This window comes from Salvelinus alpinus, chromosome 1 (genome assembly GCF_045679555.1).
Source record: "Salvelinus alpinus chromosome 1, SLU_Salpinus.1, whole genome shotgun sequence".
Lineage (NCBI taxonomy): Eukaryota > Metazoa > Chordata > Actinopteri > Salmoniformes > Salmonidae > Salvelinus > Salvelinus alpinus.
Window position 1 is genome coordinate 53,299,387 of NC_092086.1, and position 144,179 is coordinate 53,443,565.

Below are 144,179 nucleotides of genomic sequence, written 5' to 3' on the forward strand. Positions count from 1 at the left end.
AAGACGTGCTCCTATTCATGTAAGAATATATGATTGGGCAACTGGAGTAACAGGAAATAAATTATTTATAACCCGGAGGTATGCCACAACCTGTCATGTCCATCACGTAGTACATTTTTATCAGTTTGTCTGTTCAATATCTTACCAGTGTTTGACAGAACAGCTTCCTGGTTAGGGCTGTTATGTAACCTATAGAGTCAAAGAGCACGGACGATGTGTTACAGCATCAGAAATGGCCAATATAGGACAGATCAGATCATTGAAATGAAAACAGACTTTATTCCCGATGTCAAAATAATTCAAATAATTAACCATATCACACAAGGTCCATGACATTGATACATAAATTAATAAACTATTCTGAGTAACACTTTGAAAAATAAAATGTGAAAGATTTCTTAATATTTACACACTGGTTTGTACAGATTGGTAGATATAGATACTACGCAACCCCATTCGATCTCATGTCCCCAACTTTTGCTTTAAAGTACACACTTTCATAGACGTCCAAACACTTGCTTTTCCTTATGGTCTCCAAACTTTCCACCTCACGTCCCCATTCCACATTCCCAAGGACCAAGTCTCTGTGGTATACATGTCCAGCTTCAGGATCCCCACTCCAGATACAGTATGTGCCATTTCCTGTTTTATTTATCCTTTAGTCTGTGGCCTCAGGCCTCCCCTTCACGGGATTCCTAAGGTGGTACGGTCCTATGATTGGGAGTGGGGTTCAGGAGGCACTGAGTAAGGTTGCAGGGGGGAAACAGGTGTGATGGAGAGCTCAGAGTAGGCTGGAGGAAGCTCTGGGTGGATAAAGTCTGGCTTCATCTCCACCTAGACACAATTCGATCAGAAGTGGATGAATAGAGATTAAAACACATTTACAATACATTACAGTGTTTTACCCCAAAAATGTGAACAAAAATTCATTGTAAAGTTGTAAACCCTAATGTGTGGTACAATTTGTACCTCATGTTCAGGATGGACTATTACCTCATTGTAGGCAGGAGGTGGGCTGTAGAACTCTGAGGTGCTGTAGCGAGGAGGCCTGTGGATGTCTTCGTTGTCATAAGATACTGCGGGGAAGGGAATGACATAGATGGAGGGCCTGTCTCGTCTCTCCTCCCGGTCCAGTTGCACCTCGCGGGCCCGGTGTAAGGACTTACAGAAGGCTATGCAGCAGACGATGCTGATGCCAAATGTGATCAACGGGATGAAGATTCTAAGGGAAGAGAATGTAAATGCATGGAGAATTTGTCATTGCTGTAGGAGTTCATGACAAGTCACGGTCAAAGTCTATTTCAGCGTGTGTTTGTGCGTGTGTCCTAGACCGATATGAATGTGAACAGGAATGGGACTCTTACTCTAAAATGAGAAACGTGTCTTGTATCGGCATCTTGTGAAGTTAACACCTGCACCTCAGTAGAAACCTGCAAGGACAAACACAACTACCTCATTAAGCTGGTTGAGAGAATGCCAAGAGTGTGCAAAGCTGTCATCAAGGCAAAAGGTGACTACTTTGAAGAATATAAATACATTTGTGTAACACTTTTTTGGTTTCTACATGATTCCATATGTGTTATTTCATAGTTGTGATGTCTTCACTATTATTCTACAATGTAGAAAATAGTCTGTAATAATTCAAAGTGCAGAAGTATGACGACTAATATTGTTATAATAGGAATAAAAGAGGATGAAAACGGAAACTATCAGTCAACGGAGGAAAAAGTCAAGGTGTTCATGAAACGTAATCTCAGGATGACAGGTGGAAACAACTGATTTTCAGAGGGAAGGACCAATAACGCACATTACAAAATGAAAATTGCCTTGTTACAACAGGTTAGGGAATTGAAGAACACCCCGTTCTCTATTAATGAACTATTTCCCCATGAAATAGTGAAGTGATGACGTGCCCTGTACCCCATTTCAAAGGGCTCCGAGCAGAGAAGAAGAATGTTCGTCAAGTGGTCGATAAATTATATGTAAACAACCAAATGTTCAAGGACTCGAAGATTACAAGGTGGCTGTGAGTGATAGCTACCTCCTGTTGAAGTAGTCCCCGATACACATTTGCACCTCATTACAAAGTACAATTATGGATTCATTTGTTTTTTACAAAAAAAATGTTTGCCCATGATGGACTTTTTTTATTCATGCTGTATGTAACCGTGGACTAAGTGGACTTAAAATAAAGTTAGACTTGTGGCAATGCAGAATGGGTATGTTGAACTTGAAACTTGAAATTAAATCATGGTGCTTTTTAATGGTAAGTTTACAAACATTGGTTGTGATAAGTATAATTGAAACTTGGGAATCATTATGGTAAGTGGGGAAATAAGTATAGCCAGTTATAATTGTAATGGCTTAGCAGATAATAAAAAAATAAATATCATTTCTCTTTGCAGGTAAAAATGTATCTATTGTTTACAGGAAACTCATTCCACAAATATAGATTAGGTTCGGTAGAAAAAGGACTGGGAGGGAGAAATATATTTTTGTCATGGGCAAAGAAACTCGAAAGGGGTCATTATACTAATTAATACAAATTTAACTGTGCAAACAGATCCGAAAGGAAGATGGATTATTTTTAATAAGCTATTGGACCAAAAACAGATCTGGCTAATTCATCTATATGGGCCAAATAATGATGAGCCATTTGCACATTTTTTTATTTTTTATTTCACCTTTATTTAACCAGGTAGGCTAGTTGAGAACAAGTTCTCATTTGCAACTGCGACCTGGCCAAGATAAAGCATAGCAGTGTGAACAGACAACAACACAGAGTTACACATGGAGTAAACAATAAACAAGTCAATAACATAGTAGGGGAAAAAAAGAAAAAAAAACAGTATCTATATACAATGTGTGCAAAAGGCATGAGGAGGTAGGCAATAAATAGGCCATAGAAGCGAATAATTACAATTTAGCAGATTAACACTGGGGTGATAAATCATCAGTTTATCATGTGCAAATAGAGATACTGGTGTGCAAAAGAGCAGAAAAGTAAATAAATAAAAACAGTATGGGGATGAGGTAGGTAAATTGGGTGGGCTATATACAGATGGACTATGTACAGCTGCAGCGATCGGTTAGCTGCTCACATAGCAGATGTTTAAAGTTGTTGAGGGAGATAAAAGTCTCCAACTTCAGAGATTTTTGCAATTTGTTCCAGTCGCAGGCAGCAGAGAACTGGAAGGAAAGGCGGCCAAATGAGGTTTTGGCTTTAGGGATGATCAGTGAGATACACCTGCTGGAGCGCGTGCTACGGGTGGGTGTTGCCATCGTGACCAGTGAACTGAGATAAGGCGGCGCTTTACCTAGCATAGCCTTGTAGATGACCTGGAGCCAGTGGGTCTGACGACGAACATGCAGCGAGGGCCAGCCGACTAGAGCATACAGGTCGCAGTGGTGGGTGGTATAAGGTGCTTTAGTAACAAAACGGATGGCACTGTGATAAACTGCATCCAGTATTGGAAGCTATTGGAAGCTATTTTGTAGATGACATTGCCGAAGTCGAGGATCGGTAGGATGTACATCAATGGATCGTAAAGGAAATCACACTACAAACTATCACCCTTCAAGCACTTAAGGAGATCCCGAAGATCATGGATACATTAGAACTAGTGGATATATGGAGGCTGAAAAACCCTGACCTAGTGAGATATACATGGAGAAGGCTTAATCAAGCTAGCCGTCTTGATTACTTCATAGTCTCATTCTTGATGGCATCAAAGGTTTTTTTAAAGTATTAATAGGAGACCGAATGCGATTGGACCACCATCTAATTGGCCTCCATATAACTCTTACAGAATTTCCACGTGGACGGGGATATTGTAAATGTAATCAAAGCCTATTGGATGTTCTTAACTAAGACAAAATAATGTATAATGTACTTTTTTTGCACAACATAGGTACAGAGGATCCCCTTATTGTATGGGACAGTTTTAAATGTACTTTTAGAGGCCATTCAATACAATACCCATTGTATTGAATTGCGGCAGGTAGGCTAGTGGTTAGAGCGTTGGACTAGTAACTGATAGGTTGCAAGATCAAATCCACGAGCTGACAAGGTAAAAATCTGTTGTTCTGCCCCTGAACAAGGCAGTTAACCCACTGTCATTGTAAATAAGAAGTTGTTCTTAACGGACTTGCCTAGTTAAATAAAGGTAAAATAAAATACTCATCATTAAAACAAAAGCAGTTTGGGTCAAAAGAGATTAGACTAATAAAGGAAAAAGAGGAAGTAACAGCTCAGGTAGATGGTAATAAAAACTGTAGTATAGAGAAACTGTCACACCCTGACCATAGAGAGCCCTCGGGGTTCTCTATGGTGTTTTAGGTCAGGGCGTGACTAGGGGGGTTTCTAGGTATTATATTTCTATGTTGGTGTGTGTGTATGGTTCCCAATTAGAGGCAGCTGATTATCGTTACCTCTAATTGGGGATCATACTTAGTGTGTCCTTTTTCCCACCTGCTATGTGGGATATTGTTTTGTGTGAGTGCCTATGTGCGCTACGTATTTCACAATCGTTATATTTTTGGTCTTTTGGAAGTTTTCACTATCATTAAAATGTGGAACTCTACTCACGCTGCGCCTTGGTCCAATTATTTATACAACGGTCGTGACAGAAACAAAATAGGTTAGAGGAAAAACAAAAAGAAATGGAGGTACTTATTCAAGAATGATCAAGTGTAATATATTACAAAAATAAAGCCAAATTGGATGGAAAATGGTGAAAAATTCACAACATTTTTATTGAATCGTCAACATAGAAATGCTACCAAAATTTTTTTACATAAACTCGTTACAAATGATGGAGTCATCCATGATTCACCAATTGATATTTTGAAAGAGGAAGCAAAATATTTTAAGCATATATTTTCTTTTCAGTGTCCTCCATTTCCACTGAATGATGTTAATTGTAAGGATTTATTTCCTAATAATAATGTTAAAATTATGTACTACAACCCCAGATGTAAAATAGTAAATAATGGTTACTTCTCAGAAAGTATTGAGCTTTTAAGAGGAGTAAAACAAGGCTGTTCGTTGTCTCCATATATATTTACTATGGCCATTGAAATGCTAGCTATTAAAATTAGATCCAATAAGAATATCAAGGGGTTAGAAATCCAGGGGATAAAAACAAATGTGTCAATGTATGCCGATGACTCTTAATGTATGCCGATGACTCTTAAGTCCGCAATCTGGATCCCTGCAGTCTCATTGAAGATCTTGATCACTTTTCTAGCCTCTCTGGACTGAAACCTAATTATGACAAGTGTACCATATTACGTATTGGATCGTTAAAAACAGTGTTTACACTACTTTGTAGCTTACCAATAAAATGGGCGGATGGTGAAGTAGACATACTTGGTATTCACATCTCAAAAAATATAAATGAACTTGCCACAATTAATTTCAATAGAAAGTTAGCAAAAATAGATAAGATTCTGCAACCATGGAGAGGTAAATACTTGTCTATTTATTGAAAAAATCACATTGATTAACTCTTTGGTCCTATCACAGTTTACTTACTTACTTACTAATGGCACTGCCTACTCCAGATGACTCGTTTTTTAAATCATATGAGCCAAATATATTTCATTTTATTTGGAATGATAAGAAAGACAAAATTAAACATGCCCATTTACAGTTGAAGTCGGAAGTTTACATACACCTTAGCCAAATACATTTAAACGCAGTTTTTTGCAATTCCTGACATTTAATCCAAGTAAAAATTCCCTGTCTTGTGTCAGTTAGGATCACCACTTTATTTTAAGAATGTGAAATGTCAGAATAATAGTTGAGAGAATTATTTCTTTCAGCTTTTATTTCTTTCATCACATTCCCAGTGGGTCAGAAGTTTACATACACTCAATTAGTATTTGGTAGCATTGCCTGTATTGCCTTTAAATAGTTTAACTTGGGTCAAATGTTTCGGGTAGCCTTCCACAAGCTTCCCACAATAAGTTGGGTGAAATTTGTCCCATTTCTACTGACAGAGCTGGTGTAACTGAGTCAGGTTTGTAGGCCTCCTTGCTCGCACGTGCTTTTTCAGTTCTGCCCACACATTTTCTATAGGATTGAGGTCAGGGCTTTGTGATGGCCACTCTAATACCTTGACTTTGTTGTCCTTAAGCCATTTTGCCACAACTTTGGAAGTATACTTTGGAAGACCCACTTGCGACCAAGCTTTAACTTCCTGACTGATGTCTTGAGATTTTGCTTCAATGTATCCACATCATTTTCCTGCCTCATGATGTCATCTATTTTGTGAACTGCACCAGTCCCTCCTGCAGCAAAGCACCCCCACAACATGATGCTGCCACCCCCATGCTTCACGGTTGGGATGGTGTTCTTCGGCTTGCAAGCATCCCCCTTTTTCCTCCAAACATAACGATGGTCATTATGGCCAAACAGTTCTATTTTTGTTTCATCAGACCAGAGGACATTTCTCCAAAAAGTACGATCTTTGTCCCCATGTGCAGTTGCAAACCGTAGTCTGGCTTTTTTATGGCGGTTTTGGAGCAGTGGCTTCTTCCTTGCTGAGCGGCCTTTCAGGTTATGTCGATATAGGACTCGTTTTACTGTGGATATAGATACTTTTGTACCTGTTTCCTCCAGCATCTTCACACGGTCCTTTGCTGTTGTTCTGGGATTGATGTACACTTTTCGCACCGAAGTACGTTCATCTCTAGGAGACAGAATGCATCTCCTTCCTGAGCGGTATGACGGCTGCGTGGTCCCATGGTGTTTATACTTGTGCCCTATTGTTTGTACAGATGAACATGGTACCTTCAGGCATTTGGAAATTGCTCCCAAGGATGAACCAGACTTGTGGAGGTCTACAATTTTTTTCTTAGGTCTTGGCTGATTTCTTTTGATTTTCCCATGATGTCAAGCAAAGAGGCACTGAGTTTGAAGGTAGGACTTGAAATACATTCACAGGTACACCTCCAATTGACCCAAATTATGTCAATTAGCCTATCAGAAGATTCTAAAGCCATGACATAATTTTATGGAATTTTCCAAGCTGTTTAAAGGCACTGTCATCTTAGTGTATGTAAACTTCTGACCCACTGGAATTGTGATACAGTGAATTATAAGTGAAATAATCTGTCTGTAAACAATTGTTGGAAAGATTACTTGTGTCATGCACAAAGTAGATGTCCTAACCGACTTGCCAAAACTATAGTTTGTTAACAAGAAATTTGTGGAGTGGTTGAAAAACGAGTTTTAATGACTCCAACCTAAGTGTATGTAAACTTCTGACTTCAACTGTATGTAATGAATATGAGTTTGGGGGGCTAAAATGATTAAATATTAAAGCTTTAAACCTCTCACTAAAAGCGTCACATACATAAATTAGGCTTCGTCCCAAAATGGTTCTTCAGTAGATTATTAAGAAAGGCTCATCCTTCGTTAAAAAATTGCCTTTTTGCATTTATACAGATTGCAACTTCTCATTTCCGACTAATTGAAAATTACATTTTTATCACGTTTCAGGTAAGACCCAAATGCAGACTGTGTCGAAGTAACAATGTTTATTACAGCAACAGAGGAAGGCAAACGACAGGTCAAGGCAGGCAGGGGTCGATAATCCAGAGTAGTGGTGCAAAGGTACAGGATGTCAGACCAGGCTCAGGGTCAGGGGAGGCAGAAAAGGTAAAAAACGAGAAAACAGGAACAATAGGCAAGACAGAAGCAGGGGGGAAAATGCTGGTAGGTTTGATGAACAAAACGAACTGGCACAGACAGACTGAAAACACAGGTATAAGTACCCAGGGGATAATGGGGAAGATGGGCGACACCTGGAGGTGGGAAGAGACAAGCACAAGGACGGGTGAAACAGATCAGGGCATGACAATTTTATTTAAAGTATTGCCCTTTCTTAAACAAGCCATACAAAGGTGGTTACAATTTCAATTTTATCCTCCAGAGAAAATAGAACAAATATTACAACAAATGTTATGGTTAAGCTCAAATATACTGATTAATTAAAACACATTCTTTATGGAAACAATGTTAAAAATGTGTATAATATTTATTAAAGATATTATGAATAGAAACAGAGGAGTTATGTCACATATGTAGCTAACGAAAATATATGGGAATATCTGCTCAATCCAAATTTACAACCAACTAATTGCAGCATTACCACAAAAATGGAGGAGGCAAATGGAAAATGGAGAAGGTAGGTAACTTATTTGCCTGCCATATATTAAAGACACAAATTGGCTGAAAGGAATCGGCAAAAATAGAAAAATATACCAGTTTCACTTGAGGACAGAAATGTTGACAGCTGCGCCGTAAAATAAGTGGGAAGAGATTTTCGATGTATCGATTCCATGGCACATGGTTTATGAACTGGTACAAAGAAATAACACTTGATTCAACACTTAGAGTTTTTCAATTTAAATGATTATATACAATTCTTGCCACCAACAGAATGCTATATATATATATATATATATGGGGCATACAACAATCTCAGCTCTGTAGATTTCGCTGCGAAGAGAGAGAATCAATAGATCATTTATTCTGGTATTACCCCTATGTAGCTTGTTTCTGGTCACAGGTTCAGGAATGGTTCAAAAAAATCATAACATGCACTTAAAATTAACCTTACAAATAGCAGTGTTGGGCGATTTGGAAAGCCATAGTTAGTCAATAAATAATCTAATAATACTCGTGCGAAAGGTTTTCATCTTTAGCTTACAATCTGTGGATACTATACGATTAGAAAGTTTCAAAAATTATGTAAAAACATCACAGCACAATTGAAAAATATATGGCACATGGAAACCAAACGAGGGGGATCTATGGTGATAGGTGGGATGGGCTGAGAGTGGCTGAGGGTTGGGATTAAAGAGTTTATGTTTGGTCATGTATTATTGTAACGTGACTGCTTTATATAAAAGTACCATGTATATCAAATGTGTATGTAAATGTATGTATATGTAGCAGAAAAGCTGTAAAAAAATATATATATATATATTTGTCATCAGAAGATGGGGAGGGGTAGTGGATGGGTTGATAATATATATATTTTTTTTTAAATAACAAAAAAACAATGCAGTTCAAGAAATAGAGTTGAGAAAATACTTACTAAATAAACTAAAGTAAAAGTAAAATAAAAAGTAACAATAAAATAACAATAACGAGGCTATATACAGGGGGTGCCGGTACCGAGTCAATGTGTGAGGGTACAGGTTAGTCGAGGTAATTTGTACATGTAGGTAGGGTAAAGTGACTATGCATAGATAATAAAACAGTGAGTAGCAGCAGTGTAAAAACAAGGGGGGGGGGGGTCAATGTAAATCGTCTGGGTGGCCATTTGATTAATTGTTCAGCAGTCTTATGGCTTGGGGGTATAAGCTGTTAAGGAGCCTTTTGGTCCTAGACTTGGCGCTCTGCTACCGCTTGCCGTGCGGTAGCAGAGAGAACAGTCTATGACTTGGGTGACTGGAGTCTTTGACAATATTTTGGGCCTTCCTCTGACACCGCCTAGTATTTAGGTCCTGGATGGCAGGAAGCTTGGCCCCAAGACATACTGGGCCGTACGCACAACCTTCTATAGTGCCTTATGGTCGGATGCCGAGAGGTTGCTATACAGGGCGGTGATGCAACCTGTCAGGATGCACTCGACGGTGCAGCTGTATAACTCGATGGTGCAGCTGCCCTCTTCACAACTCTCTTGGTGTGTTTGGACCATGATAGTTTGTCGGTGATGTGGACACCAAGGAACTTGAAACTCTCGAGACGTGAAACTTTATGTGGGATATCATCACGTGAAGTGATTTCACATATTGAAATCATGTTTTTCCACAACTGTCATAAACATGACTCAAACATGAAATAGTACCTTTGCCACACTCAGATAGAAAAGAACCAGATCTGTGTTTTGTTGCAATGTAATCTCAACACCCAGAACCAAATCTCAGCTACGAGAGACTAGCTGCAATATAAAACAAAGAGCATTGCAGCGAAAATGTAATATAAACTCCTGTCAACCTTCAATTTGAATGGGTCAGTATCAAGGTAGAGTTAGTATCGACTTTCTACTATGGCTTGATCGAGAGGCACTCACAGGGGATAATATACCATGTTATTAAGTCCACAGATTGATAAAGTCACAAGTAGATAAAACCACAAGTGGAAGTGGAGTGAAAGAACAAGCTTCCAAAGAATAGCATACCTAACCGCATAGTCAATGTGTACTACACAGAGTCAACACCAAGAACAATCTATTCCATCTGTCAGAGTAGATTGTTCATTTATTTAACTAGGCAAGTCAGTTAAGAACTGATTTACAATGACGGCCTACCCCGGCTAAACCCTAACGACGCTGGGCCAATTGTGCGCCGCTCTATGGGACTCCCAATCACGGCCGGTTGTGATACAGCCTGGAATCGAACCAGGATCTGTAGTGACGCCTCTAGCACTGAGATGCAGTGCCTTGGACCGCTGCGCCACTCGTGAGCCAAATCATACATTCATACCAACAAAGTTCTGTTGACCTATAGTCATATTATACTGTATGTTAACACATAGCAAATATATGAATCCAAATGAATTTTATCTTACCTTAAAGCCAGCAGCCACTTCAGTAAACCTGGGACTTCAACGGAAATCAATAAGGACCTGAACCTATGTGTACTGTGTGTGTGTGTGCGTGTGTGTGAATATAGAAGACCTGAGTGTATGTGTACTGTGTTAATGTGTCTCGTATCTGGCAAAAGGTGTGCTATGGGACTGAGGGTTAAGGTTACAGGTTTATGGCAACCCTTTGCTATTTAAAGGCACAGCACCTGAGCTGCCGTGGCCATGATGAGGCCAAACACAATGGTAAAGTTACTGTATCATGCTGTCTTAGCATTAGAATAAGACCTATCGGGGCATGTTTTAGACAACAAAATGATATGGACTTAGTTTGTTACTCCTCTTAACGCTCTTTATAGCACATACCGTAGTCATCTTTTTTTCTATAGTTGGTTTCTAGATTAGCAAGAGAATATTGGAAGAGATTAACTTTATCTGAAGTGGGTTAAGGTTTTATAATTGGAAAAGGAGTTACAATTGGAAAAGTTTATTTGGAAAAGCTAAGCATTTATTGAAAGACATGTAAATAAAACATTGTTCAATCTAAAAGGATGTACTAAATATCAAAATGAAACTAACTGAAAACATTAAGAAGTTGAAAAGCACTTTTAGATTTTTCAATATCATGACATCACTACAGTAAAATATTTTCACCACGTGATAGAATTCATACAAATATTTTTTGGGTATGAATTTTCTCAATAATCCATATATTATTTCATCTTAGTTTGAATATTACAAAATATATTAGTGCAATTCTAATTAAGAGACCAACACCATCCCACAGAGCCAAAAACTGCAGCAGCAAACAGTGACTGGTTCCATTGACAAAAAACAGATCCAACTTTACCACATCATTTTGCAGCGTTCAGGGCTTATCCTACTGAGCACAACTGTAATGCCAAACTAGTGCACATACACTACAGTACTTTAAAAAAATACTGAACAGGACATAGAGCTATTATATAACTTGCAAAGCATTTTCCCTCTTTACCAAGTATTCACTACCTTCATGGTTAATACACAAGCTGACTTTGTATCTTGTATCTAGTCTTGGTTGAAAGATAGCAGATATTAAGTCGTCCTACCTAGTGCCCCTCTTGGTAATATATAGCTAGCCCCTCGCGCTATATAGTGGCTATATCTCAGAATCCTGTCATCAGTCCTTGTGTAAATATTGCTTTATTTTCCGTTCACATTACTTTGACCTGTAGGGGTCAGTAGAGGTCTTTCTACAAAGCTAATAGTTGACTATGTCCCCATCAAGAAACAACCCAACAACCACTAGCCCTAAACTCTGGTGGTTGAAATACCAATATTGTTGAAATGCCATCTGTCCTATCAAAGGAACAGGTGAAGCTACAATAGTTATTGCTTTTACCAATGATGTGAATAGGTATGTTTATACCTGTCCAATTCTTCCTGATCAACATAAAGTGCCTAGGTAGACTTAGGGTATAGGGTTAGGGGTTGTTTGTGGACAGAGCCTACTTTCCCTTTTCATATTACAGGTAGACTAAGCGAAATGACATTGCCACGAGCAGCACCACAGATATTGTGATAAGCGAGATGCACGACTCCGCTCTCACACAGTCACACACGGAATCTGCGCATGTGCACGGGTTCGCTTCACACTTTTACATCATGGTAGCCCACAAGACCAAAACAGAGGACAAAGTTGAGCCTCGGGCTTCAACACTCTTAGTTGTAGAGGAAATTGACCCACTATGCTGTTAACTTTCTGCGTATACGTCATATCGCTGAGTCTACCTTTAAGTGGTCTAATATCTTAGCTGGTGGAGGAATCTACGTAGTTCCCAGGGAAGAATCCCTCTACTCCGTTGAGCAGTCCCTCACACCAGCCATCTTCATTCCTCTTGATCAGGTAGATGACTTCTCCCTCCAGGAACACCAGGTCTCCGGGATTCCCTGAGTTGTAGCTGTACAGCGCCACCACTGGGAGGGAAAGTGAATTGCAATGAGACAACCAAGACAAAACACAAACATAGACCAAATGTTATGGTATGATTTGGTCAGACATTGAATAAGTACTGTAAAAGTACGCATGCAATTAGGGCCATGACGGCATTTAGTAATTTATCTATTGGTGAATACGCATGGAGCACTATCATACCTTTCTCCAAAAAGTCTGTAGGGCCAGTCGTGTCATAATCCGCAGGGGGAGGTAGGGGTGACATGTCGTCATCAAAGCCCACCACGCTGTCGGTAAAAGGTGGAGGAGGAGGGGCTGGGATCACCAGATCTACAGGATTGGACAAAAGTCATATACAGTTGAAGTCGGAAGTTTACATACACCTTAGCCAAATAGATTTAAACTCTGTTTTTCACAATTCCTAATCCTAGTAAAAATTCCCTGTCTTAGGTCAGTTAGGATCACCACTTTATTTTAAGAATGTGAAATGCCAGAATAATAGTAGAGAGAATAATTTATTTCAGCTTTTATTTCTTTCATCACATTCCCAGTGGGTCAGAAGTTTACATACACTCACTTAGGATTTGGTAGCATTGCCTTGAAATTGTTTCACTTGGGTCAAACGTTTCGGGTAGCATTCCACAAGTTTCCACAATAAGTTGGGTGAATTTTGGCCCATTCCCCCTGACAAAGCTGGTGTAACTGAGTCAGGTTTGTAGGCCTCCTTGCTCGCACACACCTTTTCAGGTCTGCCCACACATTTTCTATGGGATTGAGGTCAGGGCTTTGTGATAGCCACTCCAATACCTTGACTTTGTTGTCCTTAAGCCATTTTGCCACCACTTTGGAAGTATGCTTGTGGTCAACGTCCATTTAGAAGACCCATTTGTGACCAAGCTTTAACTTCCTGACTGATGTCTTGAGATGTTGCTTCAATATATCCAGATAATTTTTCTTCCTCATGATGCCATCTATTTTGTGAACTGCACCAGTCCCTCCTGCAGTAAAGCACCCCCACAACATCATACTATCACCCCCGTGCTTCATGATTGGGATGGTGTTCTGCCTCCCCCTTTTTCCTCCAAAAATAGCAATGGTCATTATGGCCAAACAATTCTATTTTTGTTTCATCAGACCAGAGGACATTTCTCCAAAAAGTACGATCGTTGTCCCCATGTGCAGTTGCAAACCGTAGTCTGGCTTTTTTATGGCGGTTTTGGAGCAGTGACTTCTTCCTTGCTGAGCGGCCTTTCAGGTTATGTCGATATAGGACTCGTTTTACTGTGGATATAGATACTTTGTACCTGTTTCCTCCAGCATATTCACAAGGTCCTTTGCTGTTGTTCTGGGATTGATGTACACTTTTCGCACCAAAGTATGTTCATCTCTAGGAGACAGAACACGTCTCCTTCCTGAGCGGTATGACGGCTGCGTGGTCCCATGGTGTTTATACTTGCGTACTATTGTTTGTACAGATGAACGTGGTACCTTCAGGCGTTTGGAAATTGCTCCCAAGGATGAACCAGACTTCTGGAGGTCTACAATTTTCTTTAACTGAGGTCTTGGCTGATTTCGTTTGATTTCCCCATGATGTCAAGCAAAGAGGCACTGAGATTGAAGGTAGGCCTTGAAACACATCCACAGGTACACCTCCAATTGACTCAAATGCTGTCAATTAGCCTATCAAAAGCTTCTAAAGCCATGACATAATTTTCTTGAATTTTCCAAGCTGTTTAAAGACACCGTCAATTTAGGGTATGTAAACTTCTGACCCACTGGAATTATAAGTGAAATAATCTGTCTGTAAACAATTGTTGGAAAAATGACTTGTGTCATGCACAAAGTAGATGTCCTAACCGACTTGCAAAAACTATAGTTTGTTAATAAGAAATTTGTGGAGTGGTTGAAAAACGAGTTTTAATGACTCCAACCTAAGTGTATGTAAACTTCCGTCTTCAACTGTAAACCCAAACTGATGATAGGCTGCACCACTTGCCATACAAGTAATTCAGCATACGTTCCAAAGTGTATCAAAACTATAGCTATACTGCATAACTTGTTCCCGAGGACTCTTGAAATCAATTTACAGTACCGAGCTTCTTTGTAACTCTTTTCTCCACATAAGGTGTTATCTGTTATACTGAAAAACACAAGACATCATATCTATCAAGGAAAAAACAAAGACGTTACCAACCCGGTGTCTGACGGACTTTTACGGGACAGAATCTGTCCATGGCTTTACCTTCCGACACAGTAGACTCAACAGCAATAGCAGCAGAAGCAGAAGCAGTGATGCAGTCATTTGGACAGAAGTCACCCTCTCACGCCCCCCTCTCCATGGCCTGGAGGGTGTACTGCGGTCTCACACAGTCCCCACTTACCCAGGTGATCCAGGCGGGCGGGCAGGCTGGACAGGGGGCTCAGCGACACGGGAGGGGCGAGGGGAGGGGGGTATGAAGGGGGAGGGGGGATCATGACTGACCGGTGAGGTCACAGAGGGAGAGGTAGGAATGGGTGACGGAGAAAGGTGACAGCAGATCAACCAAAAGGGGTCTTTAGCGGGAACTCCACATGTATTTTAATCAATGTTTTATTGGACCTTTATTTAGTTAAGAACAAATTCTTATTTACAATGACGGCCCAAATGCTAATGCTAGCACTAATATGAAGCTAACACAATTGCTTAAGCAAGGCTTGAACTTTCATCATGCATCATAAACCTAAACAACGGTGGTGTAATATTAAACCAGTTTCGCATTAGCCATGTTCAGCTCCTCATGAACTAATGATTGGTATATTAATACTAAGTCATGAGGCCATATTGGACTACAGCTGGGGGTAGGACCTGGGATGGGGGGGTTGCCAAAGTAGCCTTACGTGATTGGATGGTTGGCAGGAAGAGCGAGCGAGTGTAGAGCGAGCGAGAGCGAGGGCCTTTGCGGACCCTGAGGGACATGGAGAGCGAGCTGGGGGGGTGACGACGTACACAAGACCGCCTGGGCTGCAGAGCTGAGCCGGAGAGAGACAGGTCACAGGTCAAAGGTCAAGATCAAGCAGACAGACACACAGAGCGAGAGAGAGAGAGAGAGAGAGAGAGAGAGAGAGAGGAAGACACTGGAGAGTCTAATAACAGCGATAAGGACAAGAAAACACCAAAGATCAGCATCAGCGAGCATGCTCTGCATAGAAAGACAGACAGATAAACAAACCTCAGACAGACAGCTAAACTAAACAAATAGATACCAACATTTTAACAAATCAGATCCTTTGCGGCATTAGAAATGGATGTGAGGTCTCATTCTAGAGTCCTTTCAAAACCACTTGTTGAAAGACCATTAAAAGTACAGTGTGACACATTTAGGGCTGGGTGGTCCACCAAACCAACCCGCTCCTTTTACCTTCATCCACCTCATCACTCGGTGGAGGGGGAGGGCCAGGGAATTCCAGGGCCCCACTGGTTGGTGGAGGGAGAGGCTCGTCAGATGGTGGTGGCATAGGAGGCGGGAAGCCGTTCTCTTCTGCCACTAAGAAAATAGTATATCTGCTTCCTTCATCTGATTTAAGTTGATATTCAGCGTTTCATACCGTGTGAAATCAGTAACACAATCATGCAACTAGGCCATAAAAGTATTTCTTTCTTAGTATCACAGTGCAGGCACAAGGTTGTTTGTTCCTGGTTTTCTGCCTCTAGATGTGTCAGCATGTGCATGTCTCTGGGTGTCTTTATACACACTACGTGTTCTCATTTCCTCTCCTACACTGTGCAGTGTGCTAAAGCTGTCACACAGTGTGGGAAACACAAAAACAAGCGACATTTTCCGCCTAGATGTTTGACATTGAGTGTGATATTAATTTTATGACATGTTAATGTACTTTAGTTACTCATACAATACGTTTACAATCAGTTACTAATAGTATGTACGCTAGTTACAAAAAGTTTATTCATGTTTTACGAAATTCATGATAAAGTGTTATACAGACACTTACCAGTATCCAGTGGGGGTGGGGCAGGGGGAGGGGGGATGCAGGCTAGGCCGGTATGGGCAGGTTCAGGGGTGCTGGTTGTGGGGGGCAGTGGAGGGGGAGGAGGGACATCCAGAGAGGAGGCAGGAGGCGCCATGGGAGGAGGAGGAGGGGCCGGAGCGGTCATGACGGCGTCACCATCCTCCATAAGAGACAGGGGCGGTGGTGGGGGCGGGGCCTCCTCCAGCAGGGTGGTGATGATGTCAGAGTTAGGTGACGCAGGCCAGCTGGGGACCACGGGGGGAGGCACGGCCTTGCCGAAGCTGGACCTGTTACAGGAGGGGGAGGGCAACCTCAAAGTAAGCTAGGGGTATATTTCCATGGTCTGGGTGGAGATATTCTATAGGCTACTCTACACACAAAATATACAAATCCAGAAGCACCACACTTAACTGAGGTGTCTGAGTACTCGTAAGGAATGGAGTGTTAGGGCCTCCCGGGTGGCGCAGTGGTCTAGAGCACTGCATCGCAGTGCTATGCTACGCCACCAGAGTCTGGGTTCGCGCCCAGGCTCTGTCGCAGCCGGCCGCGACCGGGAGGTCCGTGGGGCGACGCACAATTGGCTTAGCGTCGTCCGGGTTAGGGAGGGTTTGGCCGGTAGGGATATCCTTGTCTCATCGCGCTCCAGCGACTCCTGTGGCGGGCCGGGCGCAGTGCGCGCTAACCGAGGGGGGCAGGTGCACGGTGTTTCCTCCGACACATTGGTGCGGCTGGCTTCCGGGTTGGAGGCGCGCTGTGTTAAGAAGCAGTGCGGCTTGGTTGGGTTGTGCTTCGGAGGACGCATGACTTTCGACCTTCGTCTCTCCCGAGCCCGTACGGGAGTTGTAGCGATGAGACAAGATAGTAATTACTAGCGATTGGATACCACGAAAATTGGGGAGAAAAGGGGATAAAATTTAAGAAAAAAAAGAAGAAAAAAAAAAAAAAAAAGGAATGGAGTGTTTAGTAGTAAGTGTCAAAGCTTATGTGTGTAGAGTAAAACTGTGTTTCCAGGAAGTGTTTTTTTACCCAATGGAGCGATCATGGAGAGAGGTGAGGGACGCCCCTCGAGACAGAGAGGGGGCTATGGGACACTGGACAGGCTCTGGGGGTGCTCTGGAAGTGCTCCTGCTGAAAACACACACACAGCCGTAAGCGTCACATAGCATTATCACAAATACTGGCACTTGAACTCACACAGACCAGCTTTATCAACTCGTAAATAGTGAGAAACATGCAGAAAGCTTCAAATCATACACATTGACTGAGAGATATCTTCTCTCACTTCACAGTTTAAATATGCTACTCTGTGCAAATGATACCCGCATATTTGATTTCTATACTTCCTGGTTTGTTTTTGGCATAATCACATTGTGAAAGCTCTGTGCTCTTTCTCCTGCCAACAGTAAATCTCCCTCTGGCTGAATGGCATTCAATCCCCTACTGAATGAACACAACAAACATGATTGGACAGGAGGTGTGGTTAGCCATGAATACTGTTTAACCTCCTTCCCCAACCCTACCCACAGCACACACACAAATTATTTTAAGGATTTCTTTTGCTGATGTTTCTGGTCTTGAATAAAAGTTTAAAAAAAAGGGGTTTTGTGGGCCACTGAGCATAGAGGACGTGCGGAAATTAGGCTTCCTGTCTGAATGACTTTTACAGGAAGTGAAACAGTTACAGTTAGACTGACAGTGTGAGAGCAAATGGAGCCAGCAGTGTCATCATCATACCTGATGGTGCCGCCATGTTTGCGTGTTGACCCGGCTTTCCCCAGCAGCTTACCAGAATCCTGTGGGGAAGTGGTGAGAGAAAGAGAGAGAAAGGGAGAGCAGAGTGAAAAGAAGAGGTCGTTTATGTGTGTGTGTGTGTGTGCGTGTGTGTGTGCGTGTGTGTGTATGTGTTGTAGATGAGTGAATTGTGTTGGAGCATCAATGAAGCGGCTTAGCCTTGGCAGCACTAATTAGTGCGTCGAGCCATTTTCCCACGGTGCACAGTGGCCTGCTGGCTGCTTAATCTGTGTGTGTGTGTGCGTGAGTGCGTTGTATCCGTGCATGCTTGAGTGCGTGTGTGCTAATCGAGGTCAGCGCTACGCTACAAGCTGCTCCTCTCGAAGTGGATGTGGTGTAGACTACGGCTGCTGCCGAGCTGCATCAGAAAGGCTTGTCTAGAGGGCTAAGGAAACCTACGGAGCCTTTGTCTCCCGCCGTAGTATCCTGGTTTTAAAAAGTCGTTTTCACCAACTTTGTATTATGTAATTACATTTCCACCTCAGTCATTTCCAACACTACTACTGAATATTGATTGCAACATACAGTAGTGTACAGTTTTGTAGCTGTATAGTATGACACTTGCAGCGAAAGTATTTCTTTGAACCTTTGACCTTTTTAATGGCATGGGAATGTTAGGTAAAACATGTGTTGTGAGTAGTTGCACTTGAACTTGAGAACTCCGTCTCACCTTCATGCCATGTCCCTGTGTGTCCAGGTCCGAGTAGGTGATGGGACTACGGGTGTACTTGGGTTTGGGCTCCTTGCCTGTTGCCGGGGGGATTATTTTGTGACCGCGGGGAACCCTCTTGGCTGTGGTGAAAGCCCCTATCTCTCTCCGGGCCACCTTCTCTCTGTGCATGTCCACTGTCTACAAGACAGGAAGCAGAGGATGTTGCCATCAGGGTATGAACCAATAACAATTAAATTGATTTAAAAAAAAATACAGATAAACATGTGCCATTCTTAATTCCTCCCCTCTGGTAAAACCTTTTCCAAAATACAAAATAAACCATACAGGATGGAATAGCATGGTACCCTTTCTCTGACAACATCATTAGCTCAATATAGCTCATTCACGAACGTGGTAATATTGTCAAACTTTCTTTCCTCCCCCAAATAGAGGGAGTTCAAGTGAGCCCTATCATTTAGTATACAGTTGTAGGGACCCTTCATGGGTGCCAGCAGACAATGGAAGACATCAATCAGAGGTTAGCAGGAAGGAACATTCCATCCCAGCTCCTATGATGCTATGCGTTGAAGTTCAAAGTTCACACTGTAGCCCCTTAACCCACTCACCCCTCCATCCCCAACCCCCTCCTCAGGCGACCTGGTTCTGTATGATAATGCTGGGCACGGAGCATGCAGGAATGCCTGGGGTCTGTGCCAGCTTTGGTGACAGTGGGGCTACAGAGAGGGGGAGGGGGGCAGCGGGAGACAGTTGGACTGGTGTAAGAGAGGGGAGGTGGGGGGGGGGGGGGGGGCAGTGGGACTGGTGTATGAGAGGGAGAGAGGAGAGGCACGTGGTGTACTGGGGATGGAGAAATCAGCTATTCTGCATTGAAGAAGGCCAGGGTCCCCAAAGAGTCCCTGGAAACCAGCCCAGGTCAGCGGAGAGGCAGAACCTGCAGCTTTGATATGCTGAGCACCAAGGTTAAGGAGATGAGGGAGGAAGGGATGGTGGACAAAGAGAGGGAAGGGGCAAGGAATAAAGGAAATTGGCACAGTGGGTACGAGTGACACTCAGAGAACCCTGATGATCTAGGTGCAACAACGCATCAACCCCGGACGGAGGGTAACTCATGAATTGAATTTGCCCCTTCAATCCTGTCACTGCCTCGGAATGGCCACCTCATTCTAAAGCCTGGGTTCAAGGAAGCAAACCTGCCTTTTTAGCAAGGTTAACTGTGCATTTCTGCTAACCAGTGGAGGCTCCTCAGAGGAGGAAGGGGAGGACCATCCTCCTCAGTGAATTCAGAAAAATATAAATAGTGAAACACTAAAAAAGGTATCCTTTTTAGATGAAACTATGTTAAATATATTCACGTCACCAAATAATTGATTAAAACACACTGTTTTACAATGAAGGTCTACAGTAGCCTCAACAGCCCTCTGTAGGGTAGCACCATGGTGTAGCCAGAGGACAGCTAGTTTCCGTCCTCCTCTAGGTACATTGACTTCAACACAAAACCTAGGAGGCTCGTGGTTCTCACACCTTCCATAGACTTACACAGCAATTATGACAACTTCTAAAGGATATCCTCCAACCTATTAGAGCTCTTGCCCCATGAACTGACATGTTGTCCACCCAATCAAAGGATCAGAGAAGGAATCTAGTACTGAAAGCATAAGCTACAGCTAGCTAGCACTGCAGTGCATAAAATGTGCTGAGTAGGTGACTCAATGAGAGAGAAAGACAATAGTTTAACAGTTTTGAACAAATTAATTTCTTCAAAAATGAATGAGAGAGAGAAAGCTAGCTATATTTAATATATATCTTTTTTTTACACTTTCACTTACTTAGCTAGCAAATGCAGCTAGCTCATTTAGCCTACTCAAACACCCGGCTCAAACAAAGAGGGATGCTATGTAAGTTAGCTGGCTATAGCTATCAAACACTGGAACTTTTCCAAAGTTAAGGTAAGCTTTTGGTTTTACTAATTTATTGCCACCGGGGCTTGCCAGTGTAACTGCTAAACTGCTTGCTGCTGACTGTACACTATACTGCATGATTGTCACAGGTTTACTAACGCGTTAGTTCTAGTAGCTATGTTGAATATGAACATTTGGTGACAACAATGTAGGCTGTGTGTGGTGGTTAACGGTTATGATAAGAAGGTTTGGCTTGGAAAGGTTTCCTTGCCTGGTCCCAGACCGCTGATGTGTTATGCACTGAAGTCCACAAACTAAGGGAAAAGGTGAGAGGAGAGGGCATAGATGTGAGAAGGACTATACAATGATCAAAGTGATAATGCTGTTTGTATGTGGCTGCTATAAAAGTGAACAGTGTTTGCGTGTGACCAGGGGTGTATTATTATATCCGCCAAAAAAACGTTTCTTAAACAGAGGCAGACGGAACGAAATGGGTATAAACATACCTGAATTTGTCCAATAGAAATTATTGTTTGCAACTGTTGGACTAATGATTACACCCTAGATCAGCTAGATGGAGGCAAGAGTGTACAAGGCGGTATTGAATGTGTTAATGTATGTCACCTTTCAAATTTCTCTCGACCTGTGCACCTACGTTGTAAACTTTCATTCATAGGCTATGTTGTAGCAACATCATGATGGGTATAGAGACAATTTGAGTATCATGTAGTAACCTAAACCTAGCGATGTTACATTGAGCTGTGTAAATGGAATATGAATGACAGTCATCCAATATGCTGTAATAGAAATTAGGCCATGCTCATAAAAAAAGAATCGTCCTCCCTCCTCGGCACCAACCACCACTGCTGCTAATATACACATGCTTGTGTTCTCTTCCTGAAACTGAATCGGGGCCTAACACATAAGTTGAGACATGCTAGACATGCTACCTGTCCGATGAGGTTGACAGAGGACTCCATGTGTCTGAGCTGGGAGTTCTGTGCATCCAGCAGCTTGAGGACGTTGGCAGCCAGGGTGCTGATCTGGTAGGCCACACTGGCCAGAGACTGGGTAGTGAAGTTCTTAGTCTCCTCCAGGGCCTTGGCCGCATCTGCACCTGCCTAACGGGAGGGAGAGAGAGAGAGAGAGACAGAGACAGAGAGAGAGAGAGAGAGAGAGAGACATGGAGAGACTGACAGTCATGAAAAAAATAAATGCACACATGATGCTCATGTCACAAATGCCAAACAATAGAGTATGATTATGATTAGCCGATGTGTGTATCATGGTGCCGGAAAAGATGGCTGGCATTTTACGTGCTCCTAACCAAATTTGTTTTTTTGTTCGTTTTTGTGAGTTGTTTGTAACTTATTCTTTAACTTAATTTGTACATAATGTTGCTGCTACCGTGTCTTATGACCGAAAATAACTTCTGGACATCAGAACAGCTATTACTCACCACGAACTGGCAGAAGCTTTTTTTTCCTTTAACGAGCCCGACGAGAACGTCATACTGCTTTGCCGGGAACAGGCCCAAATCCCCGTAATTTTCTTGAAGAGAAGGCGGAGTAAAAGAGGACAGAGGTCGGGCTGTCTTCTGAGAATTCGTAGGAGATCGAATAAACCCCCACCGCCTTCCGTTCTACTAGCTAACATTTAATCATTGGAAAATAAAATCGACGAGGAAGATTAAACTACCAACGAGACATTAAAAACTGTAATATCTTATGTTTCACGGAGTCGTGGCTGAACGATGACATTATCAACATACAGCTAGCTGGATATATGCTGTATCGGCGGGAAAGAACAGCGGCGTCTGGTAAGACAAGGGGGGTGGACTATGTATATTTGTAAACAACAGCTGGTGCATGATATCTAAGGAAGTCTCACGGTTTTGTTCGCCTGAGGTAGAGTATCTCATGATAAGCTGTAGACCACACTATCTACCTAAAGAGTATTCATCTGTATTTTTCGTAGCTGTCTGTAGACAGCTGGCACTAAAACCACACTCAATGAGCTGTATTCCACCATAAGCAAACAGGAAAACGCTCATCCAGAGGCGGCGCTCCTAGTGGCCGGTGACTTTAATGCAGGGAAACTTAAATTATTTTTACCTAATTTCTATCAGCATGTTAAATACACAACCAGAGGGGAAAAAAACTCTAGACCACCTTTACTCCACACACAGATACAAAGCTCTCCCTGGCACTCCATTTGGCAAATCTGACCATAATTCAATCCTCCTGATTCCTGCTTAAAAGCAGGAAGCACCAGTGACTCAGTCAATAAAAAAGTGGTCAGATGAAGCAGATGCTAAGCTACAGGACTGTTTTGCTAGCACAGATTTGAAAATGTTTCGAGATTCTTCTGATGGCATTGAGGAATACACCAGATCAGTCATTGGCTTCATCAATAAGAGCATCGATGACGTTGTCCCCACAGTGACCGTACGTACATACCCCAACCAGAAGCCATGGATTACAGGCAACATTCGCACTGAGCTAAAGGATAGAGCTGCCGCATTCAAGGAGCGCGGCTCTAACCCGGAAGCTTACAAGAAGTCCCGTTATGCCCTCCGACCAACCATCAAACAGGCAAAGCGTCAATACAGGACTAAGATCGAATCGTACTACACCGGCTCTGACGCTCATCGGATGTGGCAGGGCTTGCACACCCTTACAGACTACAAAGGGAAGCAGAGCCGAGAGCTGCCCAGTGACACGAGCCTACCAGATGAGCTAAACTACTTCTATGCTCGCTTCGAGGCAAATAACACTGAAACATGCATGAGAGCACCAGCTGTTCCGGACGACTGTGTGATCATGCTCTCCGCAGCTGATGTGAGTAAGACCTTTAAACAGGTCAACATTCAGAAGGCCGCAGGGCCAGATGGATTACTAGGTCATATACTGTGAGCATGTGCTGACAACTGGCAAGTGTCTTTACTGACATTTTCAACCTCTCCCTGTCCGAGACCCGTAGCACTCACGTCTGTAGCCATGAAGTGTATGAAAGGCTGGTCATGGCTCACATCAACACCATTATCCCAGAAACCCTAGACCCACTCCAATTTGCATACCGCCCTAACAGATCCACAGATGATGCAATCTCTACTGCACTCCACACTGCCGTTTTCCACCTGGACAAAAGGAACACTTATGTGAGAATGTTATTCATTGACTACAGCTCAGCGTTCAACACCATATTACCCTCAAAGCTCATCAATAAGCTAAGGACCCTGGGACTAAACACTTCCCTCTGCAACTGGATCCTGGACTTCCTGACAGGCCGCCGCCAGGTGGTAAGGGTAGGTAACAACACATTCACCACACTGATCCTCAACACAGGGACCCCTCAGGGGTGCGTGCTCAGTCCCCTCCCTGTTCACTCATGACTGTATGGCCAGGCACGACTCCAACACCATCTTTAAGTTTGCCGATGACACAACAGTGGTAGGCCTGATCACCGACAACGATGAGACAGCCTATAGGGAGGAGGTCAGAGACCTGGCCGTGTGGTGCCAGGACAACAACCTCTCCCTCAATATGATCAAGTCAAAGGAGAGGATTGTGGACTACAGGAAAAGGAGGACCGTGTACGCCCCCATTCTCATCGACGGGGCTGTAGTGGAGCAGGTTGAGAGCTTCAAGTTCCTTGGTGTCCACATCACCAACAAAATAACATGGTCCAAGCACACCAAGACAGTCGTGAAGAGAGCATGACAAAACCTATTCCCCCTCAGGAGACTGAAAATATTTGGCATGGGTCCTCAGATCCTCAAAAGGTTCTACAGCTGCACCATCGAGAGCATCCTGACTGGTTGCATCACCGCCTGGTATGGCAACTGCTCGGCCTCCGACCACAAGGCACTACAGTGGGTAGACCGTATGGCACAGTACATCATGCCTGGCCGTGGGGCATCAGGTAGCCTAATGGTTAGAGCGTTGGGTCAGTAACCGAAAGGTTGCTGTCATTCTGCACAATGCAGTTAACCCACTGTTCCTAAGCTGTCATTGGCCCCAGTACATCACTGGGGCCAAGCTTCCTGCCATCCAGTACCTCTATATCAGGCAGTGTCAGAGGAAAGCCCTAAAAATGGTCAAAGACTCCAGCCACCTTGGTCGCACGGCAAGCGGTATCGGAGCGCCAAGTCTAGGTCCAAGAGGCTTCTAAACAGCTTCTACCCCCAAGCCATAAGACTCCTGAACATCTAATCAAATGGCTACACAGACTATTTGCAGTGTCCACCCCACCCCCATCTCCTATTTTACGCCACTGCTACTCTCTGTTATTATCTATGCATAGTCACTTTCATAACTGTACCTACATGTAGATATTACCTCAATTACCTCGACTAACCGGTTCCCCCGCACATTGACTCTGTACCGGTACCCCCTGTATATAGTCTCGCTATTGTTAATTTACTGCTGCTCTTTAATTACTTGTTCCTTTTATTTCTTATTCTTATTTGTAAGTTTTTTAACTGCATTGTTAGTTAGGAGCTTGTAAGTAAGCATTTCACTGTAAGGTCTACATATTATATTCAGCGCATGTGACTAATACAATTTTATTTTATTTGATCACTTGGGGATCATAACAATCATGACAATAATAGCATCTCATTTTGAAATTGACAATGTGGGATGACATTCTTCAGAGTTGTGAGTCATATGATGCTGTTGAAGTGTCTGAGAAGAGCAGTGACATCAGACCTCTCACTTCCTCCTCACACAGTAGAACTCCTTCCTGTTCTAATTCTTCGATAATATCGACACACACAGCTCAGTGCTAAACACATGACCCCTTCTTTTAGATGTCCAGTGAAAGCGCCTATTTACTAGCCTGGAAGAAACAGCCTGATCATAGCGTTCACAATTCTATTTCATTTCACGGTGAACGTACACAAAAATTTCTCCAGTGTTAAATCAACATTTACATTTAACACTGGGCAAGTGTCGTTACAGGTCCACACATTTGTGTGTTAAATTAACAATGAGCTTAGTGCTGACGCTGTTACACTTTGTCAGTGATGGGGAATTAACACTTTCAGTGTCATGCAATAACACCTCATAAAGCATTTCTAACACTAGGAAGTGTATCTAGTTCACACCAATGGTGTTATGTAATAACACCTCATTTAGCATTTTTAACCATTACACTAAAAGGTCCGTATCTCTTGACAAGGTCATTTCTTGTTGGACATTATAACATTATTTACAAGTCGTTATTGCCACCTGCTCTTATGTAAGGTTTTACAAAGACTTCAGAACTGTTAGCAGACGTGCTCAGACTTTAATTTTTTATTTAAAAAGTTTTTTATTTCACCTATATTTAACCAGGTAGGCCAGTTGAGAACAAGTTCTCATTTACTGCGACCTGGCCAAGATAAAGCAAAGCAGTGCGACACAAACAACAACACAGAGTTACACATGGAATAAACAAACGTACAGTCAATAACACAATAGAAAGGAAAAAAATGACATAACCATAGACCACTTAAATGATACAACACTTCTACTCACGGGTGGCCAAAACTAAATAATTCAAAGCCACGCCGCCCAACGACCCCAATATAATTTCACACTCTGCGTTGCCTTTTTCAATGAATTAGAGTTACCACCCATGACTGTATTTGTTAGTGACAGAGACATGATTGTTGAATTTGTTCATTCTCAATCCTGTAGACTTCACCAAGTTCCTACTGCTAAACTGTTTATGACAATACGTTACATACAGTATATCATAAGGTTTTACTTTGATGGCCATGTTTTAACCCAACACAGTGGTGTTACAAACCTACTGGTTTACGTGCCACGTCAGGCCTGCACGTCACATTATGCTGCTTGCAGAGTGATATGTGATTACCATTGGAATCCAGCCAGAGTTAGGACAGCCAACAGTTGGAATTTCTATTCACCTGCAATCTGCATTAAGAATGACTGCCAGGGTTAGGAACATTGATAAACGAGCCTACCTAAACCATTTAAACTGGAACAACTATTTCAGTGATTGGATTAGTTTAGAATGTATGCAATTTATCTTTGTGTAGCATAAGATGAATCAATCAATATCTGTTCAAAACACAGATATTAAAAACAATCCCAGATAATCGAGCTGCAGTAGAGCATGCTGGGAAATCACATAATGTTGGTTTGGTTTTGATGTGAAAGTTTTACTCTCCACCGAGAAAATCAGACAGAATCAGAATCAGACTCACACTCAACACTGGGTCTTAACATTAACACTGGGGTTCTTTTACACCACTGAATCAACCCTAGTAATGTTACACTGAAAAATCAACACTAGGTAACACTGTCCAATTTGCTGTGTTGCAATCAGACATGTTCCCGCAGGCTACTTCAGTATTTAGAGCATCACCTAACAACTTGGTTGACAATAGGCTGCACATAACTGCCTTACAGCATGGGGAAGTAGAGCTTACCCTAATATGTGCACTCCTTCACACTCACATAGAAATGGGCACATAATGCATGCTCACTTCTAACACGCAGATGCACAGAGACTTCCTGTGTTACTCTCTGTGCTCAGATGAACACTACTTCTCTCTCACACTCATAATGCCAATAGAGACACACGTCACACACAAATACAACCAATTAGGAAGCACTCAATTGTGTTTCTCTTCATATTGAAACACTCTCTTTACACGGAAATATTTGAAGGAGGTGGGTGTCACCGGAAGTGCACTTCTTCTTGCTCATCTTGACAATGCACAATCTAGCAGCATCACCGTTCCAGTGTCTACACTAGATAAGAATACAAGCACAGAAATGCTCTTTGTCAATTTTGTAAGCTTTCTAAACTAGTGCGAGTACTTCTGACTACGTAAACTAATCTGTTCCTCTTTCTTTGACAGGAATGTTTCTTAATGTATACTGAACAAAAACGCAGCATGCAACAATTTCAACATTTTACTGAGTTACAGTTATTATAAGGAAATCAGTCAATTGAAATAAATTCATTAGGCCCTAATCTATGGATTTCATGACTTGGGTATGCATCTGATATGCATATGCATCTGTTGGTCACAGATACCTTAAAAAAAAAAAAAAAAGTAGGGCCGCGGATCAGAAAACCATTCAGTATCTGGTGTGACCACCATTTGCCTCATGCAGCGTGACACATCCTTGCATAGAGTTGATCAGGCTGTTGATTGTGGCCTGTGGAATGTTGTCCCACTCCTCTTCAATGTCTGTGCGAAGTTGCTGGATATTGGCGGGAACTGGAACAAGCTGTCATGCATGTCGATCCAGAGCATCCCAGACATGCTCAATGTGTGACATGTCTAGTGAGTATGTAGGCCATTGCAGAACTGGGACATTTTCAGCTTCCAGGAAGTGTGTACAGATCCTTACGACATGGGGCCATGTATTATCATGCTGAAACATGAGGTGATGGCGGTAGATGAATGGCACGACAATGGGCCTCAGGATCTCGTCACGGTATCTCTGTGCATTCAAATTGCAATTGTGTTTTTTGTCCGTAGCTTTCCCTGACCATACCATAACCACACTCCCACCATGGGGCACTCTGTTCACAAAGTTGACATCAGCAAACCGCTTACTCACACGACACCATACACGTGGTCTGTAGTTGTGAGGCCGGTTGGACGTACTACCAAATTCTCTAAAATGACGTTGGAGGTGGCTTATGGTAGAGAAATGAACATTACATTCTCTGGCAACAGCTCTGGTAAAGATTCCTGCAGTTGTTTAATCAGCTTCTTGATATGCCACACCTGTCCGGTGGATGGATTATCTTGGCAAAGGAGAAATGCTAAAGTGCCAAAATGTCCCTCCATCCACCCTCTGTGACTTCTAGGAAGATTTTAACCCGCTAATCCCAAAAAAATACTCCCAAGTTTTCACCATGATTGTAAAGCCCTAGTTTTTGCGTTGCTTTGACAAAGTTATTTCTGAAGATTATTATTTATTTCATGTGATTAGTGATTAATTAATTAATTTAACTGTGTTTTCTGGCGAAAAACTGAGCGTGTGGAGCATAACACGTCAACCCTGTTAGCCATAAAGACAGGCTAGACATGTTTTAACAATTTAAAGTTTGTAGTGAATCTTCATTCAATTGTCCCTCCATGTTGCACACAATAAGCTTCCATTTCCCTTGTCACAAGGGGATTCATGGTTGATTTAGTTAATAATTACCAGTTGGAGGGCCGTTCAAGTGGATTTTTCCCAGATGTGGTAACTTCCCATTTCCCACTTGGTTACGAACGCACCATAACACTGCTAAAAATCCACTGTAGAGCGGTATAGTAGTAAAGTAATAGTATAAACACTAATTGGAAGCACAAGACTCAGACCTACACTTTGACATATTGTGGACCGTTGTACAGTTTTCATTTAAATCGGGCACAACATTGTTTTTCATTATTTAACTACGCTGAAGAGAGGCACTTACTATAGTCATTTTCTTTATCTATTGAGATGGGAAAACATTTTTCACGAAGTTGAACATGTGCTGTTTATGACAGAATGTTAAAATGAGGTGAAATCAATGTTTTTTTTTTTACTCACCATCACAATTTAAATGATTTCACTGCCAAGTTTTGGCTTGGTGGCCCCAAAAAGTATCTCCATTGTTCAATACGTAAAGAGTAATTTAAGAAGACGAATTAGGAACCACTTTGGCCACACGGTAGACTACACTCTTAGAATTAGTGGTGATTCGAGGAACATATATATAATATATATTTTTGGGCCTACCCGTTACATGCTGACCACACCAGCCACATTGCATGCGCGAGCATTGCAAAATAAACGTACACATACATGTTATTCAATAATTTAATCCAAACTGCTCGCTCGTGTCAGCGTCTGGTAGCCAGAACATGATTTTGTGTGAATCAAAATGGGTCACAATTTGACTAAGATCCAGAAAGAACAGACCTTGTGCATTTCAAGTAAAATAACAACCCAATGTTTATATCCCAGGACAAATTATCTAGCAACAAGCTAGCTAGCTAGCTAAATGACCATGAATGTTTCATGTGATTCAACCTGTCCCCCAAATTAACATAGTTGGTTCAGAGTTCGTTTTGATATTTCAACCTGCGTGTCTTTGTCGAAGGACAAAATCAACATGCGCACGTTTGCCCGGTCTAGTCAGCATGTTAGAGTAAATGTCATTACTGTTCATCTGTTCTGTTGTACTCTCATCACATGTTAAGGTTGAACACTGGCAGTTGTATAGCTTCAATGAGGCTAACAGAGGTATGAGCCTATGTAAATCCCAAAGTTAGAGTAGTTACCACTTTATTACTGTATGAACTCAGCAATGTTAACATATTACATTACAATATGTGTAATATGCATAAATATTCAAGGGACATTTTAATTTGCGGTTTACAAACTTAACATTATGAACAGGAACGACGGTTTGAATCTTTACACAGGGGTTCCTCTAAGACCTTTTTCAGAGGGGTTCCTCAAAGAAACTTTTTTAACTGGAAAGGTTCTGCCGGTGTGGCGACCCAAAAGTTTCTTCCAGGCACCTTTACATCTAAGGCACCTTTATACCTTTGAAAAAAAGGTTCCATCGCAAACCTAAATTGGTTCTTCGACTGTCCCCATAGCAGAACCCTTTGAAGAACCCATCTTGGTTCCAGGTGGAACCCTTTCCACAGCTGGTTCTACATGGAACTCGTAAGGGTTCTGGTTTAACCTGGAACCAAAAAGGGTTTTTCAAAAGGACATTTGGCACTATGCATTGGGGCAGGTAGCGTTCTCCTGGCATCCGCCAAACCCAGAATCATACGTCGGACTGCCAGATGGTGAAGTGTGATTCATCACTCCAGAGAACACGTTTCCACTGCTCCAGAGTCCAATGTCAGCGAGCTTTACACCATCCAGCTGGCGCTTGGCATTGTGTATGGTTATCTTAGGTTTGTGTGCAGCTGCTTGACCATGGAAACCCATTTCATTAAGCTCAGACGAAAAGTTATTGTGCTGACGTTGATTCCAGAGGCAGTTTGCAACCGAGGACAGACGCTTTTTACGTGCTACGGGCTTCAGCACTCAGCGGCCCCATTCTGTGAACTTGTGTGGCCGAACACTTCACAGCCGTTGTTGCTCTTAGACGTTCCCACTTCACAATAACAGAACTTACAGTTGACCGGGGCAGCTCCAGCAGGGCAGAAATTTAACGAATTGACTTGTTCAGTAAGGCCATTCTACTGCCAATGTTTGTCTGTGGGGAAGGCATGGCTGTGTGCTCGATTTTATACACCTGTCAGCAACAGGAGTGGCTGAAATAGCCAAATCCACTAATTTGAAGGGGTGTCCACATACTTTTGAACACTGTGTGAAAACAGCTGTGTTATGAAATGAGCTGAGAGATAAACCATTCTCTTTCACTATTTAGGGATTGATGCATGATGTAGGGCCTTGATTTGAATAGCTTATTCTCGTTTCTGTGAAAGTAACGGTACTGTGGGCTATTTGTTCAACTACACATTAATTGATAGGCTATGCCATGTCTACTAGCTACGGTATAACTTAGGCTGTGTCCTAAATGGATGTCTGCACTAAACTTCCATCTCACCTGCAGGTAGTTATTCTCGCAGTATTCGGCCACGTTCATCAGGTTGTTGTAGTTGTCCAACAGGGCTTGTCTCGCCGGCGGAGCCTCTTGGAAGATTTGTGTAATTTCATCAGTACAGCTTTGGTCCTTCATGATGACCCTTTGCGCGCAACTCTCTTCCTTTGAAACCCGTGGCGACTGCAACCTCTCCGCGAGACCCTTGTGGGAACTTGTTAGCTGAAAAAAAATCACTTTATAAGTCCACCACTCAGAGACATCATCACTTTGCAGAAGCAGTACCAAAAATAGGTCTGGAGAATCTCCCGACTTGCGTTACCAAAAAAGAGAAGCTGTTTTACTTACCACTTGGCTGTGTGTGTCGTGTAGCTCACTTGATCTTCCTCTTTCTGCAACGCCTTGACATTTTGCAAGGCGTAGCTGCTGATGGTGTGTGTAACGCAATAAAGCATTTGGATGTTGTATCTACCGTGCTTCCACACCTGCATTGCTTGCTGTTTGGGGTTTTAGGCTGGGCTTCTGCACAGCACTTTGAGATATCAGCTGATGTAAGAAGGGCTTTATAAATAAATTGAATTTGATATGTGAACCTGCCGCGGATTATCACTGCGCATAATAAATAGGTCTAATGTATGGAATTGATCCCTAAATGACCTCTTTAAAACCAGTGAGTATTGGCAATCAATCTTTTTTTTAAAGGTATGCATGCCAGTTTAGCCTACGGTAAAACATGTCTTAAATGAAAAAGTAATAGGCTATGAGCTGTCAGTCGGCGTCATAGGGTCCGCATTGGCATCCGGGCTAATGCATGCAGCACTAGTGCCACCTATTGGCCATACGGCAAAAATCCAATAGGGTAGGCAATTACAGAAGATTTTTTGGACACACATTCCTACATCATGAGCACACTTTATTAACACACTTTCTTTCTTTAGCTAAGATTTAGACAAATTGGAAGTAAAGACAATCATACATTTCACAAAATGATTTGTTCAAAATAACTCAAAAAGAAATCTCATCGAGTGTCAAGCAGATTTCTAGTATTTGGCTACTTTTGGTCTTACTGTGCGCCAAGTATACTTCAACAGGACTATCAAAACAAATACCCCAGTCATCCCCCCGTAGCAGAGGAGAATAATCCTCAGGGCATAGAGAGACTCAGGGTCAGAGAGCAGACGCTTGTGGCCCAGACGGTAGTAAACACCCAGCCTGATCTCAGCAGCCCTCTTCCCCTGGATCCAGCAGTAGTAGGACCCTCTGTCGTTCTGTGTTGCTGGGCTGAAGTGCAGGTGGTGGCCTGTGTCTATGAACAGACGGAAGGTCACGTTCAGACCCTCCATGTACTGGGAGCGATACAGAGGCCTAGAGCCTTGGTCCCAGGCTACCGCGTGCTGAGGTTTGGCTCCAGGGCAGGAGAGGATGAGTGGGGTGTCCACTGGGTGGTTGTGGTAGTAGACAGGGACTCCTTGAGCTGCTTGGTCGTTGTAGCCCAGGAACTCCAGCAGGGCCTGTTGTTCTGGCTGGGGGGTGGACTTGGGGGGGCAGGGGACCTGGCAGCTCCGCACCCCCAGCTCTGCCCCCTGGTGGTTGGTCTGGGTGAGGCCAAAGCGTTGGGGTACAGCGGAGGAGCCGCAAGAGGCCACCGTCTGAGATGTCCACCTGTAGCGCACGTGGAGGTAGTCGCTCTTCACGTAGCAGAGCCCTACGCGAGTCTGCTCACCCCGGACGCCACAGCGGTCGCACACGGACCACGGCCAGAAGCTGGTGAACACCTGGTAGAGTGGAAGATCCTGGTTGGATCTCGAAGCCGCCCTAGCCGCCACTGCTGCTGCTCTCCCCCGTCTCTGGGCACGACTCCAGGGAAAGGACACCCTGTGAGCCTCTTGGACGTCCACGTCATAACCATAGAAGAAGTCCCCCTTGGTCGTCCCACAGAGGTAGTGGCCCGAGTCTTCCTTCTGGGCCCTAAAGATGAGCAGGCTGAAGAGGCGGATGGAGAACCTGCTCCGGAGGTCCCCTCCCCGGCCCACTTTGGATGAGTCCACCACAGAGGTGCCCTGGAAGTCAGTGAGGGCCCTGGTGTCCGGGCTGCCCAGCTTTTTCTGGTAGTACCACACCACAGAGTGGGCCTCCTCAGGCTTACAGTGACAGGGCAGCTCTATGGTCATGTCAACCAAATAGGCAGCATTGTCAAACACAAGGAAGGCAGGACAGGCCCTACTGGCAAAAATGTCCTCCTTGTCTTCAGGGGCCTCATAGGTAGACAGTAGGGAGAAAGAGAGGGTCTGGAGGAGGAGTAGCAACAGGGACATGTGTTTTAAAGGGTTCATCATGTCCCTAGCCCCATCGTTGTCATCTCAAGTTATCCTTAGTCTATCTAGATATGCTATGAAAGGGCCATTACATATTCTAGAATGTTCAGAGATCCACAAAGAGATTCTCTGGTTACCATGGTAGTTATTGTCATTTCACTTTGACACTGCATTGCATAGTGGTGAACATTGTCTTTCATATAACTTATACATATTATACACTTCAGAATAAAGAACAAACAAATTATATTAAAGTTTTTGCAACCACATAAAGCTCTACAATGTATAGTAACAGTCATTGTTATTTCTGAAAACAATAAGTCCAATATGGGTTTGAGTAATGTTTCTTACTGAGGAGGAGAGACCGTTTGAACCCCATACAACTGCATTATACCATTTAAAGTTTCAGTATCACTGCTTCTTCCGGCAGCCTCACTGGTCTGTCCTGGAAACAGAGTCTCTGGCTCAGCATCTTGTGTCTCTTCCACATTACTTCCATGGACAATGACATCCCCTTTGGATCCTTTGACACTGCTATTCCCTGCTGCTGATGCTTTCCTCAGGTTCTGAAACAGCTCTCCACATGCCTCCCTCTCAGCCCGGCTCAGGAGGCACATATTGAGGCCAAACCTGGGGGTCTTGGACAGCCCCTCCAGGACCCCTATCACTGTGGCCTCATCCCCAGGCTGGAGACCACTGGAAAGGAACACAAGAAATTCCCCCAGTAGTCCGAACCCCACCTCAGCCCTGAAGATGTTCTGAAGGCCCTCTCCCCCTAGGGAGAGCAGGAGGTTGTATTTATCTTCTGGGTTTTCACTGCCGAACCTGCGCCAGTCCCGGCTGAACTCTGATGCTGTCCTGGGCTGGAACTCGGACAACGGAGGCTTAAAATAACATACAGGAGACATTGTGTGTCAATTACTAATTTAATGATATTGTTTGTTGTTCAGATTGCATTAATATGCTTTGCATGCCTGTTTGGTAACATCCCTGCCCTATAGTATGAATAGAACTTGTCTAATATAAAACTAGGAATCTATATCCAGGGTTCTCCCCAGGATTTTTAACGGCAATCTAGTGAAAAAAAACCCCACCCTACTATGGTGTGGTGCTTGGCCTTAAATTATATTTCAAATATAATAAAATGACAGTGGCGCAGCCACAAGGTGGCGCAGCACCACTCATATAACCCTGATATTAGAATGGAGAGATGTTTGTGTTGGTGTGTGGTGGCAGAAGTCTAACCTTTAGGCCTATTTCATCACAGCTAGTCTGGTTCTGCCCTTTGTCAGTGGAGGCGAGAGCATTCCAGGGCTGTTTGCGGGGAGCTCCGGCTTTATCCTTCCTGTCCAGTGGTTTCAGGTTGGATGCCAGGACTATGTCCCTGAGAGGATTGAAGGTCAAAACAAACTTCATTGATTTAAGACATTTAAATTATAATGGGTCATCATTTTTATGATGAAAAAACATACAGTACATATGTTGTCTATTAATTTGTGAAACAACAGTGTGTAGGATATTAAATTGAAAAGAGAATCAGCCTAGCCATCTCACCTAAACTCCTCGTAAGTTCCGACCTTCTGGTGTAGAGCCCGAAACTTTGCATCATTTTCTCTTTGATATTTCTTGTCCGCTTCAACAGCAGACTGCAACTCACGCTCCAGGGCTGGGAAGTTTATAACCTCAGGAGAGTCACCCATCCTGCGAGACAAGACATGACCCGTGAACCAATGGAATCTCTTTTTAGTTCTGTGACGCAGACACTGTACTCAGAATTGCCTGACAATCAGACTGTGATACTGTACCTCTGGTACAGTCTGAGATTAATGTCATATCTTTGTTTGGGAAATGTCCTATCACAAGCTCTACAAGCCAGAATGTTGAATCAAATTATATTTTGACTTACTTTACTGGTTGTCCGTGCGGTCTTTTTGCAGGTAGAAATGTGAGACAATATCCACAGGAAAGAATGATGAAATCAACTTTTCAATGCAGTAGTGGCTTCAGATTTCGATCCCCTAAAGCATGCATAGGACCATGCACCCACTGGGCACAGACATCAAGTCAATTCACCATCTACTCCCCATTGGTTGAATGTAATGTTATTGAAATGGAGTGGAAACAATGGCTGAATCAACCAGTGATTGCCTAGTGGGTAAACACATGCAGGAGCTTGGCAAGTATGAATGCATGTATTTTCATATTGTGCACATGCTTCAGGTGATAGAAACCTGTATTTACTATTTTTCCAGGGCTTTGAAAAGTTGATTTAATTACACATTCCTGTGGATGTCTTTACATTCCTACCTGAAAAAGGACCAAGCCACAGTTAAATATAATTTAATTCAACATTCTGGCATGAAGAGGTCTTGTGAGGAAATGTTTCTGATCCAAACGTTTATGCCGACGTAGAATTCTATCCAATTCCACGTCGGGTCTTCAGGCTATACGTCTCAGAACTGCTTGGAGAATCAACTCCAACTATGTTGCCAGATAGAAACCTTCATAGACTACATTTTCTTTCATTGATAGCGCGGTGGTGAACTTACCTGAGCTTTAGGTTAGCTAGCTAGTATTATTTTGATGAACAAGCTTAATATCTGGACGTTGTTGTTTGTGCTGTAGCCTGATGCAAGTCCGTGTCCCCTTCCTCAAACACACGTCGTCACCATGACAACTTCGGTAAGGAAGGTACTATTTTAGGCTGGTTGGGACGTCCCTACACCATTGAATTTGAAAATGGGGTAAGGATTTGGGTTTAAGGTTAGGGTTTTAGCAAAGATAGCAAAGATGTTTGTTATATCTGTGTTTTAAGGTAGGGACCTTCCAAGGATCCCGGATTGCACGATCCGTGTGAAAAGCCCATGTGTAACACAACTTCAAAATAAAAGTTCCCCACGATATGAAAGACCCAGCAACACATTTTTGTCCACAATAATGAACATCTTGGTCCGTATCAGTGACGTCATACTTAAAAAAAAAATGTGTTCAGTCCTGTTGCACCTTTGAGAGTTTCTGGGCTTTTCAATGATATCACGTGTGTCTCGGCGTGTGAAATTGATAACTTTCTCTTACTGGTTCGTCAAATTGGCTGCCAATCACAATTACCACATTTTATGGTAAAACGAAGTTGTGTGTGTAATTACAATTTTTGTGAGTTTGATATTAAAATAGTTTTTAGTAAGGAAATATCTCAGGTATAGCTTGGGGTGTTTTCAAAAAAGTTGTATAATTTCTTCATATTAAATAAGAGCTTGTTTATAAATGTCTAATGTAGAGGACATCAGGGTGTGCCAACTGTTATTTTCTGTACACATTTACTGTAATGCTAAATTTTTATATATACTAACCAAGTCCTAATGTCCACATACCACACACACACACACACACACACACACACAGATAAGGCCTCCCGAGTTGTGCAGCAGTCTAAGGCACTGCATCGCCGTGCTAGAGGCGTCACTACAGAACCGGGTTCGATTCCAGGCTGTATCACAACTGGATTAGGGGAAGGTTTGGCCGGGGGGGGGGGGCTTTACTAGGCTCATTGCACTCTAGCGATTCCTTGTGGCAGGCCGGGTGCCTGCAGGCTGACCCGGTCATCAGTTGAACAGTGTTTCCTCCGACACATTGGTGCGGCTGGGTGTTAAGAAGTGCGGTTTGGCGGGTCATGTTTCGGAAGACGCAATGATCAATTAACCTTTTAAAATGATAAACTTGGATTAGCTAAAACAACATGCCATTGGAACACAGGAGTGATGGTTGCTGAAAATGGGCCTGTACGCCTATGTAGATATTCTATAACAAATCTGCCATTTCCAGCTACAATAGTCATTTATAACATAAACAATGTCTATACTGCATTTCTGATCAATTTAATGTTATTTTAATGGACAAATTTTGGGGCTTTTCTTTCAAAAACAAGGACATTTCTAAGTGACCCCACACTTTTGAATGGTAGTGTACACCGGTATATAAAAAATTATAAAAAGGCATTTTATATTTAAGACTCGGCAAAGTCATGACAACTACTGTTTTGGTTCAGTGATAGTATAGGCCTGTAGGTAGGTCTACAACTGGGTTGGAAGAACAGCTTTTTAAAGTCTGATGGTCCATCAACATGGAATCAATTTCCAAAACATATGAAATTGCAGAAACGTCTTAAATTGAATGAACGTAAAACCAAAAGGCAAGAAGGCAATACTGAAATAGCCACTGGTTCTGGTGCTGTAGAGGCCACAATGCATTGAAATAGCCACTGGTTTTGTTCAAGGCGTAGGAGACCTAGAGCTGGTAGGCAGATGGGGGGTGTTTGAGGGCAGAGCGCTAGTGCACTGAAGGTCACAGATGGTGAGCAGGTGGATGATGGGCACAGGGGGCCACTGATGTTGACTTCCTTTTTTTGTGTAGTACTCTCAATGTCCATGTGTTATTCCACACACTGAGACATTCAATGTGGTGCCTTCCTCTCCCAGCAGCATGTGCCATGTCCACGCTCTCCTATGGAGCACTTTGCAGGGCGTGCCCGTCCCCGGTGAAACTTTGCTGTTGGTCCAGATTTGGTTTTGCCAAAGTTTGATAGAGTGGCTATGAGTTCACTGTCTGTTTTCATCTTCTTGAAGCTGGAAACAAAGGATGCTACTTTAGGCCTGAAACTCACAGGATCCTCCCTCATCTTCTTTTTGAGGTCTTCAAAGATCTCCATCCAGTCTTCCTCTAACGTCACCCCCTCAGCTGGTTTTCCAGATGTACCTTGAAGAGCATTACAACCATAGTATTAGAATTACAACCATCATTCAGATTACCAAATGAGTTATAGGTATACAGTCTTCAAATTGAAGCCCTTCACTTAATATCAGATATATTGTGGTGAAATTGTAGATTTACCTGAGCCGTTTACAACAGAAACGGGAGCACACTCGATTTCAACAGTGTCCTCAGAAGCGTTGCCACAGTCTATTGTAGGAGGAGAGAATTACAACCATCAGACAACCAGATTGTTAGTCTTCTATATTGCCTGTCAGGGATAATGTTGCGTAATTGTGGATTTATTCAGTTATTGAGGAACATACCGAAAACATTGCATTCGGGTGAACATTCTTCTTCGTTGCAGTTATCCAGATTCTCGTTAGAATCATCAATCTTCTTCTCTACATACGATGCAACACATGCTTCTTTGAAAAGCTTGTGGTACAATCTGTAATGGACAAATGAGGAACACACCTAAAGCAATAGATTTCTGGTGATAGCATTTAAATACACTATATGTATCAGCAGTTGAAGTGTGTCAAGCAACTGACTTGTAGCAGAATTGAAGGTGGGGCTAATGGAGCAGTCCACAGAGGCATGCACATGGTTGTCTCCATACTCCACTTGCAACTCATATTTGATCATTTTTAGAGCTGATGAAAGAGAGTGGCCTATTTCAAACAGCTTTGTCAATTTCTCAATGGTGTCCGCTGACACATTTCACCTCTTCAGCACCTGTCAGACTGTGGTTGTCGTTATTCCTTAGACACCCATGAAAGAGGTAACCTTTCTTTCATATGGAGATCTGCAGACGTACAATGAATGGGATTAAAATAAGCGAATTTCAAGCTACTTTCTGAAAACAGGAACTATTAGGCCTACTTAATAACTTTGTTTTGACTCGTCTTATGATAGTGTGGGTAAATTGTGTTGCACTTGTATTACTAACCTTGATTCTCTTCGTTGGGTATGAATAGACCTCTTCGGGATGAAGTACCTTATTGCACCACAACATGTGTTGTTGGTACTTATGGCCGAACTGGACCTTGTATTATGCTGGCATTTTAGGTCCACCTGTAGAAGAAGTAAATCAAATGTTAATTTCAAATTATGTTTTTTTAACATGGGTCAACTTACTCTTATTACGTTTCATTGTATGGCCCTTGGAAGCCCAGGCTTCTCATGTTTCAATAGTCAAGTGAACGAGACAGGATTTGGAAGGATGGCCACACGAGGCTATAGGCAGGTAGCCTAGCGGTTAGAGCGTTGAGACAGTAACCAAAAGGTTGCTGGTTCGAATACCTGAGCTGTCAAGGTGAAAACTCTGTCGATGTGTCCTTGACCAAGGCACTTAACCCTAATTTGCCTCAATTTTGCTCCAGGACCCTGTACCCTGAAAAAGAAAATTACTTTAACTAGGCAAGTCAGTAAATAACAAATTCTTATTTACAATAACGGTCTAACCCCAGCCAAACCCTAACAATGCTGGGCCAATTGTGCCCTATGGGACTCCCAATCGCGGCCGTTTGTGATACAGCCTGGAATCAAACCAGGGTCTGTAGTGATGCCTCTAGCAGTGCCTTAGACCGCTGCACCACTTGGGAGCCCACTATGACTGACTGTAAAACACATTTCACTGCATGTGACACTACATTTTTTTCTTTAAGACTCCATAATGTTTAATCTGTGTGTTATACAAAGGAAAGATTGGTGTCATATTAAGCTTTACCGCTTGCGCTGTATTATGAGTCGTTTTTAGATTTTAAGAAAACATTTCTTACATTAATATAAAAAATTATCGATCTCTGCTAGTTTTAAAGTCATGGTCCATTTTATACAGAGAAATTGCATAGGCAATCACAGCCCTCCTTTTACTTGTATCATTGCACATCCTGCAAATCACCTGCAGAGGGCGACACATTTGAAACCACTTTCACATTCACTGTTGGTAACGCTTACAAATTGGATCTCTAAAACTAGCAGAGATCCCACTCTGGAACTTTGATTTGCCCGTAGAGTAGCCTACATTATGTTCAACGCTATACTGAAAAAAAATTGCCAAATCTAAAAGTTTAAATTTCCAATATTTCGTGTTTAGAATTTTCAATATTCATAAATGAATTGCTATTGAAATCAAAATACTACTCACATTAGAACAAGCGGCAACGCTTCATATGACACCACACATTATGGTGTCTTATGAGGCCTGGGTAAGGCCAAAATGTCACAAATGTTCCAATTTCAATTAATTATCAATTATGCTTTAAGATACAAAATATATGTCAACAATCCTTCCTCCAAAGGACCCTTCTATGTATTAAATTTCGTGAAAATCCCCCAAATCATGGTCCTGTTTTTTTCTAGTTTCATCAGGAATCACCCTGCTATAAACGGTTTGATACATAAGGGAGGAATTTACTCTATACTTGTTAATCCTGTCAGCATTGGGATAGGTATTTTTCTCCAAGGCAAGTCTGATGTTCTCTGGAGTCCTTCAACCACTTGTGGACCTCTTCCTCAGAGCAGTTTCAACTTCTGGAAGGATCTGAAATGTGTTTCTCCCACTGGTTGGTATGAGCAAAGTGAGGTCATAGTTCTCGGCCTAGAGTCTTACAAATGATTAACCAAGTTTGTTATCAAACTCTGGTCCACGCACATGCACTGCAAGCTGCGCGTACATCCAACGCATGCGCATGGACCAGAGCTAGTCGTCTACTATGCATACCTTCATATACAGTCATTGAGGCATTCAGAGAAAGGTTTGCCTGCAATATAGCAACAACTTTACTTTGGTGAGTTACTAATGTAAAGTATATTGAAACAACATCGGTTAAAAAGGCGGCAGAGGCAACTTGTGGCTGTTGTCGCGCGACATACCAGGTCTACTAGTTAGTTAGCTAGTTAACTTTAGCTGTAGCTATTACGCTACAGTAGCTTTAACAATTCTGTGAATAAATCATTTTGTACAGTGTATTCTTATATTTTTTACAATAAGGAGATAGGCCTAGATGTAACAAAAAAAATGGTGTGGGTTGGTATAATTTGTGGAACGTTCCAACGAGAATCTGTACCAAAAACTTCGTAAATAACAAGGTTGTCAACAAACAACGCATTCAAAGTTGTATAGCGGCCGAATAAGACACCGGGGGCCTGTTGCACAAAAGTAGAATTAAGACATCCGGGATAAATGACTCAGCTGAGCTCAATGAAGCCAAAACATGTGCGTCCAGGCTTAATTGGTTGCACAAAGACCAAGCCAGGATGAGCAGACACGGATTCATTAAGCCAGGTGAAACCAATCCTGGATAGGTGCGCGCTCACGGCTCACTCAAATAGACCCCGCCACAGATCACAGATTAACTGATTTACCATGGCAACTAGAGCCGCGTACTTTTCCCCGTCGGAAGCACAAATCCTCATGGAGGCATACGAGGAGGTAAAAGATATAATTAAGAAGAAAGGCAACACCGCCACAGTGATAAAGCAAAGAGAAAAAGCGTGGCAAAGTATTGCAGACCGCCTGAATGCGTAAGTAGTGCACAATTACACACTCACCGCTCCGCTGAAACATCACAATTACAATTCAAATATTTAATTCACATCTCCAAAAATGCAGTTGTACTGTAATTATGAAACGGTTAATTTTTTAATTGAAATGCACTGCAGATATGAGTGAAATTGTGTAAAGTAACTCCATCACACTGTATAAAGCTATGATAATTTTTTTTTAATTTTTACTGAAAACAAGACAAAAATACCAAGTAATTTTTTGCAGTGTGACTCCATTAAATGTGTGTGTGTGTGTGTGTGTGTGTGTGTGTGTGTGTGTGTGTGTGTGTGTGTGTGTAGATTAAACATGAACGGGCCAAAACGGACATGGCAGCAGGTCAAAATCAAATACAAGAACATTCTGCAGAATGGTATGGTCCCTGACTAATATTTAACAAAGCACAAGCATATATTGTACCCAGAAGGTGCCTGCTCACACATTGTCTGTACTGTTTTAGCAGTGAAAAAGAATACCCACAGACAAGGCACGGGTGGTGGGTCACCAAAGGCTGACCTTACCCCAGCAGAGGACATGGCCTTGGAGCTAAATAAAGGCAGGCCCGTCTTAGAGGGGATCCCTGGGGGGAAAGAGACGAGCATAGGTTCCTCCCAAGATGCCACCCGCTTCATTCAAGGTATGTCCTTCCATCTCTACATGGGATACAACCACATTCATATTGAATCAATTTGGACTGTCTGACTTTGGTTTACCTATTGCCTTGCAGTGTCTGGCAGCACTGTGTTCCTGTTAGAGCCACCAGCACAAGCACCAGACGATGCTGATCCAGTGAGTACTCCATCAAAGGCATACTGTAGGCCTGGCATGTCTTGTCTACTAGCTTCAATATGAATCCGATTAAATGTGATAGGGTGAAGGCCCCAGTGCAACAGCACATGATGGAGACGATGATGAGGAGGAGACCATCTCTCTGGATTCCAGAAGGCATGAGGTATCATGTTAAGACTGTGAAAGTACTATTTACTCTACAATGGTGAGGAGTCCTCATCAAAATCAAAAAATCTAATTTCTTTTACAGGACCCAGATGCTATACAGTGGGAAAACCAGCCTGGCAACATAGTGCGTATTAATAAAAGGACACCACATCCTGCCAAATTCCAGCTGCGCTAATTGTATTGTGTTCACAGAGCTCACAAGCTATCAGAAAGTTGTATGGCAACCACCTCCGGCGCCAAATAGAACTGGCAGACATAGACATTCAGTACAAGAAGAAAAAGATGGAAAATCTTGCACTGGAGTCCGAAATAAAAAAGAGGACAATTAGGAAACTGGACCTTGAAATAAAAAAACTTGAGAGGGAGGTGAGATATGCCTTCAATGTACACTGTATGCTAACTGTAACACAAATGTATTAATCATTATTTTTCTTTCCTCCCCCAGCTCCAAGAAGATGACACAGCTCAAAATAAAAATTAGGTATATTCTCGTAAAGTCAAGTGAGCCATGACATATGAGCTCTTATTGTGAGCACACAGGACGGTGGCATCTTTCTAAGGTTTTTTTTATTTTCCCAGCAATCAGTACAACCAAGTCATCGTTATAAGGCATCGCCCTCTTTTGCCCACCCCCCCAGCACCAGGTGTGGCCACTAGCCTATATGAAGGCCCAAAATTGTGTGTTCCTTTCTGCTCTGACAATGGCATGCCCATTCGTGCGAGATGTGGTGGATGAAGAAGCACTTGTGCTGAGGAGAGCCTTCAGGCGAGAAAGGGTCTTCAGGGACCGGTTGGACCCACTGGCCTTCCCTGATGACCATCTATATGAAAGATACAGGTTTTCTGCAGATGGCATCAGGTATCTATGCAGACTACTGGGTCCCAGGATTAAGCACCGCACTGCACGGAGCCATGCACTGAGTGTGGAGCAAATGGTTTGTGTGGCCTTGCGCTTTTTTGCTAGTGGAGCCTTCCTGTACTCAGTGGGGGATGCAGAACAGCTGAACAAGGCCACAATTTGCCGCACAATAAGGAGTGTGTGTCTGGCTATCAAAGCATTAGCAGATGTCTTCATCTCCTTCCCTGGCCACAGAAGACTCTGTGACATCAAAGAGGAGTTCTATAGGATTGCAGGTAAGAGGATCTACAAATTACAGGACAACTGTTAACACGTAGTAGGATACTCATTACTTTGTGTGACAGGTTTCCCCAATGTCATTGGTGCAGTGGACTGCACACACATAAGGATAAAAGCCCCCTCAGGTGCCCATGAGGCCGATTTTGTGAATAGGAAATCCTTTCACAGCATTAATGTTCAGGTGAACATAACTTTTTGATATTGTCCATTGACGAACACTCTGCATTGCCAGTGATGTGCATTGATTGGTGTAATATTCCTCATCTTATGATTTCAGATGGTCTGCAATGCTGACTGTGTGATCAGCAATGTTGTGGCAAAATGGCCTGGCTCAGTCCATGACTCCAGAATCTTTCGGGCCTCTGAAATCTATCAGTGCCTATCACAAGGTAAGCCACACAACCCCTATTTATAACCATCATGGCTGTGTCAAGAATATCACTGTGTTTATGAGGTAGTAATGATGAGATTTTGTGTTGACAGGTGAATTCTCTGGTGTGTTGCTGGGAGACAGGGGGTATGGCTGCCAGCCTTTTCTCCTGACACCTTTCACAGACCCCCAGGAAGCACAGCAGGCCTACAACCATGCCCATGCCAGGACCAGGGCCAGAGTTGAAATGACCTTTGGCCTCCTGAAGGCACGCTTTCACTGCCTTCACAAATTAAGGGTCAGCCCTGTTAGGGCATGTGATATTACTGTGGCTTGTGCTGTCCTCCACAATGTGGCCTGCCTGAGGAAGGAGAGGGCCCCCAGAGTGCCACCAGCCATGGACTGGGACAATCCGGCAATCTTCCCTGATGACGACAGTGGTCGGCTGCTGAGGGACCAATATGTGTTGAATTATTTTAGTTAGTATGTGTGCTTTCAATTTTGGTTAAATATGTCCTGCGGTGGCAGAGGAATTTGGGTTTTTTTGGGTTCGTTTTTTGACGAATTTGGCCTCTTATGATGTTTGTGCGGTATACTGTGTGTAATACAAGGCTGCAGGGAGGCTACTGCATCCATTCATTTGTCTGTTCAGTTGATGTGTATGGATTTGTCCTGCATTTATTTTAGTGTGCAGACATGCAGGGTGTGTTATATACAGACCTTTGAATGTGTATGTATCATTTTGTATAATATGCTTGGATTCTGTGCTTTCCATCTTGTAGAGTCACTGTGACTTCAGTTTCGAAAGGAGCTGATGGTTTACCTGCTTTGTTTTGTCCTTATTCAATAAAGGAACATAATGTTACACATTGTGTTTTTATATTCATATGGAATGTGTATTTGTTTATATGACAGAGTACTAGGGCCACACTGAAGAAAAAGGATAAAGTCATAAATTTATGAGGCTGGTTCTTTCTGCAGAAAAGCTACATATTGTTTTTACAGTTTTGATACTTATGACAATGTGATACTTAATATTCTGGCACATCAGCATGTCTTTGTTTATGAAACCATACTGAAGTACAATTTCACGAAATGCCCCACATCTGTCATTTTAACAACTGTCCTCCTTTAAAACAACTGGTTACAATATTATGACTTGTGCTTTTTTCCCCTCTGTGGCCCTAATATTCTATCATTTTATATATAGCCTTATAGTCTATGGGAAACTGTAAATTATCTAATGATAGCAACATCATCTAAAAATAATTTTTTATCCAAAATCATTGAAATTAATGATCACAAACGTTTAAATAATAACAGTGGGTCTAGTTATATGTGATAACAATGTATAGTGAGCAGTGAAATAACTATTGGTTTCCATTTGTGGTGACTGCTGACTGACATTAGGGATGAGATTAAATAGATCCTGGAATTTAGCCTGGTCTGGAGCAGGCTAGCTCCACAGAATAAATCTCCATGGTAATTTATACCATAACATATCCTCCTGCCCCCTATCCATCTTTAGTGCAACCGGATTACGGATCAATTGAGCCAGGATCACCAAGATATCCTGGCTTAATCCCTTATCCTAGTTTTGTGCAACAGGCCCCGGGTAGGGAGAGGGCTATTTCATAAAATGTTTCACTCACCACGTTTATTCCGAAAATGTCTGTTCTCACTCTGGTAGCCTATGGACAAACATTACGAATAAGCTACGTGGTGAGTTGATCGTGCTACTCTGTATGCGTTGTTGGTTGGCAACCTTGCACTTTACGTTTTTAGAACAGATTCCTGTTGGAACGTTCCACAAATTATACCCACCCGCCCAGCGTCGTCCGTGTTTGGCCGGGGTATGCCGTCATTGTAAATACACATTTGTTCTTGACTGACTTGCCTAGTTAAACAAAATACAAATAAAACGAGCTGCCGTTAGCTAACTCCGGCTGGCTACAAGTTGTTAGCTAACTTGATCCTGCCTCCAAAGTGTGTGTGGTCACCTCTGCGCGATCACTGTCCTGTTCATTTCATTCACAAACTCTCAATATTTCCTCAAAGATAATTTTAAGATAGCTCGTTTGTTTACATTGAGAGGTAACTTAACCTCTGACTGGGGAATCATTTCCGGTGAAATGTATGTACATTGAGCCTTCAAAATAAAGGTCCCCTGTACATCAATTTTGTGTCCAGGGGACCTGTTGTGTTATAAATGATAGTGTAGAAAGGACATACAGCATGTAAAAATACTTTAATATAAATGAGGTACAGAAGTAGACAACAGAAAAAACAACAATGAATTGAACCATCATGGTTGAGTATACACATAGAAAAAAGCATCAGTGACGCTATACAAATAACTACAAACAGAGACAACAGAACAGCATTAAACTGCACTCAGGCAATTGGCCCCCAATTCCCACACCACGTACCAGCTGTTAATAGCTGTCCTTTAGGGAGCTTTGTAGGCTCACACTTGACATTTGTTTTTTTTAAGCAACCCACATTAAAAAACATCACAGTTTACTATAAATTACTACAGTACATACTTACTAGATAATACTACAGTACTTGCACTATAATTAAAGTAAACTGTAGTATACTATACTACACACCATAGTATCCCTTGATCATGTGTAGAACTTACTATAGAATGTTGTAGTATACTGTGAAATACTACAGTAATGTATGCAAAAACACTACACTTTTTGAACTACAGTAAATAATACAGTATTTAATTTGCATATATCTATTCCCTTCCCCCATATCGCAATTTGTGCCACTGAAAAAAAATTGAAACCTAAATGCCAAATATAGACCATATATTTTGCCCCTACAGGTTACTATCCATTCAGATACCAATAGGTTATGGAACATGTAGTAGTGCTCCAGTAGGTTTACTAAAGGAGAAAGCCTCTACTTCTTTGTAAAAGAGAATAAAACAAAAACACTATAGTAAATACTACAGTAATGCCTGCAAAACCACTACAGTAAATACTATATTATATACTACAATATTTATATGATAGTTAACTGTAAATACTGCAGTAAACACTACAGTGAATACTACAGTAAAGTCCTCAAACACTTGAGTGAATACCGTAGTATTTATAACATAGTATATATGCTATAGTATTTTTTCATGTGGGAATGCCTACTTTCACTATGTCACATACTAACAAAGACATGTATACAGTTAACAGCCAAGCACAGTGCTCCCAGTCCCAAATGAATTTGGTGTATGCCGTTGATAGTTAGGAGAGAGTTCTGAAATTATAGTCCTACTCTCTATTTTCTAGATTGATCATATTATTTTACAGAATACACACAAACAAAGCAATCAGACAACGACCAAACCATTAGACCTGTAGTTTACAATACATGTACATGGAATGTTTTGAAATGACCCCAACCTCACAGTTCTCTGTGATTGAAACTTCTCCATGTTCCTTTCTTCTTGGTTCAGGAGTGGCAGTAGTGCCTTGGAACACTACTGTGTGAACCACTTCATCAGTTGATCTCTGATCCATTCCTCAGAATTAGGCCACTGGGATCAAACATACTGTACTTTCTATTGGCACATTTACATCCATCACTCAACTTGGGCTCATACAGTGTAATACATCAGACAATTAATGTAAACAAATCACATACTAGTTTAAAAGCATAGTTTTAAAATCGTTTTGAAAGCATTTCTATTCAAACCACAGTACAAAATGACAGGACGTGCAAATATCAGTCGGTTCCATTTGGAAAGATCAAATCATAAGATAAAAAATAAAGCGCTTTTAGCAAATCTAAAACTGTTTCAAATTAGTCTTTTACAATCCACATACAAAAAAGCACATTTGAGTATACAAAACATTAAGAATACCTGCTCTTTCCATGACATAGACTGACCAGGTGAATAAAGGTTTAAGCTATGATCCCTTATTGATGTCACGTGTTAAATCCACTTCAATGAGTGTAGATGAAGGGGAGGAGATAGGTTAAAGAAGGATTTTTAAGCCTTGAGACAATTAAAACGTGGATTGTGTATGTGTGCCATTCAGAGGGTGAATGGGCAAGACAAAATATTTCAGTGCCTTTGAACAGGGTATGGTAGTAGGTGCCAGACGCACCGGTTTGTGTCAAGAACTGCAACGCTGCTGGGTTTTTCACGCTCAACAGTTTCCCGTGTGTATCAAGAATGGCCAACCACCCAAAGGACATCCAGCCAACTAAACACAACTGTAGGAAGCATTGGAGTCAACATGGGCCAGCATCCCTGTGGAAGGCTTTCAACACCTTGTAGAGTCCATGCCCCGACGAATTGAGGCTGTTCTGAGGGCAGAAGGGGTGAGGTGCGCAACTTAATATTAGGAAGGTGTTCCTAATGTTTGGTAGCCTCAGTGTATATTCTTATTGACATCAAAACAACTAACATTAAAAGTACAATTCTAGAAAATAACATTTCGGTCCAGAGCATTCAATCTTGTACACTATAGGGAATGTGGCAGTCATAACACCATCAGTCCTGTTCCCAATAATGTCCACAAATCCAGACTTGCGCCCAGCCAATGCATATTGAGATGCAGTTTCTCAATAAGAGCAGTGGTAGTGTTGAAGGTATCAGTCAGTAGTAATGCTGCATTTCAGTCCAGTTTGTGATCCAGTGCTTCTTTCTTTTATTGGGGTTTGGCTCCTCGATGAGGAATCCCTCATTTACCTGGTAGCGCTCCTCTTTGCCAATCTTCACTCCCTGGTGTATTGGCATCATCTTGAAGTGGTTGGGCCGCTTGAAAAAGCCACACTGTGGGACAATGGTAGACGACACAAGGTGAAATTTTGAAAAGCGTAGACTTTGGGTATTATCATGTTATTTTTAAAAGTATTTCTACTATTGGTGCCACCAGTATACATTTTGTGATGCAATCTCAGTCCCGCTGTTGTTTAGATACTTGACAGCTTTCTAATGTAAACACGGGTATCATGAGATATGTGAAATATATGATCAAATCACCACACAACCAATAGACTCAAGCTCTGCAAAGCTGTTTAGGTAGGAGAAGAGACTAAATAGTTAGCAATGGGGAAAGGGTTGGAAAAAGAGTTAAATAAACATATAAAAGTCAATCAGACAAGTCGCAGCCTCTGAAATGCTGTTTCCCCTGTGGATAGATACTCTTGATTAAGAGAAACCATTAGATCATTTATAATTTGACACCAAGAGAGGAAGACTGAAGTTAAGGAAAGCCACTGCAAGCTGCAAAAAGCCGTTGGAAGCTGCAAGGAGTCACAGACGGAAGGACTATTATTTTACCGAGGAAACCCTGTGCATTGTTCCAGAGGCCCACAGGGGGACCTCCCTCCCCCAGCCTCACTACTCCTCAGTCAGCCTCTCCACCTCCGACGGCTGGGTCTTCATCTCAGCTTTCTGGGCCTTGGCCTCGTACATCTCCCTGGTGCTGGCCCTCCTGAAGAAGCCACACTGAGGAGGGGAAGGCGGTCAGAATAACAAGTCAAACAGGATCCATTGTGGATCCAAAAAGGTGGACCTTTCGAACCAGTGGACAGTAGAAGTCTCGCGGTACCTGTACCATCTAACAGTTTGTGTGGATTTGTTGTTGGAGGTGAAATTGAATCTCCATTCTCCTCTTGCTGCTAATGTCAGTGCAGGATATTTGTTCAATTGGACCTAACTGGCAGACCATTGCAATAACTAATATACTGGATCGTTACCTTCCACATAAGGAGGATGATGAAGGCCAGAAGGAGGACGCCAGCGACAGCAGACACGATGATGATCCACAGGGGAACCTGGTACGTAGACTCCTCCCCCAGCTCTGGGTCTATATTCAGGGTGAACTACACAGGGGATATCAAACAGAGGACATTAACTATGTCTGCATTTAGGCTATATGTAAAAGTGTATCCTCAATTATTATTCTGTATATTCCTCCGCTATCATGTATCATCATCAACATCATCATCATACAGTAATCATCATGGAAATTACCTTTAAATTAGTATGGATGTAGCCTAGCTTTTGTTACAGTATGACTAGTATGGCGTCATTACCTCTGTGCTCTCAGTGTTCATCCTGATGGTGGGTTTGTCTGTGACCAGTTTCAGTGTGGCCTTACCATTCACTGTCACCCGCCACGCTTCCCTGTAGTCCTATGGAAACACAACACATAAACAGGACGTTATTGGTACACCCATTCCAGTCACTCTAATGAAGCTGGGGGAGAAAGTTCACATTAAGACTAGACCACTGTGCTTTGGTGACTTTACCTCCAGCATGGTGCTGTTCCACACTCTGGCCCTGACAATGATTGTCGCAGTGTTGTTCATGTTGCGGAGAGGGCAGATGAATTTCACACAGTGAGCAGTGCCCGTGACACAGTCCTACAGACAACAGCAGTTGAAAGGGAGTTAGCACCAGTACACCATTTGGGCATACACATTTCAGTTGAGTGCATAATGTGACCGACGGGGTTCAAACCCAGGTCTCCTGCTCACCAGAGGAGAGCATTAGCCCACTAAGCCAAAGCCTAGGCATTGGCTCAGGGAGAAAATGCAATGCTTCAGGTTCTAGGCTTATGTATAAGATGGTGGGGACGGCCCTCACCAGTTTAAAGGACTTTTTGCGAGTTCCCTTCAGATTGAGGGAGGCCTGGGGTTCTCTGGGGTGCACCTCCTCTGTGGAGCCCTCCTCTCGCTTCCTTCTCCTTCTGGCTTTGCTCTCTGGTAACTATGAGGAAAAGGAAAACAATCAAAAAGGCACAGACCTCATAACTAAGTGTTATAATATTGGAACTTAAAAGTAGCTGTTTTTTAGGTGTTATATTGACAACAACATTATCAACTGTGGACCTGAAGTCCATCTGAAACCATAAAATTGGGAACACATTAACGTTAATATACCAGCTATTGGGATTCTGAATGAACGAAACACCACTGAAATAGCCCTGATAATACCCCAACAGGTTTACCATGAGTTTGAGTGGGTTGACGATGGCTCCAGGAGGCACACAGTGAGAGTCTGACGTCCCTTTGGTCTGGATCTCCGTCAGGTACAGCAGCCACTTGCCATTGGCTACCTCCCAGGGCCAATCAAACTCCACCTCCAGGTTTCCAAGGTTACCCAGCGGCTTCCCAAGAACATTCACCTATGAGAAGAGGCATCATAGGTAAATTTAGGATCCTCAGAGATGCTAGCAAGGATTGTTTTTGAGGTAAAAAAAAAAAAAGATAAAACCTTAAATGTGAACTCCACAGGACTTCCGACATCGCCGGCAGTCTTCATGCCCGATTCTCCCATGATCTCCCCACTGAAGTAAGTGTGATCTGTGTACTGGGCACTAGAATAGAGGCAGTAACACTGAATCAGATCCCTGTGATATACAGTATGGTGCTACCTAATGCCTATAATCAAAACATGCCCTTAAAATGACTCAAAACCATTCACTTACAGTGCAAAAGACGCCTCCAGTGTATACTCCACCACCATGACAAGAGGCAGCGGTTGTACATTGCTCTGTTCACTCAACCTGAGAGAGGACAAAGGTTGAGAAGCAATTACATGTCACAGATGATTGTAGTCGGGTCAGTCCAGAAGCAATGCCGTGATGAGGGATGGTGTATGTAGGTAATGACAGTAGGAAGTGTACATAGAAGAGAGGGACATTTACGTGGAAAGCTGCAGCGTAGAGCGAATCTCTCTGGTGTCCAGGCTGATCTCAGACGTCTGAAAGATGATCAGGACCTGATCCTGGAAAACAGAACGTGGTAGAAATCCACATTTAAAACCCTATATATGGTACCATGTTCCCATCCCACTTGTATTGTATCCGCTGTGGTCCAGACGAAGTAGTGGAGAGTACTAGTTTAAACTAGAACCTACCACCTGGTTGCTGGTGAATGGGTTCCCCAGCTCACACAGTACAACCATATCCTCTGCTGAACACTTGATGGCTGGGTTGTTGTTCTGTGGAACATAGGCAACCATTTCGTGAGGAGAGAGGAAGTAGTCATTTTTGGGACAACTAGCAAGTAATCGTATCTATAAATCACCAATCAGAGAACCAAAAACATGTGGTTGTTTACTTACCCATAGCTTAGCATTAGCATCGTTGCGTGCAAAACAATGGGTGTGATAGAACTGTTAGCCTTCTAGCTAATTAACTCTGTTACGCACCATAATAGAGGCTCCGCGGTGAAGTTTCCCCTAGGCACAGGTCTAGGATCAGCTTCCCCACCCTCAATCCTAACCTTAACCAATAGTAGAGAATATGCTAAAATGACCCAAGATCAGCACCTAGGGGCAATTTCACCCTATTACGCCAAAGAGCGACACCAGAGTAGCACAGCATAGCAGGCTTACCTTTGAGCGAAAGGCAGAGTAGATCAGTGACGGGGGAATGGTGACGTTGAGCATGGCATTGTGAGCGTCCTCTGCCGGTTTCCCTGGCGACTGGAAGTTGGTCACGTCCACGACCAACATGACCTTCTTGACACTGGCGCTGTACTGGAGGATCTGGTGACCATCATGGCTGTACAGGGACATTCACAACAAACAGAGTTAACAAAGATTACATTTTCTCTTTGATTTGATGTCTTGGTCACTCTAAAAACGACTTACAGTATTCAAAGTCAACCTCTATGGTTTACGTTCCTCTCAAGCCACCAATCATATAGCTGATGACACTTTGAACTATCCCTCCTATACCTCTAGTCATGATCTTTGATCCCTGACCTCTGATGACTGTACCTGGGAAAAGGTGTCTGCTCTTCATTGGCAAACTCTGCCTTCATGTGCAGGTTACTCTGGCACGTATTGTCCGGGCCACAGGATTTCTGGAAGTGAATCTGCGGGAGTGAGGGAAGGAGTGGGATAGAGAAAGAGGGGAGGGAGAGAAAGAAGTTGAAAGCAAGTATACTTATTCTCTATGGAGCTAATATTATTTTCATCAACAGTGTACAAAGCGTGGGCAGTAACTGAAGAGGCACAAACACAAATAGTATAGTGGAGATTCTGTGTAAACGGGAACTTTCAAAACAGTATTATGAGTAGTCGCACCTTGGTATTGACATTGACATCATTTAGCAGACGCTCTTATCCAGAGCGACTTACAAATTGGAAAGTTCATACATATTCATCCTGGTCCCCCCGTGGGGAATGAACCCACAACCCTGGCGTTGCAAGCGCCATGCTCTACCAACTGAGCCACACGGGACCAAACATGGTATCAAACATTAATTCAGTAAACATTAGGTCTAACCTCCTTTTTGACATGGCTGGCCTTTCCCTCACTGAGCACAGGGAAGGCATCCAGGTTCTGCAGGGACTGCCGGGCTTTGGGATGCCCCTCATGGAGGGATACGTTCAGGGAGAAGACTACGGGCTCCACCTTGTCTCGGATGGGACTCTACAGGACAGACAGCGAGACATGGTTAGGGTAACTCCCTTTGCTATTTTCAAGCATTTATCCAACAAATCTCAACAAGCAGATCATCAGTAATGATATGGGGCTTTGGCCCTGGAGGAGGAGATGAATTCAAAACCAAACCCAGTCCATGGTCACAATAGGTTATGTCGGTGACAGTTCCTTACCACTAGTCCGAGCCTCAGCGTTTTGCATTTGGCAGATGGCATTGACAAGAAACCAGTGTAGCTGTCCAGGCCATTGTCTTGGAAACGGACCCGGTGGTTGTGCCGTGTTAGGTCGGCTTCCACAGTGTACTTCACAGCTGAGAGGACACGGGACAAAATGCTAGAATACATACTACAGGGAATTTCATAACACTTATTTATTCATTCATTCAGCAGCTTTTATCCCCATTGTTTGAATAAAAATGTGGCTTCAATGAATAAAAACAATAAGAGCAAGTAGGCTTTGTGTACATTTGAAATCACATGAAACCAACAGTTGTGTTTGCGTACATACTGTGTGCCAGACATAAGATCTATTTAGATAATAATATTAGTTATCTGTCATTTGATTTATGATTTTGGTTACAAAGGAAAGGGGACAAAGCCAGTGATGTTATAAAAAACATATTTTTTGAGATGTTATGTGTGTGTTTCTTGACAAGCTCATATGTTCAAGGGTAACAATGGTGGAGTTTGTTTTGCGTGGCCCGGGTGGGTGGAGAATGGTCTAAAATGAGCCAACTCCGCCCACATGGGGTACGGGAAAATGCAAGGCGAACTCCAACAATGTCTTGCTAATTTACACCCTCCTCCCTTTTGATGAACAACCTGCGCTAATTGGCTGGACTGTCTTGCCAATCAATCACTTTCACCAATTAGTTAATAGCTAGGCACAAATGAAACCAACAGTCACAATGGCCCTTTACGACTCATGTTAACGCGATGCATCCTCGGCTTACAATTGTACCTTGGGGATAAATAAACTGTATTGAATTTAAATCAATTGAACCAAATTTAATTAAATTGACTAAATTGAATTCCATTAGCTCCGGAAATGACATTCATACATGTTGGCAATCTTGTCATAAGATCACTTGAATGACTGTTCTACGCTAAAATAGCAGTTTTAGTGTGAAAGCAGTGGTCATCTAGTAACAATGTTGTAACAGAACCACACTCACTGACGTTCTTCCTGAAGTTCTTGTCCCCAGTGCTCAGTGTGTAGTTGAAACAGACCTCCACCTCCATACTGCAAACACAGAAAAACATACTCAAATGGTCAGGGATTCCCTATTCAGGGTCCTTACATGTGTTTAATCACTATTGCTGAAACATTGAGTATCCTCAAGCATTGAAGAGAGATCATTATGTCCAAATACCATTATACCAAACAAAATCTTACCAGTTGTCACAGTCTTTCGGGTCCACAATCTCTGGCGTCACTTCAAGAGTTTTAATGAGGTGAATGACTGGGCGGGCCCTGATCAAATAGATAACAACATGAACATATACCATACATTAGGGATTTATGGTTGATACAATAGATCTGCTGTGCATTAAACAATATGTCTGGTCGAAGGATGAGAACTGAGAAGGCCGAAAACACAATATACATCTAAATGCAACAACAGATCCTTGTTGGGATTAGCTACCTCAGTAAGGCTACGCGGTCGTCCAGTGAGCCGACCACCATGTCGGGGTAGCGGTTCTCATCCACATCCAGCCCTCCGTTGATGGAGTAGCCAAACGTCTTGAACCCACCTCCAGCTATATCCTCCCCCTCAATCACCTGAGGAGAGGGAGGTCAATACAACAACCAGATGTTGCAACAGAAATTGCTCCTCATCTGTTCAGCTCTGCAGCTCTCCTCCCCATGAGCCCCATAGGATGAATTTACCCGTAGATGCTGATCTGAGGTCAGTTTTTACATGTAATACCCTTACGGCTAAGGTTAGGAGTCAGGGAGGATCCTAGATCCTGTGCCTAAGGGTGTGTTTCCATACCTGACTGGGCTCCTGAGAGATGCCCTCAGCACTGCCTGTCCAGATGAACACCCTGCCTGTTCCATGGAACGGAGCGCCCACCGCAAAATCTGTGAAGAGAGGGAGGGGGAGAGAGAAAGAGATTATAGGCTCTTGTGTCTCCAACAAAGGTCTTCAAAAGCCTTGTTCCATCACTGAGTGTCAGGAATGTTCTATCCATTCAATTTAATGTCAGCACTCAGCACTGAGCCAATACTTAGTGAGAGTGAAATGTTGTCAAAATCCCATTCAAAAAGCTTTGATTCATGTCAGAAAGGCACATGATAGATTTATAATACCAGTGTCATAGACATTATGGTGATCTACTGTATAGTGTTCAGGACAGAAATGCTGTAAAAGGATATATGTGGCTTATTCTTAAATACTGTACTCTATCTTCTGAGAGATTAAAGGTCCAATGCAGCCGTTTTTATCTCAATATCAAATTATTTCTGGGTAACAGTTAAGTACCTTACTGTGATTGTTTTTCATTTTGCTAGGACTGTCTAGGTGTGGCCTGAGTGGGGAGGGGGGAACTGAAAACTAGCTGTTATTGGTAGTGAGGTTTGTAACTCTCTTTCTTATGTAAGGGATAAACGCCGAAGTTCTGTACTTTACCTTGGAAATGTGAGTGACGCAGCGAAGTTCATTTTTCCAAGTTAATGTACAGAACGGAGGTGTTTTATCCTGCTTACAACACAGTTGCCAAAGAAAACAATACTAAAGCACACATTTACCGGTAGAAAAAAGAAAAAAATCCATTGATATTTCCATTTTTATAAGAGAATTCATAATTTCTCATATTTTGGTTTGTTTGATATTTATGGCCCGCGACCCAGTTGTTTGTTCTATATGTTCCGTAGTAGCCATGCTCGCTGGCAACGTCATAGTACATTGCTTGCTAGTTACTATAGCCAACTAGCGATGGCTAACACAGTCACAACCTCCGTAGCCAGAATAACAGCAAAATAGCTGCATTTGCATTTGTTTATTAAGCTGTTTTCTATTGACATTCATTTGGATACATCCATAACGTTGAGCTGATGATGCCCGATTTAGCCAGTTCATTACGAGGAGATCGCATTGCTTATCAAACACTAGGCTAGAAGCTAGCGAAATAGTTAGTTGCTAGCAAATCTGCCAATATGACAACTGAATTGAAAAATACCGTTGCTGAAAACAGTTTGTCAAACTAGAAACGTGGAAGGATTTGACAGCACGGCGCCACTTGCTTTGTGACTAAAACATAGGGACCGGAGAAATTCATGTTCATCAATATGTCTCTGAAAAAGCAAAACAATGCTAGCTAGCTAACTAAGTTCTTCCTCGTTGGGCCTGCATTTACAAACTATCCAATTTCGGTTTGTGTGATTGTTGGTTTAGCTTTCTGTAACTTTGTAGCAAGTAAGGTCTGCATGTGTAGGCGTATATTGCGTCATTATTGCAAGGTGTCCGATATATTTTCAACTTTCCAGATATCTTTTCCAACTGTCCCGCTATCTGGTTTTAATGTCCATTCTAGAATGCCCTTCTAACCAATCAGAAACAAGTATTCAACAACGCTGTGGTATAATGGTCTATTAGGACATTTACAGCTGGTTGATGTCACCAGGCAGTTCATAACTCCATTCCACCAAAACAGGCTGAAATTTCAGTCAGTTTTTCTAAACAGCTCTTACAATAAAAGTGCATTATCATAATTTTCACAATTTCACAATTTTATTCCAACCTCAGAGTGGAAGTATATACAAATCCCATTTTTGACTGCACTGGGCCTTTAACTACTTTCTATCCTTGGTTCTTTATAAGTGTGAGAAAATGTTGGTTTATTTAAATGTTTTACCTTGAAAGCCATCTTGGTTGACATCTCCAATGGCAGCCACAGCCATTCCAAACGCAGAGTCTCTAGGGCCTCGGAGTATGATGCTGGAGTTCTGCCGGAAGGAGCCGTTCTCGTTCATATAGATGTACACCGCTCCACCAAGCTCCTTCTTCCGATCAAAATAGAACGGGGCTCCGACGATCAGATCCATCCAACTACGAAAATGTGCAAACAAAGAGTGTTGTTTCATTGACAGGGTTCAGTCAATAGTATTTCAATTAAATCAATTCAGGAAAAATTTATATTGCAGTTAAATTCATTCCAAAATAAGCTAGACCAATGATTTAAAACAAGTTACTTATGTCCCATGGGGATTAAGAGGAGTAAGTAAGACTAAGTTATAATTCATACTGTACCCATCATTGTTGAGGTCTGCCACGGCTAGGGAGTTCCCAAAGTATGAGCCCATCTGCTCGCCTCTCAGGGTGAGGTAGGGTTTCAGCTGGTCCCCGTCCCCTGACGTCGACTTCTTCTTCACAGTCAGAATGACCGAGCCTTTGGCGTCATCCTTGTTATCCTTAGGAGCCCCTGTCACCACTGTGTCCTGGCTCTGGCTGAGGAGGCCTCGGCCCTCTGCCACCGAGTAGCCTGGAAAAAAACAACAAACAACATGCTATTACTAACTTTAAAAAATACTATGTCTAACTTACGTGATCTGATCTTAATCTTAAGAAATTGTTCATAAAGTAGAGAATCTTGCACATGCGCAGAAGGTACGGCTGTTTAGCTATCGGGAAAATCTGGCCATGCAGCCACTCTGTTCTAACTACTACATACTGACGTACTAACAACATAGGTTAACTGACAACAGAAAACGCACACATCATGTTCACTGTTTACTTTAAAAACCCGTTCAATTCAAATCTGTATATAGAAGTGTCCTGGGTAAAGCAAGAAAAAAAGCGTACCTATGTAAATGTGCCGTCGATTACCAAAGTTGGGGAAGCTGCTTCTCTTGGTGTCATAGATGACATTTGGATTCATCCAGGAGACATGAACATTGCCTGAAATAGAAGCAGAACAACATTTTAGAACAAAATATGAAACAACCACAAAAACTGACACGATTAGCATGACAAGGACCATATGTGTGGACTATACCGCACACACAGACCAGGCTAACATACAGTCATGACCATAATTATTGGCACCCTTGATAAAGTATAAAAAACAATACAGGAAGATCCACTTGCGGATCCTGGCAGAGGATCCTCTGCCTCCTGGCAGAGGCAACCAGGTTTTTGGATTACAATTTTGTGGTACTGGGTAAAGTTCATGATGCTGTTGACCTTAACAAGGGCCCCAGGACCAGTAGAAGCAAAATAGCTTCATAACATCAAAGATCCATCAGCATATTTTACAGTAGGTATGGGGTTCTGTTCTGCAATTCGACGAACCCCCCCCCCCCCCCCCCCCCCCGTGTGCGTGGCCAAAGAGCTCTATTTTCATGTCACCTGACCATAGTACCGGTTCCAATCCAAGTGCCAATGCCATTTAGCAAACTCCAGGGGGCCATACTTGAACATGAGAAAAAGTTTAAGCATCAGCCAATTAAAATCATCGACCTAGTTGCACCTGATCACAGGCTACATGTTAGCTATTCCCATCGCATAACCTTGTACATTTAGCCCTATGTTAACCCTCACCAGGTGGCCAGGATTATTTCCTCTAACAAATTTCGCATCAGCCTATCAAAGATCTTAAACTGTTTCTCCACACACCAATGGCATTTCTTAAACTATGTCAACCTGGCCACCAGAGGGATATATTTAAAGCTGTAAATTCAAAGTTTACTTTTGTTCCCCTTCACTTTGTCTGTCTCAAGTGTAGAGTACCAATAATGCATGATCATCGCATTCATGACTAGGCGACTTACTAATGTTACCAATTCATAAGCCTCAATTTGTTGGGGCATGGACTCGACAAGGTGTCGAAAGCATTCCACAGGGATGCTAGCCCAAGTTGACTCCAATGCTTCCTACAGTTAGTTGTGTTTAGTTGGTTGGATGTCCTTTGAGTGGTGGACCATTCGTGACACACACGGGAAACTGTTAAGCGTGAAAAACCCAGCAGCCTTGTAGTTGTTGACGCAAACCGGTGTAACTGGCACATACTACCATACCCCATTCAAAGGCATCTAAATCTTTAGTCTTGCCCATTCACCCTCTGAATGGCACACATACAGTACACAGTCCATGTCTCAATTGTCTCAAGACAAAAAATCCTTCTTTAACCTGTCTCCTCCCCTCCATCGACACTGATTGAAGTGGATTTAACAAGTGACATCAATAAGGGATCACAGCTTTCACCTGGATTCACCTGGTCAGTCTATGTCATGGAAAAAGCAGGTGCCCTTAATGTTTAGTACACTCAGTGTGTACAGTAACTAAATACCACATTTTTGCTTATCCGTTTCACACACATCCAGGTGCTTTTACGGAGAAAATATAAAGGACTATACAACATTTAAGTGTATCATACATTGTGAAAAAAAAGTTGAAGAGCATTATGTCCTTGACAAATAGCTGTAATAGCTGAATTCGAACCGGATCTAATCACGGCCACCTGGTGAGATTAGCATAGGGCTAAATGTACCAGGTTTTGTTTATAAAGCCGTCCTGCATAAACTTCAGCCGTACCTGACTTCATTGTTAACATACAGAATAATGAGATACTAGACGCGGTCTCAGGGATGGCTAACTCTGGAGATCCCTTCGATCGCCACTGAGTTAGGTAAATCTGCTTTTTCTTTGCTCCTTACTTGAGGGAGGATCTCAAAAACTCTCTGATATTGGATGAATTGGTGGCTCTAGGGCAATTCAAAAGGCTGACTGAGGTTTGTTTTCTATTATTGTGTTCTGCTTTTTGTGTTTTGATGTGAATATTGATGTGTATAGTGATGTGTAAAGTGTACTGATGTGTATGCAGGGCTCATCTGTGAAAGAGACATTGGTCTCAGCGTGACTCCCTGTCAAAATAAAGATGAAATAAAAAATAAAAAAAATGTGATGAGAACAGCTAAATCAATTTTGGTTGCAGATGCAAGTTGCAAGTGGCATCATCTCAAGCAACTTTGCTGATACACAAAAGTTATCCAAACGTTTGGTAAATTGTAACAGCATCGATATAGACAAAATGCTGGCTGTACAATTTAGCTATATTTGCAAACCATGTCTTACCAAGCTAGCTAGCTAACCAAGCTAGCAACGAGCTAAGCTAGCAAGCTATATAGTGCAGTTCATGTTGGACTATTTCAGTTGAAACTGGACAGAGAAACATGTGGGGGGGGGTGACACACCGAGCAACCCAGATGCAACTTTGTTGCAAGCAACATACATTGCGTCTAGATTGTTTCGTGTGATATCGGTTTAACATGTAGCCTTTGATCACATGCAACTGCGACAACAAATGTAATTGGCTGATGCTTAAACTAAAACTAAAAACGTAATGATCTGGAAGGATTCTGTATGGAGGAATGGCCTGAGATCCCTCCCAATGTGTTCTTCAATCTCATAAAGAATTTTACAAAAAGGCTCAGTGCTGTTATCCTCGCAAGGGGAAGGTGCCGGAGTATTGAAAACACGGGTGCCAATAATGTTGTACCTCTATCTTTGTGAGAGAAAAAAAAAGATTACTTGTTAAACAAAATATTTTTCTCAGAAAAATTATATTAATATAAAAGATGTTTATTGTATTATTTATTTTATACAGTTTTTTTCCCCTCGTCTTTATCAAGGGTGACAATAATTTTGGCCATGACTGTACTTAACTTTACTGACCATATTGTCCCTGTGGGATGTATGTTTTGCAGTCTCAAACAAATCTATGCCTACCTTGCCACTCAAAGCTGCCAGGTGCGCCCACGATGACCTCTGTGTCAGTGATGGCAGCAGAGATGCCCATGTTGCACATGACTTCGCCTGTGATGTCTTTAGTGTGGCTGCACACCTGATCAGGGTTCTGCCAGTGCATGTCTGTTTCATTATAGTTCAGGTCGTTACCACGGATATAACACTTCCCAATCATCTGACGCAGCTTCAATACGCCATGTAACTTCACAAAGCGATGGCCACAGGTCTGAGAGAGAGAGAAAGAGAGAGAGAAAGAGAGAGAGAAGGAGAGAGAGAATCAGATTTGATCCTCTTTGTCTTGGTCATTCAATACTTGGCCATTTAATCAAGTAGTATGATACAGTAAGTTGCCAGAGATAATCATTCATATCAATATTGAATGCAATTTTTGCTGTAATTTACACGAATCTGTTCAGTAAACTCAGAAAGGAGAGTTGCTGGTCTGGAGGGTCACCAGAGGATTGACTGATGGCCTCTTGAATCAATTTTTTATTTATTTTATTTCACCTTTATTTAACCAGGTAGGCTAGTTGAGAACAAGTTCTCATTTGCAACTGCGACCTGGCCGAGATAAAGCATAGCAATTCGACACATACAACAACACAGAGTTACACATGGAATAAACAAAACATACAGTCAATAATACAGTAGAAAAATAAGTCTATATACAATGTGAGCAAATGAGGTGAGATAAGGAAGGTAGAGGCAAAAAAAAGGCCATGGTGGCGAGGTAAATACAATATAGCAAGTAAAACACTGGAATGGTAGATTTGCAATGGAAGAATGTGCAAAGTAGAAATATAAATAATGGGGTGGAAAGGAGCAAAATAAATAAATACAGTAGGGGAAGCGGTAGTTGTTAAGGCTAAATTATAGATAGGCTATGCACAGGTGCAGTACTCTGTGAGCTGCTCTGGCAGCTGGTGCTTAAAGCTAGTGAGGGAGATAAGTGTTTCCAGCTTCAGAGATTTTTGCAGTTCGTTCCAGTCATTGGCAGCAGAGAACTGGAAGGAAAGACGACCAAAGGAGGAATTGGCTTTGGTTGGGGTTGGCCAGTGAGATATACCTGCTGGAGCGCGTGCTACGAGTGGGTGCTGCTATGGTGACCAGTGAGCTGAGATAAGGCGGGGCTTTACCTAGCAGAGACTTGTAGATAACCTGTAGCCAGTGGGTTTGACGACGAGTATGAAGCGAGCGCCAACCAACGAGAGCGTACAGGTCGCAATGGTGGGTAGTGTATGGGGCTTTGGTGACAAAACGGATGGCACTGTGATAGACTGCATCCAGTTTGTTGAGTAGAGTGTTGGAGGCTATTTTATAGATGACATCACCGAAGTCGAGGATCGGTAGGATGGTCAGTTTTACGAGGGTATGTTTGGCAGCATGAGTGAAGGATGCTTTGTTGCGATATAGGAAGCCGATTCTAGATTTAATTTTGGATTGGAGATGCTTAATGTGAGTCTGGAAGGAGAGTTTAGAATCTAACCAGACACCTAGATATGTTTAGTTGTCCACGTATTCTAAGTCAGAGCCGTCCAGAGTAGTGATGCTGGACGGGCGAGCAGGTGCGGGCAGTGATCGGTTGAATAGCATGCATTTAGTTTTACTTGCATTTAAGAGCAGTTGGAGGCCACGGAAGGAGAGTTGTATGGCATTGAAGCTCGTCTGGAGGTTAGTTAACACAGTGTCCAAAGAGGGGCCATACAGAATGGTATACAGTATACAGAATGGTGTCGTCTGCGTAGAGGTGTATCAGAGAATCACCAGCAGCAAGAGCAACATCATTGATGTATACAGAGAAGAGAGTCGGCCCAAGGATTGAACCCTGTGGCACCCCCATAGAGACTGCCAGAGGTCCGGACAACAGGCCCTCCCATTTGACACACTGAATTCTACCAGAGAAGTAGTTGGTAAACCAGGCGAGGCAATCATTTGAGAAACCAAGGCTGTCGAGTCTGCCAATAAGAATGTGGTGATTGACAGAGTCGAAAGCCTTGGCCAGGTCGATGAATACGGCTGCACAGTAATCTCTTATCGATGGCGGTTATGATGTCATTTAGGACCTTGAGCGTGGCTGAGGTGCACCCATGACCAGCTCTGAAACCAGATTGCATAGCGGAGAAGGTATGGTGGAAATCGAAATGGTCTGTAATCTGTTTGTTAACTTGGCTTTCGAAGACCTTAGAAAGACAGGGTAGGATAGATATAGGTCTGTAGCAGTTTGGATCTAGAGTGTCACCCCCTTTGAAGATGGGGATGACCGCGGCAGCATTCCAATCTTTGGGAATTTCAGACGACACGAAAGAGAGGTTGAACAGGCTAGTAATAGGGGTTGCAACAATTTCGGCAGATAATTTTAGAAAGAGAGGGTCCAGATTGTCTAGCCCGGCTGATTTGTAGGGGTCCAGATTTTGCAGCTCTTTCAGAACATCAGCTATCTGGATTTGGGTGAAGAAGAAATGGTGGGGGCTTTGGCGGGTTGCTGTGGAGGGTGCCGGGCAGTTGACCGGGGTAGGGGTAGCCAGGTGGAAAGCATGGCCAGCCGTAGAGAAATGCTTATTGAAATTCTCAATTATAGTGGATTTATCGGTGGTGACAGTGTTTCCTAGCCTCAGAGCAGTGGGCAGCTGGGAGGAGGTGCTCTTATTCTCCATGGACTTTACAGTGTCCCAGAACTTTTTTGAGTTAGTACTACAGGATGCAAATTTCTGTTTGAAAAAGCTAGCCTTAGCTTTCCTAACTGCCTGTGTATATTTGTTCCTAACTTCCCTGAAAAGTTGCATATCACGGGGGCTATTCGATGCTAATGCAGAACGCCACAGGATGTTTTTGTGCTGGTCAAGGGCAGACAGGTCTGGAGTGAACTAAGGACTATATCTATTCCTAGTTCTACATTTTTTTTAATGGAGCATGCTTATTTAAGATGGTGAGGAAGGCACTTTTAAAGAATAGCCAGGCATCATCTACTGACGGGATGAGGTCAATGTCATTCCAGGATACCCCGGCCAGGTCGATTAGAAAGGCCTGCTCGCAGAAGTGTTTTAGGGAGCGTTTGACAGTGATGAGGGGTGGTCGTTTGGTCGCAGACCCATTACGGATGGAGGCATCTAACAGAAGACGGTTAGGCCTATCATTAGCATCTCTATATGTTTCCTGTTCCTGCAGACAATAAGTTACTCACCAGAATTCTGCCCCCTGGCTGTCTTTGGCTGGCCACGGTTACCCCCAGCCACATATCCTCCACTCTGTCCTCACCCTCAATGAGGTCAGGGTCTGAAAGGTCACAGTATATCACACCACTCATCATCACTGTGCTTTGGGTTTCATAACAACACAACAAAAAGGCATTTGTTTTAGGAATCAGAACAAATTACTTATGTTCCTCTTCAAATCCCTTATTGCAGTTGATTTGATATTAACATTTCCTCTGTGGTGTTCTAGATGGATAGTACCTTTGTGGAACAATCAGTATCTATTCTTAGTCCAAATTTACTATAATATTTCCTTACATTTTTAAAGCACAATTAGCAACTCTGAGCAACAACAGCAAAAACACAATGCCTACCTGAGCCAATCAGGTTCATCCTGGTGCAATCTGATTGGGCAACGTTTACAGGGCAGGTATACACATCTCCTGTTTCACTGGCCTTCACGCCAGACTCTGCCTTCTCTTTGGGTGCGCCAACAAGTAGTCTGTGGATCCAAACAAGACAAAACAAATCTGCGTTTACATTTCAACCCCAAGATTAGCCATCTATAGTAGATTAGCCATCTATAGTACAGTATGTTAAACTCTCTGACAACAGGGCACCACACGCATGTCTGCAGGAGATCAGATGATACCCTGTGGTGTAGTGGCAGGTATACGCAAGCATACGCCGTATACACACTTTTTTTCAGTGGGCATTGCGTATACTCCCTTCTTAATCCCCACAAGTAGTTTACTCGAGGTATACGCGGTATCAATGAACAAGGCTGATTTAACACATCAGAATGTGTCGGTTCAAATGTTGATGAACTATATTTCTCCATTTTAAGCGCACTGCGTTAGAGATCGAAAGATGCAACACCTATTATGGGTTGCTAACATGACTAGGATAATGCCTTTGGCTGCTAAACAATGAAGGAAAGCTGATTTGAAAAATAGGCCTATAGAACAGGAGAGCGCATACGAGGTTTCTAAAACGTTTCCCTCAACATTTCTACGGTCTTATTTTGGCTTGGCTACTTTGAAGCAAGGTAAGACATGCCTCATAATATGAAGTAAAACATCCAGGTTTCAAACAATTAAGGAACAGGAAACATATAGAGATGCTAATGACAGACCTAACCGTCTTCTGTTAGATGGAAAGGCTTTCCCAAAAACCTTCTCAATGAAATGCTAAAGCAGCCTATGCCTACCTGGCAGAATGATATGATTATTTGCATCAATCCAGTGGCCATTTGTTTTGCAAGCTCCATCTCATGTCCGCTACAGAAACACTACTATCGAAATAACAGTGCTAAGTGCCTGCACACTTGAATTAAAGGGAAACTACAACTCAAGTGGTCTCCTGATGTGGTTTAAGCATTGATGTTGACTTAGAACTTCCAATTATTATATATATTTTTTTAAATCAATTTATAAAATGTGACTTTGAGAGCTAAAACCTGAAAGAAATGGGGAAAAATCAGAAACCCATGAATTTCTGACTCATTTGACATCCTCGTTCATCTATTTTAATAGTAGGCCTACTATTAGACTACTTGCACAGTACATCTTGGCTTGTCCTGACTGTGAAAGACCAATATGGGATTCATCATTTTAGGTAATTCAGAGTATATGTCACTGTTTCTCAGAGGGCGACTTTACTTCGCCGGGCAGGTCGTTTGGGAAAATGTTAGCAAAATTAGAGTATATCCACTACACCATTGATGATACCATGTTAACAATGCGTATCCACTGATCCATTGATAACTGCCACCTAATTGGCAATCTGATCAGAGGTATTTCACCATACAGACATGTGGCATTGTGTAGCGGAGAGAGTAGTAATTCAAAATGTCTTGTTTCCTTTAGACAGTCAAATATATGTATTTGGATTAAAATGTGTAATAACCAAACAATTTGAGCTGTCCTCCCTTGCTTCAATAAAAGATAGATGTAACACAGATGACTGCCCCTGTGGAATAGAGCGGCAGGCAGCCAAGCCAGGATGTGTAGATTCTTCCCTATCTCACTCTCTTTCTCGTTGATATGCTGTACACACTGCAATGAGGTGGGTACTGATGAGGAGGAGCCGGGGACAGGTCAGACACAGAGAAGTCAGACTGGAGAGAGGTAGAACGAGTAAACAGAGGAGAGACTGGGGAGGAGGGGCGAGGAGGGAGAGAGACGGCAGCCAGACAATGACAGACGGAAGACAGGGAGGACCAGTGAGGAGTTCTGAACTGAAGGGCACCTTTCTCCTCCCATCCGTCCCTCCGAGCTGTCTCATCCAGTTTGGGGGGTCTAATTTAATTTTGTCGCCCCCCTCCCCTCACCCAGGACCCGGGTTGGGTTGTGTCATGTGACTCTAAATCAGGTTTGCCTGACCAGGAACGAGGAAATGAGCATGTCAAGTAAAGGGTAAGTGAGCTGTGGCATACAAGGACAGCATCCAAACAACTCAAGTCAATCAGTCTCTTCTCCTTTAATTCATCATTCCTTTCTCTCTTTCTCTCTCCCTCTCTCTCTCCAATACGTCTTATTCATAATTCTCATTCATAAGTCGCTTGGGATGTGGATGGGACATTGGAGAAAGAAACATCAAGCAATTCCACGCAATATTAATTCATAACAAGAATGCATTATAGCAAAGACACTACTGTGGCACAAAATGATTCTATAAGGAATCCAGAAATGGGAAAAGTGTCAAGTGAGAGCTCCTCTGGGTTAAGAAGATCTGTACATTTGTAGCAACAAAGACAGATATTTCAGCTTTGACTGTAGTATCTAGACCCTGGCAGACATAAATGTTCAGAGCTCATCAGTCAAGTTGAATAAATGCCAGTCGTCACCAAGGCGATGACAGAGATAATAGGGAGGACATTTACTGACTTCCACCAATCAGGCTGTCTAGTTACACAGATAATATTATCACAAATGCCACTGGCCCACTGGAGAGAAGGAGTAGAGATACACATACCAGAGAGTAGAGGAGGATCACTACTGATCAGTGTGTGTGTGTGTGTGTGTGTGTGTGTGTGTGTGTGTGTGTGTGTGTGTGTGTGTGTGTGTGTGTGTGTGTGTGTGTGTGTGCTTGCATGCATGCGTGCGTGTGCGCTTTGTGTGCGTACATGTGCGCTTACGCGCCTACTTATGTAACAAACACAAGGTAATTGTTCCACTCATCTGACATCTGACCTGGGAGTGCTCTCCCGCTACTTTAGCAAAAGGAGCTCCAGGCCTGGCAGCTGGGGGTATGTCATACAGGTAGCAGGGGGTACTAGGAAGGAATGCAACACTACCAGCAGACAGGCTAATGATGTCCATGCCGGCGTGCTCTGCATGCTCTCCATTCTCACTGTACTGTAAGACATAACAGAAGAAAGAGTCCTTCAAATTCTTTGAGCGTTTGCTTGAGCCTGCATTGAGTGCCTGATGGGCCAGGTTGGTGGTTTTTTGGAATAATCTATTGGTTTATTGAGCCAGGCAAGCACAATCGAGCACAGATAAAGTATTTGAAAGGATTTCAAATACTATTTGAACCCAGGCCTGAAAAGAAGACATGATATTACAGCTAATCAAGCCCTGATGTGTCTTCTCTACGGAAAACCCCCATGAAATTCTCATGTCATCTCATGTGAATTTAATGTGATAACGTGGCAACGTGTAAAAGCAACATGTAAAAACATTTGAGCACATGTGAAAACATGATCTCATTTGAAACAAATGTGACAACACGGGGATGCAACATTTCAATGTGATACCATGAAACTACGCGTGACAACATTTTAACGTTTTTCACATCAAAATGCAATTCCACATGCGAGAGTTAGATTTTCACGTGAACATTTGTCACGTGAAAGTGCAAATTCAATTTTCACTTGTGAAAGTTTTTCATGTGTGAATGCTAATTCCACATGTGAGTCTACAATTCACATGTGCGGTGAAAACATGCTATTCTCCTCACATGTGAAAAGGTGGTGTTAACATTTAACATGGGAACTCTACACTGAGTGTATAAAACATTAGGAACAGCAGGTGAATCCAGCTGAAAGCAATGATCCCTTATTGATGTCACTTGTTAAATCCACGTGTATCAGTGTAGATAAAGGGGAGGAGACAGGTTCAATAAGGATTTTTAAGCCAAGGGGACAATTGAGACATGGATTGTGTATGTGTGCCCTTCAGAGGGTGAATTGGCAAGACAAAAGATTTAAGTGCCTTTGAACAGGGTATGGTAGTAGGTGCCAGGATTGAGTGTGTCAAGAACTGCAACGCTGCTCGGTTTTTCACGCTCAACAGTTTCCCGTGTGTATCAAGAATGGTCCACCAACCAAAGGACATCCAGCCAACTTGACACAACTGTAGGAAGCATTGGAGTCAACATGGGCCAGCATCCCTGTGGAACGCTTTCGACACCTTGTAGAGTCCATGCCCCGACGAATTGAGGCTGTTCTGAGGGCAAAACGGGGTGCAACTCAATATTAGGAATGTGTTGTACTCTCAATGTACATTGAATACATGTGAACATGTAGTTTCACATGTGAACAGCTGAACTCACGTGTCTCTTTTGTTTTCACATGAACATTTCAGCTCAACATGTGAAAACAGTTATTTCGCAAGTGAAATTTCCGTTTTTTTTGTAAGGGAACTAATGAAATGCTATCGGGGTTTTAAGGTAGGTGATACGCTGTTGAGTTGAATGTGTTATAAAAAAAAAGGTGTACAAATCTTTAATCAATGACAATATGATTGCATTTGACATGATCACTTAGTACTGACTTTTCAATATGACCTCACCTGGGATTTGAACTCACAACCTCTGGATTACAGTGATCTTTCTGCTGCTCGTACACATTCATTACTTATAACATATCTCTGCACTTGGAGAAAGAGTGTCATCTGCACTGCTATTTTATTCACCAGTTAATCTTACTGTTCTCTCATCATTGATTTCATTCACTTATCTTAGCAATTCAAGGGTTTTCTGTATAGTTGACTAGGGGCGTATTACTTCAAAGGGTATGTCAGTCGTCTCAAATAAAACTGTCAAGGACCTCGGCGTTACTCTGGACCCTGATCTCTCATTTGACGAACATATCAAGACTGTTTCAAGGACAGCTTTTTTCCATCTACGTAACATTGCAAAAATCATAAACTTTCTGTCCAAAAATGATGCAGAAAATGTATCCATGCTTTTGTTACTTCTAGGTTAGACTACTGCAATGCTCTACTTTCCGGCTACCCGGATAAAGCACTAAATAAACTTCAGTTAGTGCTAAATACGGCTGCTAGAATCCTGACTAGAACCAAAAAATGTGATCATATTACTCCAGTGCTAGCCTCCCTACACTGGCTTCCTGTTAAGGCAAGGGCTGATTTCAAGGTTTTACTGCTAACCTACAAAGCATTACATGGGCTTGATCCTACCTATCTTTCCGATTTGGTCCTGCCGTACATACCTACACGTACGCTACGGTCACAAGATGCAGGCCTCCTAATTGTCCCTAGAGTTTCTAAGCAAACAGCTGGAGGCAGGGCTTTCTCCTATAGAAGTACATTTTTATGGAATGGTCTGCCTACCCATGTGACTCGGTCTCAACCTTTAAGTCTTTACTGAAGACTCATCTCTTCAGTAGGTCATTATTATTTATTTACTTGCTATATTGTATTTACTTCGCCACCATGGCCTTTTTATATTTTTATTTATTTATATATATATTTTGTTTGCCTTCACCTCCCTTATCTCACCTCACTTGCTCACATTGTATATAGACTTATTTTTCACTGTATTATTGACTGTATGTTTGTTTTACTCCATGTGTAACTATGTGTTGTTGTATGTGTCAAACTGCTTTGCTTTATCTTGGCCAGGTCGCAATTGTAAATGAGAACGTGTTCTCAATTTGCCTACCTGGTTAAATAAAGGTGAAATAAAAAAATAAAAAAATAAAAAATATGATTGAGTGTAGTCTGGCCCAGGAGTGTGAAGGTGAACGGAAAGGCTCTGGAGCAACGAACCGCCCTTGCTGTCTCTGCCTGGCCGGTTCCCCTCTCTCCACTGGGATTCTCTGCCTCTAACCCTATTACAGGGGCTGAGTCACTGGCTTACTGGTGCTCTTCCATGCCGTCCCTATGAGGGGTGCATCACTTGAGTGGGTTGAGTCAATGACGTGATCTTCCTGTCTGGGTTGGCGCCCCCCCTTGGGTTGTGCTGTGGCGGAGATCTTTGTGGGCTATACTCGGCCTCCCTCTAGTGGTGTGGGGGCTGTGCTTTGGCAAAGTGGGTGGGGTTATATCCTGCCTGTTTGGCCCTGTCTGGGGGTGTCATCGGATGGGACCACAGTGTCTCCTGACCCCTCCTGTCTAAGCCTCCAGTATTTATGCTGCAGTAGTTTATGTGTCGGGGGGCTAGGGTCAGTCTGTTATATCTGGAGTACTTATCCTGTCTTATCCGGTGTTCTGTGTGAATTTAAGTATGCTCTCTCTAATTCTCTCTTTCTCTCTTTCTTTCTTTCTTTCTTTCTTTCTCTCTCTCAGAGGACCTAAGCCCTAGGACCATGCCTCAGGACTACCTGGCATGATGACTTCTTGCTGTCCCCAGTCCACCTGGACGTGCTGCTGCTCCAGTTTCAACTGTTCTGCCTGCGGCTATGGAACCCTGACCTGTTCACCGGACGTGCTACCTGTCCCAGACCTGCTGTTTGCAACTCTCTAGAGACAGCAGGAGTGGTAGAGATACTCTTAATGATCGGCTATGAAAAGCCAACTGACATTTACTCCTGAGGTGCTGACTTGTTGCACCCTCGACAACTACTGTGATTATAATTATTTGACCATGTTGGTCATTTATGAACAATTGAACATCTTGGCCATGTTCTGTTATTATCTCCACCCAGCACAGCCAGAAGAGGACTGGCCACCCCTCATAGCCTGGTTCCTCTCTAGGTTTCTTCCTAGGTTTTGGTCTTTCTAGGGAGTTTTTCCTAGCCACCGTGCTTCTACACTGCATTGCTTGCTGTTTGGGGTTTTAGGCTGGGTTTCTGTACAGCACTTTGAGATATCAGCTGATGTAAGAAGGGCTATATAAATACATTTGATTTGATTACTCCTGACATTTTCCTTGGGTTTATTATACAAAGTCCAAAGTGTATGAATACATGAGCAATCAGTCACTGACACATAAATAGTGGCATAGCAGGATGATCAGAATGCTGTGAAGCAAGAGGTTGAGAGTTCAAATCCCAGATGAGGACATGTTGAATAATAATGACTATATAAATAAACATACATAATGTAGTCATATGTAAGTGGGAAACACTGTGGCAACTTCGTGACATCCCTGGGACATCCTAGCACCTTTTTGTTTGCAGGGCATCATGTGACAGTTTAAATCCACATGTGAAAGGTTATGTGAAATATCATCACATGTGAAGTGTTCCAAAACGAAATGGTTTCACATGCGAAATCATGTGTTTTTTCCCCCGTAAGGTTTATGCCCAATTGCCCACTGAACATACCTCGTACGCAATTGCATAGGCAGCCTGCCTTCTTCCCTGCTATATGATATTACATGCTTGGACAGGCTGCTTTGCTTGCTTGGATTGTTAGGATATCATCCGTGTTTGGGTTGTTTTTCTTCACTTCAAAGTATTTTCTAATGTTTTGCACCTTTGTTCCTAGCAACTGCCCTGTGATACACAGTATAGGGGGGGAATCTGAATTCTCTGGTTCGATTCTGATAGTTTAATTTACAATTGTTTAAGTGGAGCTCTTATCAACATTCTACTATTTGAGTACACCGGATTTAAACCTACTCAAGTCAGTGGCTGTTATCATGGGAACGATTGAGCCTTTTGCGGGTTGGGTTGGGTATAAACAACAACATGAGCCTCGTTTGAAAAGACTGAAAGCCAAAGGTGCTCAATTCCTTTAATTCGCATAGCCTAACCTTTCTAACGGTGTCATTGTCATGAGCAGTGAACAAAAGACACATCGCCAAACCCCTTAAGTAAACACACTCATTCATGTAATAGAAACAGCGAGAGTGCATTTACTTGTGCTACTGCAGGCAACGTTGTGGGCGACTGAAATGAGAGAAGCATAAAGGTCTCCGATTGAGTTGCATTGGGCTCGGCTGCATGGGAACTCATGCTAAGACACGTCACAATCACTTATTAATTTTATCTCTGAATCTCAAGCCAAATCCTTCAGCGATGAGGTGGAAAATCAGGGATAAAGGGGAAGATATGGCACAGTTCACAGTCAGGCTATGTGTAAACACACGTACTATAGACCTACTGTGCACACACACACACACCTCCTAGTCCTAACCATCCCATACCGTACAAAGGTCACCAATGACAACGCTCAGGGGGGAGAGTTGGCAAAGTAGAGTAAATAAATGACTAAGATATCTACATGAACACTAGATATCGTGAAAAGGCATGCCCAGTAATATGAAGTTAGCTTTTTTTCCCGGGGTGGTGTTTCTTAAGGCCTAAGCTCTGCTGGGTTTGAATGCACTTCCCTTTGTAGCGCAAGACTCACATCAATGAACTCTCAATGTTGTGTGACTGGAAGCAAAGTCTATCTGTAAATGTCACAGGGTGATAAAGCACTTCTGCCATCTTCCCAATAAGTGATTTTACACTGGAATCTCAATTTTGAATAATCCTCTCACAAAACCCCTAAATCCAAAGGACTGAGACAGGGGTTCGACCTCTTAGTAGCTTGGCAGGCCATCACGGTGAGTAGTCGACTGAAAATTCCACCACACCTTTCCGAGGATGCTACTAAAAATGAGTAACCCACTTCTTGGCAATCAAGAGAACTAGTGGTTTAATAAGTAATAGAGAGAACAGAGGAAGCATAGCAAAAGGACTTATGTAGCTGGCTGGTAGACTGAATCATTTCCTCTCCCATACTGGCCCAGTGCCCTGGCACACACAGTAAAACAGAAAAACAGACCACTACACCTGAGACAGGATGTGGCTGATGACCTCATGGTACATACTGGAACTTGTTTTACTCTGTGGTGAATACCAGGACTATAGCCAGGTGGATGAAGTATTTAGAATGGACTTGATGATTTAACGCTTGGTCAGTTTGCTGTGAAAAGTGAATGTCCAAGATTGATGTTCATGGATGGTAATGTACTGTATCATCAACATGGCTGTTGTGTTACCTCTCTCACAAAGTAGTACGGTAACTAATAGTTATCAACAAAATGTTAGCACTAGCATTCACTAACTTACGTGACCTGGTCTTTTCAAACATGGTTTTGGTAAAAAGGCATGGGTTATACAGTTGAATTTGGAAGTTTACATACACCTTAGCCAAATACATTTAAACTCAGTTTTTCACAATTCCTAACATTTAATCCTAGTAAAAATTCCCTGTCTTAGGTCAGTTAGGTTCACCACTTTATTCTAAGAATGTGAAATGTCAGAATAATAGTAGAGAGAATGATTTATTTCAGCTTTCATTTCTTTCATCACATTCCCAGTGGGTCATAAATGTACATACACTCAATTAGTATTTGGTAGCATTGCCTTTAAATTGTTTAACTTGGGTCAAACGTTTCAGGTAGCCTTCCACAAGTACAATAAGTTGGGTGAATTTTGGCCCATTCCTCCTGACAGAGCTGGTGTAACTGAGTCAGGTTTGTAGGCCTCCTTGCTCACACATTTTTTCAAATTTTCTATAGGATTGAGGTCAGGGATTTGTGATGGCCACTCCAATACCTTTACTTTGTTGTCCTTAAACCATTTTGCCACAGCTTTGGAAGTATGCTTGGGGTCATTGTCCATTTGGAAGACCCATTTGCGACCAACCTTTAACTTCCTGACTGATGTCTTGAGATGTTGCTTCAATATATCCACATAATTTTCCTGCCTCATGATGCCATCTATTTTGTGAACTGCACCAGTCCCTCCTGCAGCAAAGCACTCCCACAACATGATGCTGCCACCCAAGGGGTTCACGGTTGGGATGGTGTTCTTCGGCTTGCAAGCGTCCTAATTTTTCCTCCAAACATAACGATGGTCATTATGGCCAAACAGTGCTATTTTTGTTTCATCAGACCAGAGGACATTTCTCCAAAAAGTATGATCTTTGTCCCCATGTGCAGTTGCAAACCGTAGTCTGGCTTTTTTATGGTGGTTTTGGAGCAGTGGCTTCTTCCTTGCTGAGCGGCCTTTCAGGTTATGTCGATATAGGACTCGTTTTACTGTGGATATAGATACTTTTGTACCTGTTTCCTCCAGCATCTTCACAAGGTCCTTTGCTGTTGTTCTTTTCGCACCAAAGTACGTTCATCTCTAGGAGACAGAACGTGTCTCCTTCCTGAGCGGTATGACGGCTGCGTGGTCCCATGGTGTTTATACTTGCGTACTATTGTTTGTACAGATGAACGTGGTATCTTCAGGCGTTTGGAAATTGCTCCCAATGATGAACCAGACTTGTGGAGGTCTTGGCTGACTTCTTTTGATTTTCCCATGATGTCAAGCAAAGAGGCACTGAGTTTGAAGGTAGGCCTTGAAATACATCCACAGGTACACCTTCAATTGACCCCAATGATGTCAATTAGCCTATCAGAAGCTTCTAAAGCCATGCCATCATTTTCTGGAATTTTCTAAGCTGTTTAAAGGCACAGTCAACTTAGTGTATGTAAACTTCTGACCCACTGGAATTGTGATACAGTGAATTATAAGTGAAAATATCTGTCTGTAAACAATTGTTGGAAAAAATTACTTGTGTCATGCACAAAGTAGATGTCCTAACCGACTTGCCAAAACTATAGTTTGTTATTAACAAGAAATTTGTGGAGTGGTTGAAAAACAAGTTTTAATGACTCCAACCTAGGTGTATGTAAACTTCTGACTTCAACTGTATATATTTACTGTGAGGGAGAAAACTGAGGGCTGGCTTTGAAAGTGTAGCTAAACAACTGGAAACATGAGGGTGGCCTGAATACACAATGCAATATAAGATCACCATGGCGATAAGCTCCGGAACCTGCTGCACGGTCGTCAGCGACAGCTAGGCCTGACAGAGAGAAGGAAGTGAAACTGCCTGTAGAGAGAGACAACACGGACGGCTGATCACCACATTGTCCCCTGCACGAATGCATCCACGAGACTAAACATAGCACCTCTCTGTCAACGTGTAGGGCCACATCGAAAGACATTCAGCACAATCAACAGGATTGGCTTCTTTAGGCATTCCAGTGTATTCAGTGTTTCCTGCACAGAGCAACACGGTTGAAGACATGAGATCAAGATCAATCTGTTTCACAGAAGAAGAAAAAACTTCTAAAACAGCAAGTGGTTTACATGGCTTCCCACATGAATAAAGAATTATATCTTTACCATCACAGAGATTCTAAAATAATGTAAATGTACTTATTAGAAAGTAATCAAAAATGTCCAGGCAAAATGCACTTAGAATTTGAATTAGGATATACCAAAAGGAACACAGAGTGCTGCAATCGTAAACGTTGAAGTAGATTACGCCCCAACTGAAAGCACAATGACATGTCATGTCCTGTTCTGTCTCCGCAAACAGAACAGCTCTAATCAGAGATATCACACAGCCATCACATCACAGAGGGAAATGGCAGTGAAAATGACATCAGTCCGAACTTCAGAGAGATTATTCTGTAGCTTTCACAGACCTCACGTACACAGGCAGCACACAGCAGTGTTTCCAGCAACACAGTGTTTCACACAGCTTTCAGGACAATACAATGTTTTCTGCCTGTTGCCATCAAGCTACTCAAGCCTCATCCAGATGATGTTGGATAAACAGAGTATGCTTCGAAGATTGACATGTTGATATATTGAGGCAATACAGAGAGAGAATCTGTGCCGAAAATGTGTAAAATGTACTTGATTGATACAAAGAAACAGTACTTTTTTTTCAAACACAAAAAAATATATTTTCTAAGTGTCCGTTTATTAAAACAATTTAAACAATAATCATTCACATTTATGCATTCCTCCTTTGTCTGTTTATTCTGCAACTTTGCATGCATGGTTCCAAAAAACAAACATGAACAAAAAGAGACAGCCATGTGATTAGGTTACAGTATTGAGCAGCCACTGTAAGCAGAGGCCAAACAAGCCAAGGCCTCTTTCTAACTCATGTGTTAACTAATAGACAGACTCAATCAAGTCGGACAGCAGACGCGGCTGGAGTCCAGAATGAAACCCAAGCCAGACATGTATATCTCATTCATTATGTGGAATTACCTGGTGTCGGAATCGACTCTCTTGAAAACAAATACTACTCCCAGTCAGAACCATTAACCTGACTATATGCCTCTGTCTGTTTGTCATGATGCACACACTCACAAAGAGAAATCCATGAAAATGTAGATGCCAAGGTTGTTTTAGCCCTAAGGTCATTTGAAATACTATCTACCAATAAAGACCAGTAATGAGCTGACCCCTTACCGTGTTGTTTTAAGCGACTTTTAAAATAAGCATGTTTAGTCTGTCAGATCTATAGGTAATGTCTGATGAACCTGTAAACATGATGAATCACTAGTTGGCTGTTTTACCTCAAGGCACGGAAGGAGACAGAATTGGGGGGTGGGGGGTTCGGGGGGACTAAATAATAAAACATACTTGTTGTGTTATCATTGTATTATCCTGTAACTCATAGTATTAAAACAATTATGAAATCAGTCACTCCTACCGTCATGGTTGATCAAAATGTCATAGCTGGGTATCTTGAGTGCACAAAATCAACAAGCCACATGGTGACTAAATCACATGGTGTGAAGTAGCTCAGGTCTCTCACATAGCTGTCAAATCAACAGCAGATACAGCAGTGTTCATGGAAGTAACCCCGCTAATTCTGCCCCTTGTGTTGACAGTCTGGAATTTATCGCATCAAAGTGTCAGGTAACCCGACCCTGGACCTGGCTATTGTCCGGAGAAACAGATAACACTGGAGTGGACTGTCAAGACTAGACTTCACCGAAAGACAGGACACGATCAATTGTCCGATGCTCAGAAATAAATCATGATTTAAATCCGAACGTGCTGTAGGCTACGTTTGAACGGATGAATCAATGAAACAATCATCAAACCATACGCAAACACAATGAATAGGCCTAATAATGAGTAGACAATATCAGCTAGCACAGAAGTACAGACCAGGTGTGATGTAGGAGCACAATGAGACCACTACAAAAACCACATCCCGGTATCTGATTAGCAGTCCACCAGAGTAACATGAGCTAAAAAATTGTTTTTAATTATTTCAACCAACATATGGAGAAGTCATCGTCATGGTGCTGTGGGACAGGACAGGATACCCTATTACAGTCCAGACCTGGGTTCAAATACTATTTGAAATCTATCGATTGCTTAAGAGTGCTTACTTAAGACTTCCTGGAGAGCCATGTGGACAGGGTTTGCAATTTAGGGACTTTCTATTGTTTCCATGGCAAAGGGCAAGCTCAATCAAGTGCAGCTGAAGTATTTGAAATGATTTCAAATAGTACCCGGGTCTGTTACAGTGTACAGCCAAGACCGGAAAGAATGGGTTACTATGAAGGAAATGGGTGATTTGTCTGCAGGTCAAGAGGGCTGACAGTGTGGGTATAAAGCTTTCATTGACTGAAAAAAGTTTCCGGGGGTCACATTACTCCTCCACCGGAACCTTTTGTGTCCGTGAGACCGACAGTGGTGGAAGTGGAAGGGAGTTTGTAAACGTTTTGACTGCTGTGGAAGTCTGGAATAAAACGTGGCATGCCAAATACAACCTTTGAACTCCCCACCTGGAGTTCGTAATAAGGGGCGGTGTGTCTCTCACGTTCAGTTATGTCATGTTGGAAAGAAAGCTCGGGAGGACTCTCCAGATCCAATTTCCCCTTAAATTTAAGAACCGACAAACTGGAGGACTCGGGAGCCTCTCTGTAAAGGGAGAATGTCAAGAATCTTTTTATTTAATCATTATTTTAAAAGACCCCTGAGGTTAGAAATCCCTTTTTGTAAAGGCAACCTGGGATATTTACCCCACAGTAGACATATTGCCTACTAGTCAAACAACATCCGCCAACTGTATGACTTATTATCTTCCGTTCGTTCTGTTGCGGTTGATACAGTGAAAGCGACCACAGAGGCCACGAAAAAGGAGCCTTTGAAACAGGGAGAATGTGAAGAATCTTTACTCCCACAGCAGACAGTCAAACAATGTCAGACATTTCAATGAGTTATGTCCCTTTGTCTGTTCTGGATGATACAGCAAAACCGACCACGAAAGGTCTGCTTCCTATAACACTCAGAGCCGGAGCCCTGTCCATTCTCTTGAGTTACTATTATACATCCCAAATGGTACCCTATTCCCTATATAGTGCACTACTTTTGACCAGGGTGCAGTTTGGGGCGGAAGCCTAACTTCACAGGTGCTTCCTGTTGGAGTGATGTTTCGAATCTCTCCAGTTCCCCCACAGAGCATGAAATGGGCACTTCACTTTTTATCCCCATATTGGAAGGTAGACACTGGTGTGGTGCTGGAAATAATTAATGTGAATTTAAAAACAGGTAAACTGTGCCTTTAACATCCATCTGCCTCTCATTATCTCTCTCTCATTAGCACCTGACACAGCGATGTTACAAACAGCCCACCTCAACCCGACTCAACCTGACCAAAGCAGGTTCAAGTGTAGTACCACACCACTTAAGATCATTAGCCCGTTAATTGATGTCAACACTGTCAGCCGTTTTAAATGTTCGTTGCTGTAATTACTATGTTGTACTTTAGAGAAATGATCTGGTACCTTTAAAACACAAGACAAATATGGGTAGGATTCAACAGCATGCAAGTATGGATTTGGTTTTGTCTGAAATGTATAGATAAGCATGAGCAAAAGAGTTGTCAAATCGCTCCACTTTAAAACCAACCAATTAAGTGAAACGAAGATAGGACTGCTGACGCTAGCATTAGTAATATCACCCATTAAAAAGGAAGTCATTGAGGGACAAGTATTTCAATCACCCAATCGTAATCAGGCTACAGGGAGCCCTTTCATTCTGTGAGTAAATCACTCCCATCCCCTGGGGTCAAGGACCCAAGGGATTTCCTCCTCTGCACTTCCTGACATGACAGCACTGGTGACATGCAAGCATAATGGTATGTCCCTGACTTAAACCACCACAACTTTAACCTGGACATCATTGGACATCACGGACATCATAACCGCCATCGATAAGAAACATTACTGTGCAGCCGTATTCATCGACCTGGCCAAGGCTTTCGACTCTGTCAATCACCACATTCTTTTTGGCAGACTCGATATCCTTGGTTTCTCAAATGATTGCCTCGCCTGGTTTACCAACTACTTATCTGATAGAGTTCAGTGTGTCAAATCGGAGGGCCTGTTGTCCGGACCTCTGGCAGTCTCTATGGGGGTGCCACAGGGTTCAATCCTCAGGCCGACTCTCTTCTCTGTATACATCAATGATGTTGCTCTTGCTGCTGGTGATTCTCTGATACACCTCTACGCAGACGACACCATTCTGTATACTTCTGGCCCTTCTTTGGACACTGTGTTAACTAACCTCCAGACGAGCTTCAATGCCATACAACTCTCCTTCCGTAGCCTCCAACTGCTCTTAAATGCAAGTAAAACTAAATGCATGCTCTTCAACCGATCACTGCCCTCACCTGCTCGCCCGTCCAGCATCACTACTCTGGACGGCACTGACTTAGAATACGTGGACAACTACATATACCTAGGTGTCTGGTTAGACTCTAAACTCTCCTTCCAGACTCACATTAAGCATCTCCAATCCAAAATTAAATCTAGAATCGGCTTCCTATATCGCAACAAAGCATCCTTCACTCATGCTGCCAAACATACCCTCGTAAAACTGACCATCCTACCGATCCTCGACTTCGGTGATGTCATCTATAAAATAGCCTCCAACACTCTACTCAACAAACTGGATGCAGTCTATCACAGTGCCATCCATTTTGTCACCAAAGCCCCATACACTACCCACCATTGCGACCTGTACGCTCTCGTTGGTTGGCCCTCGCTTCATACTCGTTGCTAAACCCACTGGCTACAGGTTATCTACAAGTCTCTGCTAGGTAAAGCCCCGCCTTATCTCAGCTCACTGGTCACCATAGCAGCACCCACTCGTAGCACGCGCTCCAGCAGGTATATCTCACTGGTCACCCCCAAAGCCAATTCCTCCTTTGGTCGTCTTTCCTTCCAGTTCTCTGCTGCCAATGACTGGAACGAACTGCAAAAATCTCTGAAGCTGGAAACACTTATCTCCCTCACTAGCTTTAAGCACCAGATGTCAGAGCAGCTCACAGATTACTGCACCTGTACATAGCCCATCTATAATTTAGCCAAAACAACTACCTCTTCCCCTACTGTATTTATTTAGTTTGCTCCTTTGCACCCCATTATTTCTATTTCTACTTTGCACATTCTTCCACTGCAAATCTACCATTCCAGTGTTTTACTTGCTATATTGTATTTACCTCGCCACCATGGCCTTTTTTTTGCCTTTACCTCCCTTATCTCACCTCACTTGCTCACATTGTATATAGACTTATTTTTCTACTGTATTATTGACTGTATGTTTTGTTTATTTCATGTGTAACTCTGTGTTGTTGTATGTGTAGAATTGCTGTGCTTTATCTTGGACAGGTCGCAGTTGCAAATGAGAACTTGTTCTCAACTAGCCTACCTGGTTAAATAAAAGTGAAATAAAATAAAATAATACATTTTAGATGGGTAATTAAGGCAAAAGTTTAAAAAAAATGGTATTGGACTATGCGTTCATTTTTTTATGTCTTTGAATCTTGTGATAATTTTTTATAATTCTGTATGTATAAAACATATCCTAAAAAATATTAGAGATTTGTGTGTTACACTTACTTGAGAAATCTGTGATTTGAGTCCAACTGGTCCTAACACAAATGTATACAGGCAAGAACATTTTACATTCAGTAGTCCAATGGCGATAGACTTGTGGGAGAGCAGTGACATTGTTAAACCAAACATACAGCAGTCTACCAGCCTACGCACAGGATGTATAAGCTACTTCCTAGTCCTAAATTTCCTTCCTAGTGCTAAATGACTTAAATGTAAATGTAAATTTAAACCTGACAGTATTCCGTCAGCCAAGATCCCTCTGCCAATTTTACAGCAGATTATTAGAGGGATGGACCACACCACATGTACTTTCATCTGTGTCAGATGGTGCATTTAATTGATATGGCGTGGGGGTTTACGTATGGATTTCCATTAAAAGCTCATTCAATTAGTTGGAATAAAGGCGAGGAGAGAGAGAGAGAGAGGCTCAACTGCCATAATGTGTTTAAGGTTCTCAAAGAGCCTCCATTGACCTGCATGTCAACTCCTGTCCAGTTCAGATGAGGGTCTCAATGGTCACTGAATTAGAAAGCTTTATCACGACGGAAGTACAGAAGAAGCAGGCTTAAGTACAGTTCAGTATCAGTACAAAGGAGTTGAACTTCAAGACATGAAGCGCTAAGACAAATGGTACACTTACGGTATGTGCTATGTTATACAACGGGTAGGTCTAATCCTGAATGCTGATTGGTTAAAACCGCTTTCCAGCCGGTGTCTATTCCACAAGTTACCACCGGCTAAATCTATGATGTTAAAATGTCTATTTACTCTGTTCCATCTGACTGCGCAATCCACTGTCTCATCAGCCCAGCCAAGCAATTTATACATTTGATCTCCACTATGAAAAGCATCTAGACATTATTTCACATTTCTTTTAGACTTCTGTCTCTCCAACATTTGCAACATTGTTTCAATATTATAATTCTTTCTCCAGCTGTCCCATAGTAATGAACGTGTCGAGAGTCGGGGCGAGACAGGCAGGCAGTGTTTCTCAGCCAGTAGAAATCAGGAGTCAGCTCGCATCATTTTTATGGATATATACAAAGAAATGTAAATTGAAAAAAGGTAAAACGAAACAAAGTGCAGCTATTTCGCAGTCTTTCCAGCTTCAGTTTGAAGTGATTGTGTTAGCGGTGTTGTTGGCTAGCTCCTCTGAACAACAGTGTCCTAACGAGAAAGCACATTTTCTATGCCAGATGGAATCATTGCCTCATTAGCTCATTGTTATGGATGTATCCAAATAAATGTCAATAGAAAACACTTAAATGCAAATGCTGCTACTTTGTTGTTAGTCTGGCTGCTTTTTGACGTGACTGTAAGTTAGCCGTAGTTGGCTAGCTAGCAAGCAAGGGATAAGAACGTTGCCAACCAGTATGGCAATGGAACATTTAGAACGAAAGACTGGGTCACATCCATAGATACAGAACAAAAAGACTGAATGACTGGGTTGCGTATCTGGCAGCCGAACCAATAGAACGAACGACCAGCCGGCTTGGGTAGCAACCCTAGATTTGTGTCGGGACTATATCTTGTGGAAGGATTAAATAGTATGAATAAATTAATCAAAATAAAGTTTTTAATGAAAATATGTCAATCATTATTTGAATATGTTGGTAACCTGTTGTATAAAATTGATAATGCCCGCGAAACCGGTGTTTAGAGGATATATTGGCACGGTTTGCCAGCCCTTGACTTCGTCTCGTGCCTACGAACACCCGTGCCAATATATCCTCCAAACACCGACTTTGAGTGCAGTATCACTTAAATATCAAACTACAATATACACATCATTCATTCCACAGCTGTTTATCATTTTAATTAATTAAAAGTGTATTAATCAAAAAATATAGTTTTATATAAAAACAGGTAAAAATGTATTAACATTTTTAAAAAACAGGTTAACACCATGTGCTAATGAATGCAACACATATTTCGCAACCATTCCTTATCTTTCATTAAAACAGGTGGTAAATGGAGGGTTTTAGGAAACAAAAACAATGTTCCCTTACTGTTGTTAGTACTGTACCTCTTTCAACCAAATGGTTTGCTGGGATACAAAAGCTGACGCGATAGCTGCTGTCACCTCTTTATATTGAATGGTTTGAACCAGTTACGTTCTCATCATCTCTTTACAGGGATAGAGATGTTGAAGCAGCTGGATCTGAGCCAAGCACAGTATTACCCTTTGCCCTGATGGTTCCCTATTGCATCATGAGGTATTCTAAACGCATTATTAATGCCTCGACACATTCATATGAGGGTTGATTTGACTGCTATAATTCCTACAGTACTTCAGGTCAGCTTAACCCGCCATAAAAAGGGGCCAGACACCAGCAGCTTTCCTTTTTGGGAAGAACCAGCTCTAGGGTATCTTACTTCTCCCTTAGTCAGTCTTTAAAGCTGCAATATGGAAGTTTTTTGGGCGACGGACCAAATTCACAAAGAAATGTGTGCTATAGGTCTGTCATTCTCATTGAAAGAAAGAACAGGAAGCATAGAAATAGCACACCTAGTCTAAGAAGCGGTAGGCTTCTTAGACTAGGTGTGCTATTTCTATGCTTCCCGTTCTTAAGTTTATTTTTGCATTCTTTTACTTTCGGTTTTGTACACCAGCTTCAAACAGCTGAAAATACAGTATTTTGGGTTATGGAAAGTATATTTCACAGCAGTTTATTTTTTATTCTCTACACTATACTTGCTTGTTTTGTCAAATAAACTGAAAATAGGCTAACTATTCTAATTTTAGCAACCAGGAAATGGCGGAGCGATTTCTGCATAGTGCATCTTTGAGGAAGTCTCTCTGTTTTTTTGTCGGATATCTAATTGAATCACTATGATATAGGAAGAAAGAGGGAAGGGGACATACCAGTATCCTGGCATAAGAGAGTAAGTCCATCACCTGGTGACTGAGTAACCGCTAACACTGTAACCCTCTTGTAAGACAAGAGTTGCTGTGTGTCACTTGACTTGAATCCAACACAGATCTGAGACTGGCTTGTCAGTCGTCAGAACTGATCTTCTCTAATTCGAGCTGCATTCCAGTCGGAGCCTGTGTGCGGACGACACTATTGATCAGCCTATTGATTCAGAGAACCAACTAGCTCCTGGAGCTGTCTGACAGATCGCCCAATGAGGAAATCTCCCTGAGTACTCCCAGCCATTCCACTTATTTGATGAATTCCCTTACTAGCACACCTGATCTAATCCACAACTAATCACCAAGCCTTTCATCAGTTGAATCAGGTGTGCTAGGTGGTCTGGAATACATCAAATACATGGAGCGGCTGAGGGTACTCAAAGAGAGATTTGGGAAATAGTTTGTGCATGAAGTATAACACTTCTTCAGTCCCTTGGGCCTACAGATCATACGACAATTGATAACACGGACAGGACACACACACATTTGAACACAAATATATACAAATGATGGCGTGTAGGGGTATAACTGTAATATCCCTGTACAGTAAGTGACCTTTGTAAGAGAAATAATTAGGTTACCAATGTAGTGCCTCAGTTCTCTCTATTAAGAACTACTTGGCAGACCCCGGCTTTGCTAGACCGGTCAAACTGAATGCAAGCCTTGCTTCTCAGTGCACTCGTGATTTCATTCCCATCTACTGCAGTAAGATCCAGATTACTTTGCTTTATACAGGCTTCTCCAGGCTGTGTTGTGGCTTGTCTCTGAGGACATACCCTGCACATCCCCAACAAAACCCTCTAAACCCCACACCAAACCCATAGGGCTATGCAACAGCAGCTCTACGAAGAAATAACCCGCAAGTGTTGCCTCAGAACCATTGGGTTGCCAAAAGTAGAAATAAGATCTGTGTTTTGGCCGGGGTTACACAAAGCAACCTGCACACAATTTTAGTTGCAAATGGCAAGTAAACATCACTTTTAGGGGCAACTTTGTCCAACACCGTAACTAGGGCATGGAGTTTTTTTCAGACCAGGAAACTGGACAGTAGTTTTTCCTAGTGAGGTCATATGGTCAGGAAAAACCTCCTGGCCCAAACAATAACAGCCCGGCCCCCAGGCCATGTGTTCTCATGTCTTCTCTGCAGACACTGAACAGCCTTTTCCTAGGGGACCATACAACAGGAACCCAGCCCAGACTCTTCCTCCTGCCCTGACCAGCAACCAGGAAGCCTTCAGACAGACCCATCCATCCAGGCCACATAATACCATCATAACCCAGCCACAGCCACACAATACAGGGAGGACACCATTAGAGCTAGGGTCATTTTCCTGACAACATGACCTGACCAGGACAAACTCTTGCCCTTAGACGGCCTATCACATGAAGAGCTGCACATTTTCTCTCCCCATACCTCGTCTCAATATCATAGACACTTCTCTTTGAAGGGCTACTCGACTACGGTCATATTGGTAAGTCGTGTATGCAACCACCGCCCGGTGTCTTCCATAGATGGCATGGGCAACTACACAAGAATGTGTGGAGGAGACAAGACATAAACGACAAAACAGCTCATCACATCTGTTAACAATAAGGATGTTGCTGCTATGAACTCGTGAAAGACTGAGAGTCAGAGGTAACAACTAAAATGACAGAATGAGAGCAATGAAATAAATCACTGACAAGTTCAACCTAAGAAGAATACCGGCATAAATGCAACATTTTGAGGGGGGTGCGTGTTAGAGACATGAGCTAACATCATATTCTATAAAATCATAATGAATTGCATACGGCCCTAACACCATAATTAATGGCTGAGATGTTTTTCCAAATTACTTAACTTGGCACCGTCTCATCACCCACTGAAGCTTTGCTGAAGACAACCCACAACTGAAGAAACACATTAAAAAAATATTTGTAGACTTTTTTTCCAACTTCATATTTATAATCTCCAGCTACAACATATGTGAAAATGGCTGGTTCCTATGTTTTGTGGGAAAAAAGATAACTGTTTCCAATGACATCCTCTGTGCGCATCGTGATTTTAACCAATTATGAGTAAGCATTGCCAACTAATTGTCTTCTAACTGGTTGATGAAGTCATTGGATACACAAATCTTCCTCTATCTTTTTTACTACAAAACATAGAAATGTGGCATTTCCACATATGTTGATGTTGGGGAGGTGCTGGAGATGATGAATATGAAGTTGAAACATTTTGAAATGTCCCTTTAACAAAGCTCCTACTTGACTGAACACTATCCACAGCCCTCCTTTTATGAGTAATTTCGAGGAAGATACGTGCGGCCTATAATTGAATTGTTGTGTCTGTGTCAAATGGGAGATTCTAAGTCAAATGGCCAGGATTGCGTGGGTAGTGATCACATACACAGGCCTACAGTATACTATACAGAGTGGTTACGTAGCTGTGCACTGCTTTACAGTTTAGTTAAGTCATCGTAACAAGACATTACACACATAAAACACACATACAGATAGACACACAAAAGACACAGAGTCCTAGATGTGTTTCTACCTAGATTCAAAAGCACAACAAAATCCTGCGGATGATGTTAGGTAAACCACGTGCCCTTTCCCATTATGCTTGACCTCATGTTGGACGTACTACGCAGAGCTAGAGATGTTCAATCTTGGGACTCACCACATTTTCCCTACAATGCTGATGTCGGGCCTTTCAATCAAAACAGGATTGCGTTATGCCCAGCATCAGATCCCATTGTAATAAAAAGAAAACAGCCTGTATGTAAGACCTGCAGGCCTGTTGCATGACATGCCCCTATTGTGTAATCTGTGGCATGCCATCCGCCCTGAGGGAGAGAGGGGCTGGCATTATGAGCCAACCACCAGGCCTGTTGGGGCTACAGCAGAACAGCCCTAGCTAAGCATCTCCTCTTGCCATTATTACTGCAACCAGCCAGAGGATAAAGTGGAGGATTGCTAAAGCCAAGACCAGGCATCTTCCCAGGGGAATTATGCAAGAGGCAATTGTCTGAGTGCTCGGAGCAATCTTTATATGCATTTGAACAGTAACAGTGTCTGCATTTGAAGTAAATGTGCTTATTTGTGTGACTTAGTAGGCTCATGTTGTGGGCAAGTCTGTGTAGGGTTTTCTAAATGTGTGAAATAAAGTAAGTGTGCAAGTGAGTAAAAGAGTGTGTGTGTGTGTGTGTGTGTGTGTGTGTGTGTGTGTGTGTGTGTGTGTGTGTGTGTGTGTGTGTGTGTGTGTGTGTGTGTGTGTGTGTGTGTGTGTGTGTGTGTGTGTGTGTGTCTGCGTGCACAGGTGTGGCACTCTCACTTCAACTCTCTCCTTGACCACACGCTGGCCACTCAAACACAGGTCAAATAAATCAAGGAACGTTTAACGTGTAGTGACAAGGGCATCTGGTTTGTACCATCCCATTGATTCCACAGAAACAGCAAAGAAATGTATATAAAAAAATGCATGGCACATCGCCTTGTCCACTCTCAGGTCTCAGCGGAACTTTGTGGGCCATTAAAGGTGATTGGTGGCTTGTGGAGGACGGGGGACAAACTTCCAGGAAGCCTATAATTACTCGTCCTTAACTAGGTTGAAGATGACAAGGTTTAGACAATGTAATAATTCCATGTGGCAGCCTTAGAAAACAAACTAATTAATTTTCGCAAACAGTTATGGGATATTACAATTCCGTTCTCTTAACCTTTGTCATCTTCAACCTAGGTCCTTAAGAGAGCTGCTCTCCAGCTCTGGAGGGACTCTCCAATTAAATGCCCAGCTAAATCAGAGCTGGGAGGACTGGGAGAGCTGGTTAATGGGTCGGAGGGAAGAAATACAATTCAATACTGGACTATTGGATGATGAGGTGACACACTTGGGGAGTAGCTGCCCATGACCAGGATAGGGCATAGCCCACTATGTGTGTAATGGTTTCGGTGAAATAAGATCACGTGATCCGTGACCTTGCCTGAGGCTGAGACCTGAAGACGCCCAGGCTTTAGCTCAGCAGGCTAACAGAGTCTTGTGGTGCCACTCCGTTATATTTGGCTGAAAGCCTCTCTGATAAGATGGCGCCGAAGAGGATGGTTGACGTTTTACATGCTCCTAACCAACTGTGCTATTTTGTTAGTTTTTTTGTTTGTAATTTATTTTTTTTACAGATTTTGTACACAATGTTGCTGCTACCGTCTCTTATGACTGAAAATAACTTCTGGACATCAGAACAGCGATTACTCACCACGAACTGGAAGAGACTTTTTCCTTTAACGAGTCCGACGAGAAGGATATACTGCTTTCTTGGGAACAAGCCCAAATACCCGTAATTTGGGTGAAGAAAAGATGGAGGATTGGAGAGCGCAGATCGGGCTGCCTTCTGAGAATCCGTAGGCGAGCGAGTAAACTCCCACTGTCATCCGTTCTACTTGCAATCATTGGAAAATAAAATTGATGACCTACGATTACGATTATCCTACCAACGGGACAATAAAAACTGTAATATCATATGTTTCACTGAGTCGTGCCTGAAGGACAACACAAATAATATTGAGCTGGCGGGATTTTCCATGCATCGGCAGAACAGAGAAAAAGCTACGTCTGGTAAGATGAGGGGTGGGTGGGTGTGTTTTTGTCAATAACGACTGGTGTCGCGATGCCTAATATTAAAGAAGTCTCGAGGTATTGCTCGCCTGAGGTAGAGTACCTTATGATAAGCTGTAGACCACACTATCTACCAAGAGAGTTCTCATCTAAATTATTTGTAGCTGTCTATTTACCACCACCGATGTTGGCACTAAGACCACACACAAATAACTCTATAAGGCCATAAGCAAACAAGAAAATGCTCATCCAGAAGCGGCGCTCCTAGTGGCCAGGGACTTTAATGCAGGCAAACTTAAATCTGTTTTACCAACTTTTTACCAGCATGTCACACGTGCAACCAGAGGAAAAAAACTCTAGACCACCTTTACTCCACACACAGACATGCATGCAAAGCTCTCCCCCACCCTCCATTTGGCAAATCTGACCATAATTCTATCCTCCTGATTCCAAGCAAAAACTGAAGCAGGAAGTACCAGTGACACGCTCAATGCAGAAGTGGTCAGGTGACACGGATGCTACGCTACAGGACTGTTTTGATAGCACAGACTGGAATATGTTCCGGGATATGTTCTTAACTCTTCTTGAACTGCACTGTTGGTTAAGGGATTGTAGGTAAGCATTTCACGGTAAGGTCTACACTTGTTGTATTCGGCGCATGTGAACAAATAAAGTTAGATTTGATTTGATTTGGATTTGATGTTCTTCTAGGTCAGAGAACGCATTCCGATGTTCAGCTTTTGCCCACCAAGGAAAAGTCTGTGTTTTTATTGGGAAGCTCGAATCATTTTCCTCCGGGACATAAAGAGGCAAAAGGTTTAATGAAAAGTTTTGTGGTCCATTGGGGCATTTAAGACAGGTGGCACCCAAAGGAGATGTATATCAAAAACCCTCAATAAAACATCAAAAAAAAATCTCTTAGTTACACAAATGTTTGTTCTCTGTGTACTTCTATCAGTTTGCATGGCCCCCAGCTACACTATCACCAAGACTGACCAATACTGGCAAACGTTTGTTGTTCCTAGCGCTCAAGACAAGTACCATCATGAATGGTCACCCACCTCCATGAGCTAGTTGAGCCTAGCCTCCTCTGTCAGACTGTGAGTCATGATTATTGTGTAGTTGAGACATGGAGATTAATCATTTACTGAACAGAATGAACCTAAACCACATCTTGCATAGGGATAAACTATATCCCCAGCAGCATGTTTTTCTTGTTCCTGTTAAATGTGCATGCTTAGGCCTATGTGTGCAAATGTGTTGAATAAAATTGATTTGAAATGTTTATGATGGTACCATGGTTTAGGTTATAAATTGCATGAATGTACAAACCTCAAAATGTTTATAGCCGGGTAAAACTCCAGTAGACATTTGAGATCCTAATGTGACATTTAGCCTGCATATAACCGTTTTCCAGAGCTAGACAGATTGAAGTGTTTGTTGCTGAACTTAGATCACGGAGAAGCGACAGCCAGGAATTTGACAGTAACTTACAGGCAGCTCAGTGGCAAGTACATATCTGTATTTCATATTACAGTACACCTACTGTAATATAAATATGGTATCAAAGAAAGTACTGTGTAACGACACAGTACAATGGCATAACATTGACTGGATTATACTGTAAAAATAAAAAGTCAATTTTACCGAAATCACAGTATTTTACTGTAATTACAAGGGATATGTGCAAGCAGGATGGCTGCTAGGTAAAGTGTTTACACAGCATAATGTATGGTACTGTTTTCTGTGGGCTGGAATTTCAGTACCATTCAAAATAAAATTATAAATTATTTCATGCTCACAACATTTTCCCACAATGCACCATAATTTACAGTGTGCTGCTTTTACTGTTGATAATACCCAAAATCATCTATAATTTACAGTTTTCCGTTACAGTACTGAAAGGTAGTTTGACATCCACAGATGCAATGCCATATTATTTCCCTTTATCTTGCCTGTGCACATTCTAGAAAAGCAAAATTGATCAAATCTAACATTTGACAACACTTACAGGTATCTTTTCTCTCCCACCATCTGTTTGTGAAGTGCCACCGAGAACCCAAAGAGACTTCCCGGGGTTTTTCCTTCCTTGACAACAGGAAACCGCACATCCAGGTTGAACCCCTGAAGAATATGCACTGTGCACAACAGGACAAGCAACAGGAGGTAGTAGGTATTCGTAGAGAACCGGTGTAGTTGAAAGATTGCCATGTGGAATTCCTTATTATATTTCCTTCTCTAACATCCGTTGTTCAAATGCAGAATTTGTTGTATTATTTTTCAAATGACTTTCGAATCTTTCCCTCAAGTCAAATAACCGTGCGCACTGAGCAGCCCTTAACGAACTCTACCCTACCTCCCGCTCTCTCTCTCCGCTCTGTTCTCTCTCCCTCCTGTCTTCAAATACATAAAACCACATACGGCCGATTGAACCTCAAACGTGCTCACTGTACAGTGTACACATTAGTCATTCTTCCGGGGTGTAGTGCGGTCATCATAAATTAAATCATTGGGAGGTTGTACCGAGATTAAATTGAGCGCGCGCGGGCACCTTGTCTGCACGACAGCTCAGCCTGGTCTCATACACTAGACATTACATAGTACATTTAAATCCGGACACACAAATAATTATGATATGTTATGTTTGGCATGGTTACATAAGACAGAATTCATAACACATCGTACATTTAGCAAATTCGTAACATATTGTACGAATTGCAACCTCGCAACATATCATACGACACGGATGATGGACATCCACAAATGAATACATAGCATACGAAACGCAATGTATCATATTAAATTGTTTCTCAGATTTACATTTACTATGTTACGTCTACCCCTGAGTACAGGTTGGACAGCTCCAGACTACCAATAGAGCAATTTCAATTATGCATTGTGATAATCCTTGCCAGACAGCATAGAGTAGCCTATTCTCTAGTCTAGACAGTGTATTCTCCAAGTAGTGTGGGAGCTTAGAATATGACATGTAAGTGTGTCTATAGTGCCCCAAGGAGAAAGTGGGGATTGGAATAATCATGGATGGAAGACAAATTGCCAAATAAAAAAGTAAACATGTGCTTTAACCTTAACCTTCCTCTTCTGCAATACAGTTCATTTGCAGTTGGATACACGGAGCGTATGATAACTTTTGAATAATGCTCAACAACTGTTATAACAACACACACTGTTCTCACTGTTGTGAAAGGTTGCGTCAATCAAATCTGGTATCAGGATAAAATGTGATTCAGAGTCACTGATTATACTATAATTATCTTTATTTAACACAAGTGATAAATGGTAAATGCAATTTTCGTATATACGGGTTCACTGTATCACCACGCAGGGTATAGCAGAGAACTGACTGAAATAGTACAGACATCTTCTTTTATACTGTTCCAGAGTTAGTTCCAACTTTAGAGTTGGCCTGTCACAGTAGAGGCTTAGCGTGGTTTAAACTTGCCAGCCTATCAGTGGTGTCCAGTCACAGCACTCAGGATTGAAATGTCCGGAATGGTGCTTGTGAAGATTGAGCTGATTTGTTGGTTTCTACTCATTCCTCCGTTCCTGTTTTCTTGTTATTCAGCATTTTCCCTACACATTCCTCAGTTCCTGTTTTCTTGTTATTCAGCATTTTTCCATCTTGTCTCAACCTTGTGGTTTGCACAGTCGACACCCTAGATTAACAACAGCTTTTCTGCAGTCACACTATGCTTTGTGATTAACATGTCCTACTTCTATAAGGCATATATTTATGTTAAAAGAGAACAAAACCATCCTTTACACTGTCTATAGTAGTTGAAAAGTTTATGAGCAGAGTTCTATGACGTCATTAAGGAATACTCCCATATGACTTAATTAAGTTGATCTTTCTTAGAAGAATGCCATGTAATTTCACATGATAATGCTTGGAGTAGACAGTGTATGCCCCCAAGGCACATCTTTCTCGGTGAGGTTTCCCGTAGGATTGCTTTTGATGATGATGTCTGACTGAGTTACGGGTTCAGAATTAGTTTCAGAATCACAAAGCCAGGTTATCGTTATCCTTCCTCTTGTTTTTTCCTTCAATAGTTCACATTGTCCCTCACTTCCTCTCCTCTCTATCCCTTCTATCTCTCAACTATAGTAGAAATTTCCCACAGCCTTGTAATGAGCAAGCCTTCTTCTGAGCAGGCACACCAGGCAGCAGCTGCTGTGACAGTTTTTGCTGGCAGAATTTTTTTTGATTTGACTTGAACGCACCTCTTACTTCGGAGTAGCATTTGTGAAATGGTTATGAGTGAGTAACAACCTAAAAAAAAATCAGGATGAATGAATCATCTTTCTGCCCGATATTGAATGTTACTTTTTCACCAAACTGATTCTGGGCTCTATGTTCGGCAGGTGTTAAACCAGTGCAATTGTCAAATGCACAATTGTTTGAAGTGGTGGGAAAAAAGTACTCAATTGTCATACTTGAGTAAAAGTAAAGATACCTTCATAGAAAATGACTCAACTAAAAGTGAAAGTCACCCAGCAAAATACTACTTGAGTAAAATTCTAAAAGTATCTGGTTTAAAATGTACTTACTGTAAGTACAGTGGTGTAAAAAAAATACTCACTTGAGTGAAATTAAAAAGTAAATGGTATACATCAAATTCCTTATATTAAGCAAACCAGATACCACAAACTTCTTGCTTTTTTTACACCTCGATAAGTACACTTTAGCCTACTGGACATGATTCTGGAAAGAGAGGATAAAGGGGTGGTAGGACTGCTGACAGCAGGGTAGGTAAGGTCACAATACCACGTCACGACACACATTTACACAGACGGCTCCAAGGACCCGTTGACAAGACACATCTCAGAAACTCTATCCCAGATATACAGTTCACCCAGAAAAAAATGACTTACAGGATTCTACACCAAGCCATAACAGTCAACTTTCCTTGGGTCCCCCAGCTCACGTGGGGGTGCCTGGGAACGAGATGGCAGATGAAGGAGCCCTACATGTCAACACCAACATCATAGTTCCAAAGTCAAAATCAGGAAATGAAGTCACTCATCAGAATCAAAATAACAGACAAATGGCAAAAGGAATGGACAGAAGGGGGAACAGGAAGGAATATATATATACACCATCCACTAACTGGTTTCAATCAGCAATAACCACAAAGGACTCTCAAGACGATCAGAAACCATAATCACCCGTCTACAAATAGGACACAATGGCCTCAATCACTCTCTCAAAAGTCCTGCGGCAGAAACTACGGATCAAATCCTCCTTCACTGTCAAACCTATGAACATCAAAGGCAAATGCTTAGAAGAACGATCACATCCCTGGGGAATAAGCTTCACCCTCTCCAACTTACTCGAAAGCTGTCCAGAGAAAAACTGTAATTCATTTATCAATAAATTCCATCCTCCATTCATGTAGACTTGAGTGCAGAGTCTAGAACGCCTCCATAGTATCATCACACCCCAGCCCAGTAGGTGGTGGTAGTGTACGAAATACTGGAATGCACACTGCCATAAAACCCCAATGAAGAAGAAGAAGTACGAGGTATTCAAGATTAAACTTCCAAACAATGTCCATCCCTATTTATTCCTCTCTGAGTAACTCTACCAACTCACTTCCCTTCTACGTAACATATCAGTGGCACCAGACGTAAACAAAATCATGATTTGAGGGAGGAGTTTCTTAAAATAAAATCCCAACCAAACCCTTCTTATGCAAGTACTGTAGTAGGCCTATGTAATGAAACTCTGTCCTCTGTCCTGTACTGCAGTGATTGTTCCTATTACATCCGGGCACTCTTATCAGTTCCTCCCACACTCTCCATCCCACCCAGGGGCCCTAATAGGGGACGGACAGGAAACAGGAAGTGTAGACAGTGCCACATTGGGATATGTCCCAAATGGCACCCTATTCCATACATAATGCACAAAAGTAGTGCATAGGAAATAGCGTGCTATTTGGTACAGAGCCAGGGTGTCACGATAATCAATGGGGCATTTTACCAAAAGGGCAACAAAGATCTTATTCCGTACATTATACAGTACCAGCATTTGCAACTTGGCAGTTGTAAGCGCTTAGCCTTTCACTACTGCAGACTGAGGGAAGGGTTGTGGTTGCCCATACATCAGTCCTGAGTCAGTGCCAATTCTTCTTTGGAACTTGAAATGGTTTGAACTTTGAAGTAGATAATGAAAGAGGGTGAGGATCACTGCTCTTTGGTGTCAGTTCAATTCAAATCCTGTAATTGATTGATCCAATTACAAATAGTTATTCCAATGATGCAACATCATCAGGTTATAACCATTATGACTTTCTTTAAATAGAGGACAATGTCTCAACCAAAAATGCAGTATACAAACTGTGGCCTCATGTTATTTCCATGTTTCAACGCTTACAACAGGCAATCACATGTATCTCACAACCAAATCACTGCTTGTTATATTCCAACAATGTTTGCTTACTTACGCGCCTTATCTTTTCTAGTATGCACTTGTACGATTTATAAAGGAAGGATTGCCTGCGTGATCAAAGCAACAGCTTGTTTGGACAGGTGGACATATCACACTGTCAGACGTCATACAGTCAAGGTAACACATGGACGACTTGTGCTCAATACACTCCAAACACAAACCTGTCAGGGCATCCTAGATGGTCAGATCTTGTCACATTGACTTTGAATAGACGGAACATGACACTGTCATAGAGGAGGTGCATTTATGTGAAACCCCCTGCGATCCTTAGATATGTTTAAGCAATAAGGCTCGAGAGGGTGTGGTATATGGCCAATATACCATGGCTAAGGGCTTTTCTTACGCACGACGCAACGCGCAGTGCCTGGATACAGCCCTTAGCTGTGGTATATTGCCCATATATGATAAACCCTGAGATGCCTTATTGCTATGTTAAACACTAGCAAGCAAGGGATACGAACGTTGCCCGCCAGTATGGCAATGGAACATATAGAACGACTGGGTCATGTCCATAGATACAGAACAAAAAGACTGAACAACTGGGTCTAGCAACAGAACCGATAGAACAAATGACCAGCCGGCTTGGGTAGCATCCCTAGATTTGTGTGGGGGCTATATCTTCTGGAAGTATGAAATAGTATGAATAAATTCATCAAAATAATGTTTTTAATGAAAATATGTCAATTACTATTTGAATATCTTGGTAACCTGTTGTATAAAAGTGATAATACCCTTGAAGCTGGTGTTTGGAGGATATATTGGCACCTCATGCATCTTAGTTTACAGTATAGAACACATTCCAGTCATACTAATTACTAATTCTATGGTTGGAATATACTGTACTCAAACCCAGCCATTCCTTAGATTTGGATGCAGAATTTGGTAATATGGTACTTAATTCCTCTTGACAGTGTTGTCAAGTCATTGGTATTATATTGACACAATCATGGATGAATATCAGGAGATGTGTTGATGATGGCAGGAAGTGTATGTGGTACATAGTAAGCGTATCACATGATAAGACCTCTCAATATTGAATCACCCTTGTAGTAACAAGCTAAAACAGTTTGCATGTGCTGTAAGTCTTGAGAAAGGACCAAGTAACACTTTCCACTCAATAAATGCCAAACGGTTTCACCCACAGTAGAGGTTTCACACCATAGCTGTCACATAGCAGAACCAACAGTTCTATCTTTCCACCAGAGACTGTCTGTTTCCCACGGTCCCAGCCAGGCAGAGGAGAGGTGGACAGAGTCTGAGCGCTCACAGATAGACAACCACTCCATACTGTCTACAGAGGAGAACTAGGCTACATCCCAAACAAATGACACCCTATTCCCTACATAGTGCAGTACTTTTGACTAAAACCCTATGGGGACTATATAGGGAATAGGGAGCCATTTGGGCCACCGACATAGTCAACTACACAAGAGCCAAAGCTTTGATTAACAGTCCCAGTAATCAGGATTCTTCCTCGTTGATAATGTAATGAGGACATCATTGAAAAGACAGGCTGTTTCTCTCTGTTCGCCTCTTCCTCCCACCCAGTGATACACTATCTAGAGGAATTCAGATATGAAGTACATACAGTACACTACACAACCCCCCCCCCCCCCCCACACACACACACACACACACATAATGCTTGCTGTTAACACACAAATCAGTATGAAATATGATACATACTAAACAACATCGCACATTTCATGTCTGGACACATGGTCGGCAAGGAAATCACTTATTTCAAGGGGAAGCTTTGTGGTTGTTTTTTTCAACACAGCTTGTGTATACCGTGTGTACACTGTAGACATTGCCAACAACAAAAGTTAGAGACACACCATCAAAGAACTGGTCTTTGTGATTAGATATATTTCACACAAGTTGTCATCAGAAGCATTTCCTGCATTGATTAGACACGACAGGAAGTTTTTGGCAGTGACAGGGGATGGGTCACACAGGAAGGCCCTAATTGGCTGTGAAAATGTGTGTGTGTGCGTGTGTGTGCGGAGCCATGAAGAACCAGGAACAGCTGTAGCTCTAGTAGTTTATCTGCAGGCCATTCTAACAAGGAGAGCCTCAACCATTACACACCCTTCCTCCTCTCCCAATCCTCAGATAAATGGCTTCCCGGTCAGACGCAGGTCGGCATACAGATATCCCCTTGCCTGGCAAACAGATCTGGGTTCAAATACTATTTCAAATCATTGCTAATACTTTATCTGAGCTTGTCTGGCTTAATTGAGCAGTGGAATAGCCCATATAATCCCATCTGGCACTCCAGGCAGGCTAGAGCAAAACATGTCAAATACTATTTGAAACCAGGTCTGCTGACAAGCAACAGAAAATGTGCAAGTCTCTCCTAATCAGACTGTCAACAACAAGTCTCTTTCCTTAGTGTATTGTTCAGCATATTGGATAATGGCTTGTGGAGTAGAAATATCATCAGTTACTATTAAAGGTGGTGAGGAAAAATATCATATCCACACTATTTTAGAATTGTATATTAAACATTCAAACTCATCAAAGAGGCATTGATGACGGCTTGACTTTAAGCCAAATGGAATAGTTTGGAGGTTGTTCAAGACCATCAGACTGAGTAAGAATTCATTGAATAGCTCTGAAACTATGTGACATATGTGTATATACCTTGTCAGTCTTAATGCTCCCACGTCCTGTCTGACCAAGGATATCTCTGAAAATGCCTCTGCCTACATTTACCGATTCCCTTCTTGTTAGCAGTGTTTCAGAGGTATCAAGTCAGAATATTTATTTTAACATTGGATTCAGGGGTCATGTATGTAATTTGTTTTACCTTTATTTAACTAGGCAAATCAGTTAAGAACAAATTCCTATTTTCATTGACGGCCTAGGTTAACTGCCTTGTTCAGAACGACAGATTTGTACCTTGTCAGCTCGGGGATTCGAACTTGCAACCTTTCGGTTACTAGCCGAACGCTCTTACCACTAGGCTACCCTGCCACCCCCAATGTATCAAGTATTGAGTCTGTCCAGAGCTACAAAGATGATGGATCTCCACAGTGTGCTCCTCTAACATGGCGTTGCCAGCCGTGCCATTAGTATGATGAATTAGCGTATACTTATCTAAGCTGTGCCCCTGACAAAGGAGCTGCTGCCTGAGTGCTTTGTTCAAATCTGCACACAGAATGCAATGGAAGATTGGTAATAAATGTTTTATCGATGCGTAGTGGTTCAATATTTATACATATTAGGTTCTTATTTATTGCACGGTTTATTCAGTTTGTCAGTCCCCTCGGGCTTCAGGTCATCTGTAAACATTGTGAAACACAAAGTGATACTTTCCTGTAAGTCACAGATCATTTCCCCAGAATGCTAACATGGATCAATACAGTGTTGGTCTCTCTTATCTCTCTCAGATGCAGCAGGAACAGTATGGATGCTGCCCATCAGTTCTGCCTTAGCCATGCTAAAATGTATTTAATAGCAGGCTCATCTCTGTCTAGCAGATGACTGTGAAATGTGGGTGTTTTACCTACCTTAGTTGAATGCACTGATGGTGCATTGAAGTTACTCTGGATAAGAGCACTGGTTAAATTATTAAAATGTAAAAATGTACGTCCCTTCATTTACCATAGCCCTTGGTTTATCATAGGTCTGTGTTACAGACAGGTCTATAATAAGACATTACATTGTAAAGATGCATTGCCATCACAGCACAATGTACAGGTGCAGTCTCCACACAACGTGAGGCCCAGAATACAGTTGATTTCCATGCCAGAGGTAAACAGTACTTGGCCCAAAGACAGGCCCATCCATTCATGTCCGTCCATTAAGCTGTCTCAGTAAGGCTCAATGGGTGATTTACCGCCACTAAGATTGTGTCTGCTCTATTTCACCAGACTTCACCATTCTGTGATCAGGCCATTAAAGCAGAGATGGCTATTTATGAATCTGTGTACCATCGTTAACAGACAGAGATAGATATATGGGAGGGTAAAGCCAAAGCCTCTGTTAGAGGGCGGTAGGTAGCCTAGTGGTTCAGACGGTTTGGCCAGTAACAAAGGTTGCTGGTTTGAATCCCAGAGCCGAATAGGGGAATAATCTGTTGATGTGCCCTTGAGCAAGGTACTTAACACTAAGGCTCCTGCAAGTCACTCTGGATGAGAGTGTCTGCTGAATCACTAATATGTAAATGTAGAGGGGATGTGTTTCTGGCATCCCCAGAGTCCTGCGTCTACACCCCCTCTTCCTCCACTGGCTGCAGTTTAAACCAATGGAGTGGCATCCTCTGTGCCAGGGTAGTAGTAGATGACATGGGAATTATCTAGTCTAGTGAACACCCCTAAGGGCTGGCTGTTATATGAATGGACAAGCTCAAAATATTAGTTTAAAACTTCTTATGGCTGCAGGGGCAGTATTGAGTAGCTTGGATGAAAGGTGCCCAGAGTAAACAGCCTGCTCCTCAGTCCCAGTTGCTAATATGTGCATATTATTATTCGTATTGGATAGAAAACACTCTGACATTTCTAAAACTGTTTGAATGATGTCTGTGAGTATAACAGAACTCATATGGCAGGCAAAAATCTGAGAAGAAATCCAAACAGGAAGCGGGAAATCTGAGGTTGGTCGATTTTCAACACAGCCCCTATTGAATACACAGTGGGATATTGGTTATGTTGCACTTCCTAAGGATTCCACTAGATGTCAACCGTCTTTAGAAACTTGAATGAGGCTTCTACTGTGATGTGGGGCCGGATGAGAGCTCTTTGAGTCAGTGGTCTGGCAGAGAGCCAGGTCCTGGTCATGCGCATTTCACATGATAGCGACCTGCGTTCCATGGCTTTTCTACAGACAATGGAATTCTCCGATTGGAACGTTATTGAAGATTTATGATAAAAACATCCTAAAGATTGATTCTATACTTAGTTTGAAATGTTTCTACGACCTGTAATAGAACTTTTTGAACTTTTCGTCCGACGTTCGGCTGGACCTGCACGAGCGTTTGGATTTGTGTACTAAACGGCCCTAACAAAAGTAGCTACTTGGACATAAATGATGGACATTATCGAACAAATCAAACATTTATTGTCGAACTAGGATTCCTGGGAGTGCATTCTGATGAAGATCATTAAAGGTAAGGGAATATTTATAATGTTATTTCTGATTTCTGTTGACTCCAACATGGCGGATATATTTAATTTTTTCTGAGCGCCGTTCTCAGATTATTGCATGGTTTGCTTTTTCCGTAAAGTTTTTTTGAAATCTGACAGCGGTTGCATTAAGGAGAGGTATATCTATAATTCCATGTGTAACAATTGTATTTTCATCAACATTTATGATGAGTATTTCTGTAAAATTGATGTGGCTATGCAAAATCACTGGATGTTTTTGGAACTAGTGAACGTAACGCGCCAATGTAAACTCAGATTTTTTTATATAAATATTAACTTTATCAAACAAAACATACATGTATTGCGTAACATGAAGTCCTATGAGTGTCATCGGATGAAGATCATCAAAGGTTAGTGATTCATTTTATCTCTATTTGTGCATTTTGTGACTCCTATCTTTGGCGGGAAAAATGGCAGAATTTTTCTGTGACTTGGTGGTGACCTAACATAATCGTTTGTGGTGCTTTCGCTGTAAAGCCTATTTGAAATCGGACACTTTGGTGGGATTAACAACAAGAATACATTTAAAATGGTATAAGATACATGTATGTTTGAGGAATTTTAATTATGAGATTTCTGTTGTTTGAATTTGGCGCCCTGCACTTTCACTGGCTGTTGTCATATCGATCCCGTTAACGGGATTGCAGCCATAAGAAGCTTTAACATGCATGTGAGTCATATTTATTGGCTGGTCAAATAACAAGTGAGGATAATTCTGTTTCATTGGCTTGTGAATCCAGACACTACAGCATTACAGGACACAGTCATAACACATACAGTATGTGTCACTGTAAATTAGAGGACATCTTAAATGCAAACTCATTTCTTGCCATCTTAGATGCTCTGATGTATCCTGTGTCCTCCCATAACTCCTAGCCTCTTTATTTGTACCTTCCTCACAGTGTTTCTACTCTTCTCTCACAGGACAAAAGATGTTAATGTTGTTAGGGGGACGGGAGGAACGACCCTTGTTAAAATGACAGCAGCGTTCTCCCGGGACTCTCCAAATGACAAGGTGACCCCAGCGCCTCGTCTCCACGCTCCTCATCATTAAAAACATGCACACACACACACCCACCCACCAATAGTCGCACACAGACACGCTTCTCCTCCAATGTCCTTCTGCATGGCAACGGGTGATTAGGCGCTGATTGATGTGCTGTTTTTATTTAACCTTGGTGGTAGTAGAGACAGCATGGCTGAACTCAAGGTCTGCTTGGTGCTGTTGTGGTGGCATATCTTCACACTCCCCCTGTCAGTTTGCTTCTTAAAATCACCACATGCACACACACATACACACACACACCAGTTCAGAGAGGTTATTTTCAGGAGGCAGTAAACACAGGGGTGGAAATTAAAGAGGAAGCTACCAATGAAATTAATTCCTAAAAAACAATTATTTTCAATAAATATTTGTCAATGTATTAGTTTAATTTTGATTTACTTCCTGAATTGACAACTAAATTAACCTCACCCCTAATGTTCACAGCAAATTTTTGGACTTGACCATGAGAACATCTGGTGGAGAAAAGTTGAAATTACTAATTTACTCTATTAGAGAGCTTTTTCAATTATAATATTTGAGTAAAAGTATAGATACCTTAATAGAAAGTTACTCAAGTAAAAGTGAAAGTCGGCCAGTAAAATAGCACTTGAGTAAAAGTCAAAAATAATTTGGTTTTAAATATAATTAAGTATCAAAAGTAAATGTAATTGCTCAAATATACTTAAGTATTGAAAGTAAAAGTATAATAATGACAAATTCCTCATATTAAGCAAAGCACCATTTTCTTGTTTTTTTCTTGTAAATTTATGGATAGCCAGGGTCACACTCCAACACAATGCATCTTTTATTTACAAAAGATGCATTTGTGTTTAGTGTCAACCTGCCCACGCATTCAAAATGTAATGAGTACTTTTGGGTGTCAGGGAAATGTATGGAGTAAAAAGTACATTATTTTCTTTAGGAATGTACTGAAGTTAAAGTAGATGTTGTCAAAAATATAAATAGTAAAGTATAGATACCCCCAAACACTACTTAAGTAGTATTTTAAAGTATTTTTACTGAAGTACTTTACACTACTGCTCAGAATGCAAATAGTCTGGGTAGCAATTTGATTAGGTGTTCAGGAGTCTTATGGCTTGGGGGTAGAAGCTGTTTAGAAGACTCGTGGACATATGGACTTGGCGCTCCGGGACCACTTGCCGTGCGGTAGCGGACAGAACAGTCTATGACTAGGGTGGCTGGAGTCTATGACAATTTTTAGGGCCTTCCTCTGACACTGCCTGGTATAGAGGTCCTCGATGGCAGGAAGCTTGGCCCCAGAGATGTACTGGGCCGTATGCACTACACTCTGTAGTGTCTTGCTGTTGGAGGCTGAGCAGTTGCCATACCAGGCAGTGATGCAACCAGTCAGAATGCTCTCGATGGTGCGGACCCATGCCAAATCTTTTCAGTCTCCTGAGTGGGAATAGGTTTTGTTGTGCCCTCTTCACTACTGTCTTGGTGTGCTTGGACCATGTTAGTTTGTTGGTGGTGTGGACGCCAATGCTCCACTACAGCCCCGTTGATGAGAATGGGGGTGTCCTGTAGTCCATAATAATCTCATTAGTCTTGATCACATTGAGGGACAGGTTGTTGTCATGGCACCACACGTCCAGGTCTCTAACCTCCTCCCTATAGGCTGTTTCGTCAGTGATCAGGCCTACCACTATTGTGTCATCGGCAAACTTAATGAAGGTGTTGGAGTTGTGCCTGGCCATGCAGTTATGAGTGAAAAGGGAGTACAGGAGGGGACTGAGCATGCACCCCTGAGGGGCCCACCATGTTGAGGATCAGCGTGGCGGATGTGTTGTTACCTACCCTTACCACCTGGGGCCGGCACGTCAGGAAGTCTAGGATCCAGTTGCAGAGGGTGGTGTTTCGTCCCAGGGTCCTTAGCTTAGTGATGTCCATTGAGGGCACTATGGTGATGACCGCTGAGCTGTAGTCAGTGAATAGCATTCTCACATAGGTGTTCCTTTTGTCCAGGTGTGAAAGGGCAGTGTGGAGTTCAATAGAGATTGCATCATCTGTGGATCTGTTGGGGAGGTATGCAAATTGGAGTGGGTCTAGGGTTTCTCGGATAATGGTGTTGATGTGAGCCATGACCAGCCTTTCAAAGCACTAATATAATATTTTATATTTGAGATTGTTCAAATCGCCACCCTTTGCCTTGATGACAGCTTTGCATACTCTTGGCATTCTCTCAACCAGCTTCATGAGGTAGTCACCAGGAATGCATTTCAATTAACAAGCGTGCCTTCTTAAAAGTTAATTTGTGGAATTGCTTTACTTCTTAATGTGTTTGAGCCAATCCGTTGTTTTGTGACAAGGTAGGGGGGGTATACAGAAGATAGCCCTATTTGGTAAAAAGTGTCACGCCCTGATCTGTTTCACCTGTCTTTGTGCTCGTCTCCAACCCCCTCCAGGTGTATACCTGTGTTTTCTGTTTGTCTGTTGCCAGTTCGTCTTATTTTTCAAGCTTACCAGCGTTCCTCCTGTCAGCCCCTGTCTTTTCCTAGCCTCTCGTTTTTTCGTCCTCCTGGTTTTTGACCCTTGCCTGTCCTGACTCTGTACCCGCCCACCTGACCACTCTGCCTGAGCCTGCCGACCGTCCTGTACCTTTGTTTCTACTCTGGATTATCAACCCCTGCCTACCTTGACCAGTCGTTTGCCTGCCCCTGTGGTTACAATAAAAATTGTTACTTCACACAGTCTGCACTTGGGTCTTTCCTTGATTCCTGATAAAAAATAACCATATTATGGCAAAAACGGCACGAATCAGCAAAGAGAAACAAACTCCAAGTGCAGTCGCAAAAACCATCAAGCGCTATGATGAAACTGGCTCTCATGAGGACCGCCACAGGAATGGAAGACCGAGTTACCTCTGCTGCAGAGGATAAGTTCATTAGAGTTACCAGCCTCAGAAACTCCAGCTCAAATAAAGTAACAGACACATCGCAACATCAACTATTCAGAGGAGACTGCGTGAATCAGGCCTTCATGGTCGAATTCCTGCAAAGAAACCACTACTAAAGGACACCAATAAGAAGGAGACTTGCTTGGGCCAAGAAACAAGCAATGGACATTAGACAGGTGGAAATCTGTCCATGGTCTAGACTCCGAATTGGAGATTTTTGGTTCCACCCGTCATGTCTTTGTGAGATGTGTGGGTGAACAGATGATCTCCGCATGTGTATTTCCCACCGTAAAGGATGGAGGTGGAATGGTGCGGGGGTGCTTTGCTGGTGACACTGTCTGTGATTTATTTAGAATTCAAAGCACACTTAACCAGCATGGCTACCACAGAATTTTGCAGCAATACGAAATCCCATCTGGTTTGGAATTAGTTGGACTATCATTTGATTTTCAACAGAACAATGACCAAATATACCTCCAGGCTGTGTAAAAGGGCTATTTGACCAATAAGGAGAGTGATGGAGTGCTACATCAAATGACCTGGCCTCCACATTCCCCCGACCAAATTAGATGGTTTGGGATGAGTCGGACCGCAGAGTGAAGGAAAAGCAGTCAACAAGTGCTCAGCCTTTGTGGGAACTCCTTCAAGACTGTTGGAAAAGCATTCCAGGTGAAGCTGGTTGAGTTATTGTTTTATTTTATTTAACTAGGGAAGTCAGTTAACAACAAATTCTTATTTACAATGACATCCTACCAAAACATCTCCTGCGGGGTTGGTGCTGGGATGTATATATAAATAGGACAAAACACACATCATGACAAGCGAGACACCATAACACTACATAAAGAGAGACCTAAGACAACATAGCAAGGCAGCAACACATGACATGGTAGCAACCAAGTGTGCAAAGCTGTCATCAAGGCAAATGGTGGCTATTTGAAGAATCTCAAATATAAAATATATATTTTGACTTGATTAACACTTTTTTGGTTACTACAAGATTCCATGTGTTATTTCATAGTTGATGTCTTCACTATTATTCTACAATGTAAAAAATTGTAGAAATAAAGAAAAACCCTTGAATGAGTATGTGTTCTAAAACTTTTGACCGGTAGTGTATATGTGTATTAAAGTTTAGTCCCATATTCATAGCACACAATGACTACATCAAGCCTGTGACTTTACACATTTGTTGGATGCATTTGCTGTTTGTTTTGGTTGTGTTTCAGATTATTTTGTACCCATAAAACAATTCTAAAAGGGGTGGATCAGCTTTAATATTGCGGATAGATTGTTGCTTCCATCAATGTAGTTGTCTGCATCATTTCCTATCCCCATATATTTTTGGGGTAAATATACAGCCATATATACAGACACTTTTTTTTTTATTGTACTGTACCTTTAATTTCCCCCGCAAACCCTACCACCCCTCCCCCAATTGGAGTAAACAATAACACAGGCTTTCACCTTCCGTTTATACATATTATACACATTTTACAGACAATCTATTTTACAATAGTTATATTTTGTTTGTTTTTAGTCCTTCCTCTTTATCTAATGTCCATCCATTTTGATTTCTATTTGTAACTGTGCTATTTCACACAATTTCTCAACCTATATACACATTTTACAGACCCCGTATGTTTTACATTGGTTCTCTTGTCATTAGTCCCACTCTTCAGCGCCATTCAACCCCTCCCATCTATCTCTTAACACGATCCATTTTGGATTTCTATTTGCCATATATTGTGCACACATCTGTGCTGTGATGCTTCACAAAAGTACTGAACTTTTCTATTCTCATAGCTTCTACAGATTGTAAATTAAAGAAACATTTTTGCTAAAATAATTATATTATTGATTGACTATGACTTATCAAATAACCCAGTAATGCCATCTGCAGCGTTAGTTCTAGGTAAACGTTGCAATTCTTCAGCCATTCCTGGACCTGTGACCAAAAACGAGCTACATATGGACAGTACCAAAATAAATGATATAATGACTGCCTCCTAACAGCAAAATCTGCAGAGCTGGGAAGATTTTATCCCCCATATACATAACATTCTATTGGTTGCAAGAATTTTGTATAATAATTGAAATTGAAAAATTTGATGTTTGAATCCGGCGTTGTTTTGCATGTCAGTTCATAAACCATGTGCCATGGAATCAGTACATTGAAAATCTCTTCCCAACTATTTTGCACAGCTGTACAATTTTCTTGCCTCTTCCATTTGTGGTAATGCTGCAATTAGTTGGTTGTAATTTTGGGTAGAGCATACATTTACATATGTCTATGTTAGCTGCACGTGTGACAACTCCACCAGTCCTATTTATGATATAATTTACAAAAATTTAACTTTTTTATTTTTTTATTTTTATCAATTAGTATATTTGAGTTTAACCATATTATTTGTTGTATTATTATTGTTCTCTTTTCATGTGGATTAAACTGAAATTGCAACCAACTTTCTAAGGCTGGTTAAAAAAATTATATTGGAGATTGTTTTCAAATAACCGAAAGTGAGCAGTTGTAATCTGAATAAAGGAAAAAGATCATTCTTGAACATGGGGTGAGACATTCTTACCAATTTACTAGAGAACCATTTCGAATTTAAGTATAACTTTTGTATGACTGATGCCTTTAGTGAGAGGTCTAATGCTTTAATATTTAATAATTTCTACCCTCCGAATTCATATTCGTTATATAAATAGGCCCTTTTAATTTTGTCTGGCTTGCCATTCCAAAAAAATGGAATCTTTTTTGTTCATATAATTGAAAAAGCAGGTCACTAGGTGTAGGCAAAACCATAAGCAAATAGGTAAACAGATATGACTATAGTTAATCAGGGTGATTTTTCCACAGATACAGGTATTTTCCTTTCCATGGTAGCAAGATCTTATATATTTTTGCTAACTTTCTATAAAAATGTATTGGAGCGAGATCATTTCTTTCTTTTTGGATTGTATACCGAGTATGTCCACATCCCCGTCAGACCATTTTATTGGTAAACTACACAATAATGTAAAAGTTGAATTTTTTTGTGATCCAATACGTAATACGTACACTTATCAAAATTTGGTTTTAATCCAGAGAGGTTAGCAAAAGTATCTAGATCCCCTTTGAGGCTGTGGAGGGATTCTAATTGTGGTTTTAAAAGAAAACATGAATCAGCGTACAAAGACACCTTTGTTATTAAGCCACGGATTTCTAATCCCTTAAAATTGGATCCAACAATAATATTAACAGCTAATATTCCAATGGCAATAATAAATGCATGTCGATAGTGGACAACCTTGTTTTACTCCTCTTAATAACAGTTTAAAACATTCTGAGATGTAGCCATTATTTACTATTTTACACCTAGGGTTAATATACATAACTTTAACCCATTTTTTAAGCAATTCTCCAAAATTGAAATATTCTAGGCATTTATATATATACACACAATCCAGTTGTACTTTATCAAAAGCCTTTTCAAAATCAGCTATGAAAACCAGGCCTGGTTTCCCTGATATTTCATAGTATTCTATTGTTTCCAGTGCTTGTCTTACATTATCTCCAATGTATCATCCATGAAAAAAACCTGTCTGATTAGGATGAATAATCTATGCACCAAGCATTTAAATATAATTTTTGCAGCACAACACTGTAGTGTAAGAGGCCTCAAATATTTTATATATATATATATATACACACACATATATACACACACACTTGGATCCTGTTTCAGTAATAATGAAACCAGACCTTATTGTGTGTTCGATAATCTACCGTTTATATAGGAGTGGTTATAACATGCTAATAAATGGTCCTCTGAGTATATCAAAAAAGTTTGGTATACTTCCACTGGTACGCCATCCAGCCCTGGACTTTTCCTAGCCTTAAAGGCTTTAATTGCATCAAAAAGTTCCTCTAATTTGGCCTTCACATGAGTCTCTGTACAGATGTTAATTTTACATTAATAGGAAAAAGATCCATACAATTAGCTTCGGTTAGTGGAGACTGAAACGAAAACATATTCTTAAAGTACTTTACTTCCTCTTTCAAAATATAATTTGGTGAATCATGCGTGACTCTTTCATTTGTAATAAGTTTCAATATACAGTATATATATTTTTTAAATGGTAGAATTTCTGTTGAAGATTGAAAAAGAATTTGGTTAACTTTTCCCCATATTCCATCCAGTTCGCTTTATTTTTATAATATATTACACTGGATCTTTCTTGAATAAGTTCCTCCATTTCTTTTTCCTCTAACTTATTCTGTGCCTCTATGGTACAGTTTTTATTGCTATCTAACTGTACTGTTAGAACTAAATTGCTTTTGTTTTATAGATGAGTACTGAACTGCATGGCCACTAAAGGCACATTTAAAACTGTCCCATACAATAAGGGGATCTGCTGTACCTATGTTATGTCGGAAAAATATATAAATTCTTCTGTCCTAGTTATAAACAAGTTATCATCTAGTAGGCTTTGATTCAATTTCCAATATCCTCGCCCACATGGTAATTCTGTAAGAGTAATATATATGCCAACTATGTGATGATCCGGCCGCATTCTGTCCCCTATCAACACTGTTTTTTACTTTTGGTGCCAGAGAGAATGACATAAGAAAGTAAACAAGACGACTAGCTTAATTAAGCCTCCGCCATGTATCTCACTAGGTCAGGGTATTTAAACCTCCATATATGCACTAATTCCAACATGACAATCATGATTTCCTTAAGTGTCTCAGGGTGATAGTTTGTAGGGTGATTTCCTTTACGGTCCATAGAGGTATTTAAACCCCCCACCATTATAATAGAGTCTAGTGTTGCTTGTAGAGTTAAGAATTATTGTACAGTTGAAGTCAGGAGTTTACATACACTTAGGTTGGAGTCATTAGAAATCGTTTTTCCAACCACTCCAAAAATTTCTTGTTAACAAACTATGGTTTTGGCAAGTCGGTCAGGACATCTACTTTGTGCATGACACAAGTAATTTTTCCAACAATTGTTTACAGACAGATTATTTCACTTATAATTCACTGTGTCACAATTCCAGTGGGTCAGAAGTTTACATACACTAAGTTGACTGTGCCTTTAAACAGCTTGGAAAATTCAAGAAAATTATGTCATGGCTTTCGAAGCTTCTGATATGCTAATTGACACCATTCGCGTCAATTGGAGGTGTACCTGTGGATGTATTTCAAGGCCTAGCTTCAAACTCAGTGGGTTCAACCTTGGGAGCAATTTCCCAATGCCTGAAGGTACCACGTTCATCTGTACAAACAATAGTACGCAAGTATAAACACCATGGGAACACACATCCGTCATACCGTTCAAGAAGGAGACGCGTGCTGTCTCTTAGAGATGAACGTGCTTTGGTGCGAAAAGTGCAAATCAATCCCAGAACAGCAAAGGACCTTGTTAAGATGCTGGAGGAAACAGGTACAAAAGTATCTATATCCACAGTAAAACAATTCCTATATCGACATAACCTGAAAGGCCACTCATCAAGGAAGAAGCCACTGCTCGACAACCGGCATAAAAAAGACAGACTACGGTTTGCAACTGCACATGGGGACAAAGATCATACTTTATGGAGAAATGTCCCCTGGTCTGGTGAAACCAACATAGAACTGTTTGGCCATAATGAACATCATTATGTTTGGAGGAGAAAGGGTGAGGCTTGCAAGCAGAAGAACACCATCCCAACAGTGAAGCACAGGGGAAGAAGCATCATGTTGTGGGGCTGCTTTGCTGCAGGAGGGACTGGTGCACTTCACAAAATAGATTGCATCATGAGGAAAGGAAAATTGTCGATAAATTAAAGCAACATCTCAAGACATAAGTCAGAAGTTAAAGCGTGGTCACAAATGGGTCTTCCAAATGGACAATGACCCCAAGCATACTTCCAAAGTTGTGGCAAAATAGCGTAGGGACAACAAAGTCAAGGTATTGGAGTGGACATCACGAAGGCCTGACCTCAATCCTATAGAAAATGTGTGGGCAGAACTGAAAAAGTGTGTGCTAACAAGGAGGCCTACAAACCTGACTCAGTTACACCATCTCTGTCAGGAGGAATGGTCCAAAATTCAACCTGAAAGGTTTGACCCAAGTTCAAAAATGTAAAAGGCAATGCTACCAAATACTAATTGAGTGTATGTAAACTTCTGACCCACTGGGAATGTGATGAAAGAAATAAAAGCTGAAATAAATCACTCTATTATTCTGACATTTCACATTCTTAAAATAAAGTGGTGATCCTAACTGACCTAAGACAGGGAATTGTTAATAGGATTAAATGTCAGGAATTGTGAAAACTGAGTTTACATACACCTTAGCCAAATACATTTAAACTTCTGACTTCAACTGTATGTATTTTCAATGAAGCTTGGATCATTATTTTGACTGTATAAGTTAATAAGCCAAATCTGTTACTGTCCAATAACATTTAAAATAATCCATCTACCTTGATCTGTTTGGACAATTTGCACATTTGGATCAAAATTACTGTTAATTAATATCACCCATTTGGAATTTCTTTGCCCATGGGAGACATATATTTTGCCCCCAGTCCTTTTTCCACAAAACTTAATCTAAAATTGTTGAATGAGTTTCCTGTAAACAATAGATATTATATTCCTTCTCTTTTAGCCAGGTAAATACTGATCGTCTTTTCTTATTATCTGCTAAGCCATTACAATTATAACTGGCTATACTTATTTCACCACTTACCATAATGAGACAAGTGTCAATTCTATTTATCACAATATATGTTTGTAAACGTACCATTAAAATGTAACATGATGATTGAGTGTCTATATAGCTGTACCACGATATTTGCATTGCTACTAGAGTCACAAGCGTGATGTAATCATTGCATGCTAGGAATATGGGACCAAATACTCAACTTTTGATTACTTTAATACACATACTGTATAAGTGAATTTGTCCCAATAATTTTGGTCCCGTAAAATGGGTGGACCGAAAGGCCACGCATCCATCTTAAACTTTGTTAAAGTAGCCCTGGGCTGTGAGGATCCAACGGTCACATTCATGACAGAGTCTCCATTCAGATAGAAGATGAATTCCATTCAGATAGAAGATGAAGCCTATCTACTGGTCTTCATACTGTATTAGACACCTGCTCTGATCTAGGCTGCCCCCATCTGGTCACATAGCACCAAGTCTGGCCTGGGTTAAGATTCTTTGTGCAACAGTCAAAGTCTCCAGTAGGTGGCAGAGCAGGCTATAATACTGCAGTATATGCTTTATATTTTCTCTGATGAGACATTCTTGCACAATTCAAACCATTCAAACCAAAACTCAAGTCTAGACAAGGAAAAGAGACTCCCTTACCTGAACAAATAACACCTGCGTCGTTACCATGACTACAGTTAAGTGTTCCTCCTGTGCGTGAGCACTGTGACGGAGCACTCACTGCCAGAGCAGCCAACATCATCCTGCCAGATGGGCCCACTTCCTTGACCAAAGTAAGCCCTCTCTGGGGCACTAACAGCTTTCCCACAGCCAAGCTGTCTGCACGCCACAGCAGAGACATCCAAGTCCCACACATCGTTACACACGGTTCGCCAGTGACCAATTTGATAGACCTCCACCCTCCCAGAGCAGAGGTCACTCCCATTGACCAGTTTTCTATTAGGTTTAACTAGGAATTAAAGAAACATTTAAAACATTTGAGAATGTGGGAGAAAATAAATGCATTTCAGTATCATAGTCAACTAAATCAATGCCAAGTTGACAAGTATAATCAATTGTATTTTGACTTTCATTAACCACAATAGCAACACAGAGGTACTTTTACCTGAGCAGACCATTTTGGCATCTTGAGACTGTAAACATCTTGAGACTGTAAACAGTCATCCTCCATGTGAGCATTCTGTGAGGGAGCTCTCACTGCCTTTACACCCAACATCATCCAGCCAAGTAGGCCTGCCACCACTCCCCTGACCTAAGTGGACACTACCTTGGACACTCACAGCCCTCCCACAGCCCAGCTGGCCACACACCACATTGGCATCGTCGACGTCCCACTTCTGGCCACACACTCTTCCCCACTGGCCCTTGTAAAGAATCTCTACTCCACAGCAGTGACTAGTGCCATTGACCAGCCTGATCTCTTCACCAGCTCACAAAGAGGAAAAGAGATGATAGGAAAAATGATTAATGGTTAATAAGCAATTTAACACTGCCAGTTGTCAAAGCTGTTCTATTAAAAGTTGTTTCAAATGGTTTACTTAAACTTTTTGGACTTTAACAGCATTTTAAAACCGTTGAGACTTGTGTTCATGTTTATTTATTTAACCTTTATTTAAAAAGGGAAGTCAGTTAAGAACAAATTCTTATTTCAATGACGGCTTAGGAACAGTGGGTTAACTGCCTTGTTCAGGAGCAGAACAACATATTTTTACCTTGTCATTTCGGGGATTCGATCTAGCAACCTTTCGGTAACTGGCCCAACGCTCTAACCACTAAGCTACCTGCCGCCCCACAGGAACACTTACCTGCCAATGAAGATTTGACCATTTGATGAGCTGTTGGGGAGAAACACAGACAACCGAAACATTACAATTAAACACATTTACTGATGTTGCCATTTCTAAATGGATAACAGCTCATAATAATGTCAAATAAAAAAACTATTAGGATTTTTTAAATGTAAGTTTGTTCACCATTTCTGAATTGTTATTGCTACATTTGTAAATGTTAGTAAGCTGCATATAGATAGTTATTTACATATTTATAAACAATTTTAAACATAAACCAAGCAAGCAAACATTTGCATATGCTGTTGTGGTATTTACACCATCTGTAAAGACAGATAGTTTGGTATATATCGAGCTCAAGGATTTCCTTTATGAAACTGCCCTGAAACCTCCCTGTGTCTCAGGTACAGTAGTGAACTTGTCGTGGTTGACATTTGCCAGACACAGACTTCTGTTTAGTATACAGATAAAATAATTTCACACAAAAATCAGCTAGTCCTGCTTTCTGCTTTCTGCTATTTATGACTCTCAATACTTTATTTTGTGAAATAGTTTCTCCACTTGATGTTGACTTGATGTTATTTCCTGTTATAAAATGTCAGCAGTGTTGAGGAAGCTACTGAAAATATAGTTTACCAAGCTAACAGTAACTTCACACTGGAGTAAAAAGTTCAGTTACACTATAACTACCTGTGAGGATTGACGCTGGAGACAGGAAGCAGGTACAGGGAGAACATTTAATAAATAACGGACAAGAAACAGGATAGGACCAGCGTCTGGACAGGTGACAAAATAACGGCATCAATGCAGACACAGGGAACAAACAGAAGAAACAGACAGATAAAGGGAAGGCAATCAAATAATGGTTCAGGTGGGTCCAATGAGGCGCAGGTGCGCATAACGAAGGGGACAGGTGTGCTTAATGATAGGCAGTCTGGCGCCCTGGAGCCCAGGAGAGGGAGAGCAGGCGTGACAGCTACCGTTGAGAGAATACCTTTGAAAAAGAAATTCACTACATCAAATTGAACTCCTGCGATAATGATGATATCTAAATCTGAAATGTCATATAATACAAAATAAAAAAAAACATGACTGAAAGAACACATAACTCTATAGTCAGATGTTACCAGTGTAGGGAGATCTATGTGACAGCCAGATAGAGAGAGTGCATCGGCTTAGCCCAGTGGCTCGGGAGATAAAACAAAAACAGTAGGTTCCAGTAGTTAACTACACCGTTAGCGACATGGCAAAATAGTAATTAACTACTGAAAAGAAGATTTGAATTTAGATAAACTACCAATCAAAATGTAGTTAAATTACATGAAGTGGAACTACTCCAACACTGTATGTAACATATAGTTTATGTTACAGCTACTGAGATTTTACTCTCTGCATGTCTCTTTAATAAGTGTTTGATTTTAATCAAGTGAAATAGATAAACAAAAGTTAAATAAACAATAAAAAATGAACAGTACTGTAAACATTACACTCACTAAAGTTCCAAGAGAACAAAGACATTTCAAATGTCATATTATGTATATATAAAGTGTTGTTACGATGTTTAACTAGTTAAAGTACAAAAGGGAAAATAAATAAACATAAATATGGGTTGTAAATACAATGGTGTTTATTCTTCACTGGTTACCCTTTTCTCTCTCTCCAAGACAGAGAGATATAAAAGTGGCCCTTCACACCTAGGTGTGATACTCTGCTGTCTCAAATCAAATCACATTTTATTTGTCACATACGCAGAATACAACAGGAGTAGACCTTACAGTGAAAGGCTTACTTACAAGCCCTTAACCAACAATGCAGTTAAGAAAAATAAGTGTTCGGTAAAAAATGTAAAATAGAAATTCAAAGTTACAAATAATTCAAGAACAGCAGTAAAATAACAGTAGCGAGGCTATATACAGGGGGTACCGGTACAGAGTCAATGTGCGAGCGACACAGGTTAGTCAAGGTAATTGAGGTAATATGTACATGTAGGTAGAGTTAAAATGACTATGCATAGATAACAAAAAGAGAGTAGCAGCAGCGTAAAAGAGGGGAGGGGGCAATGCAAATAGTCTGGGTAGCCATCTGATTAGCTGTTCAGGAGTCTTACGGCTTGGGGGTAGAAGCTGTTAAGAAGCATTTTGGACCTAGACTTGTCACTCCGGTACCGCTTGCCGTGTGTGCGGTAGCAGAGGGAACAGACTAGGGTGGCTGGAGTCTCGGACCATTTTTAGGGCCTTCCTCTGACACCGCCTTTTATAGAGGTCCTGAATGGCAGGAAGCTTGGCCCCAGTGATGTACTGGGCCGTACGCACTACACTCTGTAGTGTCTTACGGTCGGAGGCCAAGCAGTTGCCATACCAGGCAGTGATGCAACCAGTCAGGATGCTCTTGATGGTGCAGCTGTAGAACTTTGAGGATCTGAGGACCCATGCCAAATCTTTTCAGTCTCTTGTAAGTCAGATACTGACTTACTTTTGATTTTGACCCCCCCTTTGTTCAGGGGCACATTATTCCATTTGTTAGTCACATGTCTGTGGAACTTGTTCAGTTAATGTCTCAGTTGTTATGTTTGTACAAATATTTACGCATGTTAAGTTTGCTGAAAATAAACAGAATTCGGCAGATGCGGGGACCTGGGATGTAGCGCACCGGGCTAAGCACGCGTACTGGAGACACCGTGCGTTCTACCGCATAACACGGTGCCTTACCAGTACTACGCTCTCTCTCTCCATAGTAAGCACGGGGAGTTGGTGCAGGTCTCTTACCTGGCTTCGCCACACTCCCCGTGTGCCCCCCCCAAGAAATTTTTGGGGCTGCCTCTCGGGCTTCCTACCGCGCCGCTGTGCTCGTTTCGCCAACTCCATTCTCCTGTAAACCTCCTCGCACTGCTCCAGCGAATCCCAGGCGGGCTCCGGCACTCTCCCTGGGTCGACCGCCCACCTGTCTATCTCTTCCCAAGTTGTATAGTCCAGATTCTGCTCCCATGTCCAGAAATCCGGACATCGCTGCCTCTCCTGCTCCTGCCCGTTACCACGCTGCTTGGTCCTATTTAGGTGGGTTATTCTGTCACGATCGTCGTAAGAAGCGGACCAAAGCGCAGCGTGGTTTGAATACATTCTTCTAAGTTTAATGGGGCAAGCATTCCACCCAGCTCATTTGTGTGGAATGACAGGTTTTTGTAAGCTCCCCTTTGACCGTTTGATTAGCCCTCTGTAATCCCGTTACTGATCCCGTTATGGATGGACAAACTTCTGGTCGACACCCATCATTTTGGCCACTTGGACAACCTCACCTCCTATGAGATGGATGCCATTGTCTGCAGACAAAACCTGGGGCACACTGAACCTGGGTATGATTTCCCTGACTAGCAATTTTGCAACTGTTTGTGCATCACAGTTGGTGGTGGGAAATGCTTCCACCCACTTGGTGAACCTGTCAATTATCACCAGCCAGCATCTACCGGTGGACAAAAGACAAACATGTCGCGCAACGGTAAATTAACCGTTTTACGTGCTGCGTCACATATGGGCAAAACCATTGGGCCGAAATCTTCTCCTCCACCATGAGCCAATCGGCAAACAGTAGAGATCATGGATGGTGGTAAACAGGGCATGCCAGACAAAAGATGTAGCCATAAGCCAGACCTAGGACAGAGAGCACACCCTCTCTCCCTCCACACTTGGTGATTGAGAATATCAGCCTGCTGCTGTATATCAAGATCAGCAGTTTCAGATGACACAAACGACTAAAAATAGAATGCATGTGTGTGACAAAGGGAAACAGCAAATGTGGCCACCTCATCAGCTATGCTGTTACCAATACTAGCATAATCACTCCTACCCGTATTTGCCTCAATCATAACAATTGCCAATTTGTTAGGTTTTCGCATAGTTTCAATCAACTGTTCAACATAAGATCTGTTTTTAATAGGTGTGCCTGTGGTATTAGTACACCCTCTTGCTCTCCAATCCCAACACCATGACAAACAAACCCCAATAGCATATGCTGAGTCTGAATATACATTAAGTGCCTTTCCTGCCCCTAATTCACAAGCTGCTTTCAGAGCTTTCAATTATGCCTGTTGCGCTGATAAATGTTCTGGTAAGGTCTACACAATTTTAATTTCTCCTGCAACACCTACCACAGCAAAACCAACATGACATTACTGGGCTGTCCCGATGCCCCTGGGTGATCTGCAAGCTGTGGTGAGCCTGTAGAAACAACTTAAGCAGCCGTTATATTGTGAGTAAAACCACCACTTCCTTTCTTGATCTGTGCAAGCTGGGCCTTTTACAGTTCAGTGTTTTCTCCTCCTTTTCTTGCTCTCTGAATAGGTCACCCATGGATGGTGGCACATTGTACTTTTCTTTTGCTTCTTTTAGTAGTTCGTGTTTTATTTTTCAGCCGGCCATATGTCTAGGGTCTTCCAGTCTGTTCCTTTTTTTGTGGAGTGAGTTTGGGTGAACCATACTTGGAATATTCCTCCCTCCAGGAACTGTGCCTGTAACGGCTTTCTTCTGTGGACGAAGGAGAGGACCAAAGCGCAGCGTGGTTAGTGTTCATCATGTTTAATAAAGACAATAAATGTGAACACTACAAAATACAAAACAACAAATGTGAAAAACCGAAACAGTTCTGTCTGGTGCAGACACACACAGAAGACAACCACCCACAAAACCCAACACAAAACAGGCTACCTAAATATGGTTCCCAATCAGAGACAATGACTAACACCTGCCTCTGATTGAGAACCATATCAGGCCAAACATAGAAACGGGAAAACTAGACACACAACATAGAATGCCCACTCAGCTCATGTCCTGACCAACACTAAATCAAAGAAAACACAAAAGAACTATGGTCAGAACGTGACAGTACCCCCCCCACGGTGCGGACTCCGGCCGCAAAACCTGAACCTATAGGGGAGGGTCTGGGTGGGCACCTGTCCGCGGTGGCGGCTCTGGCGCAGGACGTGGACCCCACTCCACCATAGTCTTTGTCCGTTTGGGTGTCCTCCTAGGAACGGCGAACCTCGCCGCCGACCTAGGATTGGCAACCCTACTAAATGGCCCCACTGGACTGAGGGGCAGCTCCGGACTGAGGGGCAACTCCGGACTGAGGGGCAACTCCGGACTGAAAAGCAGCTCCGGACTGAAAGGCAGCTCCGGACTGAGGGGCGGCTCCGGACTGAAGGGCGGCTCCGGACTGGCGGGCAGCTCTGGCAGCTCCTGACTGGCGGGCGGCTCTGGCAGTTCCTCACTGGCGGGCGACTCTGGCAGCTCCTGACTGGCGGGCGGCTCTGGCGGCTCCTGACTGGCGGGCGGCTCTGGCGGCTCCTGACTGGCGGGCGGCTCTGGCGGCTCCTGACTGGCGGGCGGCTCTGGCGGCTCCTGACTGGCGGGCGGCTCTGGCGGCTCCTGACTGGCGGACGGCTCTGGCGGCTCCTGACTGACGGACGGACGTTTTTTATTTATTTTTTGTAATGACAATTACAACAATACTGAATGAACACTTATTTTAACTCAATATAATACATCAATAAAATCAATTTGGCATCAAATAAATAATGAAACATGTTCAATTTGGTTTAAATAATGCAAAAACAAAGTGTTGGAGAAGAAAGTAAAAGTGCAATATGTGCCATGTAAGAAAGCTAACGTTTAAGTTCCTTGCTCAGAACATGAGAACATATGAAAGCTGGTGGTTCCTTTCAACATGAGTCTTCAATATTCCCAGGTAAGAAGTTTTAGGTTGTAGTTATTATAGGACTCTTTCTCTCTATATGATTTCTATTTCATTTACATTTGACTATTGGATGTTCTTATAGGCACTTTAGTATTGCCAGTAACAGTATAGCTTCCATCCCTCTCCTCGCCACTACCTGGGCTCGAACCAGGAACACATCGACAACAGCCACCCTTCGAAGCAGCGTTACCCATGCAGAGCAAGGGGAACAGCTACTCCAAGTCTCAGAGCGAGTGACGTTTGAAACGCTATTAGCGCTCACCCCGCTAACCAGCTAGCCATTTCACATCGGTTACACCAGCCTAATCTTGGGAGTTGATAGGCTTGAAGTCATAAACAGCGCAATGCTTAAAGCATTGCGAAGAGCTGCTGGCAAAACGCATGAAAGTGCTGTTTGAATGAATGCTTACGAGCCTGCTGGTGCCTACCATCGCTCAGTCAGACTGCTCTATCAAATCATAGACTTAATTATAACATAATAACACACAGAAATACGAACCTTAGGTCATTAATATGGTCGAATCCGGAAACTATCATTTCGAAAACAAAATGTTTATTCATTCAGTGAAATACGGAACCGTTCCGTATTTTATCTAACGGATGGCATCCCTAAGTCTAAATATTGCTGTTATATTGCACAACCTTCAATGTTATGTCATAATTACGTAAAATTCTGGCAAATTAGTTCGCAATGAGCCAGGCGGCCCAAACTGTTGCATATATCCTGACTCTGATTGCAATGAACGCAAGAGAAGTGACACAATTTCACCTGGTTAATATTGCCTGCTAACCTGGATTTATTTTAGCTAAATATGCAGGTTTAAAAATATTTTCTCTGTGTATTGATTTTAAGAAAGGCATTGATGTTTATGGTTAGGTACACATTGGAGCAACAACAGTCCTTTTTCGCGAATGCGCACCGCATCGATTATATGCAACGCAGGACACGCTAAATAAACTAGTAATATCATCAACCATGTGTAGTTATAACTAATGATTATGATTGATTGATTGTTTTTTATAAGATAAGTTTAATGCTAGCTAGCAACTTACCTTGGCATCTTACTGCATTCGCGTAACAGGCATGCTCCTCGTGAGGCAGGTGGTTAGGGCGTTGGACTAGTTAACCGTAAGGTTGTAAGATTGAATCCTTGAGCTAACAAGGTAAAAATCTGTTGTTCTGCCCCTGAACAAGGCAGTTAACCCACTGTTCCTAAGCCGTCATTGAAAATAAGAATGTGTTCTTAACTGACTTGCCTAGTTAAATAAAGGTGTGTAAAAATAATAATTGAAAAATCGGCGTCCAAAAATACCGATTTCCGATTGTTATGAAAACTTGAAATCGGCCCTAATTAATCGGCCATTCCGATTAACCGGTTGACCTCTAATTTATATCCAAAAATCTCAGTTTACATTGGCGCATTATGGTCAAACATCCGGTGAAAGTGCAGAGAGCCACATCAAATTACAGAAATACTCATCATAAACATTGATAAACGATACAAGTGTTGTTCATGGAAATAAAGATAAACTTCTCCTAAATGCAACTGCTGTTTCAGATTTCAAAAACGCTTTACGGCGAAAGCACACTTTGCGATTATGTTACGTCTGCACCTAGCCACAGAAACCCAATAGAGCCATTTTCCAGCCAAGGAGAGTGTCACAAAAGTCAGAAATAGCATTAAAATTAATCACTTACCTTTGATGATCTTCATCTGGTGGCACTCCCAGGTCTCCATGTTAGACAATATATTTTCGTTTTGTTCGATAATGTCCCTCATGACCAAATACCTCCTTTTTGTTTGCGCGTTTTGTCCAGTAATCCAGTAATAAAGACTGGCCACATGTAGAGGAAGACACGGAGCTCGTGAACTGGGTCCTAAGTCTTTGTATGGTGGATAGGCTTACAATGGAAAAACAGCCTTTCAAAATAATAGTACTTCCTGGTTGGATTTTCCTCGGCTTTTCGCCTGCCATATCAGTTCTGTTATACTCAGACATTATTTTAACAGTTTGAAACTTTAGAGTGTTTTCTATCCAAATCTACTTATTATATGTATATCCTATCTTCTGGGCCTTAGTAGCAGGCAGTTTAATTTGGGCACGCTTTTCATCCACAATTCCGAATGCTGCCCCCTATCCTAGTGAAGTTAACTTAGCACAAGTAGTAAGTATAAGGTTGTACAATGGCGACAAGGATAACGTTTGAAAACGATAGTTCAATCTGAAAAGTGAATTAGTGTCGCCGAGATGGAAAACACTGTGCCAAAGTTTGACTGCTATAGTGAGCCTGCTACACTAGGTCCACACTTGACCAGGTGGTTGATATGGTTTGAGCTGTTTGTGGATGGTAAAGGATTAATACTGTCCGGTGACGTTGATGCGGTTACCAAACAACAGAGGAGAGCTTTGCCTCTACATCATGCTGGGACAGATGAGGACATTTTCTTCACACTCGTAGACACCGGAAAACCAACGGGCTACGTCAGGGCTGTGGCTGCTGCTGCGTTAAATGCATACTTCGTGCCACATGTGAACAGCGTTCGCGAGACCGACATTTTATCAACTGACACAGAAAATTGGTGAGACAGTTCAGTAATTTGTTACTCGTCCAAACCCTATGACTTTCGAGTTGTCCACATACCAGGGAAAAACATTGCGACCCTCTGTCTCGTCTAAATGGAAAGACTGCAGTGAAAGACACACAGAGAGCAGAGGAGTATGTAACATTTGCGGCTGTGAATGCAACTCTAAATGCAATGACCACAAGGGAAGTGAAGGAAGCATAAGCTGCAGATAAAGAGCTAAGAGAAGTGAAACATGCTATTCAGAATGGGTGTTATGAGACAAGCCAGGCATTCGCACCCATAGAAAATGAACTGTGTGTAATCGGACAATTGGTCCTAAAGGGCAAGCTTCCAGATATAGCTACACCACAGAGTGACCTGGAGACACGGGACTATGATGCCGAGCAGAAAGTGAAAATGTGGTTGTTCAATCTCCAACTGGAGCCTTGTATTCAAGGAATACAACATTTGTGAAGAGTGTGGTGGTTAATTTCTGTATTATCAAATGATGAGAGACAAACTTATCACACAAGTCAGAGTTAAAAGTAAACTGAATCTTTATTAGTGAGAGCTTTGCAATAGCGGTGGCTTGTTGACGAATCAACCTCAGATGATTAGTTGACAGAGCCCCAACACAAAGGCTACTGAGATATTTTATAGCAAAGATACACCGACTAGTCGACATAACAAACCACAGATATTAGGCACAGTTCACAAAGTGAGACTTCATAAATGAGAAAGGAGTATCCCGTAGCCAGATAGCATTCGCTATAAATTATCGTTCAGTTTGGCCCCTAAGACGAGGTTCCTATCTCGTTCCTGTTACTCCTAGCACAAAAACACCAACTCGACCAATGGCATAAATCAATTGTCAACTCCGGACACTACCACACACATCCCCCAAGGCCAAAGGAGGGAGTGACTGGCACACAAACATTGTGGAAACCAGTAATTGGTTCCCCATTAATCACGCCATCCCTTCACATGGTTTAGAATAGGTAAAGACATCTTCATATGTGAATGTAATGTTCCCTCCTGTCCTCTTCCCTTTCTGATATTCTGCATAGCACCAGGGACATGTAAAAGACAAGCCTGACCTCTCAGGGCCCCAGGTGACTGAGCACCAGCTGAGGGAAGAAGTGCAACTGCCAACACCAGAGTCTGAAAGGATACATTCTAACAACAAGTATATCACATAAGCATATTACGCAGATAAGACATCTTAATTATCTATGTTACCCAACTAATTCTGATTCATCCGCCACAAGAGGTATATAATTGAGGAGCCGGATCGACAATCAAAGGACAACACACAACTGAAAGAGACTGAAAGAGACCAGAGTCCTAATCTGAGACAGTACATATCAAATCAAAATAAAATAAAATGTTATTAGTCACATGCGCCGAATACAACAGGTGTAGACCTTAGTGAAATGCTTACTTACAAGACCCTAATCAACAATGCAGTTTAAAAAATAAGAAATAAAAGTTATAGCTAATTAAAAAGCAGCAATAAAATAACAATAGCGAGAACATATACAGGGGGTACCGGTACAGATTCAATGTGCGGGGGCACCGGTTAGAATCCAAACCAGAGACTGAAAGACCACAGACACCCAAGCCAGTCAGACCTCACAGACAAAATAAACTGCCACAGAAGTTAAGACTTTGTCATGAAATAATTATCCTGTACTGAAAGGGGTAAAGAAAACCAGTATAAACTGAAAAATGACAAATAAAAAAAGGACTAATGCGATGTCTCTGAATGTTAAAAAAAAGAGCAGAATGATTTGTTACAACAATAAAAAAGGAATGTCCATTAGAAATAAGAGCGCGCAACAGGACATTGTACTGTCTACACTCGGTTTGTTGTTTACATTAAAACATTTCCATTAAATCGATTTTAATCCGAACTAAAGTTTTGTTGCTAAGGATTCCATGACGCGGTTAGCCTTTACGGCTGGGACTGTAAGTTTGTGTTCCTTTTTTTTTGCGTGGATTCTGCAAGTGCTAATGTAACTCACCCCATTCCGTACAAATGTGTGCAACCGCAACATTCAAACGAGGCTACAAAGAAAACTAATGGGACTGTAGCGACTGTGTTGACTTCAAAATCGGGGGTGTGAACTAGGTTTCTATTCAAGCGTTGATCGACATGGTAATGGCTCTATAGTATTGGAGAAAAGTTGAAAAAAACGGACCCTCCGTTACATCGTGACGTGTCATGTCTTAACGTACAACACGCATAAAGCAACTATTTCTGTCTTACAATCTCACTCCACCAGGTGTAGCACTTCTCTCATTGTTTAAAAACAAGAAATGGACAGTGACGGGGGTAAGGGGAGATACCTAGTCATTTTTTGCGTCATCATTGCATGCGATCATCATTTTCAAAGCCGCTGTCACTTTAGCACCGCCCTAAAAACCCGATTCAAATTCAACACAAACCTTCAAATATGTATTTAATGGCACATTATATAAACTCTTTATGGTGTTTTATTTACATTTTAGAGGCGATAAGTTGGACAGATCGAGTGAAAAAAAAGCTATTTTCCCACACAACATCTCTCCTTCTCACTATCACGCATTAGTTTTGCTTCCTCACCCGCCATTTTTTTAAATACCCAACGGGGCTCATTGCCTGCTTGAATTATGCAGAAACAGGCAGCGTTTAGGTCATGTAATTGATCATGTTGGAAAGGGGAGAAATTGTGCTTTACAATGGTATTGACATTACAGTTGATCTGGAAGTATTACGTTTTTGGGGCGCTAAAATAAGGGAAATTGTACTGACCAAGGCGATGTACGAGTTTACGTGAGTTTACGTTAGCTGGCTGTACTACAGACACCTGTCGTCGTCATGGGAAAGACTCATTGTTATCTTTCGTAAAACGACTGGTTGCAGTAAAAGAGACAATGTGGATACTAAGGAGATCCTGAAGGAAATCGACGAGTACCAACAGCTTTACGCTATGGAGGAACAGATTCGGGATCTTTCCTCCACATGTTTCCATGGCATTTCCTTTGTTTTGGTCAGTTCCATTGACCTCTTTACTGCATCTTTACCACTTCGCTCTGAAGCCTGCAGTGTAGCTGACTCATCAAACTGGCTATCGGAGGGTCTAATTAGCCCATATACCCTCCATCATTTTCCCTCCCTCAGCTTTGGGACACTTGTGCATATGGTCGAGGCTTGCATGAATACACAAATGGAGGGGTGAGTGGAAGGGGGTAATTTGGTAATCAGCCTGTCACGACTCACCGAAGTCGGTTCCTCTCCTTGTTCGGGTGGCTGTCGGCGTCACCGGTCTTCTAGCCAGTCGATCCACTTTTCATCTTCCATTTGTTTTGTCTTGTTTTCCTACATACCTGGTTCTCATTTCCCTCATTACGTGTTGTGTATTTAACCCTCTGTTCCCCCCATGTCTTTGTGTGGAATTGTTTGTTGTAAGTGCTTGTGCACTTGGTTACTGGTACGTATCGGGTTTTGTACCCATGTTGGTATTTTCTTTATGCCGTTGATTTTGAAATTAAACTGCTCCGGCCATGACCTAGTTCTGCTCTCCTGCGTCTGACTTTACTGCCACCAGTTACGCTCTCCTTTACACAGCCAAAGAGAAAGAAACAGGAAGGAGCCCCTCCTTTATTATAGGCTACACAAAATACATACACACACATTTTTCTATCACACTAGTTTGCCTGTCACACCAGTTTAAACTGATATCAAACATATTTTACTGGGTCCTAAATCCAGGATTAATTTACAATACTGGTGATAGATTTATCTACTATCTTACTTGTGACCAGGATTAATAGGATCAACGAAATATTTTGGCGACACTATTGGAGGAACAATGCGTTTTAGTTCAAATGCCAAGCCATATGTTCTGCTTGTCATTGCTGGAACAGTCTTGCTTCTGGGGTATGTAAACCATTTTGACATTACTTCCAGTTTATTCCTTTTTCTGGTATTAAATTAGGTACTTTTGTGATAGATTTTCATATTCGTTTCTAAGAGCTCTGAGATGTCATTTATTTTATATATTTCTTGATTGTGAGTATGTTCTAATCTGTTAAGGGTTGGATGGATTTAAGAAATGAGATTTAATTAGGCGTAAATGTATAACATAACTCTTCAAAACTGAAATGATAGGTTATGTAAGGGATAATCAAGGGCTATACTTTCTATGGAATATTAATTAACAACATGGAAGTTGTGTTCTATGAAGGCGTTAGCGAAGTGGAACTAACCTTCCAAGGAGTTGCATCATTTTCCAGAGAACGCATAGGGCCCCAAATTGATTATCCCATTTATACCATGGCTATTATTTATCACGTTTGTCACTAGAAATGTGTTAATTTGCAGGTAGAAATGTGTTCAACATCCACTGAAGTAGCTAGCAAGTTTAATAGATAGCTACAGTATTTGCCTTGGTAACCAAACAGACTTGCTAGTTTAGCTAACCAAACCATCAGTCCTAGCTTGCTATTATGAACATCGAATTCGACAAAGCCAATAATGTTTTCAAGTCAAATTTTGCTTTCAAAAGCAGTTCAAACATAGAACATGTAAGAATGACATATAGCCATTGAATTCTACTGTGCTGATATACTGTGTGTTATAAGGAAATAATGCACGCTCTAGAATGCCCTTCAAGCCAATCAGAAACAAGTATTCAACAATGCCATGGTATAATAAAGCAATTCTACATGAGAGGGTGTGCTAAACTACTTTTTTAGCATGGCTGAACTGCGGTAGATCAGCACAGCTGTGCTAAAAAAGTAATTTAGCAAAACTTCGAGTGTACAGTTGTTTTTCTAAAACTGGTTACCAATGAAATAAAACGCTTTATTTTGAAAAATGTATTCATAACCTACTATTTCATTCTTCTGTGAAAATAAAGGTCTTGTCCCAAGCTGGCTGTCAGTACATTCTATCGGTTAGCTTGCCAGAAATACGACCCAATTGTGAAGTCTTTTGATTCTATATCTATGGACGCGACCCAGTTTTTCATCCTTAATGTTACATTGCCATCCTGGCTGGCAGCGCTGTTATCCCATGTTTGCTAGCTAGAAAACTACAGCTAACACAGTCAAGTCAAACCGTGCAACCACAATAACTGCAAAGTAGCTGCATTTCATTTCGTTTGACCTGTTTTTCTATTGACATTTCTTTGTATAATAGAGTCATAAAATTATTCTGATTCATAAAATCGACTGGCTAAGTAAAGATCTCATCCTGACACATTAATTCACAATAGGACAGTGGAGATCAACTATCAATATTGAAACTTTGTTGCAAATGTAGAGAAACAGCAACATTTGCATAAAAATGTGGTGTTCAACAAAGGTTCTTCTAAGATCCTAAAAAAAAAAGTACATTAGGGTTTTTGGCACTGAAAAATGACCCCAAAAGGTTATTCCAAGAACCCCATAGGAGGTGGGGTTCGTCGAGGAACCTCTTTAGTTCTTGGGGGTTCTTGCAGGAATCTAACTGCCCAACTGAAATATTTCGATATGAATTTGAGATAATAATAATAAGAAGGGGGGGGGGGGGTAAAAATGAACCCCAAAAGGTTCTTTGTGAGTTTTTTTTAAAGAGCTTATAGGGGTTCCTCCACAGTTCCAATTTGAAAAACCCCTAAAGGATCCTCCAGGAACCTGAAAAGAAAAGTACATGTGTTGTGGTCTTCTAGGAGGCAATCACTACCTTATTGCTGGGTACATCTGTATTGCTTGCTGTTTGGGGTTTTAGACTGGGTTTCTGAATAAGCACTTTGTGACATCTGCTGATATAAAACGTTGATTTATTGATTGATCTGTAACTGGGTTAATATCTCACCAATTAGCAAATGATATGAACAAAATGTGCATAAGTGGCTACATGCCATGAACTCAAAACAAGCCATCTACGCACAACCACAGCTGTAAATACAGTCCAGTTCAATGTAAATGTCACAGATACATATATGACAATGGTCTATTTGCATATAGGCCTATTTGCATATAGGCCTGGAGCATGGGCTGAGTCATGGGAAATAGAATCCTAATCTGATCCGTTCTGCCTAGAACAAAATATCTTGCATAGTACATTTTGTTTCGGTATGTTGCATTAAAAGTGGCTAATATTGCATTGATTTGATCACAATTGCAACAGTAAAGGGCCGTCATGTAGCCTAGTGGTTAGAGCGTTAGGCCAGTAACCGAAAGGTTATTAGATCTAATCCCAGAGATGACAAGGTAAAAATCTGTTCTGCCCCTGAACAAGGCAGTTAACCCACTGTTCCTAGGCCGTCATTGTAAATGAGAATTTGTTCTTAACTGACTTGTCTAGTTAAATAAAGGGAAATGTTGATAGTGTTAACTAACAGGGAAAAGTTCAATCTCATGCTTTTCTCTGTGGGCTGATAGTTCTTCTGCGCAGCAGTACTGGGGAGCTGTGAGGCAGTCTCAGGGCTACTGCTCAACACGCATGCAGCTTAGAGGGAACATTAGTTCTAAGCCATGCTAAAAAAAACTGTTTAGCATGGTTAAATCTGTGACACAAAAATGGGAATCTTGTTTTGTGTTCCATCTGAGAATTCCCTGCTCATCCACTGTCCCATTAGCCCAGCCAGCCAATTAATTAACTCAATCACCACTGTAAAAGGCATCTAGACGTTATTTCCCCTTGCTACCAGACTAACATTTGGTTTGCAACAACAGGGGTTTGTCCACTCTAAAAAGAAAAGGTTCCTGGAGCTTTTCTAGACATATTTTAAAAGCGAGTCAGGTAAAGAGCTTTTTTTTCCTTTAAGGGGCAATGTTGTATTTTGGGACAGGCTTGAATAAGCTAAGTAGCCAATAGGCAGAGGGTTGCATAATTTGTCTGATCCTCTGTAACAATGGTATGGAAATAATGCATTTTATTTTGTGACGTGGTTCCTTGCATCAAAGAACACAAAAACATGTTCAGTCACCTCCTGTCTGAAGGTCAAGTGGAGAAACAGGTTAAAGATAAACTTCTCATTAACTTCACTAGGGTAGGGGGCAGCATTGGGAATTTTGGATGAAAAGCATGCCCAAATTACACTGCCTGCTACTCAGCCATAAAAGCTAGAATATGCATATAATTAACCTCAGATTTCCCACTTCCTGGTTGAATTTTTCTCAGGTTTTCGCCTGCCATATGAGTTCTGTTATACGCACAGACATCATTCAAACAGTTTTAGAAACTAAAGAGTTTTTTTCTATCCAAATCTACTAATAATATGCATATCCTAGCTTCTGGGCCTGAGTAGCAGATAGTTTACTCTGGGCATGCTTTTCATCCGGACCTGAAAATACTGCCCCCTAGCCCAAAGAGGTTAATGTCAAGCCCTGCATTTTTTCCCCAAAAGTCTTATGGAATGTAGGCATGGCCATTGAACACAACACATTGGCTGCTACTGTAGGCTGAATGATAGAGGAGCTATTTCCATGTTCAAATGCATTTTCTCCATTGTTTTTTATGGTAGGCCACTCTGGTAGTTCTACATTATGATCAAATAGCCACAGTAGACTACTTGGCCACTGTTAAAACTGTAACTTAAAGCGTGTACAGCCTCAGTGTTCACAGTAAACGAGAACTGGAAGTTGAACATAATTTAAACAACTTTTAAAGTTTGCGCTCAGCAGACCTGAAATTAGCTCAGTGACAAAATACATTAGAGGGAACATTGCTTAGAACGCATCTCAACCAATCAGAATGCTTTAACTTTATTTAACTAGGCAAGCCAGTTAAGAACAAATTCTTATTTACAATGATGGACTACCAAAAGGCAAAAGGTCTCCTGTGGAGACGGGGCTTGGATTAAAAATAAAAATAAATTAAATAAAAATATAGGACAAAACACACATCACGACAAGAGAGATATCACAACACTACAATAAGAGAGACCTAAGACAACAACATAGCATGGTAGCAACACATTATGACAACAACATGGTCACAAAACAACATTGTAGCAGCACAAAACAGGGTACAAACATTATTAGGCAAAGACAACAGCACAAAGGGCAAGAAGGTAGAGACAACAATACATCACGCAAAGCAGCCACAACTGTCAGTAAGAGTGTCCATGATTGAATCTTTGAATGAAGAGATTGAGATAAAACTATCCAGTTTGAGTGTTTGTTGCAGCTCGTTCCAGTCGCTAGCTGCCTAGAACTGAAAAGACGAGCGGCCCAGGGATATGTGTGCTTTGAGGACCTTTAACAGAATGTGACTGGCAGAACAGGTGTTGTATGTGGAGGATGAGGGCTGCAGTAGATATCTCAGATAGGGGGGAGTGAGGCCTAAGAGGGTTTTATAAATAAGCATCAACCAGTGGGTCTTGCAACGGGAATACAGAGATGACCAGTTTACAGAAGAGTATAGAGTGCAGTGATGTGTCCTATAAGGAGCATTGGTGGCAAATCTGATGGCCGAATGGTAAAGAACGTCTAACTGCTCGAGAGCACCCTTACCTGCCGATCTATAAATTACATCTCCGTAATCAAGCATGAGTAGGATGGTCATCTGAATCAGGGTTTGTTTGGCAGCGGGGGTGAAAGAGGAGTGATTACAATAGAGGAAACCAAGTCTAGATTTAACTTTAGCCTGCAACTTTGATATGTGCTGAGAGAAGGACAGTGTACCGTCTAGTCATACTCCCAAGTACTTGTATGAGGTGACAACCTCAAGCTCCAAACCCTTAGGTGTTAGTAATCACATCTGTGGGGAGAGGGGCATTATTCTTACCAAACCACATGGCCTTTGTTTTGGAGCTGTTCAGAACAAGGTTAAGGGCAGAGAAAGCATGTTGGACACTAAGAAAGCTTTGATGTAGAGTCTTTAACTTCTCTAGGGTAGGGGGCAGCATTTTCACGTTTGGATGAAAAGCATACCCAAATTCAACTGCCAGTTACTCATCCCCAGGAGATAAGATATGCATATTATTAGTAGATTTTGATAGAAAACACTCTGAAGTTTCTAAAACTGTTTGAGTATAACAGAACTTATTTAGCAGGCGAAACCCCGAGGACAAACCATTCAGATTTTTTTTTTGTTGAGGTCACTGTCTTTTCTTTTATTTTAATTTTAATTTTTTTTAACCCCTTTTCTCCCCAATTTTCGTGGTATCCAATCGCTAGTAATTACTATCTTGTCTCATCGCTACAACTCCCGTACGGGCTCGGGAGAGACGAAGGTCGAAAGCCATGCGTCCTCCGAAGCACAACCCAACCAAGCCGCACTGCTTCTTAACACAGCGCACCTCCAACCCGGAAGCCAGCCGCACCAATGTTTCGGAGGAAACACCGTGCACCTGGCCCCCTTGGTTAGCGCGCACTGCGCCCGGCCCGCCACAGGAGTCGCTGGAGCGCGATGAGACAAGGATATCCCTACCGGCCAAACCCTCCCTAACCCGGACGACGCTAGGCCAATTGTGCGTCGCCCCACGGACCTCCCGGTCGCGGCCGGCTGCGACAGAGCCTGGGCGCAAACCCAGAGACTCTGGTGGCACAGCTAGCACTGCGATGCAGTGTAGGTCACTGTCTTTTCAATCAGGTTTCATTGGGAAACCAGATTTCTAAGCAAATTGCTTGCAGTTTCTACGGTGTCCACTAGATGTCAACAGTCATGAGAAATAGGTTGAGGTTATTCCTTTGTGTAATGAAGAAATACGGCCTTCTTGAAGTCAAGGCACTCCAGGTGTCCTGTACATGCGCTTCAATCAAACAGAAGGCATGCAACATTTCGTTTTAGTCCTGTATTGAACACAGATCATCCCGTCTTAAATTTTATCGATTATTAACGTTAAAAAATACCTAAAGTTATATTACAAAAGTAGTTTGACATTTTCTGGCAAAGTTTACAGGTAACCTTTGATATATTTTGTCGTCATGTTTGAGCAAGTTGGAACCGGTGTTTCTCTGGATCAAACGCTCCAAATAAATGGATTTGAATTCATGTTGGCTGGATTCACAACCAGTGTAGCTTTAATTTGGTATCTTTCATGTGTGATTTAATGAAAGTTTGATTTTATAGTAATTTTCATAGTAAATCATTTTAATTTGGGGCTCTGCATTCTCTCAGGCTTTTTGCCAAGTGATACAGTAGCGTCTTGCCTAAACTCAGATTTTTGGATATAAATATGAACTTTACCGAACAAAAAATAAGTCCTATGAGTGTCATCTGATGAAGATTATCAAAGGTTAGTGTTTACTTTTATCTATATTTCTGCTTTTTGTTAATGCTCTCTTTAGCTGGAAAAATGGCTGTCTTTTTCTGACTTGGCTCATACCTAACATAATCGTTTGGTGTGCTTTCGTCGTAAAACCTTTTTGAAAGCGGACACTTTGGCTGGATTTACAACAAGTGTAGCTTTAAAATGGTGTAAAATACTCGTATGCTTGAGGAATTTAAATTATGGGATTTCTGTTGTTTTGAGTTTGGCGCCCTGCAGTTTCACTGGCTGTTGAAGGGGTGGGACGCTACCGTCCCACATACCCTAGAGAGGTTAACACAAAATCCAGGGAGGGGCCAGCTGAGTATTAGACTGTATCATCTGCATATAACTGGATGAGAGAGATTCCTACTGCCTGGACTATGTTGTTGATGTAAATTGAGAAGAGCGTGGGGCCTAGGATCAAGCCTTGGGGTACACCCTTGGTGACAGGCAGTGGCTGAGACAGCAGATGTTCTGACTTTATACACTGCACTCTTTGAAAGAGGTAGTTAGCAAACCAGGCCAAAGACCCCTCAGAAACACCAATACTCCTTAGCCGGCCCACCAGAATGGAATCTTATACTGTATCAAAAGCTTTGGCCAAGTCAATAAAAATAGCAGCACAACATTGCTTAGAATCAAGGTCAATGGTGACATCATTGAGGACCTTTAAGGTTGCATACCAGAAAGAATACTATAGACATCAAGAAAGCCAGTCAGTTGATTGACAAGTTTTTCTGCCCTTTTGATAAACAGGGAAAAATAGAAATAGGCCTATAACAGTAAGGATCAGCTTGATCTCCCCCTTTAAATAAAGGATGAATCGTAGCTGCCTTCCAAGCAATGGGAACCCCCCCAGAGAGGAGAGACAGGTTAAAAAGGTCAGAGATAGGCTTGGCGATTATAGGGGCAGCAACCTTAAAGAAGAAAGGGTCTAAACCATCTGACCCAGATGTTTTTTGGGGGTCCAGTTTAAGGAGCTCCTTTAGCACCTCGGACTCAGTGACCGCCTGCAGGGAGAAACGATTTTATGCGCCTGTCAGCAACGGGTGTGGCTGAAATTGACGAATCCACTCATTTGAAGAGGTGTCCACATACATTTGCATATATAGTGTATTTTTACACAATGTTGTATGCATGTTTGAAGAAAGAAAATATATTTCAGAAATAGTATTAAGCAGTTTGTTGTGCTATGAGGTGTAATTGATCAGAACCTCAAACAAGTTGACGTTCAATAATAATACATCCATTCCCACCACCAACAAGATCATGTGCACCACTGACAGAGGCTTTACAGCTCAGTGGAATGAACACGTGTTCAACAATGCCTGCTAAGGTGGGTTCAAATGAAAAATCGCCAAATTCAAAAAACAATGTTAAACATTAAGACATGATCACTTACTAATCAGTACTACTTATACTTGTTACAAATGTGTAATGAAGGTTAATAATTTAAGTAGAAGGGACCCTAAATGTTTATGTTCAATACAACAAATATTAATGTTCAAGTAACTGTTAAAGTTCAGAATACATACTGCAGTTTAGTGTCAAAAAGTAAATAAAACACAAAACAGTTAAGTATTTAGAACTTAAAAGACAGCCATATGGGTGGTGAAAACACCCGCCGGCGGTGCACTTGGCAATGGCCCATGACAGGGAGTAAAGTCCATCTCAAATCAATCAGTAATCTGCGCCGCTCTGACATGTTGTCAACAAGGCAATATGGTGCATCGTCCAGAAACATACAAAATCTCATCTCTATAAAAATATATATTAGAATTTTCAAACTAGTTTTGAATTGGGATGGCAGATAAAGCGTTTATCAACAATCCTGTGTTTTCACAGAAGCCGTTGGCTTTGAACAGGTCACCTAGCTAATGCCCGGGAGGCGGATGTAAAATGTCATATGTTTAGTTTCATGCTATCACATGTTGCATCCCTATGTAACATTTATTAAGCTACACAGATTGAGTTAACCTTGCATCCCTATTGATACTTTTATTTTTGCACTGTCTCTATGCACACTCAAAGGGCCTTACACACTCAAAGGGCCTTACACACTCAAAGGGCCTTACACACTCAAAGGGCCTTACACACTCAAAGAAACACTCAACCCATCATCTGCTCATTCACATATAATATGCACATACATGTATACTGAGTCTACACATACGCACACCCACTCACATACAAGCTAATGCTACTCTGTTTATCTACTATCCTGTTGACTTGTCACCTTACCCCTATACATGCAGTGCCTTCGGAAAGTTCAGACCCCTTGACTTTTTCCACATTTTGTTACGTTACAGTCTTATTCTAAAATGTATTAGATAAAATAAAAATCCACATCAATCTATACACAATACCCCATAATACCAAAGCCAAAACAAGTTTTTAGATTTTTTTTCAAATGTATTAAAAATAAATAAATAAATACCTTATTTACTAAGTATTCAGACCCTTTGCTATGAGACTCGTAATTGAGCTCAGGTACGTCCTGTTTCTGTTGGTCATCCTTGAGATGTTTCTACAACTTGATTGGAGTCCACCTGTGGTAAATGTAATTGATTGAACGTGATTTGGAAAGGCACACACCTGTCTATATTAGGTCCCACAGTAAACAGTGCATGTCAGAGCAAATACCAAGCCATGAGGTCTAAGGAATTGTCCGTAGAGCTCCGAGACAGAATTGTGTCGAGGCACAGATCTGGGGAAGGGTACCAAAACATTTCTGCAGCAAAGATGCATACAAATCCTCCTGATTCCTGCTTACAAGCAAAAACTAAAGCAGAAAGTACCAGTGACTCACTCAATATGGAAGTGGTCAGATGACGCAGATGCTACGCTACAGGACTGTTTTGCTAGCACAGACTGGAATGCGTTCCGGGATTCATCCAATACCACCTCAGTCACCGCTTCATCATTAAGTCCATCAACAACGTTGTCCCCACAGTGACCGTACGGACATATCCCAACCAGAAGCCATGGATTACAGGCAATATCTGCACCGAGCTGGGGCTAGAGCTTCCGTTTTCAAGGAGCGGGATACTAATCACTAAGAAATCCAGCTATGCCCTCAGACGAACCATCAAACAGGCAAAGCTTCAATACAGGACTAAGATTGAATGCTACTACACCGGCTCTGATGCTGGTCGGACGTGGCAGAGCTTGCAGACTTATGTGCTACAAAGGGAAACCCAGCCACAAGCTGCCCAGTGACGCTAGCCTCCCAGATGAGATAAATGCCTTTTATGCTTGCTTCGAAGCAAGCAACACTTAAGCATGCATCAGAGCAGCAGCTGTTCTGGACAACTGTGTGATCATGCTCTCCGTAGCCGATGTGAGCAAGACCTTCTAACAGGTCAACATTCACAAGGCCGCAGGTCCAGACGGGTTACCAGGACGTGTACTCAAAGCATGCGCAGACAAACTGGCAAGTGTCTTCACTGACATTTTTAACCCTTCCCTGACCGAGTCTGTAATACCTACATTTTTCAAACAGACCAACATAGTCCTTGTGCCCAAGAAAGTGAAGGTAACCTGCCTAAATTATTACCACCCCGTAGCACTCACGTCAGTAGCCATGAAGTGATTTGAAAGGCTGGTCAAAGCTCACATCAACACCATCATGCCGGAAACCCTAGACCCACTCCATTTCGTATACCGCCCCAAAAAATCCACAGATGACACAATCTCAATCCACACTGCCCTTTCCCACCTTGACAAAAGGAACACCTATGTGAGAATGCTGTTCATTGACTACAGCTCAGCATTTAACACCATAGTGCCCACAAAGCTCATAACTAAGCTAAGGACCCTAGGACTAAACATCTCCCTCTGCAACTGGATCCTGGACTTCCTGACGGGCCGCCCACAGGTGGTAATGGTAGGCAACAACGCATCTGCCACTCTGATCCTCAGCACTGGAGCCCCTCAGGGGTGCGTGCTTAGTCCCTTCCCGTACTTCCTGTTCACCCACAACTGTGTGGCCAAGCATAACTCCAACACCATCATTAAGTTTGCTGACGACACAACAGTGGTAGACCTAATCACAGACAACGATGAGACAGCATACAGGGAGGAGGTCAGAGACCTGGTAGTGTGGTGCCAGGACAACAACCTCTCCCTCAGTGTGAGCAAAACAAAGGAGATGATCGTGGACTATAGGAAAAGGAGGGCTAAACAGGCCCTCATTAACATTGACGGGGCTGCAGTGGAGCGGGTCAAGAGTTTCAAGTTCCTTGGTGTCCACATCACCAACGACAGTTGTGAAGAGGGGAACAGCAACACCTTTTCCCCCTCAGGAGACTGAAAAGATTTGGCATGGGTCCCAAGATCCTCAAAATGTTCTACAGCTGCACCATCGAGAGCATCCTGACCGGTTGCATCACCGCCTGGTATGACAACTGCTCGGCATCTGACCGTAAGGCGCTACAGAGGGTAGTGTGTACGGCCCAGTACGTCACTGGGGCTTCCTGCCATCCAGGACCTATATAAAGGCTGGTTTCAGAGGAAGGCCAAAAAAAGACTCCAGTCACCCAAGTCACAGACTGTTCTCTCTGCTACCGCACGACAAGTGGTCCTGAAGCGCCAAGTCTAGGTTCAAAAGGTTCAAAAGGCTCTTCTACCCCCAAGCCATAAGACTGCTGAACAGTTAATCAAATGGCCACCTGGACTATTACATTAACTTCTTGAGGATAGCGTGCAGAGTTTTCACTTAGGGAAAAATAGCGTGCGCAATTTCAACTTCGTGCTACTCATCCCCAGAATATAAGATATGCAAATTATTAGTAGATTTGGATAGAAAACACTCTGAAGTTTCTAAAACTGTTTGAATCATATCTGTAAGTATAACAGAACCTATATAGCAGTCAAAACCCTGAGGACTAACTTTTTTCTTTTTAAGTTCCTGTATGTTCAATGGTTTGTTATGGGCAAACCAGAATTCTAATCACTATCAACGTAGTTCCTACTGCTTCCACTGGATGTCGCCATTGTATGGAAAAAGGTTAAGGTTTTTCCTTAGTTAACAGAGAAAGATATTGACCCGGAAGTGGAGTGACGTAGTGTGTTTATGTTTGAGAGTTGAGCAAGACTTGAAAAGTACCGTGAGTTTGTTGATATCCTGTATTGAAAACAGATTGACCAGTCTTCAATTTGATCGATTATTAACGTTTACAAATAACTTAAGTTGTATTACAAAAGTACTTTGAAATGTTTTGGCAAAGTTTAGAGGTAATTGTTTTGATATTTTGTCGTGATTTTGCGCAAATTGAAGGCTGTTTTTCCTGGTACAACGGCGCCAAATAAATGGACAATTTGGATATATATGGACGGAATTAATCGAACTAAAGGACCATTTGTGATGTTTATGGGACATATTGGAGTGCCAACAAAAGAATCTCGTCAAAGGTAATGCATGTTTCATATTTTATTTCTGCGTTTTGAGTAGCGCCGGCATGGTTGAAATATGCTACACTCTCTTTGTTGACATTGTGCTATCATCAGATAATAGCATCTTATGCTTTCGCCGAAAAGCCTTTTTGAAATCTGACATGTTGGCTGGATTCACAACGAGTGTAGCTTTAATTTGGTATCTTATATGTGTAATTTAATAAAGTTTGATTTTATAGATTTTTTTTTGAATCTGGCGCTCTACATTTTAACAGGCTGTTGGGACGCAAGCGTCCCGCGTCCCCCCATGATTTTATTCTGCTGCTACTCGCTGTTTATTATCTATGCATAGTCACTTTACCCCTACCTACATGTACAAATTACCTCGACTAACCTGTACCCCCGCACATTGACTCGGTACCGGTATCCCCTGTATATACCGTAGCCTCGTTATTGTTATGTAATTTTCTTGTGTTACTTTTTGATTATATATTTTTTTACTTTAGATTATTTAGCAAATATTTTCTTAACTCTATTTCTTGAAGGGCTTGTAAAGTAAGCAATGCAAGGTAAGGTTCACACCTGTTGTATTCGGTGCATGTGACAAATACAATTTGATTTGTGTGTCTAAAGGGCATACTACGCCATGGAAACAAGAGCATGGGGAGCCCTGCCTAACACATATCACAAACAGGTTCTTAGTTTGGGCTGTGTCACGACTTCCGCCGAAGTCGGTCCCTCTCCTTATTCGGGCGGCTTTCGGCAGTCGACGTCGCCGGCTTTCTAGCTACCGCCGATCCACTTTTCATTTTCCATTTGTTTTGTCTTTGTTTCACACACCTGTTTTCAATCCCACAATCACTTGTTCATTATTTAACCCTCTGTTCCCCCCATGGTTTTTGTGAGTGGTTGTTTATTTGTATTTTCGGTCTGTCATTGTGGACGTGTTTTCGTTACTTTGTATATTTTACATTTTGAGTAAAGTACGTTTGATTACTCAAATCTGCTGTCCTGCGCCTGATTCTCTACACCAGCTACAACTAGGACCCATTACAGGCTGAGTGGCAACATATTGAATTCCCGTTCCTCCACAATTGTCACGTTCGTTGTATGGTGGAAGAGAGGAGGACCAAGGCGCAGCGTGAAGTGAATACATTCTTCTATTTATTTAAGAAGAAAACCTAACCAAACTAATACAAACAACAAAACGAACGTGACACTATATATAATAGTGCAGACACAAGCAACTAACACATAGACAATAACCCACAACCCACAATACAAAACAGGCTACCTAAATATGGTTCCCAATCACAACGCAAAACACCTGTCTCTGATTGAGAACCATATCAGGCCAAACACATAGAAATAGACAAACCAGACATACAACATAGAATGCCCACTCAGATCACACCCTGACCAAACAAAACATAAAACATACAAAGCAAACTATGGTCAGGGCGTGACAACCATAGTCAATGCAAAATGAATGACTGAGGCTTTCTTTTCAGCCTGGTCAAAAAGGAAAGGAACGGAAACAAAGTTAACACAATGATTAACCAACAGGTTCTGTTGCATGGTTGAGGGAAGCACTAACTAAACAGTCATTGAACTTCTCAAGTTTTAAATCAAACTATTCACTATATTAACTAGGTATCTTGGGACACTTCTACACCACATACCCCTCTCTGATGGGCAATGAATAAAGACAATGACTCTCTGAAGCCACATGCAATTAATATCAGTACAGTATTTTTGTTAAAAGCAAAAAAAATTAACCCTTTAAAAATGTCTGCACACTCGTGTACCGTTGCATTTTTCAAGTGTTGAGAAAACATGTGCAATATGGTTTAATTGAAAAGCTCCTGTATACTTTAAATACCTTGCCTACTTGAGGGTACTATGGTATTAACGGTATGTTAATAGCTGCACAGACATGCAGCATGAATGTGGCTTTGGCAACACCACATCCAAGGTAATGTAAGGATAGTGTAAAGTCTAATTTACACCCTACTCAATACAATAAGAAACGCAAATGTGTGCTTCCCCGTATTTTGTAACTCCACGAAAATACGTAGGATTGCCATCTTGTGAAGCTAATTGTGTCCTTGTGTTGTGTACTGGCGTAAGAGTATGAATTATATTTAAAATAAAAGTAACAACTGATGTCTAAGAAAGGCTGCCCCGGCAACACATTTTGTTCGTGTAAAAAGACCATTAATGTTTTCATGACAGACTTGAACTGATTCTCTCCTGCTTCCCCAAAGGTATGTCTACTTCAGCTTCTTCTCTGAAAGACTCAACAGGTAAGATCAAGTTCTGTTAATCTATTACAGCCCAATGTCTCTATAGTGTGAAATGAAAGTCACAGTATTGTCTGATTCTTACTAACAAGGTTTGGTTTAAGGCTTGGATTGTATTAAGGGGAACGTTATTTTATGGTTTTATGGATTCCAACAGAGAAATGACAATTGATGAGGACCAGAAGGGCAGCAGGTTAGTTGAGAAACTGAGAATTTCCCCCCATAAGTCATGGTACTTTTTACTTTTAAAAGGTAATATGGTAGTTTTAAAGTTTTGATGTTAGGATTATAGTAGTTTTGTTCTGTCACAAGATAATCCATATAATTGTGGTAAACAGCACCACACCCGGGCAGAAAACGGAATGTTATATTCTTAGCCAGGCCCATCTTTTCAAAGAAAACACAATTTAATTATCTCTATTTGAGCAAAATAATTAGTTTTGTTGTGATCACAAGAAAATCCTAACAATTCGGGTAAAGAGCGCCACAGTCAGGCAGAAAAATCTAAATGTTCTATCATAGTAGTTTCCCTGACATATTTGGCTGCCAGGGCATTTTTCCATGACTGGAAACATTACAATTATATATTTTTATATCACCCAAATGATCAAAATGATAAGCTACTTTGTCATTTACATACTGAGATCAATAAAGCGAATTAAACATTAACTTAAATGCAACCAATAGCATAGGCCAATAAAGATAGTGGATTCACAGAACTTAGGCCTATAATATGAGGAGGAAATAAGAGTCCACCAACTTTCCAGTGGCAATCATCAATTCAAACAGATTTTAACCGTAATGATATTTTGAAATGTTGCCCAAATACCTTCTAGCTGCTGCCCCCTGTTCATTGACAGCCACAACTCAACAATCAGCTGTTTTGTATTTTCCTCATTGCCAGCAGCATACCACCCTGCATACCACTGTTGGCTTGCTTCTGAAGCTAAGCAGGGTCGGTCCTGGTCAGTCCCTGGATGGGAGACCAGATGCTGCTGGAAGTGGTGTTGGAGGGCCAGTAGGAGGCTCTCTTTCCTCTGGTCTAAAAAATATCCCAATGCCCCAGGGCAGTGATTGGGGACACTGCCCTGTGTAGGGTGCCGTCTTTCGGATGGGACGTTAAACGGGTGTCCTGACTCTCTGAGGTCATTAAAGATCCCATGGCACTTATCGTAAGAGTAGGGGTGTTAACCCCGGTGTCCTGGCTAAATTCCCAATCTGGCCCTCAAACCATCTTGGTCACCTAATAATCCCCAGTTTATAATTGGCTCATTCATCCCCCTCCTCTCCCCTGTAACTATTCCCCCAGGTCGTTGCTGCAAATGAGAACGTGTTCTCAGTCAACTTACCTGGTAAAATAACGGTAAAATAAAAAATAAATAAATAAAATTGGCTGCTACTTAGAAATACTATAACAGTAAATTAATAGATTACATTCACTGATATAAACCTGTCTTTGTCACACCCTGATCTGTTTCACCTGTCCTTGTGATTGTCTCCACCCCCTCCAGGTGTCACTTATTTTCCCTGGTGTATTTATTCCTGTGTTTCATGTCTCTCTGTGCCAGTTTGTCTTGTATGTTTTTCAAGTCAACCAGTGTGTTTTCCCATACTCCTGCTTCTATTCTCTTTTTGCTAGTCCTCACGGTTTTGACCCTTGACTGTTTTCTGGACTCTGTACCCTCCTGCCTGACCATTCTGCCTGCCCTGACCTCGTGCCTGCCTGCCACTCTACCTCCTGGACTCTGAACTGGTTTTGACCTTTTGCCTGTCCACGACCATTCTCTTGCCAACCTCTTTTGGATTGTTTAATAAATATCAAAGACTCAAACCATCTGCCTCCCGTGTCTACATCTGGATCTCGCCTTGTGCCCTTATAGTCTTCAAAATAATTGCATAGTTTTCACAGACCCACCACGGACCAAGTAAATCTGTGTGGGAAGGCGTCCTGTGGTCTGATTTATCAATGAACTCAGACAAAATTCAAAGAAGTCAAGGATGAAATTAACTGCAATACACTGGTCTCAAATATATTAGCATAACTAGGCTACACAGAACCACGGCGGAGCCATTGTAAAATTATAGGCTTTTTCTCGTATTAAAACCAGTGGTGTAAAGTACTTAAGTAAAAATACTTTAAAGTACTACTTGTTTTTTGGGATATCTGTACTTGACTATATATATTTTTGACTACTTTTACTTTTACTTCAATACACTCCTAAAGAAAAATAATGTACTTTTTACTCCATACATTTCCCTTGACAGCTATAAGTATTCGTACAAATTTGTATGCTTAACAGGCCAGGAAAATTGTCAAATTCATGCACTTATCAAGAGAACATCCCTGGTCATCCCCACTGCCTTTGGTCTGGAGGACTCACTAAACAACTGCTCATCGAATGTCACTTCAATATCTTGGGCATTAAAGTCATATTAGCTGACGTACTGTAAGTGTCTGACACATCAGTGTGGGGAGCTTTGATATATTAGGAGGCCACAACTGACATTAGTGTCTGATACATCAGTGTGGGGAGGTGTAGCCTAATACACCACAGCTTGTTTCAAGGTTCTTTAATTGCCAGTACCATAGAAGTATTGAGATCATAACATGGCTCTGGTCAGTACAACAGTCAGGCAAGATCTTTGTTCTGTTTCTCTAGACGTACTGATGTGGTGTCAGTGACCCCGTGGTTGGCACCCATCGTCTGGGAAGGCATCTTTGACCCTGTGCTAATCGACAAGATCTACAAGCCCATGAACCTCACCATAGCAACCACTGTGTTTGCCGTTGGAAAGTGAGTACAACTTTTGACAAATATTCAAAAGGGAAGTTGAACTATCAATACTTTTTCAACAATGCAACTATAAGGACATAAGTACCTGATGTAACATGGCAGGTAATAAAATGTTATGACGCTGTCAGGATTCATGCCTTGGAACACGTAAATAATTGTTCTACTTCATGTAATTATCTACACTGTATACTGGTCAGAAAGTGGTATATTATCCTATGAGAATGATGATGCAGTTAAGGGGATACCTAGTCAATTGCACAACTGAATGCATTCAACCAAAATGTCTTACACATTTAACCCAACCACTCTGAATCAGAGAGGTGCGGGGGAGCAATTGATGTTGGGGGTTAACTGCTTTGCTCAAGGACAGAACAGCAGATGTTTCCACCTTGGCTTGGTTCAGGGATTTGAACCAGTGACCTTTAGGTTACTGGCCCAACAATCTTAACCTCTAGGCTACCTGCCACCCCATCAGTTAGAGGTGTGCTGACATCAAAATCTCAGTTGCGACCTACTGCTGTTGTGTCCTTAAGCAAGGCACTTGTTAATCCTTATGATATGTATGCCTTTAAATACTGACAGATACGTCAGATTTCTCCAAGATTTTCTGGAGACAGCAGAGAAGCACTTCATGGTCGGCTTCCACGTGCGCTACTATGTTTTCACTGATCGTCCCCACGATGTTCCTTCAGTGAACCTGTCTCAGGGGAGACATTTGAGTGTGATCCAGGTCCCGGGTTCAAACCGTTGGCAGGAGATATCAGCCCGGAGGATGGAGTTCATCCAGACCACCATCGAACGTCAGATCAGAAGGGAGGCCGACTACATCTTCTGTCTGGACGTAGACAGCAAGTTCCACGCTCGCTGGGGGTCCGAGTCTCTTGGAAGGCTGGTTGCTGTGATACACCCAGGCTACTACGAGCAGTCGCGTGACCGCTTCCCGTACGAACGGCGTCTAGCCTCGACTGCCTACATCCCTATGGATGAGGGAGACTACTACTATGGCGGTGCTATAATCGGAGGGTTCGTGGAAGATGTGTACACACTAACAAAGGTATGTCGGACCCGGTTTGAGGAGGATGCGGGGAATTCCATCGAGGCTGCCTGGCAGGAGGAGAGCCACCTCAACAGGTACCTGCTCTACAACAAGCCCAGCAAGGTGTTGTCTCCAGAGTACCTGTGGCAGGACATCAAGGCAAAAACCAAACAGGTCAAAGTCATTCGCTTTTCAGCTGTCATTAAAAACAATGATGAAGTTCGTCCCAATGTATAAAAATAGGTGGTGGCTATTAGACCGGCAGAAGAAAAACTGAATTTAGTCGTAGCGGTAAAATTAATTGAGTTTAGATTTAGGAACGAGGGTTAAGTTTAAATGTAGGTATAGTTTGACTGAGGTTAATGTTTGGGTTAAGGTTAGGGAAAGGCAAAATAATAATAATTTGGGGGTGCTTATATTTGTCACCTGTGGGTGTTTCTTGTACAAATGTGTAATGGAAATGTATTTCTTGCATATCACAACTCCTGAGAGTGGGGTCACGGGCCAGGGTCACCATTGTTCGTTTTAACTTATAAGAACATATTTTTTCATTTTCTAGCTTTATTTCATTCTGTAGCCTATCTATTTTGCATGTTGATTACTGTGAAGAGGGAACGAATAAATAAATAAATAAATATGTAAAAAATGTAACACAATAGTATTATTATATGTTATTTTCTTGAAATAAATATTTTACCACTTTCC

At 41.9% G+C, this 144,179-nt stretch overlaps 7 protein-coding genes across 18 annotated transcripts in view; 2 read left to right on the forward strand and 5 right to left on the reverse strand.

Annotated features, from left to right (window-relative positions):
- Positions 1 to 11,089: 11,089 nt before the first annotated feature.
- LOC139580393 (ABI gene family member 3-like) lies at positions 11,090 to 31,984 on the reverse strand. 5 transcript variants are annotated; one of them, XM_071409026.1, is made up of 10 exons: positions 31,827 to 31,984; positions 31,485 to 31,700; positions 21,854 to 22,024; positions 19,003 to 19,182; positions 18,276 to 18,334; positions 17,568 to 17,669; positions 16,524 to 16,828; positions 15,935 to 16,090; positions 12,738 to 12,866; positions 11,090 to 12,559 (listed from the first exon to the last, which is right to left on the reverse strand). In XM_071409026.1, the coding sequence occupies exons 2-10, from the start codon at positions 31,614 to 31,616 to the stop codon at positions 12,393 to 12,395; spliced, it is 1,401 nt and encodes a 466-aa protein (XP_071265127.1). In that variant the 5' UTR covers positions 31,617 to 31,700; positions 31,827 to 31,984; the 3' UTR covers positions 11,090 to 12,392. The 5 variants fall into 5 exon arrangements, with proteins under 5 accessions (XP_071265127.1, XP_071265134.1, XP_071265149.1 ...); XM_071409033.1 differs by lacking the exon at positions 31,827 to 31,984 and having other exon boundaries at positions 17,568 to 17,666; positions 31,485 to 31,797; XM_071409048.1 differs by lacking the exon at positions 31,827 to 31,984 and having other exon boundaries at positions 15,935 to 16,060; positions 17,568 to 17,666; positions 31,485 to 31,796.
- A 534-nt stretch (positions 31,985 to 32,518) lies between these two features.
- Positions 32,519 to 33,814, reverse strand: LOC139580435 (Ig-like V-type domain-containing protein FAM187A). Its single transcript, XM_071409107.1, has one exon. It carries the CDS (start codon positions 33,812 to 33,814, stop codon positions 32,519 to 32,521), a length of 1,296 nt encoding a protein of 431 aa, XP_071265208.1.
- Positions 33,815 to 34,129: 315 nt separating this feature from the next.
- Positions 34,130 to 36,730, reverse strand: LOC139580465 (coiled-coil domain-containing protein 103-like). Its single transcript, XM_071409184.1, has 4 exons — positions 36,343 to 36,730; positions 35,348 to 35,494; positions 35,039 to 35,177; positions 34,130 to 34,677 (listed from the first exon to the last, which is right to left on the reverse strand). The coding sequence occupies exons 2-4, from the start codon at positions 35,491 to 35,493 to the stop codon at positions 34,141 to 34,143; spliced, it is 822 nt and encodes a 273-aa protein (XP_071265285.1). The 5' UTR covers position 35,494; positions 36,343 to 36,730; the 3' UTR covers positions 34,130 to 34,140.
- A 922-nt stretch (positions 36,731 to 37,652) lies between these two features.
- Positions 37,653 to 41,273, reverse strand: LOC139562889 (uncharacterized). The gene is given in 11 exon segments (XM_071381058.1): positions 37,653 to 38,545; positions 38,681 to 38,749; positions 38,866 to 38,990; positions 39,094 to 39,118; positions 39,121 to 39,262; positions 39,329 to 39,347; positions 39,492 to 39,616; positions 40,962 to 40,999; positions 41,002 to 41,031; positions 41,034 to 41,058; positions 41,268 to 41,273. Coding segments are annotated over 11 exon segments (906 nt in total). The 3' UTR covers positions 37,653 to 38,243.
- On the forward strand, positions 41,222 to 45,440 carry LOC139580450 (putative nuclease HARBI1). 5 transcript variants are annotated; one of them, XM_071409147.1, is made up of 11 exons: positions 41,222 to 42,462; positions 42,550 to 42,726; positions 42,817 to 42,878; positions 42,961 to 43,041; positions 43,129 to 43,170; positions 43,239 to 43,412; positions 43,492 to 43,527; positions 43,626 to 44,180; positions 44,250 to 44,365; positions 44,462 to 44,573; positions 44,668 to 45,440. In XM_071409147.1, the coding sequence occupies exons 8-11, from the start codon at positions 43,709 to 43,711 to the stop codon at positions 45,036 to 45,038; spliced, it is 1,071 nt and encodes a 356-aa protein (XP_071265248.1). In that variant the 5' UTR covers positions 41,222 to 42,462; positions 42,550 to 42,726; positions 42,817 to 42,878; positions 42,961 to 43,041; positions 43,129 to 43,170; positions 43,239 to 43,412; positions 43,492 to 43,527; positions 43,626 to 43,708; the 3' UTR covers positions 45,039 to 45,440. The 5 variants fall into 5 exon arrangements, with proteins under 5 accessions (XP_071265248.1, XP_071265240.1, XP_071265258.1 ...); XM_071409139.1 differs by having other exon boundaries at positions 41,222 to 42,070; positions 42,392 to 42,462; positions 43,129 to 43,412; XM_071409157.1 differs by lacking the exon at positions 44,250 to 44,365 and having other exon boundaries at positions 41,222 to 42,070; positions 42,392 to 42,462.
- A 1,343-nt stretch (positions 45,441 to 46,783) lies between these two features.
- On the reverse strand, positions 46,784 to 91,896 carry LOC139580261 (integrin alpha-3-like). Of its 4 annotated transcripts, XM_071408820.1 has the most exons (26): positions 91,342 to 91,896; positions 65,289 to 65,416; positions 64,905 to 64,996; positions 61,706 to 61,949; positions 58,781 to 58,876; positions 58,229 to 58,460; positions 57,834 to 58,027; positions 55,973 to 56,061; positions 55,622 to 55,758; positions 55,372 to 55,449; positions 55,151 to 55,218; positions 54,150 to 54,286; positions 53,818 to 53,964; positions 53,307 to 53,404; positions 52,920 to 53,088; positions 52,440 to 52,523; positions 52,228 to 52,307; positions 52,009 to 52,086; positions 51,795 to 51,897; positions 51,529 to 51,705; positions 51,165 to 51,287; positions 50,828 to 50,941; positions 50,612 to 50,710; positions 50,273 to 50,398; positions 49,854 to 50,021; positions 49,205 to 49,343 (listed from the first exon to the last, which is right to left on the reverse strand). In XM_071408820.1, exons 1-25 carry the CDS (start codon positions 91,539 to 91,541, stop codon positions 49,914 to 49,916), a joined length of 3,201 nt encoding a protein of 1,066 aa, XP_071264921.1. In that variant the 5' UTR covers positions 91,542 to 91,896; the 3' UTR covers positions 49,205 to 49,343; positions 49,854 to 49,913. The 4 variants fall into 4 exon arrangements, with proteins under 4 accessions (XP_071264915.1, XP_071264925.1, XP_071264932.1 ...); XM_071408814.1 differs by lacking the exon at positions 49,854 to 50,021 and having other exon boundaries at positions 46,784 to 49,343; XM_071408824.1 differs by lacking the exons at positions 49,854 to 50,021; positions 91,342 to 91,896 and adding an exon at positions 83,846 to 83,965 and having other exon boundaries at positions 46,784 to 49,343.
- Positions 91,897 to 125,359: 33,463 nt separating this feature from the next.
- Positions 125,360 to 144,179, forward strand: part of LOC139580495 (globoside alpha-1,3-N-acetylgalactosaminyltransferase 1-like) — an 18,824-nt gene continuing 4 nt past the window's right edge. The window contains exons 1-4 of the mRNA XM_071409243.1: positions 125,360 to 125,639; positions 139,608 to 139,646; positions 142,304 to 142,438; positions 143,021 to 144,179. The exon at positions 143,021 to 144,179 is cut by the window's right edge and continues 4 nt beyond it. Of these exons, the coding sequence (XP_071265344.1) occupies positions 125,572 to 125,639; positions 139,608 to 139,646; positions 142,304 to 142,438; positions 143,021 to 143,711 (933 nt within the window). The 5' untranslated portion in view covers positions 125,360 to 125,571 and the 3' untranslated portion in view covers positions 143,712 to 144,179. The remainder of the gene's footprint in view (positions 125,640 to 139,607; positions 139,647 to 142,303; positions 142,439 to 143,020) is intronic.

Excerpts from the sequence above, each read along its gene's own strand:
- LOC139580393 (XM_071409026.1), bottom strand. The coding sequence starts at position 31,616 with ATGAAGGACCAAAGCTGTACTGATGAAATTACACAAATCTTCCAAGAG. Across the intron at positions 19,183-21,853 it reads CTGTCAACCTCATCGGACAG|ACAGTGGACATGCACAGAGA; the intron begins GTAGCATGTCTA and ends CCTGTCTTGTAG. Across the intron at positions 12,867-15,934 it reads GAGTGATGAGGTGGATGAAG|ATCTGGTGATCCCAGCCCCT; the intron begins GTAAAAGGAGCG and ends CCAATCCTGTAG.
- LOC139580435 (XM_071409107.1), bottom strand. The coding sequence starts at position 33,814 with ATGATGAACCCTTTAAAACACATGTCCCTGTTGCTACTCCTCCTCCAG.
- LOC139580465 (XM_071409184.1), bottom strand. The coding sequence starts at position 35,493 with ATGGGTGACTCTCCTGAGGTTATAAACTTCCCAGCCCTGGAGCGTGAG. Across the intron at positions 35,178-35,347 it reads GGAACTTACGAGGAGTTTAG|GGACATAGTCCTGGCATCCA; the intron begins GTGAGATGGCTA and ends CAATCCTCTCAG. Across the intron at positions 34,678-35,038 it reads GTGATGAAATAGGCCTAAAG|CCTCCGTTGTCCGAGTTCCA; the intron begins GTTAGACTTCTG and ends TGTTATTTTAAG.
- LOC139580450 (XM_071409130.1), top strand. The coding sequence starts at position 43,709 with ATGAAGGCCCAAAATTGTGTGTTCCTTTCTGCTCTGACAATGGCATGC. Across the intron at positions 44,181-44,249 it reads GGAGTTCTATAGGATTGCAG|GTTTCCCCAATGTCATTGGT; the intron begins GTAAGAGGATCT and ends TTTGTGTGACAG. Across the intron at positions 44,574-44,667 it reads CTATCAGTGCCTATCACAAG|GTGAATTCTCTGGTGTGTTG; the intron begins GTAAGCCACACA and ends TTGTGTTGACAG.
- LOC139580261 (XM_071408814.1), bottom strand. The coding sequence starts at position 91,541 with ATGGCAATCTTTCAACTACACCGGTTCTCTACGAATACCTACTACCTC. Across the intron at positions 55,759-55,972 it reads TCTCTCAGGAGCCCAGTCAG|GTGATTGAGGGGGAGGATAT; the intron begins GTATGGAAACAC and ends CCCTCTCCTCAG. Across the intron at positions 54,287-55,150 it reads GAACTTCAGGAAGAACGTCA|CTGTGAAGTACACTGTGGAA; the intron begins GTGAGTGTGGTT and ends GTGTCCTCTCAG.